The sequence below is a fragment of the Ischnura elegans genome, chromosome 13 (assembly GCF_921293095.1).
Source record: "Ischnura elegans chromosome 13, ioIscEleg1.1, whole genome shotgun sequence".
Lineage (NCBI taxonomy): Eukaryota > Metazoa > Arthropoda > Insecta > Odonata > Coenagrionidae > Ischnura > Ischnura elegans.
Genome location: NC_060258.1, coordinates 4728123 through 4872301, shown reverse-complemented (window position 1 = coordinate 4872301; position 144179 = coordinate 4728123). Strand labels below are relative to the sequence as shown.

General features: G+C 37.5%; 3 protein-coding genes and 3 long non-coding RNA genes across 7 annotated transcripts; 4 read left to right on the top strand and 2 right to left on the bottom strand.

The window, feature by feature from the left end:
• Positions 1 to 15749: 15749 nt before the first annotated feature.
• LOC124170307 lies at positions 15750 to 18551 on the top strand. Its single transcript, XR_006867424.1, has 4 exons — positions 15750 to 16718; positions 16835 to 16911; positions 16995 to 17205; positions 18286 to 18551. It is a non-coding gene; the product is annotated as an uncharacterized LOC124170307 (long non-coding RNA).
• A 2256-nt stretch (positions 18552 to 20807) lies between these two features.
• Positions 20808 to 23204, top strand: LOC124170397. Its single transcript, XM_046549118.1, has one exon. It carries the CDS (start codon positions 20808 to 20810, stop codon positions 23202 to 23204), a length of 2397 nt encoding a protein of 798 aa, XP_046405074.1.
• Positions 23205 to 34394: 11190 nt separating this feature from the next.
• LOC124170347 lies at positions 34395 to 47439 on the bottom strand. Its single transcript, XR_006867443.1, has 3 exons — positions 47319 to 47439; positions 44645 to 44775; positions 34395 to 34918 (listed from the first exon to the last, which is right to left on the bottom strand). It is a non-coding gene; the product is annotated as an uncharacterized LOC124170347 (long non-coding RNA).
• Positions 47440 to 57465: 10026 nt separating this feature from the next.
• On the top strand, positions 57466 to 90429 carry LOC124170296 (zinc finger and SCAN domain-containing protein 2-like). The gene is made up of 8 exons (XM_046549005.1): positions 57466 to 57502; positions 58511 to 58627; positions 62796 to 62930; positions 64429 to 64554; positions 67602 to 67769; positions 78303 to 78461; positions 86647 to 86719; positions 89148 to 90429. The coding sequence occupies exons 2-8, from the start codon at positions 58613 to 58615 to the stop codon at positions 90167 to 90169; spliced, it is 1698 nt and encodes a 565-aa protein (XP_046404961.1). The 5' UTR covers positions 57466 to 57502; positions 58511 to 58612; the 3' UTR covers positions 90170 to 90429.
• An 11625-nt stretch (positions 90430 to 102054) lies between these two features.
• LOC124170320 lies at positions 102055 to 110290 on the bottom strand. Of its 2 annotated transcripts, XM_046549029.1 has the most exons (3): positions 110214 to 110290; positions 104961 to 106420; positions 102055 to 104255 (listed from the first exon to the last, which is right to left on the bottom strand). In XM_046549029.1, exons 2-3 carry the CDS (start codon positions 105696 to 105698, stop codon positions 104250 to 104252), a joined length of 744 nt encoding a protein of 247 aa, XP_046404985.1. In that variant the 5' UTR covers positions 105699 to 106420; positions 110214 to 110290; the 3' UTR covers positions 102055 to 104249. The 2 variants fall into 2 exon arrangements, with proteins under 2 accessions (XP_046404985.1, XP_046404986.1); XM_046549030.1 differs by lacking the exon at positions 110214 to 110290 and having other exon boundaries at positions 104961 to 107309.
• A 13491-nt stretch (positions 110291 to 123781) lies between these two features.
• LOC124170321 lies at positions 123782 to 127238 on the top strand. The gene is made up of 2 exons (XR_006867433.1): positions 123782 to 123822; positions 127180 to 127238. It is a non-coding gene; the product is annotated as an uncharacterized LOC124170321 (long non-coding RNA).
• The last annotated feature ends 16941 nt before the right edge of the window (positions 127239 to 144179 follow it).

Genomic DNA, 144179 nt, shown 5'->3' with positions numbered 1-144179 from the left:
ACCAGGAGTGGACGCCTCGGGGGGACTCGGGTAACCCATGTGCGGCGAAGCCGCCCTCCCACGGTGAACGGCGAAGCCGTTCCGAGGAACAAGCGGGTCTCCGTCACAGGGCTACCTCGATATCTGGGCGGCGAAGCCGACCCCTGACGAGGAACGGCGAAGCCGTTCCGAGACGCCGCGGGTGGGACGGCGAAGCCGTCCGGTGGGGGCAGCCGGCGTAGCCGGATGCGGGGGGGTTTTAGGGGGCGTAGCCCCCTAACGAGCGCGCGCAGCGCGGCGAGTTTCCCTATTATATACAGCCGGATGTGTGCCTCACTCACTCATGGATAGAAACTCTAGACCACTTCTAGACATGTTGGAGAGCTGAAATTTGGCACGCGTGCGGGGAACCCGAAATGATTCGGAGGAAAAATCCGAAAACCGGAAGTTTCCGCCACGTGTCGTCGCTAGGTCAACAAAATGGCCGAAATCGCCCTTTTTCCGGGGACCGTCTTTCGGATTTTATTTTACTGCGCGAAAACCGTGCAAGCAACTCGGAATTTTGTTGTGCATTTAGAAAGCCAATAAATTGTGCCACGTACGTATGTATTGCTTTAATTAAATTGCTAATTTAAACATCGCCAAAATGGCGTCCAAAAAATGATTTTTCGGAAACATTTTCATTCTTTCCGCTGCCATCCACCTAATTTTTGGTGTTGCACAACGAAAATGATTATTATATATGCTTTTATGATTCTCCATTTAACCTAGGCAACAATTTGATTTGTCTTCATTGGTTGCCGAGAAAAAAATTACAATATGCCAAAAATCACTGAAAAGTACAATTTCCAAAAGATTAACACAAGACTTCGTCCAGTTTTCCGCGACCTATTTCGTTAACGCTTTGTATTTACATAAAACTATGCATTTGCTTTCAGAAAATTTAAATTTATTTACAATATTGCCTTCGATAAACCACCAAAAAATAAAAAATGGCGGGCAGTTCCCATATTTTCTCGAGAGTTCATTTACTCTTTATCGTTATACAGGCGATTTATTTCCGTCACACGGACCGTTGTTGTATATTATGAAAGCCAATAAATGTCGCCACGTACCTATGTAATTTTTTAAGTTAATTTCTAACTTAAACTCTTTCAAAATGGCGTCCAAAATCTATTTCTCGGAAAATATTTATTATTTTCCACTGCTTTCGGCCTAATTTTGTAAGTTGGACAACGAAAATGATTATTATGTATGTTCATAACATCGTCTGCGAAATTTAGGTAACAATTTTCTTTCGTCGTCCTTGGTTTCTCAGAAAAAAATTAAAATATTCCGAAAATCACCGAAAATTACGATTTCCAAAACGTTAACATAGGATTTTTTCAATTTAAACCTGACTCATTTCTTTCAAAATTTTTAGTTGCATACAACTATGCCTTAACTTTTAGAAAATATAAACATTTAATAAATGATTTAATGGATTTAACCGCGAAAAAATAAAAATGGCGGGCACTACTCACTTTTTTCGAGGACTGGTTTGCTTTTTATTGTATTACTCTCGAAATATGGATGTCATAGGGCACACTTCTGTTAGATATGATAGTAAAAGGATGTGACCATAGAACATCGTCATCTTTAAACCCCCTGAAACCCCCTAAAAATTAAAATCTGCATATGAGTAGCCTTTTTGGGTACTTTTCGTCACTATTCCTTCTTTTTCTCAAGCGTTACCACTCGTCGCTACGGAATTGATGCGGACGATTAATGATCCCTGGCAGTACAAACCTATAAACCCCCGGTCAACCCACATACATCCCCCAAAAAATAAAATTTTACATATAAGTCTACTTTTATGGTACTTTTCGTGACTATTCCACCGCCCCCAAACGACTCATCCCCACGGAATTTTTGTGAACGGCTGGTTACCGCAGGGAGTACACACGTATAAACCCCCGGTATCCCCCTGAAGTCCCCCCCCAAATGTAAAATGTACCAATAAGTCTTCTATTTGGGAACTTCTCGCAAACATTACGCCGCACTTACCGTCCCCTCTGAGCTCTAGATCCGGAATATTTGGTGAGGGCGAACCGCCGCAAACCATACGGGAAATAATACCAGAAAACCCCTGGAACCTCGACGAAAAAAAATTTTTAACATCGCCTTTCCGAATAGTTTTCGTCACACTTTAACCGGTGCCCCTACCACTCATTATTTAGGACTATGATTAATTAGGAGAAGAGCATTAATGAGGACTAGGTGGAATAGCCGCGGGAGGCTCTTCATCCCCAAGGCGGAGAAGACGTTCCGAGGAGTAACTGGCGTAGGCAAGGGGGAGCTTCAGTAACCCCCGGGGAGAGAAACACCGCGATGTTCAAGCGGCGCAGCAGCTGTGGGCTCCATCTACCCCTGGGCGGCGAAGCCGCCCCTTAAACGAATAACGCTGAAAAAGTTCCAAAAAGCCCTCGCCCTCTGGGTGGCTATGCCGACCCCAGACGAGGAACGGCGAAGCCGTTTCGAGTATTGTGCGAGGAAGCCCCTTAGGGCACACTCAACCCCTGGGCGGCGAAGCCGCCTCACAACGAGGAACGGCGAAGCCGTTCCGAGGAATGAATATGGCGCTTATCTACCCCCTAGCCGGCGAAGCCGGCCCCTAGCTGAGGTGAGATTATTCAAACTAAAATTCTTCCAAAGATCACGAGTATAGACGGCGAAGCCGGAACCGGGGTTTATAAGGGGCGGAGCCCCTTAACGAGCGCGCGCAGCGCAGCGAGTTGAAACGTATGCAACCCTACATGAGCAAGGGCAGAAATGTAACCACTGGAATTTGTTTCACATCACTTTTGCTAGCTCTACTCGAAACAAAAGGGTACTTTCCTTTCGGGAACCGTAAATAAGGGAAGAAAGGAAATACCTGGTGAAATAAAAGCTTCTCGGGAAGAGTTGTAATCAACTAATTTGAACAAAAATGGTGACGTAACACTTACTGTTCATCAGGGCAAACAGAAAAAAATGCGTTCTTGTTCTATGATCTCTTCGCCCTCATATTGACATTAGTAACAACTCTAACAAATCGCCCAAAACTGTAAGGTGTTGTAATGAGATAAACTTTGAAGTAGATATTATTGATCATATGGGGCGGAAATATTTGGTCAGAACTAGAACCAGGCGATTGCCTGTTTTTTCTTTCCAGAATATTTTTGACTTGGTCACTATGAATTCCTGGTAATATATATAAGGAAATAACTTCACAAAAGATGTCCCGAATTATTTTTACAAAATTTATCAGAATAGCTTGCTTTTCCTTACATTGCGTCAACGAATATCTGGCAATCAAATCCAGATCTGACTACGGATTGTCAAGTATAGATAAAATACAATGAAAACAGAGCTGTTTCTTTTTGTAAGCTAAGTGAAAAGTCAGTAAACCTACGGCCAAAACGGACCAAAAGTGCCAGAATGTAGAGAATCTACTATTTACATGAAGCTTTTTGTAAGTATTTATGAAAAAGTATTCGATTTCTTTTTGGGTTCAGACGAGTTTTTGTATTTTATTTTTTAAAATTTCGTAGTTTTGTGGCCGTAATGATTTTATTTTAATTTTCGTCTTTTGAAGCACACTTCTGCATTCTATGACGAAAAATTGATGAAAAAAGTTAACAATAATAATAAAAAGAAAAACAATTCTGTCATGTTCATTTTAATTGTTTTATGCGCATAAAATTTAACCAATTACAGTGAACGATAAATACTTCTAAAAAAGTATTCAATAATTATATATAGGTATTATTGCACTTTCATGCGTCCTCCGACGTTTCAGCGCAATCTTTTCGATGGATGCCGCATTCTAGGAGAGTAGTTTTTTGTAAAAAAATTTTTTACTTCGATGGTACTCTATTAAAATATTATGTTATTTTTAAATATTAGGGCACAAAATCAGTATCAAACAAAAGTTGACACTATCTACTCCGAAATAAAACTAATCTGCAACTTAACATGCAAATAAAAACGTGGGTGTCAAAATGACACCCTCCCGGCATTCTAGGGGATACAAATTTCCCGGCATTCTAGTGTTAAAAATGGCATTCCACATCCACAACTAAGGTGTTTGGCAAGCGGTGATCCATCACCAGCAGGGGGCAGCTAGGAATTAAGGCTGGGGGGTTTTAGGTGCAACTAACACCGGGGTGTGTGGGGGTATGGAATACCAACCAGGATAAGCGGTAAGTGCGAGATTAATGAATTTCGGAATTTTAAAGATAAACGGTTCAAAATAGTGAGTTTTACGTCTTTCTGAGGGATATTTTATTAATCCTTACACTATTATATTATTAATATTAATCCATTTAAGTAAAACGGATTAAACTTAAAAATTTCTCTGAGCTCTAGGGGGGGGGGGCGTTTTAACCCCCGAAACTCCCCTCGCTGCGCCACTGATCTCCAGCATGCAGCACACAAGAGCACCGCATGGTCGTAGAATCATTACGCATAACGCAAAATATACGTGCATATTCTTGCATAGACAAAACTTGCGAATGATCTGTAATTCTTATAGCAAATCTATTAAAGTTTAGAAAAAACACAGGCAATGAATTGTCCTCGCGAGTGACATGTCTGTTATCCTTAATAGCACTGGTGCATACATATGGGGGGCGTAGGGGGAGGCGCGCCCATCCGTGTGGGGCTTTGTAACAACAATTGTAACTTTTTTATGTCATAAGACAGCATTGTCTAGCAAATGCGTGAAATCAGTTTGAATAAAACTATCCAAAACTTTGCTACTAACTTCATTATTTTTCATTAAAATAAAATAGGGTAGTTTCCTTCATCAAAGAAAACAGAAGGCAATAATTGCGATTCGTTACCCACCATTAGTGTATTCATAATATACAAATTATTTCGTTTTAGAAATGCCGGTTTAGACGAATGGCAAGGGTCAATTTTTAACCTCGTTTGAAAAAGGCCAGATTGGTGCCCATGCGATGCCACTCCACGTGACGTCACAGGGACCTAGTTTCTATACGAGAAGATAGGAGTTATACATCGCTTGAGGTTACCAATACATGCATCAGGCGCAGAGCTCAGGGAAACATGTCTTAATAATCACTTATTAAAACTGGCTAAGGTCGGATAGTTTTCCTCGTTTGATAAGGTCTTAATAATCCATATTTAAGCCAAGCGCTACCAGCTAGCAGGGTATTCAGCTACCCGCTAGCAGCCTGCGACGTATCAGCGCTAAGTCTCGCCTCAAGGTCACTTCACAAGGCGGAAGGGGGAACCAGTAATACGACGCACGGAGAGATTTCCCGGCATTCATACTTACGCGTCGCGTTTTCGCGCGCTTGAAAATTTTCACTTTTCATTTAATCGCGAAAAATAGATATTGTCATTTAAAAATCTAAAAGCGTGAAATACGTACTCCAGGAGTAATAATCTTTCGATTTAGGCAATAAAAAAATAATAGGAAACCACCCTATTATAGGTAGGTCAAAATATCTTTTGCGCACCCCTCCCTTGAGTTTTTCTATATCCGGAACTGCTTGATAGTACGAGGAAATAATGATAATTTGTCCATTTTGCAGTTAATTAATTTTATTTTCTTCCCCTTGATCACGTCTTCCATAGTACGACTCTTTACGTAGGATATGGTTCACGTCGCCTGAGAGAGCCATTTGCGTGCCATTGGCGTAATATTACGACCTGCTAATCTTTGTGAGGATTTCCATGGACGTAATATTAGTCATCGTCTATCTATTTTATTGACTTTGTTTGCGTGAAGCCGTAATATTTCGCCCATGGTACTTTTCCAGTTTACTGCTCAGTGGTTCAGTTATATCAAAAAGCAACTGCTCGATGGAAAAAGAGTTCTTATAATGTTTTCTAAAGGACGAAAAGTCCTCTGTATCTACCGGCACCCTTATCTCAGCCTACGTTGTGTGAAAATTCTTTGGAGGCAAGAACTATTCGTTGAGGGTGCAGTGTTCTTTTTTTCATCCAGGATTTGGAATGATTTGGTTGGAACAATGCCTTTTTATGTTTTCCATACTTTAAATAGTTCGAATTGAGCGTAATAAAAATATTAAGCATTTTATGGTAGTACATAATGTGTTTGAACTTTTTTATTTTTCAAAAACAGTACATTTTCAAAATTAAATAATATATTTAAAAGTTCGCAATGAATGTTATTCAACTCATTCATGCAGAAGAGCAAAGTCCATTTTGATTGGGATACACACCGATTTAAATATATTCTAATGTCTTCAAAAAATTTGCAAATTTATTTAAAATGGCTTGATTTTTCAGTAGGGCTTAAACAGTAGCGGCCGGCACTCAAAGCTGCACTAATTTTCGCCAACAGCAAATAGCATTGTCCAGTGCATATCATGCCAGTGTCCTGAAGTGAATGTTTGAACGATGTAATTTGTGGTGTGGAATATAATGTTGATCACGAATTTTACAAGAGACATAGTTGGAGTTCCTTTTGCATGAAATGGCGTGAGATTCCAACTTCTTACTATTACCAATAATGTAACATTACTTTATTAATTTACAGTACTGTTTCCATGATATCACTTGCCATCGTCTTTTAGACCTTCAAATTCTTTTTCATGGGTCTTCAGTTCGTAGTCTAGTTGCCAAATTGCATAGCTTGCATCTCAGGCGAAATTTGCTTTAAAATCCCTTTCTTATTTCTGTGACAACTTCCTTGTCGATATAGTGCACTCAATGTGTAATTGCCGGGTTTTCCTCCACACTGCCTTCTCTTCTTCCCTCGCTCAAATGCAGCAGTGAAGAGCGGTAAATTTGAACCTCGACGCGAGAAGTTAATTAAAAACATATTTCTTCGGGGAATATTAATGATGCGTTCCATGTCATACAAGGGGTCAAATACTTATTTAAATTTCATCAATCCTCATTAACAGTGGTTTACATGGCCATTGTAAGTTGATGTACAAGTCGCAGCAAAAGCCGAATCAAAGCCAGTTAGTAAGGTCCCCGTAATGTTTTAGTATTATTTTGTATAAGAGCCGATAACATAAGTAATATGGTGCACCAATGTAAATTAGTGTATTATAGAGATTTAGATATTAGATTATGATAGATTATGATATTTGCTATTTAATATAGATCTCCATTCGTAAAATAATTAATTATTATCTGATAATAAATTATGCCAAATCACGGACGCGAGGACACCATGGGGTATCGGGAGGAACATCAGTTGAACTTATTTAAAACGACTGACGCCTCTAAACTAAATTGTAATCGCTTAATCATGCCTTATTTAAATCACTGGAATTAAATTTTGTTTGTGGATATCGTTTTACTCCCAATATTCCGCTTTGAATATGCGAAGTGATAACGGCAGACATCTTGAATTTTGCTCGCTCCACTTGAGTGGCCCCTCGTAGTGTCCAACGCAGGTCACTCGTTTCCGAGGGCAGTCCGAGTGACATCTTGGAATGCGGAAGTAGCGACCGAGAGTGCACTTGGAGTGACGAGTGGGGAGAAATCAACACTTAAGTGACGCTCTGGAATATGGCCCTTAACCTCTCCCTCGTCTTCTCCAAACATTAAAAGTCTCCACTGAGCAAAACGCTACCTTGCAATGGTGCACACCTTTTTTCACGAGATTCATTCTTTCATGAATGCCCCGTCGTTTTTTATCTCCTTCTCCATTATCTCTTATCTTTTTCATGTCTTCCTCCAGTACACCTCTTATATCCTTATCTTTCTCGGAAATTCGCCATCGCCTTCCCTAAATGGAACTCTGCTTACATGACCACCTACTCCAGTGTCCCACCACACGTGAAAAGAGATTAAATTTGGACCAAACAGATAACATTGATGGAAAATCGAATCTTCTGATTATAAATGCAAAATTTAGTGATTTTATGTATTTACCATCGTGTATTAAGTCACGTACACATTCATGAAATATCCAGTTTTGAATTATTGAGTAAAAGAATTTTTTTACTGATATAACAGCGGGACTTACCTTTAATTAATTTCAGCTATCACAGATTGCATGGAAAGATTATTTTTGGTTTAGTTTGGTATTTCTTAGACTTATCTGATTATTGAGTTACAAGTTAATTTTTTCCTGTAAGTGGCATGCCCAGTCAGAGAAGGAAATGGTATTGGAAGAAGATATATTCGTGTATATGCTTAAGTATATCTCAGTATAGACATAAAATATTATTTTTTACTGTAAATTTTTAGTCCCGCTACAGCCAACGCACAACATCGCAGACGTTTGAATGATCTGGTCATAACAGCTTAAACCGTGGTTTCATTTTCCTGCCTTGAATCATACACTCATCCACGAAATATCCTGTTTCTGCCGAAGTAGACTTTGCAGATATAAGAGAGGGTCTTACTTTTAATTAGAGCAACTACAGAAAATCCTAATCTTTCAAGTTTTAGATGAGTCCTAGCGTGGCAGAGTCATCGGAGGTACTTATTTGCTGCATGTAAATTAAGTGCTCAATTGATACCCAACTCAGATAATAATGTGTAATATTCGGTTAACTTAATTTTTTTGTTAATGCGGTGCATATTGTCGTAATTGCCTGTAGTAGCGGAGTTTCCATTATTAATTTAATTATTTTATATCTGTCGTTTCATTGTTAACCGACAGAATAAATGCGTGAATGCATTCGTTATAGGAGCTTCTTTATACCTCAGTGTTAGGCTGATTAACTGTAAAAACGGTATGAATTTCTATTTAATTTTTTATTATTTTTTGTTTCAATTTGTTGATTTTTCTTTTGAGGTTGCTGAATTTTTTACGTTGTTTTTTCCTTGGGTGTTAATGCCGCAAGGCAAGTAATAAAATGTTCTTAATTCATTTACTCTTATTTAACCAAATTCTATGAATATGTTGCGGGATAAATATATAAGTTTAAAGGTCCATGAAAACCAAAAAAATAAGAAACAGCAGTTGGTAACTACTAAGTCTCCCGTATAGAAATAAAATAAGATATAGATAAGATTGTCCTAGGTTTCTCCATATCCTTGAAAACCCGTTAATCATAAATTAAATTCACCATCAATAATAAATTCAAATCGAGGTCTTAATATATGCAACTGGTTTTTTTATGTATCCATGATACTTAAATGCAAAACTCGCGATTATATACATGAATATCAATACTCAGACAGGTTAAAATGAAAATAGGGTACTGAATGTATGCCAAATGAACTACTAAGATTGAAAGAAGTATGCACAATAAGTCATCCTGGAGAGTACCTTACAATATCACAATGTTCTCTCGTAGCTTTTCATGGCATTGTTGCACATGTGATCTCACAATTTTTCCGCATCTCGCCGCTTTGTTTGTCTTAGGATGACAACAGTCTTCATGTCAAAGTGCCGATATCGGTATTTTCGCCGCATTCGTGTAGCCCTCTTTAATTGCAGCTTTGCTGTGATTGGCCGTTTTCTGAAATACTCTTCTTCCAAGCAATGGAAATAAGAAAAATAAAAATAAAAAACTACTAACGTAGGGAGAAGTTTGCAGCTTAAGTCGTCTTCATGAGTACCATTTAATAAGACAGTTTATAAATTAGGCTTCATGGGATAAAAGCTTAGGTTATTTCACGTTAAGAAAACGTTAGTTCCAATTTGAATAATATAATTGAACGCGTTGACATGATTTAGAGACGATGTAGACCTCGATTGCATTAATCGCATGCGTCTAAAATAAGCGACATATTTTTCATGTGTCGTAAGAGTATATCATAGAATAAACTATTATTCTCAAATCTGTTATGATCTAACATTTCAAATCAAGATGATAAACTACCACTGCCATACACGCACGCATCTTCATTTAGAACTACTTACTCCCTCGCAAGCCACATTAAAAGGAGTGTGGCAGGTGGTGTTACGGTACCAGCCTGTAAGTATAATAAAGCAAATTCGCAAGCCAAAAATCACCATCAATATATATTGAAGTCATTAATGATTCCGGGGGAAAAATGAGTTCTCATATCTATCCGTTCGATCAAATATTTCTCTTAATTTATCTCTTTTGTCAGGCCTAGAAATATAGCGGGGCTCTGATATGATATTTTCTGTGTCGCTTTTAAAGATATATATTCATATTTGCTGAAGGAATCAAGGCATATTACGCAGCCTACGAGTTTCTAGCGGCTTCCATTCTTATTTATTCAACATCTGCGCAATGCTTTCTGTACGCCAGCAGCTGTTTTTAACGAATCGAAAAGCTTTCCCAAGTATTTTATTTAGTTCTTGTAGTTTCCGTAGGTGTTTTATTCAGTTCGCCGATTAAGTTTTTCTGCACCGGATTCCATATGCTATCGTTGCATATAAAAGGTGTGGTCGGACGAGTGCGAAACAACATCTACATTTTACTTTCTCATCCAAAAATCTTCCCACGATACGCTTGAAGAATCCTAATTACTTCAGGGCTCTGCCGCAAATATTCCTCTATTCGTTCCCCTCAATTATTTCGAAGCTAACAAGACTTCCAGGTACTTCACTTCGTCTGTTGCCTTCATGTTAATACCGCTCACAGCATACGCATGGCGATAGTTGGACAAACTCCGCCAGTGGCGTAGCCAGGGATTTTTAAATCTATTTCCCATATTGTCTAAAGGTGATCGCATATCTCCCAGTGCGTCAACTTGCGAAGGATATTTTTTTCCATCGTTTCTCTAAAGCGGCGTTTGCGATAGACAAATATTGGGAGTCCTTTCCTCCGAAGAGACAAATACAGGTGAAGGCAGAGTCAATGTGAGGCGGAGATAAGATATCGAAAATTGAGAGATTAGCGACCTCAATGCTTCTCCATTTATCTTTGGACGCTGAGTTTAGCCACGAGAGTTGAAATGCTTGCAGAGCGATGAGAATTTTGAAGATGGGCTAGAATATCATTTTCAATGACTTCTTACGGTCCAAAAACGTTATCGAAACTTTAAGTAATGTTTCCTGTTTGCTTCAGAGATACATCCCATTAGCGTCTCAAACATAATCAAGATTTGATAACAGATAAGTCTCTTTTATACTCTTTTCATTACGACTCAGAACAAGAATTCTTCCCTCAGTCACTGCTTGGAAACAAAATTGCGGATGAACGTCTAAAGAAGTATATAATTACTTTCCTTCGGGCTCAATATTTTTTCGGTGCATTTCTAACTCGGCAAACGCGTGCGGTAATTTTTCCGTTACTAAATAGCATGTTTCCTATGAATGTTGATGCATGGTTAATTCGCGTTAATCATTCATTAAGATTATTTACAAGGTTTCCTTTATGCCTGAACCTGAAGCTACCGCTATATTTTGAGACGCTTTGTATTGACCAATTTCTTAGAGCCACCCCACATTAGGATAGTGTAAAAAATCGTTTAATTCAAAGAACCAAATGAGTCTTAACGTTTTAAAAAGTATCCTTAGAAAGAAAAATACCGAAAAAATACATATTCAGACATGTGATTGCAAGTCATTTATAGCAAATATGTGCGTTTAGCTATTATCACTGTCAATGATAGCAATGAAATGGCATTTTTTCGGAGTAACGCGTAAAAAAATGGAACTTCCCTCGAATTTCCTCATAAAGAGTTATTTTTAACGTCACAACCGTGAGGCGGTCTTCAAATACGGTTATCAAGTAAACATTTAGTGCGATTAATTGAAGAGTTACACAAATATTATAATGAATTATTAAACGGAGAGTTACAAATACAATAATGATTGAGAGAGAAATATTGATGCATTTTGTCTTTTTGTATCCTTTGCTTTATTTAATTATTCATATCAAACTCCATGACATATTATTTTTACTCATACAATGGTCTCATTATTCTTGTCTTTTTCTCCAACCAGTTTCTGTTTTCAGTGTACGTTACTTCTGTATGAATATATTTTCCCAGAAACATCAGCCACAACCAATTCTGCGACAATTTGACCTACATTCAATCTTAATGTCAATGCAATTCAATGTCTACAGTCAATCGCATTTCAAAGTAAGGATTCAAATCCTTTTCAATGCAAATAATACGTACTGTAGATGAGCACTTCACTCCTATTTATATCGAAATTATGTCCTTCAACTCAGCTGTATGAGTTACTCATCCAATCTGAAAATTGGCTGTCTTTTTCTCACTGAATACAAATTTTTTGTATTGCGTAGGGTATTTTGAAAGCAATTCCGTTTACTGTTTTCATGCCGTGAAGAAATGTTAATAGGAACTCACGGAATGATTCCAACATGCATCGCCTTATATTGTTCACCATAGTTCACAAAAAAGTAACGGCCGTCATGATACCAGCTCGTGAGGGACACCAGTAAATCAGTCACTTATTCCGAAGGAGATAAAATGGAGATAGTTTGTCTTATTCAAATTTTTCCCGTCGAACAATGTTTAACGACAAATAGTTCTATAAATACATATTTCCCTTGAGCGATAGTGGCAGGACAAATTTCATTGGTAGCCTTCTTTCCCCATCGCACAACAATTAGTATTTTGAATACCTTTTTTATTTATTTTTTAAAAATAACGGCACAGTAGCCATCCCCGATAATAATGGAAAGAATTGAGTAATATCAAGGAAATTAATCTCAATTGAAAATGTACCTACTTCCAATTATTTTCTCTTCCGATATCATTTTTCTTAGTGCTACCACAAGCAAAGGATATTTTTCCATCACATTCATAAAGCGGCCTTTGCAGTTAATGCAGTGATGTAGCAAGGGATATGCTCAGGAGGGAATAGGAAGTGACCCCCCTAGGAAACAGGGAGTTCGGGATAATTTTAAATGCCAGGGAATATATTTCATACCATTTTGGCAATTGAAATTTAACTTTAATCAGACGTAGGCGTTGAGGATGTGCGAGGAGCACTCGTTAATCTCGGGTCGGGAATCGAGTGGGGCTGTGCGAGACTCTCGAGACCACCAAGACGAGTCTCGAGACGCGAATTTCATGTCTCGGCGTTGACGGGACGAGTCTCGTCAAGACTCTCGACTCCCAGGCGACACTTTCGCCGCGCCGAGGGAGTCTCGTCCCGACAATGCAGAGAAATTAAATTCTCGTCTCGACCGCCGAGACGAAACTCTCGCACATCACTAGTATCGAATCAAGTATAGTGCGGCAATTGTGAACTAGGCAACGAGAGAATGCATCCTCCAACATATTCTCATTTTTCGAATCCCCTTGTGAATATTCTACAGAGTCAGAATACGGTAGTTTCCTTCACCAAAGAAAACAAAACGCATTGATTGCGAATCCTTACCCACCACTAGTGTATCCATAATGTACAAATTATTTGATTTAGAATCCCAGTTTATACGAATGTTAATGGTCAATTTTTACTTCATTTGAAAAAAAGGTCAGTTTGGCGTACATGCTATTCAACTCCATGTGACTTGTCTCTGGGATCTACATTCTATACGAGTAAATAGGAATTTTAAATCGTCTCTACCAGTGTACGCTTGAGGCACAGAACTCAGGGAAACATCTCTTATAAATCACCTATTAAAATTGCCTAAGGCCGGAAAGTTTCCTTCGTTTGATAGGGTAATAATAATCCTTATTTAAGCCAAATGCGACGTGCTAGCAGGGTACTCTGCTACGTAGGTAGGTAGCCTGGGTATCTGCTAGCAGCATTCATCGCAGCAGCGCACATACCCTCGCCCTAAGGTCACCTAACACGGCGACAGCGGGAACCAGAATGACATCACACGGGGTTTTCCCTGCATTCATAATTAGCCGTCGCGTTTTCGCGCGCTTGAAAATTTAACATTTCCTTAAAAGCAAAAAATAAATATCGTGATCTAAATCTAAAAGCGTGAAAAGCGTACTCCAGGAGTAATAATCTTTCGGTTTAGACGATAAAAACATAAGAGGAAACGACCCTATTGTGAACTAGGCATTAAGACAATGCATTCTCCAATATATTCTCATTCTTCGAATCTCCTTCCGAATATTCAATACTCTGATTGCTTAATATGATATAACAAGGAAACACTAATGACGATGTTTGTTGGTAATAGTGTCAGAATAGGGTAGTTTCCTTCATCAAAGAAAACGAAAGGCATTGATTGCGATTCCTCAACCACAATTAGTGTATTCAAATTATTTGGTTTTAGAAATCCCAGTTTATACTAATGTTATTGGTCAATTTTAACTTCATTTGAAAAAAGGCCAGTTTGGCGTCCATGCGATGCCACTCCACGTGACGTCACAGGGATCTAGTTTCTACACGAGAGGATAGGAGTTTTACATCGTCTGAGGTTACCAATGCATGTATGAGGCACTGAGCTCAGGGAAACATGTCTTGATAATCACCTATCAACACAACCTATGTTCGGAAAGTTTCCTTCATTTGATAGGGTATTAATAATCCTAATAAAATAAGCCAAGCGCTACCTACAAGCTGCCTACTCTGCCACCTGCTAGCAGCCTTCATCGCAGCAGCGCACATACCCTCGCCCCAAGGTCATCTCACACGGCGACAGCGGGAACCAGAATGCGGTACATTGTCGACGCCGGGATTTCCTACGCACTGTCCTTTCATCTTTCACCCCCTATAAATGTCCATGACCATCCGACTACCGAGTCATATACGTTACCTTGGAAATGTGGGGTAGTCAGTAATTTCGTTCGGGGGCATCCAAAACCAGGAGGATTTTTTTTTAAACAGGGTACTAAACAGAATGTTATAAACTATTTTTAATATTTTTCATAATTGAAAAAACTTAATTTATTCAAAGAAATCTTTTTAAACTTATTGACTTTTCAATATTTTGTTTTCTTTCATGGAGGTGAGTAATTGTGTTCCCAAATTTGGGGGGGGGGTGTTTTCCGGACCCCCTCGGACCTCCCCTCTCTCCACGCCACTGCCTTGAAGACCCCCTTTCACAAGATTCAATCTTTCAGGAATGCGTAGCTGCTCTGCTTATCTCCATCGAGTTTATCTCCTATCTTATTTGTATTCTCCTGCTGTCCACCTCTTATCTCCCCCTCCAACAGCTTTCGATCTTTTTTGGAAATTCGCGATCGCCTTCTCTAGATGGAATTCTGCGTACATAACCACGTACTCTTGTCTCCCACCGAACGCGCAAATTGAAATTGTAATGGATCAGAAATAACAATTGAGTCATTTGGTGATAACGGAAAAAAACAAGATTTTAGTTCTTAACGATCGTGACTTCGTTCACGTACGCATTCGTGAAATATCTAGTTGTGAAATATTCAGATAAAGTAGTTTTTTTATAGGAACAAGAGTTTTTCTCCCTTTATTTTTTTTTCACCTATCACAGATTGCATGGCAATATTATTTTGGAATGAACTTTATCTACCAAATGAAGTCAATGAGGGCCAACCTTTTGAAGCAGCGGCAGTGCAAGTGCTCTTGTAGGCATGGGGAGACTGAGCAGCTGCCAAAGAGCACTTTGTCAACAATTTTGCCAATTAACGATGAAGAGGCAATGACTACATTGCGCTTAGAGTTAAGGAATGAATCCACTAGGGAGAATCTGCTAAGAGGAGCGAAATTTCCATTTATTGACAAATATTTCCTAAATTATTTTTTGGCTATTGATTGTTAACATTTTCCCAGGTGAATGAGTTATCATATGCGGCAGGCTCTACAGAAGCGCACACAGTGCGCAACATTATGAGGAAGTTATTCACTAATTGCGGTCACTTTACACGTGGCGCCAATTAGTACATTCCGTTGAATTTAAATACTCCTGAAGAATAGTATGCTTCATGGATAGGGATTGGGATTTCCTACCGACGCGCGATCACAGATATGTAAAATTTATATAAATGTGCGCGCGATCATGTCATTCTGCTATCGTTCTCACCGTTGGAAACTTTCCACGAGATGCCATGTGATGCATTACTTGTTAAGTGGTTCATTTCGTTATTGGTGATGCCTATTGCAGGTCGATATTAATTATTTCCCTTGAGTTTTTTGATATCGTATTTTCATTATTTCCGGTCGCTTTACAAGTGGCGCCAATTTGTACATTCCGTGGAATTTCAATATTCCTGATGTATAGAATGCCCGATGGAAAGGGATTGTGCTTTTTTTCCGTCGCGAAATCATGTAACTCTGCCACCATTCTCACTGTAGGAAACTTTCCACGAGACTATTTCCCTGCGTGTGCGTAAATACTGTGCAAGTCAGTGTCCCTCTTGAAAAGCCTTTAAAATATTTAAAGTGCCTTGATGGAGCTGTTTTTCATGTCTTTATTAGGTGATTGGTAGCGCTAGAAGGTCAAGGCCCCTCTGAAGTGCCTTTTCTATTTAGGCGAATGCTTATTAAGGTCCGCTTCTGAGGTCTTGATAAATGCTTTTATTTGTCTAATATGCAACATTACATTTTCATGTTGTAGGTAAGGACCAGGACATGAAAGAGGCGCAGGAGGAATTCGAGTATCTGATGGGGAAGGAAAATATGTCGCCATGCAAGGCCATCATGGTTTTGCATGGTGAGCGTCCTGCTCCAAGCAGGAGGAGGAGATGCCCAAAGATGGGCAGTAATGTTACCAATCTGGCTCCCATTCGTTTTGGGGAAGATTTCCCCCCTCTAGCCGATGCTATTGGGAATGCCCTACGGATTCAAGGGGACGTCGATTGGTTCAATTCAGAGGCTATTGGGCCAAGTGTGCCATAGCCTGTTTCGATACAGCGCAACATTAATAATAGTTTGGCCAACATTGAAGGTAGACCATCAATCGATGCACTGTTGGCTAATGCTGGTAAGTTCTTCATGATTTCATGTTATTTTTATTTAGAATAGTCATGGATAACTGATCACAATATAATATCGTGATTGTTTCCATTGGTTTTTAATAGATTCTTATTTCATTTTTAGCTGATGATTGTGAAAAAGGGCGCATTCTGCTGCAGCATGCACGGCATTTCTTGAAGAAAGGCCCTTCAGAGCTCACAGTAAGTCTTCTTGGTGTAGTACCTTTATATATATGTTCCAGTATCCTGTCACTGCATTCTATAAGCTAACATGTTATTTTCAGGCTTTATTGCATCCTTCATACAACATTTATATGCAGAAAGTAGACAATATATCTGCCATTACCATTGGGACGACACCTAAGAGACTGCAGGAGCAGCTATTGTTAAAATTGTTTGGGAGGGACTACATTGGAGGTCATTCGGCCAGCGGCCAAAGGAGAGGGAGAGGTGGGAACCCCGCTGCAGATGTGGAGACGATGGAGGCCGCCGATGGTAATTACTGATGTCGCATGGGAGGAATCAATATTCTAATTCTTCCCTTGGAATGATTGGGCATGTTAAATATCCATGGAATGTTGAGTAAAGGCGGTTTTACACGATGCACGGAATTGCGCTATCTGATGTACATGCGAAGGCAGTCAAAATTGCGTCGTGTATAGCGGTGAATTGCTAGAACACAGGCGTGGACGCTAGACTGCGAAATAGCCCATTTTCCAATTTCGTTCATGCATTCCCACAATGCCACGCCATTTTAGAAATTGATGCAGCTCTAACCTGCGCAATTCCGTGCACCATGTAAAACGGCCTTAAGACTTACAACAGTCCTTGAACTCTTGTGGAACCACAATAGTCAATATTATATGTACCCATTTTTGTGTCAAGTTTGATGATAATAATGTCTGTACTACGAAAGAGCTGTTCACTGTGAAAGAAACATTTAACAATACTGCTTGTTTTCCCAGCATCTAGTGTAGGCTTTTCTTTATTTTGATTATGGTATTTTCCGGCCTGGTAACCCTTGGATACCCGCACATTATTTGCCAGTTTCTTATACGTTGTTGAAAGCCGTGGAACCTCTTGGCCTTTAAACTTCATCTTGACATATGCTGAAATCAAAGAAATGATAATCTTAGAATATGTGTGCTAAATGAAGCCTGATTTTAGTTCTCTATGAGTAGTTACAGAGTAGGCTGACATATTGCTTTCTATGAAAAGAGATGAAAATGTTGTGATGAAACTAATTTGAAATGGATTTTTCTGAGAAATTGGGGATAGTTTATGTAACAAATTTATATTTCACATTCATAAAAATACTGCGCACAGTACTTTTCATTTTTTGGTAGCTGTAACCTGACATTTTCTTAACTTCTCAATGTATTGCTGTCCATTATTGACATTCTGTCATTTAAGAAATAAATGTACCTTAACTGATGGCTCCTGACTGCAATGCTCTAACCAGTATCGCTATAGGGTTTTAAGGCACACAGCACAGCTAATCCTTAAAAATTCCAGTTTTTCCTTTGAACTTTACATGTTCTAACAATATGATGTCTGCATTCTTTGTAGTTTCAGGAAGGCAGCCAAAGAGGCATGTGGAACATCATCATGAAGATTGAGTTGGAAGAGTAGAAGATTAGAGTCGGCCATTCTTATACCTTAATTAACTGTATAGTTATGGATAATTGGATCCTTTAGATTTGGAAAACTTAAAAAAAAACTCTTAAGATAGCAGTAGGATCAACTGACAAATGTCGCTACGCATTCTGCGTATGGGTACGCTTTTGGTGTTTGTGGCCAGTTTCAGGTCACGCACCAGTACGCTTGCGGATGCGAATGTGTTAAAGGATTGTATTTGTATTTAATAAATTTCTTTTGTATCCACATCTTACTGTAATTTATTTTGCTCCATAGTTAAAATTTAAGCTTCAGCAGCATGAAGTACGAACTGCTCCCTTCAATGAATTCTATTCTATAAGCAATCTCCCATTTGTGGGGAAATTCAACAAAAGCAATTTTGTAAATTTAGGTGCGTTTCAGGTAGTGTCTGTTGATGCACAGAAAAAGTTTTTCTCACAGTTATCAATCTTATGAGTACCAATTTTGTCTTAATAAGGAATACAGTTTACCTTTTCTTTGACTAGTCTAAATCTGGTCATTTCCGTCTGATATATCTTCATCTGTTCCTTTATCAACATGGATCAGTGAATCAGGATCTTTGCATATTTGCCTATCCAGATTTAATTGTTTTGTCTGCTTCGTTAAAATATATACCGGGAATTCAATAGCCTTTTCTAGGCTTTCAATTATTGTTTCAAGTAAAGAGTATTATAATGAATCGACTGGCTGCACTGAGACTGTTCTATGGAAACTGTTGTTCCGACTGTGGACGTTTGTGGCGCTGATGTAGCGCGAGATAGTGCTGGGAGGCAGTCACGCCTGAACGATGGCAGGGAGAGGTTGGGCAGATTCCATGCTCCCTCATTAGTGACTCAGTTTCAAATGTATTCTTTGTTCGTGGAATCCTGCGATGTGAATTGCAGCGAAGTAAAATTATAGTGATACAGTCCACTATCTTTCATCACCGCATCAAATATTTTTTGGTCCTTCGGGCCGGATTCTACAAACGAAGATTTACTCTAAGGGCGTGTTGCTACGAGCGAGCTAGGCCATTTCTACGCAGCTCCAACGGACCTTGGCGGACAACGCGCGTTCTCGGCAGCGCTAATCTCCACGCTATCTCCCAGTCGGCGCTATCTCTATCATTATCTCCTTGTCGGCGCCTCTACGCTCCATACTAGGAGGGCGAGCATCTGCTGTTGGAACTCATCGCGGTTCATCGGCTGTGGTGTATCAGCGGCGGGCGGCGATCGTGTAAGCTAAGTCATACGTTTAGTCTGGTTCTTTCCTTGTCCTTTTCCTTTTTTCTTTTCCTTTACTAGACAAACACCTTACTCCCTATTCTCTTAAATTTAAGGATGGATTCTAAAGGCAAACATATGCTAATAAAGACTCGAGGTTTGGTAAAGGCGAGTTTGACCCGAATGAAGAATTACGTAGATAAGTTTGACGAGGGGTCAGATATCGTCAACTTAAGGCTTCGTGTTGAGAGGATGCCTGATATCCTTCAAGAATACAACGAGGTTCAACGCCAATTGGAATTGGGTGACGATGATGACGATCATTTACAGGATAGAGAAACTTTTGAGGAAATGTACATGGAAGTACTCGCAAAAATGACCTCTATTTTGGAAGAAGAGCAAGCAGACTCAAATCGTTCAGTCCAATCTTCGGATCACGGTGGAGGTAGTTCACGTTCAAGACAACTGAAGCTACCAAACATTAAGTTGCCTAATTTTAACGGAAATGCAACAGAATTTCGGCATTTCCACGATATCTTCACCAGTTTAGTCTTACACAATGATGACTTGGATGATATTCAACGCTACTATTATTTACTGTCCTCTCTTAGTGGTGAGGTACATAAACTATTAGAGAACTTGCCCATCATTTCCGACAACTTCAAGGTAGCTTGGGATATCGTTTGTAAAAGGTACGATAATCCCAAACTTATCGCCACAGCGCATATCAAGCGTCTCTTTTCACTGACAGCAGTGAGTAAGGACTCAGTTGTTGACATGAGAGCATTGATCAATCAGTTGGTTAGTAATTACAATGCGTTGCAGGCGCTACAATTGGAAATTCCTCTGCATGAAATCCTTCTTTTACAACTTGTTCTTGAAAAACTCGACGAACCTACTCGAAAGGAATGGGAAATAAAAATGAATTCTCATCAATTCGCAAGCTTAAATGAATTGTTAGGATTTCTAGAAAATAAATGTCAGTCGTTGGAAGTGATTAAGGCCAATCAGAACGTGAAACATGCAGTAACAAGTTCCAAGCATCAGGAACACGATAAGCAATGCCGGACAAATGCAAGACAAACGTATTTAGCTGCCAATGATCAGTGTATATTCTGCAATCAATTGCATTCCCTTTATAAATGCACAGAATTTACCAAGCGAGGTGTTCAACAGCGAAATGAATTTGTGAAGCAACATTCGCTTTGTTATAATTGCCTCCAACCTGGACATAGAATGAATAAGTGCAAGTCAGGTAATTGTAGGTATTGCGGCGGAAGGCACCACACTCTTCTGCACGAGATAGAAGGCACCAAGGTCGTGTCAAGACAGAAACCTTTTTCCACCAATGGATCACCTCATCATTCACAAAATGATTTGAAAGAGGACGCCAATGGATTACAAACGAGCAATTCTTATTGTTCTTTGAAGAGAACGTCAGAAACTCAAGTACTTTTATCCACTGCTATGGTCAAGGTACGCGACAGCAACGGAAAATTCCACACCTGTAGAGCACTGCTAGATTCGTGCTCTCAGTCTCACTTTGTGACAGAATCACTGGTGCAGCGTTTAAATTTGAGGAAAACGAGAAAAAACACACCAATTGAAGGTATCAACACGCAAAAATCTCAAGTGAAACACTGTGTTACTCTACAGATCCAGTCTAGAATTAGTTCTTACAACATCACAGTTGAGTGTTTGGTTCTACCAAAAATATCAGGAGACATACCTTCAACGTACTTGAATACAGCAAATTGGAATCTTCCAAGGGAACTTCCTCTTTCAGACCCTGCGTTCAATGAACCGGGAAAAATAGATTTGATGATAGGAGCAGATATCTTCTTTCACATTCTCAAACCTGAGCGGCAGATAAGACCAGGACCTTATCCTGTCATGCAAAATACGGAGTTGGGATGGATTCTAGCTGGACGTTTTCATCCTCAGGAGGAGGCAGTGTCACCTTTTCTTCCTAAAAAGACATTCTTTCTTGCAAATGCGCTTAGTCTTGATGATCAGTTAAAACGATTGTGGGAGATGGACAACTTTACACAGCCTCCACGATCAAAGGAAGATGTAGAATGCGAGAAGCATTTTGTCAACAACACGACCAGAGATGACACTGGACGATATGTGGTTCGGCTACCCTTCAAGGAAAATCCTGAATGCTTGGGAGACTCACTGAAAATGGCGACAGTGAGACTTTATCATCTGGAAGGACGTATTGACAGAAATCCTAATCTACGTGCAGACTATGGAGGATTTTTAGCCGAATATGAATCACTTGGACACATGAAGGTCATTCAAGATGCGGATTGTGCTAAAACAATTTCTTGCTACCTGCCACATCATCCTCTTGTGAAGGCTTCTAGCACAACTACAAAGACAAGGGTAGTTTTCGACGCATCTGCTAAGACAACTACTGGAAAGTCTTTGAATGATATCCTAATGGTGGGTCCAACGGTTCAACAAGATCTGCAGTCGATAATACTTCGATTTCGGATTCACCAAATCGGGTTTACTGCAGACGTAGAGAAAATGTATCGACAGGTACGAGTAGATGAACAGGATTGCAGGTTTCAGATAATCTTATGGAGAAACTCTACGACAGAACCTATAACAACCTTTGAGTTACAGACAGTCACCTACGGCACATCGTCAGCACCATTCCTGGCAACTAGATGTCTGCAACAATTAGCCCAAGACGAAGAAGGCGATTATCCAAAGGGAGCAGAAATCCTTTCTCATGACTTCTACGTAGATGATTGCATATCCGGAGCATCGAATCTCAACGAAGCTCTTGAATGCCAAGACCAGCTCATTAAACTATTGAAAAGGGGTGGATTTAACTTACGCAAATGGTGTTCAAATCATCCAGCATTACTGGAATCTATTCCCTTAGAACTTAGAGAAGTGCACCTTCCACTTCGTCTGGACAGTCAAGACAAGGTGACAACTTTGGGTCTTCTTTGGCATGCAGCAGCTGACCAATTTCAGATCATCAACGGTCTTCACAAATATCAACAATCAAGATTTAGGAACCATACCACTAAGAGAACGGTGATAGGAGTCATTTCTTCCATTTTTGATCCCTTGGGTCTTATAAGCCCAATAGTGATAACTGGCAAGGTTCTCTTGCAGCAACTTTGGTTAAAGGGAATAGACTGGGACGAAGAACTACCGGACGAAATTCTACAGCAATGGCAACATTGGTTCACACAACTTCATAAAATTGATGAAATCTTTATTGATAGGCCAGCAGTTGTAAAGGGAAGCCTTAGGGATCTTCAAATTCACGGTTTTTCAGATGCTTCCGAGAAGGCATATGGTGCTTGCATCTATATTCGATCAACCAATGAAAGGGGCCAGACAAGAGTTAAACTACTTTGTGCTAAGTCAAGAGTGGCTCCAGTGAAACGGGTCTCGCTTCCACGGCTTGAATTGTGCGCAGCTTTAGTGTTAGCACGTCTATTCGAAAAGGTGACTACTGCAGTTAGCCACATTAAATTCAAGACATTTTTGTGGACTGATTCTACGGTGACATTAGCATGGATAGCAGCGTCACCAAGTAAATGGAAAACATTTGTAGCAAATAGAGAGGCAGAGATACAAGAAAAAACGTCAGACGCGCAATAATGTCACGTTTCATCAGAAGATAATCCTGCAGATTTGATTACCAGGGGATTAAATGCAGATAACCTTACCCATAATAGAACATGGTGGAACGGACCTTCCTGGATTCGCAGAATGCCATCTACATGGCCGAACTCAGGTAAACAAGTAATGACAGAAGAAATTCCAGAACAGAAAAAGGAAAGAAAAACCTTCGTAAGCTTGAAGGTTCAAACGTCTAGTATCATAGAAAGGTTTTTTAGTCTGAGGAAATTGCAACGAGTGATGGCGTATTGTCTACGCTTCAAAGAGAATTCCAGAACTACCCGTGTAAGAAGACAAATCGGTGAATTAACTCAGGAAGAAATAGAGAAATCACTTCAGCTTTTGATCAAGATGGCGCAGTACAGTGAATTCTGTCAGGAGATACACGACCTGAAAGTCAATGGGGCAGTTAGTTGTAAGAGCAATTTAAAATCCCTGAATCCAATCTGTTATGAGGATGGAATTCTACGGGTAGGAGGCCGATTGCAGCATTCCGACCTTCCTTTTCAACAGAAGCATCCTGCTATTTGACCACAACGACATCATTTGACCAAACTCATAATCCAAGAAGAACACAAGCGACTTCTTCATGCGAGAGGTCAATTTTTACTGAATTCACTGAGAGAGAGATTTTGGATTCCCAATGGAAGGAATCTGATTAGAATGATAGTCCATCGCTGTTTGCCTTGTAGCAAGTTAAGGGCTCAAGCAACGACACAGTTAATGGGACAGCTTCCGAGCTACCGAGTTAATCCCTCAACACCTTTTAGAAACACAGGGATTGACTATGCAGGACCTTTTTTCATAAAATCAGGTTCACCACGATCCAGAATAAGAGTTAAATGCTATACAGCAGTGTTCATATGTCTTGCCACGCGTGCTATACATTTGGAGGTATTTAGTGACATGACAGCTCAAGCATTTCTTGCAGCTTTTAAGAGATTCATTTCTCGTCGAGGGAGGTGCCAAAATATCTACAGCGACAATGGGACTACATTCGTGGGGGCCGACAAGGAGTTGCGAAGCTTACGTGAGACCGTCAGTACAGTTCAAAAACATGATTCTCTGACTGAGTTTTCAATAAGAGAAGGGATACGCTGGCACTTCATTCCACCCCGAGCTCCTCTCTTCGGCGGAATAAGGGAGGCTGGTGTTAAGTCCTTCAAGTATCATCTGAGAAGAGTCATGGGAATGGCGTGCTTGAGCTTTGAAGAATTCACCACTCTTGTTACCCAAATTGAAGGATGTCTCAATTCAAGGCCTTTAGTTGCTCTTTCCAACGACCCAAACGATCCCTCTGCATTAACTCCCGGCCATTTTCTCATTGGTCAACCCATTACTTCTATCCCAGAACCAGATCTAATTGACGTAAGAATTGGCTTGCTTTCTAGATGGCAGCAGATGCAGCGGCAGTTGCAGCAGTTCTGGAAGAAGTGGTCGAATGACTATTTGGCTACGCTGCAGCAAAGGAACAAGTGGTCCATAGTCATAAAAAACCTTAATCCGGGTGCATTAGTAGTTTTAAAGGAAGACAACACATCTCCTATGTCCTGGAACCTAGGTGTCATTGAACAGGTTCATCCTGATGTCGACGGACTTGTGCGTGTGGTAACAGTACGAACAAAACACGGAACATATAAGAGACCCATTAATAAGATTTGTGTTTTGCCTTTAAATGAAACTGATGTTTAATTCTAATTACATTGTATTTTGTGTTATTAAAAAATGGGCCCTATATCCATTTTTTGGCGGGCGGTATGTTCCGACTGTGGACGTTTGTGGCGCTGATGTAGCGCGAGATAGTGCTGGGAGGCAGTCACGCCTGAACGATGGCAGGGAGAGGTTGGGCAGATTCCATGCTCCCTCATTAGTGACTCAGTTCCAAATGTATTCTTTGTTCGTGGAATCCTGCGATGTGAATTGCAGCGAAGTAAAATTATAGTGATACAGTCCACTATCTTTCATTACCGCATCAAACAACTGTACAGTGGCAACTGCACTCTGACCGTGCTAGGGCAACTGCACTCTGACTGTGCAAGGGCAACTGCACTCTGACTGAGTTAGGGCAACTGTACTCTGACTGAGCTAGGGAAACTGCACTCTGACTGAGCTAGGGCAACTGCACTCTGACTGTGCTAGGGCAACTGCACTCTGACTATGCTAGGGCAACTGCACACTGACCGTGCTATAACTGTACTGTGATGTTTCAATTCAAGTGCAGTTTAAGTAGAGTTACAGTACATCCCTTTTAGCACAGTTACAGTGCAGATTTAGTGCAGTCACAGCACAGATTTTTTTGCCTGAGTATTCATCGGCTTCAGGGAGATGGGTGTTTCTTTGGATTGTTGTTACCAACACTATTTTCTACAAAAGGAAAGCTATAGGAGATGCAGCCAATGGTTTCAACTATTGTGCCCCACTAATTACAGGTCTGAATATGAGCTTGCAGAATACGTTCAAATCCTATTTCAGTCTTTCAGCGGAAGTCAATGATGCAATTTTGGCGTCTTGTACCCATCCCTTCTTCAGGGTGAGGTGGCTTCCAAACGACAGAGTGGAATTACGAGCGCATCTACAGCAAATGCTAATAAATGCAGCCAAAAAATTTAATCCTGATGTTCTCTGCTCCATAAATGATGGAAATTCTTCAGATGAGGACTTCTTTGCCTTTTCAGATGACCCGCGACATTCCTCATTCCATGTTATAATGGGAATGAAATTGAAGTATTACAATTTCTTGGTGACAAATCGAAATGTCTGTCAAAGTTAAATGCATATCCGGCTGTAAAAAAGTTGTTTGTGTTGGCAGTGCAATAAGACGCAGGATGCCATAGGACTGCTAGAGTTTATTGCACTCCCAAAAGGTCATGGGCCCAGCAAAATAACCAATTTAGGACTGTGAAATAAGTTTTCAATTCGAGTGCGTGCGTATGGCGTAAAGTGAATAATTACTAGCCGAGCACATGGCCGCGATAGCCGTTTAAATCTTTAATAATCCAGTGTTGTGTTTCCTCTGCATTCCAAAATGCAGAGTCAATCGACAGCTTCGTCGTTTCAAATTAAAAAGTTAACTGGTGCTGAAGATTATAAAACATGGTGCTTCGCTACTCGAATGTACTTAACACACGAGCGGTTATGGGACTACGTCATTATTGCCGTTGATGAAGAGGACTTTAGCCAGGAAAAGATTGAAATAGCTCTCTCGAAAATTCGCCTCCTAATTGATCCTTCTCTGTACGTGCATGTTTCGGAAGCGAAAAGTGCGAAAGAGGCTTGGGATAACCTCAAGGATCTCTTCGAGAGTAAGGGTTCTGTTGGACCATTGTGTCACCTAAACAAACTCTTAGAGATGAAACTGTCAAATTATAGTGGCATGTTAGAATATATTACTGACCTAGTGAGCACTTCCGAGAAGTTGAAGGACTTCGGTTTAGAATTACCGGATGAGTTGGTTGGTGCAATGATGCTGACGAAACTAACTCCGACGTATGAGCCTATGGTTATGGCGTTGGATCACTCCGGCAAAGATCTAAGCGTAGATTTTGTCAAGTCCAGACTTCTAGCGGAGGAGAGCAGACGTGCCATGCATACTCCCGGTGATGCAGCATTGGCGGTTCACAGAGGACCACGAGAGCCAGCATTCGCGAGACATCAGAAACCGTCGTACAAGTGCGGCTTTTGTCATAAAGTCGGACACAAAAAGGCGGACTGTTATGCTAAGAAGAGAGCGGATGAGAAGAACAAACATCAGCAAGATGGGGAATTCAAATTTACATCCCACGGTCACAAGAAAAAACTTGAAATCATCGGACTTTTTTTCTGCGGCACTTAGTGCTGGAATTCCGAACTCAGGTTGGATAATGGACTCTGGGTGTACTAACCACATGGCGAAGGATGGTAAGATGTTTGTTGATTACCATGAAAGTATTAATGAAATACCAGTGGCTGTCGCTAGCAACACTCTTTCTCATGCTTAAGGGTCAGGTTCTTGTAAGGTAATTGTTGCTGATGGTAAAAATTTTTTTAGTGATGTAATGCATATTCCTAGTTTAACTGCTAATTATATGTCCATTTCAAAATTATCTGAAAAAGGATTGATTTCTGTTTTTTCGTCAAAAGGTTGTGCAGTGTATCATAGGGATGATTTCAATGTTGAAGGAGAAGTAAGAATTTCAGGGTCATTAGTTAATGGATTGTATATCCTTGATGAAGTGCCTGCAAATGATAATATCACCTCTGTTATTCCTCATTTGTCTAATGTAGTGGTTAATGCATGCAGAGAACAAGTTCTTCAATCTGTGGTTCCTTCTAATTCTAATAAAGTTGAAACTAATGTTGCCCTGTACCAACCTGAGTTGGTGATTTCAGCGAACTCTCCCGAACTTTGGCACAAAAGACTCGGTCATATCGGCCAAAAAGGTCTCTCTGGTATCAAGGATATGGTGAAAGGTATTAATTTTGAAGGGGCTCTGAACCAAATTTGTGAGGTTTGCGTCAAAGGCAAACAGCACAGGCAGCCTAGTCGCAATCCTGGTAAGCGTGCAACAGAGGTCCTCAAGCTTGTACATTCAGACCTGTGTGGACCAATGGAGAATGTCTCCCTAAGTGGTTGTAAATACCTTTTGATTTTTGTTGATGATTTTTCAAGGAAGATTTTTACTTATTTTCTCCGAAGTAAATATGAAGTTACTAGCAAGTTCAAAGGGTTTGTGGCACTTGTGGAGAATCAGAGTGGGAAAACCATAAAAATTTTAAGATCTGATAATGGTGGTGAGTTTGTTAACGCTAGAATGTCCGAGTTCATGACTAGTCGTGGCATACAGCATCAAACTACCATTCCTAAAACTCCTGATCAAAATGGGGTAGCAAAACGAACTAATAGATCAGTAATTGAAAAGGCTAGATCTATGTTATTAGATGCCAACCTTCCTAAGAAATTTTGGGCTGAGGCATGTAACACAGCCGTGTATCTCAAAAACCGTTCCCCCCATGCCAGTGTCAAAAATGTAACACCAGAGGAAGCACGGTCAGGCCACAAACCTGATCTTAGTGATTTGCGTGTATTTGGTTGTAAAGCTCTAGTTCATGTTAAAGATAGTCTTAAAAGGAAAGTTGATTCCAAAAGTCAAGAACACGTAATGCTCGGATATTGTGAAAACTCAAAAGGTTACCGAGTCTATAATAACATTACTGGTAAAGTTGTCAAAGCTCGCGATGCTATTTTTCTTAAAAATTCACAAAACAGTTCAAGGAATTCATGTAGCAATATGGCTGATGATATGCTTGGTATAGATCACCCTCCTACTATTAGCTGTGACACTGGAGATATTGTAACAGTGGTCAGTGTACAGTCAGATAATGGAAGTAATGCCAATAATTGTGTTCCTAATGCTGAAGAAACCCCTAGTCAGAGCTTGAATTCTGATTTAGCTAATCTTGATGAAAATACAGTGCCTGAGCGGAGGTATCCTACACGGATTCGAAACCCCAAGGTCATGCATGATTTTCATATGTACCATACTGAATTATGTTAACTTGACATTCCTACTTCTGTTTCTGATGCACTTTCTCGGCCAGATGCTTGTAAGTGGAAGGAAGCAATGAATGATGAGTTGAAATCACTCCATGATAATGAAGCTTGGGTTCTGATTGATAAACCAACTAATGCATGTATTGTAAAATGTAAATGGGTTTTCAAAATTAAGAGTGGGTCTAATGGAAATCTGGTGAAATATAAAGCTAGGCTAGTAGCAAAAGGTTTTTCGCAGCAACCTAGTGTAGACTTTGAGGAAACGTATGCTCCAGTAGTGAGACGAGAAAACATAAGAATGCTCTTTTCCATGGCTGCACTAAATGACTGGGACATTTTGCACTTAGATGTGAAAACTGCCTTTTTGAATGAAAAGCTAGACGAAACCATTTACATGTGCCAACCAGATGGCTTCATTGAGAAAGGGAATGAAGGAAAGGTCTGCCTTCTTCAGAAGGCTATTTATGGCCTTCGCCAGGCACCTAGAGCCTGGAATAAGACCATTCATAACTCATTGATCAATCTTGGGTTGACTCAATGTAAAAGGGAACCGTGCATATATTTTAAGTTGAATGATAAATGTATCCTAATTGTAACATTGTATGTAGATGACATGCTAATAATTAGCAATAATCAAGGTGAAACTGTTCAAATCAAAGAATCTCTGATGTCTCAATATGAAATGCAAGATTTGGGTGAAGCTGAGTATTGTTTGGGTATGCGCATCAGGCGCGATAGACCAAAGGGTCTTTTGATGTTAGATCAGACAAAGTACATTGAAGATCTACTCATGAAGTACAAAATGAGTGAATCAAATCCCATTGGTACCCCAATTGAACCAAATAGTAAGTTGAAGCCATTATCTAAGGGGGAGTCATCTCCTGATGTTCCATATCAACAACTGATTGGTGCTCTTTTGTATTTGTCTCTTTCTACTCGCCCAGATATTGCTCATACTGTAAATAAGTTAAGTCAGTTCAATACATGTTTCTCTCTTGAGCACTGGAATGTGTTAAAGAAGTTGATCAGGTATCTGAAAGGAACAAAGGACTTGTGTCATGTGTATGGTAATGCTAAACAACCCCTGACTGGTTACGTTGATGCTGATTGGGGTGCGTGTGAAATGGACAAACATTCTTATACTGGTTATGTATTTACTCATGGAGGTACTGCTGTGTCATGGGCCAGTGTGAAACACAGAAGTGTTGCATTGTCAAGCACGGAGTCGGAATACATAGGGCTCACAGAAGCCTCTAAAGAAGCATTGTATTTAAATTCTGTTCTTTCTGAAATTTTTGACTGTCAAAACTGTCCTGTTCTCTTCAATGACAATCAAAGTGCTAAAAACTTAGCCATCCATGATGTTTATCACAGCAGAACTAAGCACATTGATATCAGATTTCATTTTATACGTGAAATGGTAAACAGTAAAAAGATTGACTTACAGTATGTCTGCACTGATGATATGATGGCTGATATACTAACTAAAGGTACACCAAAATCTAAGCATTTCAAATGTGTTAAATTACTGGGACTGTCTCATGTTTAAGGGGGAGTGTTGTGGAATTTAAATGTGTTGCTAAACATGTGACCTTCTTTTGTCCACTTCCCATTATCCCCTTCACTACTTGGTTTTTATGTGTTTTTTGTTTTTTCCACACTACTACTTCCGGTTACCATTTTTATATGTCTATGTAATTTGTCGTGCTGCAATAAACTCTAGCAGTCCTATGGCATCCTGCGTCTTATTGCACTCCCAAAAAGAGATTTTGCGAAGGAGTGGAGGGGTAAAAAGGGCGATGTTCAATCAGCTGCGAATCTGCACTCAAGGCGCCCCTGTTGACTGGCACCACTGCAAAACGTCCGTCATCCCAGCCGGGGAAGGAGGGGGGAACCGCGTACAGGCCGGAATTTTCCCCTCAATCTTCTGGGTTGGAGACATCACCAAGTCGGGTGATGGCTGATAGAGGCAATTCATTGGAATTTATGGAGGGGAGATGCATATTGGGGTGGGGTGTTGGGGGGGGGGGGGAGAGAGAATTGTGATAGGAAAATGGTAGTACTTCCCACTCCAAACTGCATACTTGTGCCTCAGCAGCCATTTCCCCTTGATTGCCAAGGAGTAAGTATTCCTCCGCCGTGCTACCTATATAAGTCTCTATCTCCAGGTATGGCTGCTTCGGTTGGCAGATTTTAGAGGGCAGAGTTTCGGAGACAAAAGTTCCGAGACTTTGAGTCGAAGGGCCTTTGCGCGAAAAACGTGAGGACCGCTAACGACTTTTTGCGCAAAGTTCTGCGGATAAGTTCGGAGGATATTCTGGGGGAGGGGTTCCAGAAATTTTGGGGGTACACTAACAAATGCCACACAGGTATGTTTTCAAAGACCTGGATGGGGAAAACCAACAAGTTTGGATTCGATTATGTAACCTCTAGGTTGGAAGGTGAAGATTTTACCCATTTCTGCTGTGGCTAGCAAATGGAGAAGCATTACACACCAAGGTGTGCCGAATAAACTGGTCGTGTCAGCCATTTTATAGTAGTTAGTCGCTAAAATCTTGTGCCAACATGCTTTTGGCTCTCACGTGTCCTGACCAAGGGGAAGAGGGGGCAGGGTGGTGGCCTCATCTGGACTAGGTAAAAGAAATAAATCAATTGTTAAAGAGGTAGTTATTTATATGCATTTGCACTATTATTATTATGTTTTGTTATTATTTGACCTTTTTTGATTGGCACTCAGCATAGCCTTCTTGTTTACTCTGAAAGAGGAGAATGAAGATAATTATCTGTGAAGGTAATTATCCTGTGCTCTACACGTCAGATCCAGCTGGAATAACAAATGATGCCTCAGACCCATTGGCTACTGATGACCTGGTGAGTGTAGGTTCCTCTTTTTTGTTTTGCGTAGTTTTGCTACCACACAAATTCAGTCCTCCGTGGATTATTCCAATATGGTTTAATCATGAATCACACGATGATTTTTCGTTAATTGTGAGTGATCACTTCAGCAATCACTCCGTGTATCAAATCAAGTGATGACTCTGTACATTCATTGCGGAGGCTGTATATAGGAACCAAATATTAAAGGATGCCTCAGAGAAAGACATCGAGCTGGCCATCTCTTTGCTGCACCGTTACCCTTTTAGTCGCCTCCTGCGACAAGCAGGGATACTGTTGGACTCTCTAGTCCCCCATTCCCAGGGACTGCTTTCCTAATGAAACGAACAAGGATTGGCAACAATCGGAACTAAGTCTATTGTGCTTTCATGTATGTATTGTGTATCATGCATGCTTATTCGCAATCCAATGTCAAAATTCTTTCACAAAGTGGCATACTGAATACCAAATTGTTTTTTCACAAGTTAGAGCAGTGTAAAACGCTGATGTTCCTATAGGAGGGTAGGAGAAGCCGAGTAAACCCAATAGCTATTTAATTAAAAATTCAACCATTACATGGTATATTCCATTGCTGTGCCACTAAGTTGTAATAGTAGTTCAACCAGTACTACAGCATCCACCACACAGCCTAGAAGACCCATCTTCAAAGCACTGGATCCAATCATTTAACTCATTTGTGTCACCCAATGCTACGTCTTAGTAATGCATATTCCCTCCACAAAGTTCAACCACCATCCGCACCCCACTTGAACCAAGAATACCTTCATCACTATAATATCTTACAACTGCCCACGATGAATTCTGAATCAGTGATGGCATTGATAAGGCTTAAAAAATGTTGCATTGCGAATGAACTGCACTGCAACAAAGACAGAGAGGTGTAGGACAAAGAAAATGATTTTTCTCAGATCTAGGCTAAAGCAACAAAAATTAAAAATAACTGTTATGGTATAGATGAATCGGTGATTTTTTGTTTTATTTCCTCAAGAGGGATGATATTTGACTTCATAATGTAAAAAATGCTATCACCTTGAGTTTTCCCATTTGATACCAAGATGTTCAGATTTTGCCCTTGCCCACACCATCATCTCATACATCACACCTAACTACTGCTTTCAGGCATCTAGAAGGTATGAAGAGCAATCTGTTTTCATTTAATTTGCCGAAGGACTTCCGTAATTGAAAAATAATGAATTGAAATTGCAAACAGGTCTGAACTTATGTGGTTGGATATCAGGATGGCAATATGGATGCATAAGGCAATAAATTCATGACAAAGGTATGCAGGAACACTCAACATTAGAAAATAATTTTGACTAATAGATTATACATTCATGTCATCACAAAGTAACGCAACATTAAGAGGTAAAAATTTAGTTTTTGTTTTCATTATTTACTTCCTCATGAGCCTGTACAGAAAATGTGGGTTGCTTGAGATACACGAGGGCCCGGCTTACTTAAGTATATACTATCTCTACATATTGTAATTCAGTTCCACACTGCATGTTAGCAGTGAGTTATATAGTTAACTCTTTTCTTGCATTTCCTGTTTCCATGACTATGATCCATTTCAATTTTTTTTACTTTAAAAATTCAAAAGAAGATAGTAAGATCTATGCAGTATGATAAGTTCAGGAGCCATGGCCGCCCTCTTTTTAAAAAGTTAAGAATTGTTCATTGTACCATGTATTCATATTTTATGTGCATGGGTTTTTACAAGGGAAAATTCATCTTTGTTTCTGAAAAACATGTGCTACCAAGAACTTGACAGGTAACTAATCCATATCTTCAACAAAATTGTGAAGTCTCTTCTAGGAGGGATCCAGAGTAGTGTATTAAATTGCGCAATGCCCTTCCAGTGCATCTAAAAACACTCCAACAATGTCTGTATTTGAATGCCAGCTATTGTCATTCCTAAAGTCGAAGTATTTTTACAGTGTGGAGGAGAACTTCTTGTACTTTTAATCTGTTAATAATTACTTCTTATGTACCAACTTCATCTTAAATTTTGACCAGTCAATTATATTCTTGTAACGTCACCAGCATGGAATAAATTATTATTATTTCCAATTTTCATTACTGAGGAACCATAACTTTCATAGTTATTGTGATTCCAACCCTTTTAGTCGCCTCTTACGACAAGCAGGGATACTGCGGGGGTATTCTCGAATCCCGTCTCCGCAGGGAATGCTTTCCTAAACAGCTACTATTAAATACTTGTTACACTGAAGAGTACTTCTCATGTTTTTTTTTAAATAATGATGTGTAAACAGCCTAGGTCTTTGATTGTGAAACTTGGAAAAAAAATAATATGAAGTTGCTAATTCACAATCAACATTTTTATTACAACTGAAAGTAACGTTGCACATGAATTGCATATATTCTCTTCCAGAGTTAGGAGAAGTGTGACTGCAACTTAGAGGTAAATTTACTGTATTCCAGTACATGCAGATTGTACAAAAATTAACGATTTAAGGAAACTCACTTGATGGCTCACTGTGGTGCAAGTACAGAGAATATACACTTTCACAATCAAAGACCATGACATGATCACATCAACAACCTAATTTAAATGACATTCTACAAAATAATAAAATTCTTAACTGTATACCTTGAAATTTCTGGGGTAATACTTACTGAAAGTTACTTTGGTAAAAGTCATCAAGTAAAATCAAATAGTTGATATACATGTAAATATTACAACACAGTTACAAGCAATATAAGGTTAATAAAATTCTTTTGCATGAGCAGAAACAAAGGAGAGATTAATATTTATTTACCATAATCAATCGAAATTTTGTCAACAACATTTACCAATGGTTGTTTCACATTTTTTAGTGATTCGGGTAAAGCAGTTCAAATTCAGGCCACTTTATTTCTTTCAACAGCTATTTCATTCGTTGCTTTCCTATTCCCGAGGTGAGATTTGATAGGTAAGATACTTTAACAGTGAAATGCACAGGTGGACACCATGGGTTTCACCTCTTGATGCTTAGTTGTGTGCAGGGCAGATCCGGACTGCTTTCTTGCCATTAAAACCAGTCTCTTCTGTGCCTGGATTAAGATGAATGTCTCATACTTAAGTACTTCTAGGTTAACATCCATACATCACTTCAGCATCATCACAGCCTTGAGGTGAGCCTCTGGGACTCTTGAGGCATGGCTCTCTTCAGAGTATCCAAATGTTATTTGGATTGACAGAGGGAAGAGATTTCCTGTTGTCCTAGTTCGCCTCTGCTCTGCCCTTTATATATCTTAAGAAATCCATCTGGAACAGTCAAGTAAAGAATACCTACATGAGAATAATTGGAAAAAAAACTGGATAAACTTAAAAAATGCTGCATAAAATTATATGTATTGGAAATGAAGATTAAGATAATAATACCAATTAAGCATATTAGGAAATTTAATATTTTTAAATTGCGGGTATACCACAGTTTTAAGAAGCTAAGACCCTAGAGGCAATTCCACAGCTGGCACTGATGAGACTACATAACCACTAACCACTTCTAGCCATTGCCTAGAGATGTTACAGTATTTTGCAGCCTCTTATTAATGGGAGCCTAATGCATGTAATAAAAAAATTAAAAATCATAACAGCGACAAATATATTTATTTTTTATTTTAGCATAGCAAATGTATCATTACATGACATACTGCCAGTGAGTGCTGTAGTGAAAAGCATATGGCATCATGTATCAAAGCATGGGCTTTCGAAGGAGGATTGTTGGAGTACACTAGTATAGCCTATCTACCTAGCCTATCATTTCAGAAATTTTTAACACAGGATTGTGGGGCTCTGTTGTCACATGGATGGGTGGAAGATTCTTCTTCAATCTTTGATTTCCGGTTTCTGTGTTATGGTGATTCTTAACAAGAAAAGTATTTTTTAGGGGAATGGAGCCTTTTTAGGAGGGGTCTTGAGCTATGGTGACATTAGGGCATCCATGGTTGGGGTACCTGCCAGTTGGTGAAACTGAAGGGATCTGCAGGCATGTACCCAGTTCAATTGAATTTTTAGATATAATGCACTCATGTTCAAAAGCCTCAAGTGGTAAATTCATCTCCTTATTTTCAACTCTAATATGTTTACCTGTTGTATGTGTCACCCACCAAAATGTTTTACCAAATGAATTAAATTTTTGTTGAATTTTATGCATTTGTTTGTTCATGACTGGTTGATAATTCATAGTATTGTCTCTCACTTACGTGGGGATAGTCTCTTTTAATATTTCTCTGTTTTAATTCATCAATAATGTATGCATGGTACTAAGGTACTATGTACAGTCGGATACAAAAGTATTGCACAAATGGAGCGGCGCCACTTTCGCCGCAGTTTGGAAATCGAGTTTCGGCATTTTCTATTACATCAGTGGGAGGAAAATTTGAACAACTTTACCACCTCCCGTACTATTTTTATAACAACATCGTTAAAGGGAAATGTATGCCGGATATGTGCAATGTTTAAGACCAAATAATTTATGCAGCTTCTGATAGATAATACATCTACGTCCAGAACGTCAATTTACCTTCTCTCGTAAGTTGGCCGATCCGTCGAAGTATATTGTCTTACATTTAACGCTGAAGCTTTTCGATCAGCGATAGCGAACATAACATACATATAAAATATCCGCCGCAATATCACAGTAAATAATGCCAGTGAGTGTTTAAAATCAGCTTGGTTTAGTGACACTAGAAGACTGGTTCATTCCTTCTCTGACAAAGCTCGTAATAAATTTGCTTCGCAGTCAACGAGTGGGATGGACTAGTGGCTAAGGAGAAGACTTACCACGGCAGCAATCCCAAGTCATCAGTTCGAATCTCTACGGTTCAATTTTTTTTCAGTGGCATAGTATAGTAGTAACATTTTTTTCCACTCTAACTCATATTAACTTAATTAAACACTGCTGTCGTTTTAAAATTTTGAATAGAGAAAATTCTCTTTTTGCTTTCCGCGGATATCATTATACGTTTTTACCGAAATATCAGTGCACCAATAATATGGAAAATATTTCAGTCAGGTAAACCGCTCCATCAAGTCCTTTTTCGTATCACCCGAATATTTTATCGTTTTCAATAATATGTAGATACTCACGAGACCCGCTTAATTGATGGGGCCGGGTCGGAGTAAACTTGGAAGGTTGGCACATGAACCAACCTGCATCCGTTACCTTCGCGGCGAGCCGACGAGGACGGACACGGACGCGACTGAGCAACTGAACCTGGAGTCAAACTCCAGGAGCAAGTGCCCAATCAAAATTAAGATTAGCGGATGGAATGTATTGAGGCCCCACAGACGTTGGGCTGTCTGTGTGTTTTCTTTCGGACTCCGTGGCGAGGTTTTTCCTATGATTGGATTCATATTTGGACTCACCATTTACCTCTCATCACTACGTGGTTCCCTGGCCGAGTGGGTCTATACTGTGCGCTGTAATTTCGAGAGAATCCTTCGAAGGATCGAGTCCGACGAAATCAAACTTTTTTCATTTTTTAAAAGATGTATTCTTAATATGAACATGATCTATGCAGGTGACTCAAGAAAAATTGTGCAGTGAATTTTTAAGTAAAGTAATCTAACTGAATGTTGTCTCCTAAGTAGTTCACATTGCGAAATCCATGAAGTAAATTTACGAGAAGTAATTCCCGGTAAATAACGATAATTCCAAAGCGCCTACTCCACAAAAAGCGATTTTATCTAAATAAATTAGCCCATTTTAGAGTTATACACTCATTTATACACATTAGAGAACAAAAGAACCAACCGAAAGGCAAAAAAAAGTGACATTAATTTTGCCGCAATTTATTGTCATAGCGTTATAAATAAGAGTGCTAAAATGGAGTAAATATTTCAGGACGCAGACATAGTCATAGGAACAGAGAGTTAACTTACGAAGGATATAAGCGACAGCAAAGTTTTCCCTCCAGTATATAAGATCAACAATTGCGATCGACGCGATGGGATAGGTGGCGGAGTTTTCCATCAGTTAAAATACACAGCGCCTTAACTTGTATTGAAATAGATAGTTTTTGGTGCACAATTAATCAACGAAATAATATTATTTTCCAAGTAGGAAATCAAGTATCTGCATTTAGTTTTTCAATGCCACGTCTATATTTTGGATTCTTACACTCTAAACCCTAAATCAAGGAATATATAAATCTCCGAAATCTTAGTAAAAGCACTAATAAATTACTTACTTGCACAAGTAGTTGACAAGCTCACTAGAGGAAATAAAAATTAGATCATTAATCAGCGAGTCATCCTAAGTTGATGAAAAAAAATCGATTTCATAGACGGTATACGTGATCACATAGTAAATGATTTAGCCTGAAAAATTGGAATAGATTCATCTGTAAAACCAAAACGGAATATTTAATTTCGGGCATTTTTTGGGGTAGAAGTAAAGGCTACAAGTGTAGTGAAGTATCTAGGAGTTACGATGTATTCGAACCTATTGCTGGGAACACACAAAAAAATATTTTTTAAGAGCCCTGAAGAAGGTAGCAGTCGTCAAGCGTATTGAGAGAAGATTTTCGGACGATAAATTAAAAGACAGGTTCTCTAACGCAATCGTCTGACCATATCTTAAATATGCAACGAGGATATGGGATGTGGTGCAGAAAGACTTAATTGTTTAACTTAATAAAACACAAAGGAAAGCTGTGAGATTAGTCAAAAACTACCACGGGTGATCAGAAAGCCTTACATATATTGTGATGGTACACTCCCGGTTGCCGTGCACCGTCGAACTGGGATCACGATCCGAGTTCTTAATTTTTCGTAGGTTCTGGGGCTCGCGGTCAAGATGGAAACTCATGGCATTGAATGCAATGGGACAGCAAGAGGATGAATGACCTCGTACACAGTGAATGACTGTCATACAAAAATTTATTCAGAGAAAATAAAACGAACACTTTTGTCCTTAAACACTAATGAGGGATGAAAGGTGATGCTGACTTGGGTGAGACATCAATGATACACTTGCAAAAAAGAAAAACGAAGCAAATATACCAGACACAAAAAGAAAGAAATCTTAAATCTAATAAATGAGGGATGAGATGACTATTGTGGTAAATGAACAAAAATGGACAAAAATAACACTGAATATCTCAATGATTGCTATGACACGGGCACTCGTTATCTTGCTCGAGTTGCGACAAAAACCACTACACTTCAAAGGCAATTATGGGTAATGTTCGTTGTTCTACTTTCAAATGTTACACGCTCCACGTTCCGTTCAATCAAAAATGAGTCTGACGTCAACCAGATGGGATGACGTGAACGGGAGAATAGTGATACAATTTAAAATGATCTTTAGACCGAGAAAGAGCGACGTGAGTTTATGTCAGAAACCACATGGTTATTAGGATGACACACGTGCACACTGGGGACTTTCTTCGTTATTAGGGCGCGTGGGCTGGCTGGAGCGGGGGGAGGATCGGGATTATTTCCCCGTCCCGGGAGAGGGTTTAGAGTACTTAAGTGTCAAAGACGGCGATTCCGAATCCTGGTCGTCGGGTCACGATGCGTCGATCGCGGGGAACCACGTCCCGCGAATCCTTGGACGATGTCGTGATGTCCTGACAAAAAAACGAGGACACTTTTCTTGTGCCTCGCTGTACTCCACGCTCTCCTCTCCGGCACGCCTTTCCCCTGGTCGCATTGTCCGACCTCCAGAATGCCGTGGCCCTCGACTGCCGCGGCCCCGTCTTATTGCCCCACCTCGGCACTGTCACAGCTGACCTCCGTCCTCTCTAGCGGATCAACCACCGCTTTCTCAGGAATCGACCACCGCTCTCACCGGAATCGACCCGAGTTCCCACAATACTGGGCCTTATATACCCATTACACAACAAAAGACATGCTAAATGCTAGCAGACGACAGTATATAAAAAAAGAAGGTCGCTCATCACTTGCTGTTGCCGCGCGCCAACATGAATCGGGAAAAAAGACGCGGACGCAGAACGCGCCGTGACGAGGCTTTTCGTCACAATATGTTTAGAGCATTAGGTTAGGAGCCGCTAGAGACCCGGAGACTAAGAGCGAAGCTTATATTGCTTGAGCAAATGAGAATGAATATCTTTAACAGTGACACGGAGAACATGATATTAGAACGCCACTACATTTCCGCGCCCGACAGAAAAAACAAATTCAGAGAGGTATTTTGCCGAACAGATAGGTGTGGGAATTCGTTTTTCATCTGAGCGGGAAAGGCATTTTTATATGAAAGCGGCTGGTGTTCTAATACTTCCCGCCGTTCGCCTATTAAGGCGGCTTAATGGGTATTAATAGCAATATTAGAAGGTGTATTAAAAGATGAAGATATACTGTTAATATAATAAGCTAATAGCTAAAATTGATACATCCATATCTTCAAATTAATTAATAATGCTCACCAGTGATTAGATGTGATGCATTTAGGTGGGATAAATTTGCCAGCCGTGGTGTTTCTCTCAAGTTGCCATGAATGAAATCCGAAGACAAGGGCAATAGATTTCCCAATAGATATCTATATTTTCGTATGATTACTTAAAAGTTATTTTAAAGTTGGAAAAATGGATTATATTCATTCGGTATTATATGAAAAGTACTTATAGTGGTCGTTTAAGTAAAAGAGTTAAAATAAAAATTTTTTTTTATACCTGTCACTATAATCAAATTAGAGTCATTAATTGAATACCTTTCTTCGTCTAAAAATTCACTGCACAATTTTTCTTGAGTCACGAGTCGATTATTTTTTCATCAACTTAGGATGACTCGCTGATTAATGATCTAATTTTTATTTCCTCTAGTGAGCTTGTCAACTACTTGTGCAAGTAAGTAATTTATTAGTGCTTTTACTAAGATTTCGGAGATTTATATATTCCTTGATTTAGGGTTTAGAGTGTAAGAATCCAAAATATAGACGTGGCATTGAAAAACTAAATGCAGATACTTGATTTCCTACTTGGAAAATAATATTATTTCGTTGATTAATTGTGCACCAAATACTATCTATTTCAATACAAGTTAAGGCGCTGTGTATTTTAACTGATGGAAAACTCCGCCACCTATCCCATCGCGTCGATCGCAATTGTTGATCTTATATACTGGAGGGAAAACTTTGCTGTCGCTTATATCCTTCGTAAGTTAACTCTCTGTTCCTATGACTATGTCTGCGTCCTGAAATATTTACTCCATTTTAGCACTCTTATTTATAACGCTATGACAATAAATTGCGACAAAATTAATGTCACTTTTTTTTGCCTTTCGGTTGGTTCTTTTGTTCTCTAATGTGTATAAATGAGTGTATAACTCTAAAATGGGCTAATTTATTTAGATAAAATCGCTTTTTGTGGAGTAGGCGCTTTGGAATTATCGTTATTTACCGGGAATTACTTCTCGTAAATTTACTTCATGGATTTCGCAATGTGAACTACTTAGGAGACAACATTCAGTTAGATTACTTTACTTAAAAATTCACTGCACAATTTTTCTTGAGTCACCTGCATAGATCATGTTCATATTAAGAATACATCTTTTAAAAAATGAAAAAAGTTTGATTTCGTCGGACTCGATCCTTCGAAGGATTCTCTCGAAATTACAGCGCACAGTATAGACCCACTCGGCCAGGGAACCACGTAGTGATGAGAGGTAAATGGTGAGTCCAAATATGAATCCAATCATAGGAAAAACCTCGCCACGGAGTCCGAAAGAAAACACACAGACAGCCCAACGTCTGTGGGGCCTCAATACATTCCATCCGCTAATCTTAATTTTGATTGGGCACTTGCTCCTGGAGTTTGACTCCAGGTTCAGTTGCTCAGTCGCGTCCGTGTCCGTCCTCGTCGGCTCGCCGCGAAGGTAACGGATGCAGGTTGGTTCATGTGCCAACCTTCCAAGTTTACTCCGACCCGGCCCCATCAATTAAGCGGGTCTCGTGAGTATCTACATATTATTGAAAACGATAAAATATTCGGGTGATACGAAAAAGGACTTGATGGAGCGGTTTACCTGACTGAAATATTTTCCATATTATTGGTGCACTGATATTTCGGTAAAAACGTATAATGATATCCGCGGAAAGCAAAAAGAGAATTTTCTCTATTCAAAATTTTAAAACGACAGCAGTGTTTAATTAAGTTAATATGAGTTAGAGTGGAAAAAAATGTTACTACTATACTATGCCACTGAAAAAAAATTGAACCGTAGAGATTCGAACTGATGACTTGGGATTGCTGCCGTGGTAAGTCTTCTCCTTAGCCACTAGTCCATCCCACTCGTTGACTGCGAAGCAAATTTATTACGAGCTTTGTCAGAGAAGGAATGAACCAGTCTTCTAGTGTCACTAAACCAAGCTGATTTTAAACACTCACTGGCATTATTTACTGTGATATTGCGGCGGATATTTTATATGTATGTTATGTTCGCTATCGCTGATCGAAAAGCTTCAGCGTTAAATGTAAGACAATATACTTCGACGGATCGGCCAACTTACGAGAGAAGGTAAATTGACGTTCTGGACGTAGATGTATTATCTATCAGAAGCTGCATAAATTATTTGGTCTTAAACATTGCACATATCCGGCATACATTTCCCTTTAACGATGTTGTTATAAAAATAGTACGGGAGGTGGTAAAGTTGTTCAAATTTTCCTCCCACTGATGTAATAGAAAATGCCGAAACTCGATTTCCAAACTGCGGCGAAAGTGGCGCCGCTCCATTTGTGCAATACTTTTGTATCCGACTGTACATAGTACCTTAGTACCATGCATACATTATTGATGAATTAAAACAGAGAAATATTAAAAGAGACTATCCCCACGTAAGTGAGAGACAATACTATGAATTATCAACCAGTCATGAACAAACAAATGCATAAAATTCAACAAAAATTTAATTCATTTGGTAAAACATTTTGGTGGGTCACACATACAACAGGTAAACATATTAGAGTTGAAAATAAGGAGATGAATTTACCACTTGAGGCTTTTGAACATGAGTGCATTATATCTAAAAATTCAATTGAACTGGGTACATGCCTGCAGATCCCTTCAGTTTCACCAACTGGCAGGTACCCCAACCATGGATGCCCTAATGTCACCATAGCTCAAGACCCCTCCTAAAAAGGCTCCATTCCCCTAAAAAATACTTTTCTTGTTAAGAATCACCATAACACAGAAACCGGAAATCAAAGATTGAAGAAGAATCTTCCACCCATCCATGTGACAACAGAGCCCCACAATCCTGTGTTAAAAATTTCTTAAATGATAGGCTAGGTAGATAGGCTATACTAGTGTACTCCAACAATCCTCCTTCGAAAGCCCATGCATTGATACATGATGCCATATGCTTTTCACTACAGCACTCACTGGCAGTATGTCATGTAATGATACATTTGCTATGCTAAAATAAAAAATAAATATATTTGTCGCTGTTATGATTTTTAATTTTTTTTATTACATGCATTAGGCTCCCATTAATAAGAGGCTGCAAAATACTGTAACATCTCTAGGCAATGGCTAGAAGTGGTGGAACAGTATTACAATGCATTTATTCAAGAATTAAAAACTTCTTTCTCTCATACACCAGCTATTGAAATTGAGAGCGGCTTCATATGATACAATGGGTTTAATTGAACTGCTGCTGCATGCAAATTAAATTATAATTTAGAGACTTCTACAATGCTTTCAATGCCATTTACTCATTAAATCCCATATGTTTTCACTGTCTTTGATAAAGAAACAGCTATGGTGACATTGACCAAAAACGAAACACCGTGGAGATGGAAAATGTTTTTAAGAATCATAATGTACAGTAATTTCCATCACATCCTTAGTTAAAATAACAACATAATGAAATGCAAATGCTTAATTGGTATAACGATGAGTTATGGAAGGAAAATAAAATCATTTTAATGTAAGCTTTTAAAAATTGGTATGAAAATAATGGTATGGGGTACAGGTCGCTTAGTGACCTAATTTTTTGAAGCACACTTTCATTGCTTAATAAACGAATATATTTTATTCCTGAATCAATGTATTAAAATGAAGTAATTCTAAATGTTTATGATTCCAAATACAATGAACACAATGAAGCCAAAATATTTCCTCTAGCTTCGAAGTAAATCAGCAGTTATTCAATGGTTAATAAGTTTCGAAAATATTGTGAGCACTGCCATTGCATGTGTTTATGGTACTTCATGTTGCAAAACCCTATGTAATAAACATATATAGTTTAAAAAAATGTTGTTTCACTTCCCTCAACTACCAACAACACATGTTACCACCTATTCCCTGGTTATTCCACATTACCTATCGAGGTTACCAGGCAAATGTTTCTTGATCTTATCCAGGGAAATACCGCAACGGAAAAGAAACCCCCTTTTACAGGCTTATTATGAAACTGTTAAAAACAATGTGTTTTTACTCCTCCGTAAAATATTTATGAGAAAGCTCATGCCTTCCTGGTTAAGGTGGATAATGTCCGGCCCCCTGCAGTCTCTGCATCCCATCCAGCTATAAATTACGGAGGTTATGTATGTAAGAACATATGCCCAATAGGTGAAGATATAGCATATATATAAATATATTAGTACGACATTTGTGAGCTTAAAATTCAAAATACCCCTCCCTCACCCTACAATCCCAAAGAAAAGGTGTGATGACGTCAATCACCTGAAATCCACAAAAGAGATTTGAAATCGCAAGAATGGGAAATCAGCAGAAAGGGAAATTAAATCACCAGAATGAATATCATGTTAATGCATGAACGCAATGGCAACTGTAAGAAGAATGAGTTATTGACATAATATGAATAAAGTGAGTGAAAACATTGTCTTACTCTCCCTTTTTAGTGTCCATCAGTTGATGGCTACTAAATGATGCTGATGAATAATGTTTCCCCATTGAGCTGGAGTCAGTGATCGTGCTTAACAGAACCACCCTCAATGTCAAGCAATGAATCCTGAGAAGTATCCGATGGATATTACTCATCAGCTGTTGAAATCTTACCTCCCTCCTCAAGTCATTGGATCCTATTGATAATATCATTGGAGAATAAAAGCATCCAACATCCAGCAAAACTCTCCGCAATTCCGTCATTCTCTGGCCCGATACGCAAAGTCCAACGGCAGCAGGACAACCTATGAGCAAATGAAGCATTTAGTAAAGAAAACAAGTTGCATTAAGGATTCATTACAAAGAGAAAAAATTCTCCTGCCTCTCTCAAGGCGGTTCCCCAGAAGAGACACCAACCACACAAAATGGCTGTCTCCCACCATTATGTGCCCATATATCTCGGGTCTATCCATGGAGAATCCAAATCACTCACACGTGGAACACTAGCGAACGACTATGAAAAGGCAAGTGTGGCCACGATAGGCAGGGTGAAGGTCAGCCAAACAACTCCCCCTTCCATGCCTCATAAAAACACACCAACAATGTACTCGGTTGAAAATCAGGACAACCTCTGTCTCTCATCTCCCGATTGGCATAACTAGCTACTCTTAAGTTGAAACAGGCAACCGGAGAGAAATAAAAATGTTAGCAACCTCTGCATTATTTCCAATGTCACAAGCACATCGGTGGCAAAATGCTAAATGTGAAAACACGTATGGTGACGCTGAATGTAAAATGAACACTGTGAATGTGCGTAAAATGTTTTTAAAAATCAAGGAATCCAATTATATGCCCATACTTCATATTGAGTGACAAATTGAGGAAATATTTAAATCACAGGAAGGAAACATGGAATAGCAAAATGGCAATTCATGGAACACATTGCTAATTTGTAAAATAACAATAAAATCCATGCAAAACAACTTTTATAGTAAGTATATAAACTAGGTTAAGTAACATTGCTTGCCGCAAAGCACCTTTACATAGTTGATAGTAAAGATATCGTGTGACTAATTCAATATAATAAAAAGATATCGCTTTCAGTGCATTTAACCTTTTCTCAACTAAAGACGACAATATATGTGTGAACATTTCTTGACCCAGGAGACGAAAGCCGAATATTTTCTTTGGAGGATTTCTTATGCAAATAAATGAACGCCAAACAATTACGTTTCCTAGCTCACCCCCTTTTACATAGGGGTTCCTGGAGAGGGCATAAGCCCTCAGATGTGAAGCCATGCCTCACGGTACTCTTTGAGCATTTAGCCATCATGTCCTGCCCAGCTTCGTCAATTTGCCATAAGGCTGCATGTTAAGAAAATATTGAGTTTTTCTGAAACCAGTGGCTTCACCTTGCATTCTTTAGACAAATGCATCCTTTAGACAAATTAAATGCAAAAACAATGACTTTCTACCTGTGATTTAAAGGAGATTTTAGGGTTGCAACTCTGCCTACATACTGAAATTCAGTTTTTTCCAGGTTTTCATGGTTTTTGCAGGTTTTCACAGTCTCATTGTCATCAAATTCAGTCTGTTAATAAGCCAACAATAAAACAATCACCAGCCGTATATCAACTAAAAATTAACATGCGCGACAGATGCCATGAATGTAAACGCAGCAATGAAAAGTGATATCTGTTATGACATCACCTATTGTTTGTAAAATTCAGGAAGGCCCAACCCAACTGCGGTCTTGCCCAGACACTGAATACCATAGCCTCTTCTAACCCTTAAGCAGTGACGTGCAATTCTTGTTACACTACCAGTGACGTGTGGAGACCGCAATGAATCAAAAGTACATAAAATATTGCTATGCCATTTTTATTGTTTTGTTTAATTTTTCTTTGAATGCTTAACTATTTTAAAAATTATATTAAAATTCTTTCACTCCCAATACGAACCAATTTGTCATAAAAATTGTGATTTGAAGCAGGATCAAAAAACTGAAACCAAAAACACTTGAGTAATAATTATTATATTTTTGTATCAATATTTTGCCAGATTCAAAAAAGGCCTCAAATGCTCAAGTTGGAAGGCTAAGTAGCAAGTAGTCATGAAATTTATCCGGCGTATTCCTTTTTGTTGCATTCTTAGAAGTGATTCTCACAGACTGCTAATCGAGTTGAATTGCAAATTTACAGAAATTAATAAAAGGAACGTTAAATTTTAAGAGTGGGATGTCCTTGTTTTGCAAAAATATGAAGATAACGAGAATTATAGATACATATTTTGAAATCTTAATTTTGAAAATATTCATAATTTTAGAAATGCAGCAGTCTCTCAGACCGCACGTCACCGGTTAAGGGTTAATATGCTTATGCCCTTAGGACCTTCTTCCATCTGGACACTGGAAGTCCTTTTTTAATTCCTTGCCAAGAGATTGTTTTTTGCGCACATTGTTATCACCACACAGTAACCAAATTTCCCTTAACCATTTCAAATTCAATAGGGAATTGAACATGTAACTTATTTTAACATAAGTATAAATTATTGTGAATCGTACATAATATTTCTATTTAAAACAGTGCAATAATTTGATGGTGGACTCATGGGCTAGAGGGTCTAGTACAGTGCCTGGGGTAATAGCCCGGCACCCCATTGAGTTGAGTCCCAAATCAGAGGGAAGCAAACACAAGAGAAGTGTACTCCTCTCAAAATTACACCTCAATAGAGAGAGATTAAAAATATTCTAATGCTATGTGTAGAATGGAAAACATTTTTCTTTGGCAGAAAGAGTTAAGTATGCCACCTTCACCTTGGAGTTTGCCTTAATCAATAACTCACTGACCAGAGGATCTTGCTCAACTCCAGCATCAAGCAGCTGTTTTTCTGTGACCTTTACCCTCCAATCATAACTATAGCTGGAAGGTGGAGCGTTACTCGAGACAATCGGGATTCTGAAAACACAGTAGTCCTCATAGATCATAGATACTGTTTTACCTCAGCTTGTCCAGAGAGACAGAACAGACGCATCTCGGGAAGCCATCTGACTGCACAACCTACAAATCAAGAGGAGGGAAATCTTTCATACTAATAATAGGTCCAATGAAATCATTTCTTCAAATTCTCTTCAGTCGGAATTTCGATCATTGAAAAACGATGCCGATTCATGAAAGTCAATCGATAGTCAAAGTATGGCTTGATTAGGGCTGAAGTACGTGAAAAAATTCCTTTCAGTTTAGGGCCCCACAGCGACAATATCTCTAGTTTTGTCTAACAATTACACCTCGACAATTACCATATTTCTAAATGCATTATAGAAATAAACAAGAAAACAACTTACTTCAATTTGAAATAAGTCACATATCACTCAAGAAGTTTTTCAAGGATGGCCAAGACAGTGGAGCAATAAACATATCCCTCTTGTTAGTTTTTCACCTCCATTGAATACGTAGGGGTCAAATGTCACAGAATCTTTCACGGAAATATCATGACAATTACAATGATAGACAAAAGGCTTTAAAAGTTGTTCTAAGGTACAGCGCTGTCCACATATCATTACCCTACATAAACTAACAAAGTTACACATTGACCTTATTGGGTGTCTCAAAAGCTGTTTGATGTATTTTTCAAGTATTTTCATGAAGGCACCCTTACCTCAGCAACAATGTAACCCATTTGGGAAACTTCAGCTGCATGTCTCACCACCTCGATTGGTCACCTTGGTCACCTCGATTCAGAATCTCGCGCAAGTAACGCGGGGTTGGCTGAGCGTGACATCAGAGGCCAGTAAACAATAGGTTTATGTGGTGCCAGTAGACTATTTGTCTCAGTTTTATTAAAACATATGCATCTCTTAATACAATTTATTTTTTACTATCTTAATTCCAACATCAGTATTGTGAAATATTTATCCTGAATAATTGACTGATTTAAAGAATGTATGCAAACTGGAAGATGCAGCACCATCTTGACAAATAGCACTTATTACTTTATCATCCTCCTCATCCATGGCGATTTACACAGTATAAGCTTATTGTTCTCACTTAATTTTCTGGTGACCTTAGCCTCAAAAGTGCAAACGTTCAAATTTAATAACACTTGAACCTAACAAACGGTTGAAACATGGTATGTCTCTCTTTCAGACCTTAGGATTGCTAAGTAAATCAGCGTAAAATATGATCCGTTGTATTGATTTCTCCTAAACGTTAACATCACATATTCCAATATTGCACCATTAAAAGTAATGTACCATCAAACATCATCAACAAGTACTGTCACCATTAAAGTACACATTAAAAGCAATGAGTAAATGACAGTAGTTAAATGAGACACAAACAAAGCTTTAGATTACTAGCGAATGAGATTATTGATTTAATTTATGTTACATTTCAATTTCGTGGCTTCTCAACTCATAGAAATCTTCATTACTGGAGAAGAAATAAGTGGCCATGAATTAATCTACCATCAGAATGTTCCCAGGATGCGTCTTCACAAAGACAGAGTCAATGATTGCGCAATACAAGCACCATAAAAACTTTGAAACTATTAACAACTGTTTTTGACACACCCTTTAAGTTGTGAATCAGTATCATTGTAGATGTTCGTTATCGTCGTTACTGTTTTGTTATTGTAATGGAGTGAGTCTGCTCACTCGCTGATGTCACAGGGCATTTTTGTAGCATGAAAGAATTTGGTAATTTTTGGGAATTTAGAAGCTCTTTAGCAACAGGAATATTAAGAATCATGAATTATTTATATCACATATACGTTTTATATGCAAAAAAATGATTTTGCATACGCTAATATCTTAAACTTCATTATCTAAACTTGAAATAAAATTAGCTTTTTAATTTTAGGAGAGCACATGATTTCTTTGTAAAGACCAGGAGAAATTCCCAATGGTAATACTTGTGTTTTTAACTGCAATAACTCATTCAACCTATAAACCAGTTCACTCTAGTAACAAATTTCAAAGCACTCAGCGATTAACAAATTTCTAATACATTACGTTCATTTCTATGACGTACGCCAATGCAAAAACTTGAGAATAATTAAGGAAACCTACATATAAAGTTCACATTAACATATGACCTCAAAAATAAAACTAATTTCAACAGAAAAGACAGAAAATTATTTACACGAACTCCGTGCTTATTGACGCCCTAGCTCATAACTCACCAGGCTAGCAAAGTTTAGTTTAGATACCAGACTTCATTGGCATATTGCACCACTAGAAGTTTACGTACACAACAGAATTATCATTGAAAAATGAGGTATTTCCAACGATGAGTGATATTCTATGGAGGTGCATTGCATTATGTTAAACAAGGATATTTAACATGAACTTAAGTCATTCCACATTAATGAAATTTTTTACTCCTTTTCATATTTAAAGACCATAGATGAAATGTGACCAAGTGGAAGCCATGAAGTATCTCTTGGACTCACTGATTGCTACATGAACTATAACTAATTGTTCCTTCAACGAAGTCATTCTCCACTAATACTTAGAACAGCCCACGAACATGGTCATTAAAATAAAATTGCTAAATACCGCAAAATATCCTTGAAAAAAGACTTTCCCGTTCAAGTAGTTCATTGCAATCTGTACGACAATTATTTTTTCATGTACTCCAAATAAAATAAACAAAACTGATCTATAAAAAAACCACATTTCATCAGTAAATAAACCTCAAAAAATGGGCGCAAATATGATTCTGGAAATAACCTAAGCTTTGAGTGTAACACATTTAAAAACAAACAATTTTCCATGTACTCAAAATTAATTAAACAAAATGGATCAATAAAATAAAACACATCCCATTCTCTAATCCATGAGTCCAATTCCAAAAAAAAACTTATGTGTACAAATAATAATCGTTTCCATAAAAGAAGACAAAAAAATATATCACGAGAATCAAATTCATCACCTCATATTTTTAACACCTGTTTAAACCACACATAAACATATACAAGTTATTGAGTGAATGTATGAACGACTTTAGCAGACCAGAATGGAATGTGTACATATGCGTTGACCATATCAGAACAGGATCTATTTTCTATTCATGCATCCACACAAGTTGTGTCGTTACACAGCGCATTTTTGTTTACATTCATGGGTATATATATTTAGATAATAACTAGTACAGGTAAATGCATGGAGTAAACAGACCTTTAAGCAAGAACGGTAAAGCAACGACATATACTGATTTTAAAAGCACTACAGAATTTAATATGCCCTGCGAGAATTATGAGGACTCTTGCATAGGAAAAACATCTAAATACATAAAAAATAGTATTTCACAGCAAAAATATCTCTTAGAAATAACATACCTATAGGAATGAGCCCATTTTCCCCCAGTAATAAATGTAAACCACACTTTCATTTTTGACAGCACCAATATTATGTACATAAAACGTTATTAAACAAAAAATTATTTGAATAAACATTTTTATACGCGAGCACATAATTTTTTTGGTAACCATCTGACATATATAATGTTAGAAAATAAAAGAGTTATCAAATCAAACGAAAAAGGTTACAAAGCAAATATAAAAAATGCATTCGTATATAAAATTGTAACATAGGAACAAACAGGTGCAGTAAATAGCCAGGTGTGTCAAATTACTTTTCTCAACTTGTTTTAAATATTTAAATCGATATGTTGAAATGCCTAATGTGATATTTTTTGTAGCTGAATTATTCTGTTGTAAAAGCAAAGAGGAGGTAAGAAGCAAAGGAAATACATTTAAGAACATGTTCATCAAAATTCTTCACGTTCATTGATATGTGTTATGAGTTGGTCATTGGTAAATTCAAATTACTCACTTTCATGACTGATTGAATTGTAAACACTTGGTTCTACCAAAATAGCGACTTCGGTCGTCGCCATTGAGGCACCAACTGCGAGTTAATTGATGCCTCGTCAGGATTCGGAAACACTATGCGGGAAATTGGACTTTTTTCACTGCTCCGTCGATCATTGGCGAGGTCCTTTCATAACATTCAATATTGTTAACTAACAAATTTAGTGCTACATTAAGTTTTGGTCTCTAATAAGAAGTGCTTTTCAGTTAATTTTTCATGTAATACATTGATGCAGACACTAAGCATTAAGGCCTGTTTACACGATGCATTAACAGGTATGAGATAATGTACGTTTTCGTGAATAATTTTTGTGAACCAGAATGGTACATGCACGAATGGATAAACCAAATAAGAACAAGTTCTATTTTCTGTGCATGCATTCGCACAAGTTGTGTGGTTACACGGTGTATTTTGGCGTTCATTCTCGCGTTCATACTTTTAGACATTAACGCGTACGTGTTGAAGTACCGTGCAAACAAATACATTGCCCGTCGTATACTTCGTAATCGTTTACACAATTAATTACATTTTCAAGTTATTACTATAATCTGTTGAAACCACAAGTACAAACATTTATCAGAAATTTCATTCCAGTCTATATGAACTTTAAACGATTAAGTCCGGGCTACACGGTAAGTTAACACGAACAAGTTAATATCTGGTTACGTAAATGATTTCACATTATTTGAAAGTTACACGAGGCTTCCAATGAAATTAAATAAGATGCACTCACCCTGAGGTTATTTCTACACGAAAATTTGGTCAGTTCTGCGTCCGATTCATGACAAATATTTCTGAAATCATTGACTTCGATGAGCTTTTTCAAGCACAGTGGGCATATAGTGGCAGGCAGGCCATCTCCAACAGCAACCTACGAAAGGAATGAAAACATGTGCGCAAGAGATTTCAGACTTGCTATGGAAACATGCCCATACCACGGAATGAAACAATAACTAAGGACATCAATAAAACCCTCACTTACTTGTAAGTCAACAAAATCGCCTAAGGCATCCTTTCCAGTTATATGGCTTCCATCAATTGAAAAGAATATGTTGTAACAATAATCATTTTTCTTCATGCAACGTCTGCACGGAGTACCCTCAGAATTCCTTTCTGAAGACTCAGATAAATTCCCAGTGGTAATACACATATTTTCAACGCAATAACTCATTCTATCTGTAAAACCAGTTCACTCCCCAAACAAACCATCCACACAGCACTCAGTTATTTACAAATTTCTAATACATTACGTTCATTTCTATGACTTATGCCAACGCAAAAACTTGATAATAATAAAGGAAAAGTGCATGAAAAACTCACATTTACATAGGACGTCAAAAATAAATCGCATTTCAACAGATAGACAGCAAATACCACACACGAACTTCATGCTCATTGACGCCCTAAAACTTAACTGACCAGGTAAGCAACGATTACCTTACAAACCTGGACTTCGTTTGCGTATTGCACCGCTAGAGGATTACGTATACAAAAGGCCAAAAATCGAAAAATGAAATATTTCCAACAGTTAGTGATATATTGTGCTTGTTTATTGCATCATTTAAAAAAAAATATTTTTTATTTTTTTAAGTTCTACATTAAAGAATTTTGAACTCTTTCTCATATTTAAAGACTGGAGATTTAATCTGACCTTGTGGACGCCGAAGTTGGGCTTTAATTTCGTTTTCGGCCAGTTGAGTGAATAACTTTTAACCAAACATTTTTACACTACAATTTATCGAAAATTTGATGAATTTTAAATGAAATGGTCCTTTATTTTTTGAAATGGAAAGAAAATACTCTTCAAACACGGGTGTTTGGCCTGCACTATAGCTGTGCTATTGGCGGATAAAATAGTAACTAGAAATCATCGGTTCTATACTGAGGTTGAATACATGTGACAAGTGAACGTTGTGGCGTTGTGGATTAATTTTGTCGTGAATGCCTGTCCAAAGACTACATAACATGTGTCATAAATTGTTGAAAATTTTCTCGATCCATACTATTGAGTCGTGATATATCTTTCCGTCGATTCATCATTTGTTGGATTCTGTGTTCCTTTCGTTGAGCATTCTTAAGTATTTTATTTTCACTCAGCATCTTAGTCAATGTAGTTTCCTTGTTGGAATTTGTGATCTTTGTCAATACTGAGTAGATGATTTCTTTGACGATAAACCTGATTTAAAAAGTGAATAAGAGTTTGAATCGAAAACATGAGTCGTACCATCGGGATTTTCACGGAATCTTCAGATAGGAATCCAGAAATAGACCTTTGCAGACTTTGTAGGAAAAATCATGATTGTTATTACAGCATATTCACTTCGAATGTAGCATGCAAAATAACTGTAAAGGATGCCCTATATGATTTAGTTGGTTTACAAGTAAGTAGCACATCAAATTCACTTCAAATGTAACAAAATAACTGTGAATAATGCCTTACATGATTTTGTCGGTTTACGTGTAAGTGTGTTCGATTTTATGACAATGGTGCTTACTTCATTTTATGATTTAATTCCAAACTGTTGATGTTCAAGTTGTTTATTAATACCTCAGATTGCTGTGGGAGATGGCCTGCCCACTACCATGTGTCCACCGTGTTTGAAGAAACTTACGGAATTCAGTGTTTTCAAGAAGATTTGTTTCAAATCAGACGCAGTTCTTAGAAAAAGTTGCATCAGGGTGAGTACTTATCGGAATTTCTTATTTGAAGACTGGTGTAGTACAAGTATTGCAGAGTGAAAGGTGAAACTCTTTGGTTTATGTCGACAACAGTAGGAATCAAGAAAGATACATTTTGCGAATCGGTTTACGGTAAAGTGTAACAAGTCCAACTTCCCGTTAATGGTTTTTCCCTATCCGTCAATCGTTGGCAAGGTCCTATTAATGTTGCTGTTGGTGTTACAATGGCGACGATTGAAGACATTTTGTCTTCTAGTGAAATTAAGTGTGTGCTAAACTACGATATCCAGGAAAGAATGGCATTCAAACTCACTATTTATCAACTCAAAAAGGCAATCTACCCACTGCGCTATACCACGCTACATTTTTAAGTATTTGATTAGGTAATCGGAGCATGTTAAAGTGAACAAATAAAATCCCTGACGATTTGCTGCTAAAGATTGAAGTGTCAGAGAACCAGAAATTATGATAATAAAATAAAATAATTAAACCTGTGAATTACCCAGAAAATAGTTTGTCAATGCGTTGTCATATAAAGTCACATGTACACGTAAACATAATATCTTTCTTTTGGTCGGAGCATCTTCCTCACCTTTAACTACGATCTCATGAGGCTATGGTTATGTATAATTTAAAATAGTGAAAGTCCGGAAAAATTAACACAGAAAACATTTTCATCAAAAATGTAAAATTTGAAATAAAATTAGGAAATTTGATGTGGTATATCTTTTCTGTATTTGTTAAGTTAGTTTTTATGAACTATTTTCCAATATTGGAATATAATTTTCATATTTGCATCAACTTTGATTTTTTTAATCACAGCATATTTGGCTAAAACCATTTCTGTTAGTGGCTTTGTTAAAATTATTCGCATTTGTGCCTCTAAAAACCGTTTTTTTACACAATCTTTTGGATAAACTATTTTGTTTCTAAAAAATACATTATAAAACTTGTAAGTTTTCTACAAATTTTATGGTTAGCAAGTTTAAATATGACCTTAGCATAAATATGTTCATAGGTTTCCTGTGTTAGGAAATACATTTTGAGGTACTCAGATGCTTATCCTTCATAACAGTCTTCGAAATCTTTGCAAAGAATATGGCATGCTCAAGAATTCTCAGATTCTCCTACTCCATCATGGCCGACATTTCTATTTTGACGAATTGTCCAGGTGCCCTGATGAAGATGGACAACTTGTACATCAAAACTTTGGCTGGTTGTAAGATAGAGTTGGAGAACCTGACCCAGTGGAATTCCCATGTAACCTTTAATGAATCTATACCCAGGGAAAACCTGTGATAATTCTTTTTATGATATGCATGCCGGGGAAGGTTATTGCATTCTTAATTTTTTTGGGGCTATCGACATAAAGAAGGGTTATGAATTCATGCTCAGAGTAGCTTCATTCTTACAATCTATTTTGATGTCAATTCTCTTGAAACCTCTTTTTATTTGTTTTGATAACATTTTTTTGCACTAATTGCGTGATATTTGGAATGGGTTGCTGTTTTAATCTGTGGATCAACTATGTGCAATAAGTTTGGAGTGTGTTGACAGAGATATTTTCTTAGTGCATAAGAAATAATTAATGTTTTTTGCTGATCTTTTTGGAATACATTTGAGCTTACGCAAGTAACTGTGGTGATAAACTGTTTCACGTAACTGTAGAGTTAAAGATTTAGTTCATGATGTGTATTTATTTTGTATTTTAATGGTTGATGTGATCAATAACTTATAATTGTGGTTTATTAGTAAGGATCTGCCCACCCTATGATAGAAATGTAGCTATTAGAATATCTTATGGGTGTGGTGTAAAAGGAAGGATGTTGTCCATTGCTAGCTGCAGTTTTTCCCCATCATTGTGGCAGAGATTGAATACTGGAATAGTTTAAGTGTTCATCTTTTGAGGTTAGGCATGAATGAAGCCATTTTTCAATGTATTCATTTGAGTGCAACTGCTGATCTGCCAGACCATGTAATATTGAATGCAACAAATAATAATCAGATGATTCAATGTCTGGGGAATTTGGTCTGTGCGTTTGGCACATTCATTTGAGTGTTTCCAGTGAGGTATTAATGTTTAAATTTCTTGGCTTTGTAATGTGAGGTTCAGCATTTCATGCTGTAGAATTACTGTTGAATCATTGGGAACACAACTTCCTTGCTTGACACTAAATTCCCAATGCATGCAATCCCTTGGAAATGGCTTGGTGGGCAACTCCAAACACAAAGCAGTCTCTTCTTGAGTATGGCATTGATCATTGAGCAATGTCTCCAATTGATTTTATCTGAGGTTTTGGCCTTTCTACGCCTAGACAGTTGTCATCATTGAAATGATTGTCTTTGAAGAAATGATACCAATTTTGTAACATTGTTTCTCTTTTAGCATATCTTGGTTAACTATATGGTGCTCTTCTCTCAACACTACGTATCTAATGCCGTGACATATTCATCATGGTTCTTGAGCAGTTTGTTTACCTAATGTCGAAGCTTGAGATATGATTATTCTGGTGGTTCAAAAGTGACCAGCAATCAGTGCTTTAGCCATCTATTGACAGGCAGTTGGAACTTTGTTTCAAGCGTAATACATAATTGCTGTGTAATTGGTTTTGCATGTTTTAAGGATAATAATAACAGGGTAATAAAAAAAAATGTTTCATGAAATAGTTTTGGAAGAAAAGATTATATTGAGGCCTGTTTTCTTTCTGCATAAATATTACACCCTGTATTCTCTTCCAGAATTTATATTTGAATATTAACAAGAGGTAAGAGAACATAACAAATACATTGAAAACATACTCCACATGTTTTTTCCCATGATTCTACTGTCGAGAAAAGGAAAAATAGTGATTTTGGCCTTTTAACAGCTACTACTACGAAAGTGATAAATGCAGAAGCAAATTGAGTGCAAGAATAAGAAACTTGATGAATTAATTTTCTTAACTGCAAAAAATTGAATCTTTAGTCCCTCTTTTGATTTCTCATGATTTGAAAAAAAAAAACAGAAAAATGATGCATCTAAATAATCTCCATTCTCTGTCGTGTATTATGCTGTGAAGGGGCAGCTTCCATGGCCCCTAAGATAATTAGAAAAGACCCTGAGTTAACTTGGAATATCAAAATGTTCCTGTCATTTTTTTTCAGTTTGCGCTGTAGCTTTTCAGTATTTGATTAACAGGCATGCAGAGACCAGACTATTTTGATATGATAACAGAGGCAATATGTTTAACATTGTTCTTCTAAATGATTTGAGTATCCCATGTATGTGTTTTTAAAGAGATAAAGGTTTATCCATGTTACTTTTTCTGCAGAGTTTTGAAGGAGGAGGGGCAGATGATGAGGAGTCGGAGCCTTGTGTGGAGACTAAGGACTTCATTCAAGATGTCATTGAAAACACTTCAGAGTTCGCATGCTCAGACAAAATGACTGAAGTATACTTTCCTGTGCCAGACTGCTTATTGCCCAGGGACGATAATTTGGTAAGTTATATTCTCATTCACTGTGAAAACTGAGTCTAATCACCTCCAGTTTTACAAATTTCTCGGTTGTATGAGGAATAGGGGTGTGTCTGTTATAAATTTAAGTGTTTTTGTGGGAAGTCACTGGCATAATGCAACCTTCAGATGCTGTTCTTTATAGTAGTGACACATGAGGCAGGAAGTGGAACCACACAAATATTTTCATGCCAGTCAATAGCAGTTGTACAGCATTGATAATCTGTTGACAGAAATGTCTCTTATCCCGTGGAGTATAATTTTGGATACACTTGTCGAATCTCTGTTCAAGCCATTAGTGGTGGCTATAACAAGGCTGTGTCTCATGATTGCCCTCTATTTGTTCAAGCCATCATCCTCCATTATTTCAACTGAGGAACCAGCATTAACTATTGTGAATCCTTTTTATAAGCCTAGGTGAAGAAAGGATGAAGGCAATTCAATGTACAGTGGAACCTCCATGTATCGTCCCCACTGTTGTGCCCTTACTGTAAGTGGCCAATACTCTCATTCTAACTATGTGATGTTGGTGGCGTAGCTCTCCCCTCCCTAGTTGAGCATTTATATGCTGAAGTTTGATCTGTGAGTAGCAAGAATTTATGAGTATTTTGCACTGCCAAAAAATATCAATTGTTGTTGATGTGAACTGTTCCTGATTATTTTTTACTCAATTTTCTGCTGCTGTTATGTAGGTACTCAAAGTTTTGAAACATTTTCCACAATTTTTTATTTTAAGTTAATATTATTGTTAGATTTATAAGGAATTTTTTCTAGAAGATTTCAAGTTTTTTTTTAAATCAGTGCTCTTATAGAGTTAAATGTCAAATCATTCTGAAAATAATTATAATGATTTTGGCCAGATTGGGTGGCTGCAAGTGTGCAAGTGAAAGAGAAGATTTTATTATCAAATGATCTTATTTTGTTTAGCTTTTTTGTGTGGAAATGAGGTTTTTATTGTTTTGCCTTCGAGTGACACCCATTTTTCTCTTCTAGTGTCATGTGAAAGAGGAGAACCAAGATCACCTCAGTGAGGAGAATAATCCTGTGCTCTACACAGATTCAGCTGGAATTTCAAATTACGACTCGGACCCATTGATGACTGATGAATTGGTGAGTTAACTCTTGCCTTGTATAGTTCCTTTTTTCTAGGGCACAATGTCTTTCTGTTGTGGAATATTGGCAACACCTCTGAGTAGAAACCTACAGCATTTTCCATCACCTGATCAGTCATTTAGAAATACAAAAGAGCCTTCATGAATAAGTTGTTAAAAATGAATGATTAAATTCTACGGACACATTTGGTGTATTTTGCCAAACTGACATTCCAACTTCACTCACTGAGCAATTGAGCTCGCCGTCATCACCGCACTGAGCAGTTTTATTTTTTGTGATCATACAAACACGGTTTTCACTTCCGTTTGCCACCAAACAGAAGGGGATAAAGAATTGAGAGTATTACTGAGTTTTCTTTAATTTGGTACTCTGACAGAATGACCATGACATCATGATGCAGCTGCTAGCCAGATTCTACTACATAAATCTCATTCCTTATGAGAGATTGATGTTCATAGGAATCATATTGTTGGGACATTCCATGAAAATAGGTAACTTTTGGAAATAAAAATATTTTTTTATATTTAACTTATTGTGTCATGATTGTCTTCTCATAAGGTTATATTATGAGTATTTACTAGGAATTTTAGTCAAATATGTTTAAATATGTAGGTAACCTAGGTTCAAAGTCGTCTCTTCATCAGCTGTTCAAAAATTGCCATTTTCATAGGTTGTGTTGCCATATCAATGCTTGACTAAATGCTATTTTTATGTGTCTTGGTAATTATAATATCAAAATATAGTACAGTATAAGAGTTTCTATCACAAAATTATATTAATTTTGCGATAGTATAATGGTAAAATACAGTGTTTAAAAGTAGATTGTTTCTTTGTCCCGTACGTAACATAAAATATATAAATTTATTTTTTCACAAAGTTTCTTGACAAACAGCTACTCAAAATACAATTTTCTAAACTGGTTTTGTGTCAAACTAAATAATTATGATGTTGTGAAAAAATAATAAAATTTAAACATACCCTAATGTTCAATTTCTTTCTGTCCCGTACGTAACGTTACGTACGGGACACTTCACAACATAATATGCAATATACATAAAAATGAATTCACTATGTCATATCATTACTGAATTTTGATAATATTTAATTCTAAAACATAAAATGAAGCGTTATTTACATTTAGTACAGAAAAGTCTAGACCTACAGTAATTTAAATTTAAAATTGTGCTCTGGGCATTCAGGGTTGGGGAGTTTGGCATCGGTTAATAGAAGGGCCAGGTATTAAGTTTATGTCATGAAATGACAAAGTGGCAGAGGAGTAGGTGCTGTGGTTGAAAGTATGCATTGTAGTAAACAGAAGAACAAGTAAAATTTTAGGTGCATAGAGGGCGGGTAGAAAAGGTTAGAAAAAGTAAGGTGAATGAAATGGTAAATCATGACTGTTTAATTCCTGCGTTTCATTTGATTTTGTCACCTCAATAATCTCCAGTTCTTCATGACAAAAAGTGGGGACTTAATTTCTTTTGTCTCAGTGTGTGGTAGATCTCAGATGTGAAATCACTGGGATAGTTGTTCTCGATTAGATGTTTGGTGATACTAGAATTTACAGTCGCCTTTAGCCAACACGTAATACATGTTTCAGTGCGTGAGTGATTATAGCATATGTTATTTTTGTGACTGATTACTAGGAGGGAATCAAGGTCAGAAAATAAACAATGTGGACTACATGAAGTATTTTTATTTAAGTAAGTTTACATAAGCACCACTGAGTAATGCCTGAAACTTTGAAGATAAGAAATTTAATGCTTTTTCAGAATTTAAATGGTGGTGGAAAAACCTTAGGCAACTGCTGTTGCTAGAGTAAAGAAAATGCGAAGTAAACTAAATGCAAGTGATCATGATGGGTTCTTAAAAAGAAGTAAGAGGATAAATTAATTAAGAAAAAAGCGGAGAGAAAATATTACCGACAAAGAAAAAGTATGAAAGGGAAAAAATGACAGTGAATAGCAGGCAAACTTAAGCTAAAAAATCAAGCTCACATCAGTTCTCCTGAATGCAATTTTAGAGAACTGACTGAATGTTAAGAGTAGTGAGGATGAAAATGATGCTCTATTCAATCTGCCAAGGATTTTGCATCAGAATCTTCAGTAGTTTGTTCAAAGGCAAGTTTTATTGTATTGTTGTTCAAGGCATATTATGCTGGAGAAGATTATATAAATGATACCATCATCAAAGTAAAGCATTGAGACAATGTTCAAGCAGCACCAGATATCCTTAGCTTTCACGTGATATGCAATACAAATGAAAGTTTTTCAGGAGAGAAACATTTTAAAGATATCAACTTGAATTTAGACCTGTTTGTTGAAGTGAAGACAGAATTCAGAGGTCAGTGGGTTCTAGTGCAATATAATGGCAATTTATTTTGAGGCAAAATCACAGAAATTGTCTCACAGAAGCAACTGTAAGTTACAGTCATGGTACCTAATGGTGCAGCGAGGGGGGGGGGGGGGAGGTTTTTGGGGCATAATCACCCCCCAAATCTAAATTAGTTAATTGGATTAATATTACTTATAGAAAAGTGTAAGGATTAATAAAATATCCCTCAGAAAGCTGTAAAACTCCCCATTTTGAACCATTTATCTTAAAAAATTTCTGGGGGAGGGTCCCCGTACCTCCTGCTTGCCCTGGCAGGTATTCCATACCCCCCAGATCCCCACTATTAGTCGCCCCTAAAACCTCCTCTAGCCTTAATTCCTAGCTGTACCCCTGATGGTACCCACCAGTCCCCAGAACATTATAAATGGCCAACGCTGCCCGATTGTATTGTATACAATAGAGAGACAGAGGTGATTAAAGCTAATTCTCCTCCTACAGTGTTGAACAAAAAAAGACGATGGAAAATTTAACCGTAAAGATCTTAAATTATGAACTCTGGTATCTTTCTCCTTGTTTTTTTTTAATAATACCATGGTAACAAGATTAAAGTAGCTGTATAATTTTTTTATACCTTAATTGTATTATAATTAAGCTAAGCAAATACAAGTTAATTGATCAAGAAAATAATGCTTATAAACATATGATCTTCTTATATTGTAATTGGCTTAACAACCTTTTCTGATAAATGTGTTTTTGACCATGTTAACTCTGCCTGCTTTCAATAACTTTTAGCCTGAAGTGTACAATGTCCCGTACGTAACACCCTTGTCCCGTACGTAACAAAAGGTGAAAAAATTGTAACTTAGTTGAAAAAAATTTGTTAATAATGTTAAGTATATGTACTTGAAGCATACTTTTTAAGCTATATGAAAAAAAATACCACAGCATTATGAAAATTCTAATTGAGCTGAAATATCATTTTTCATAACATGAGCCAAACAAGTGGTTGACTCAGCTTGTCCCGTACGTAACAGGCACTTATTTTTTCTTGCAACAGTTACAACAAAGCGCTAAAGCCAAAACTGTAGCTTGAAAAATAGCTTAGGTCTACACCTAATAATTTATAGCTGTTTCAATGAAACACAAAAAATATTAGGAGCAGAAATAATATTTTAAAGCTGTAAAAATTAGTACAAATGTCCCGTACGTAACGGTGGAATGGCCCTGTTGCGGATTTGGATTTTGTGATGAAATCGAACAGGAATTTATAGTGTAGGCTAGGGATTCAACCTTCTGTGCCATTTTTGAATGGGGTGTTTGACGTTTGCAATGCAAGTTGATTGCCAAAAGATATCAATTTTTAGTGACTTGAATTGATTTTTCTTTTCTCTGACTGAATTTTCTGCTACTGTTGTTCTAGTCTTGAAATCCTTCCACTATTAATGAAATATTAAGATTTTGCTTATTCTTAAATTTTTATCTATTTTTTAGAAGTCAGTGCTCATGGCCTTGTACCCCTTTCGAAATTAATTTTAATGATCGGGGAAGTTCACAACTTAAAAAGTTCTTTATTCCCAAGATTTTCCCAATAAAGTTGTTTCTTATCAAACTATGGCTATTATTAGGTTATTTGAGAATAATAAGGATTTTACTGGCTGAATCATTTTGGTTTATCAAGTTAATCTATTTTCTACAAAGAAACCAGAATCGTTCATCAGGAATAATTTATTTTCTACGTACACTTTGTAATTCAAGCTTTGTTCATGAAAACTATTTCTTCTTGTACCAATTGATTAAAATGGATATCCATCGTTGTCCCTCTTTCCAATAGAGTGATCGGGTAACGTACAAGTGCACTTCTGTTAAAGAAGAACAGATTAGCGATGATGAAGAAGGACTTCATGTACTCAATGATTGCTCTGATGGTGTCTCAAATAAACTGATGCATCAAGACTCTTCTGATCAGGTAATACTATTAATGAACTTTATTTTGTACTGTATCACCATCATAATTTAACAGAACTAAAATTGGTTTCATGCAACCCCCAATTAATATCTAACGTCTGCTTATCTTTTCATGTATATGGCCTTTTTTATATCCTTAATAACCTGGCCAAGGAGAAACATACGGAGCTATTCTTTTCCCTACTCTCTGTCCACCTCTCCTTTTTGTCCGACTATTGTATTTATAAGGCCATCACATCTAATGAGGTGGCCAATTAAGATAAGGGTTTTAGAAGACTTCCCTTTCCTCCCACTCTTCTTTTTACTTCCTTCTTTTGTTTTCATTTTTTTATCTTTGGTAATCTTCTGGAGCGACACATTTTGAAAGCTTCCAATCTTGACTTTTCTGCAGCTGTCCATTTTGAAACATGGCTACCATTTTTTACTATGCTCGAAATGTAGTATCAGATATACTGTTACCCTATTTTGGTGTTAATACTCTCAATTGTAGGAGAGTCTTCTTTTTTCTAGTGTTCTCTGTGCCTGTGCTATTACACTGACTATTTATTTCTTGCTTCATCATCACTGGTAACTAAGCTTCCTAAAGCATAATATATCTGTCTGTTTGTAAGAATACAGATGTCCTTAAAAATGACAAAGGGTATTGTAACCTTCATCAGTGGTGGAGTTTTATGTTAAATTGTAGAAATTATCATTTGTAGTCTATAATTTTTCATTAATTAAGTGCATTTACTCCTGAAACAATTTTATATGCTTGAAATCGCAGTCTAAATGTTTTGTGCGAATAAGTTGTGAAGGATTCAGTGTTTTCCGGGAAAACTAATGTTTTTGTGTGGAAATATACATCATAAAAACTTAATTAAGTCACTGGATGTAAAAATACCTCAAGAAAACGCCAATTATCAATTTTACATGTAAAGAAAAAATCTTCATATTTACCCATTGAAGTTACGCAACTTTTTTCCTATTAGAAATTAATCTAAAGATTTCTCTTTTTCGTTAACTGAAAATGGGCGTCAGTTGTATCTCATCTGAGTAAGTGTTTTTTGTCAAAATCCTTGATGTCTCTAAACCAAATTATAAACCAAAATAAACTGAAATTATTTTCTGTTTTTGCCCCTTTTTATTTTCCGTGAATGAATGCTATTACCTATGGCCTCTGGATTCTCATTCAAAGTGTGCCCGTAATATAAGTTTCTGTTAGAATATAAGATGATATCCGGAGAATTACACCTCCAAGAACTGTTGCCCAGAGGATAATGACGTGGATTTTTCAGGAATTTTGCAATGAAAATAAGAAGCATTAGGAGTATAGTTAAGTGGTAAATTTAATAACAACTATAAACATAATCAATTCCTGACATTAATTACCTTGCCGGATAGTATGAAGATATCCATTTGAAACTAACTTTTATTTTATTCGTGTGAATAATTCTAAAAGCACATCTATGTTTCTGTACCTCGTTTGCTAATGATGATGATTGGGGATTTTGTTGCAGCCCAATACCTTAACTGCTTCCCAAGGTGAAAAGGTGGAAGCTCAGAGTAGGGGAAATATTGTGGCAGACCTGGACTTGACGCTGATTGGGGCAAAGAAGGAAGTATCTCCGGAGGAGAATGCCCAGGTATGTACAGAATCCTTGTAATGGAATGTAATTATTTGTTGAAGGACGTAAAAATCTAAACGTTTGTCATTGTAAATCATAGGAAATTCTGCTTTTTACATAGATTCAAGGTAACCCATTCGATTCAAAGTAATTAATAATTCAAACAAGTTATCTTATCTTAATGTAAGCAGTTGTTTTCCTTCTATCCTGGGATCGATAAACTTGACCTTATTAGCCCTCCAGTGGGGAAGTGGTGCACCTTGGTGGTCCAAAGTATTTCATGCGTGTGCTGTTATTCATGTGATGGCACATTGTGCCTGTGATTTTCAGAAGCTACCCATGATTTAGGTGTCAAAAGTCTCACATAGTTGCTTGTTAGTTACTGGCTCATGCTTAGCGTTAAAGCTCTAGCTTTACAAGTGACCAACCTTAACTTTTTTCCTCCGGTGAATAAGAAAGAGCTGTATTCCTGCAATGTAGGAATGTGGACTCCCAGTGGTGCAGTTTATTGAAGGCATACTAACCCTTCTCCAGTATTCCTGTTCTCTTTGCTACTCTGATGCACGAGTATTTACAGGCAGTGTAACCCATTCAATTGAAAGTTACAAAGAACTGAAACAAGTATTCTTATCTCAAAAGCAGCTGTTTATTCCTTTTTATGTTGTACGTAAGTGTTGTAGTTTACTTGCCTTATATGTTAGTATGTTAAATCCTGGTATCATATCTCATTAGGATGTTTATTTACAATATGACATCCTAGTACTGATAAATGATAGCTCATTAAGAAAACCACATCTCAGATTTCAATCAAACTCTTTAGTGCTATAGTCCATCTGGAGCTGTCCACAAATCACCCCCATACGGAATTACATAACCAATGGTTTTAAAAAGAAATGCAGTTAAACATTCACAGGTCTATTTTATTCCCATAGAGGTAGGAGCGGTATCCGAGTGTTAATGGTGTTTGGCTACAATGTGGAGGTCCTAGGTTTGACATTCGCATGTAGTTTTTTCTACTTATCATTGTGCAAAATTTTACAAATCTGCTGTTCATCTTTGTCTCCATTAATTTCGCTGAAAAAAATTAGTTTCAAGTGTGGAAATATATATCTGAAATGCATCAGCATCAGATTTTATCCCATTTTTTCACATGGATGCCTAGTTTCAATTACATTACTTTTTTTTCCTCACCAAAGAAACCTTAATTTGTTTATAGTATCGCTTGAATAAAATGACATTAATTGCATAGTTAACAAATGAAGATAATATTACAAGGAAGGAATAACACGTATCAAAGACGGCTCCCATGGTAAAAGAAGTAGGAAAACATTTATTTTTTAACCCTTAAGCAGTGACGTGCAATTCTTGTTACACTACCAGTGACGTACAGTCTGGGAGACCGCAATACATCAAAAATTCATTAAATGCTGCAAAGCCATTTTTATTGTTTTGCTTGATTTTTCTTTAAATGCTTAACTATTGTATCACTTACATTAAAATTTTTACATTCCCAATACAAACCAAAGTAAAAATTGTTATTTGAAACAGGATCAGAAAACTGATGCCAAAAACACTTGAGTTATAAGTACTATTATTTTGTGTCAATATTTCACCAGATCTAAAAATAAGGCCTTTAATGTTAAAGTTGGAAGGCTAAGTAGTAAGTAGCCATGAAGTTTATCCTGCTTACTCCTTTTCTCAATGCATTCTGCAGGCGATCAAAATTACAATTTTTCACAAAAGCACACAGGCTTTTTTCATTGGAAAAATAAGATAGTTTTCTGTGTTTTTGTATGGCGGAAAAAGTCTACATATTGTCCGCTACTCTAACCTTTCAACTTCTTCTTATGGTAGATGGAGAATTTGCTCAATAATTTATCCTACCTGTCACGGGAGTCTTACATTAAACATTCTCCTTCCCATATGGAGTCTAATGTAGCTCCACCATTCATTTAATACATTTAAATTGTTTAATATCTCTCTTATTTTTCTCAGACTGCTGAAGCACAAGAGAGTTGACAAAGGAAATATTTAATATTCTGAAAAATCCTGCCATTGACAACCTCCCAGTTGTATATCTACAGTACATTTTGTCTAAAGTATCTGCACCACCTTTAGTTGCGTTGTAAAATGCAATTTCCACTGGTCTCCCAGACTCTATATCATCACTCACCCTGCAGTGCACAAATGAAACTAAGCAAACAGCCTTGTATATTTTGGGGACATTGGATATTACAGTCTTGCTCAATGAGAATCTGCAAAATGAAGAGCCCATTGTGAGTCCTTTGGATGATGCAAAATCATTAGGTCTTTTTATTTTTTTGATCATACCAACGTATTTAATTGTAGAATTTGCTCTTCAAAATCTGAGACTAATAATAAAGAGGCTCAATATCCCTGCCTAGTTATGTAATGTAATCCTTCAAACCAGGTTTCAGAGTAACGGTGTTATGGAAGGGTATACGGGTTTTGGCTCATTTGATGACCACATATAGTGATTTCTCCTGTAAAAATTGTTCCAGCCTGTGGAGATCTTTTCTACATCACTTCTGTCATCGTCTGTGCTCCCTCATTTTCTATCAGTTGTATTTGTTGGCATTTGTCTACAGGTTTTCTCACTACTTCAGGACCTATGTACTTAAGGGTTTTCTGATTGCTTGATTTTAGTTTTTTTTCTTCAATGAGGAGTGAAAATTGTTACACTAAGTCTCAGTTTAAGTACAAGCTTGTAAGCTGAAAAGAAGGGAGTTGAGATACTTCACATGACCTTGATATTTCCAGGGTTATATGAATTTACTGTGAATGGCATGATTTGAAGGCATTCTCATGGCCCCAATGATGCTGTAATAAAGGCATAATAGCCTGAACTGAGTTTCACCAAGAATCCTCTTGCCCAATTTTGTTTCTAGCGGCAATTTAGTTTTTTTAGTGTTTGATATACAGCACTTTTTATTTAATGACATGGATAATATTTCTAAAATCCTGTTTCATAAATATTAGCAGCATTCTTTAGTTGTTGATTTTGAAGTAGTTGAGTTGCTATATCAGTGTTACTCTCTTTGCAGAGAGTTGAAGGAGAGGGGGCAGTTAATGAGAATTTGAGGTCTTCTCCTGAAACAAAGGACTGCATTCGAGATGCGGTTGTAGGCACTGCACAGGTAGCATGCTCAGTCCAGCCAGCTGAAATATTCATTCCTGTGCCAGACATCCAACTGCCCACAGCCAATATGTTGGTAAGTTTTATTCTCATCTACGGTAAAACCTGTGTTGGAAGATTCATTATATTTTCTTTTGTTACTTTAATGTATCATTTGTGTGAAGAAAATAGGTTGTCTCGCATAAGTATATGCATTTTTATGGGGAGGCTTCTTTAACATTCCGGCCACAAGTTGTATGATAGAAGGTAAAATGCTTATCCATTTTGTCATAATTCAATCTTAGTTGTGCAACATGGCCAATGGGATGAATTAAATGTTGCACATCCCATGTTGTAAGTCTATAGTGAATTCTCTCAATTCAACTTATAAGCCAGTAGTCTTAGCTGTAGCACGCCTTGGTCTAAAGATTGTTTTCTATTTGTTTAAGCAATATCCCTTCATAACGTCAGTAAGGGAACTTGCCTAATTGTAAGCATGGAAGAGCAAAGAAGAATACAGTTACCGATACATACAAATATATACATATATATACATACATCTCATGCAAGTAATTATCTCCAAGTTTATTACAGCTAGGATTTTCAACCACTTTGCAATATCAGCTTAACCTTTAAGGGACAGCTTTAAATCCCAGATGTATCACAGCATGGCAGGGCATTTTAATGGCCTTGCTTTAACATATAAGCAGCTCTCCAGTTAACCCTTGAGTGACAAAACTCATTATAAGCCGACTTTAAATGTAGTGTGTCTCATTGGTCCTGAAAGGGACCGGAGGGTCATAAACGAAAACATTAGGTGGCCCTCTTTAGGACTGCAAGGATGGTAAAGGTTAATTTATGTGCATGGCTGTGAAATAGCCCCAGTAAAGCCATCCTATGGTGCACAGAATTTAAATTATACTGCCTGAAAAACATCCCTCACTTACCATGGCACTTTTTAGGACAATATCTACCCCCCCAAAGGTGTCTGCCAACATACCATTTAGGTCGCCATGGACAGAATTTGGAAAACCCTTTTTTTAAACGTGGGAATTAAAATTTAAAAGCTGCACACAGGCCACTTAGGTTACTTAGTGGTAACCTCTTTTCTTGTGGACATTTTTGGACACACTCACCTTATCTTTCATTCCTGGCATAAGGTAGGAATACTCATCATTTCGGTAAAATGACTGAACTGAGTCCACAATAGTTCTATTTTTTGCCCCTCCTTGGATCTGGTTTAGCATTGCATATTCGCTAACATTAAATTCGGTGGCTACTTTTTTCCTGCGCCACAATGTTGGAGATAGAGTTAGTATCTGAATTATCTCTCGCTGACTGCCTGCTGTCGCCAGATTTTCCAGAACTTATGCTGCTCCTAAGTTCAATCATTTGCTTTCCAATGCACTTAATTCTTCAAATTTTAGGAGTAGTTTAGTAGTTTGTAGGAGGAGGTTTAGTGTAGCTAGTTTATGGCACTCTGTACCACTAACTGTAAGTCCTTCTCGATTACAGTTTCCAAGCTCTTGATACTGGGCCATTAAAAAGTGATCAACCTGAATGATAAATCAAAATATGAGAGTGAGAAATGATTGTTACCTGAGATAGAAATAACAAATTTAGTCAAAATATTGTCCTTAAGGCTTACATACCTGGTTTCTTGAAATGGACACAAATATTAACTACAGAACGTATTGGAAAAGAACTTGATGTACAACTGCCAATGTTGGAGGGCAACTATGGAAAACAAAGGGCAAACAATAGCTACCTCCTGAGAGAAAAAGTACTATGTACTATCATTTGCAAAAGTCTTGCAACAAATCGAGTGGCGCCACTTTCGCTCCATTGTTGATTTCTGGCCACCATTAAATTTGAATGATCACTATCTGGGGATTAATCTTCATGGTAGCTTGGGAACGACTCACGAACGGGTCATCGTGACACGGGAGTGAGACGTAGGAAATCATTACGATGTTCAGTTGAGTAAACGAGCGTAGATATTGTTGCGTCGTCGCTGCGTTTGAGATTATTTTTACACTCGTAGTTAACTGGAGTAGATAATTAAAAATGTTTACACGTTGAAAGAGTGAGTACCCAGTGGGTGTCATCTAAGAGTGGGTAATAATGATGAGCAGTTACGGACCTGTAAAGGAAACTTTATAGCACCGGGAATCACATTCACCCGTGATTCTGATTGAGTTCCTTCAAGGGAAACGCAATGATTCGTCCTATCGCGCTAACAATGCAGGATTCCCGTCGCACGATCATTTAAATTAGAAATTGTTGTAAATAATGCTAAAATTCAACATTTGGTACCCTCTTAACATACATTAAAAAATAAAAAAAACTTAAAATAAAATACAGCTGTGAGGAGGATAAAAAATTTTGGACATGAAAGAGACTTGATCGCGGGACCTTCCTATCGCCTGTCCAGTATTGATCCACTGAGCTACTCCTATTTAGTTGGACTGGAGTGAAAATGATAAGTATTTGTTGTCATTGTAACACTAAGCTGCTTTCATGTGCTTCTCAATTGACCGAATTTTGATCAAAATAATCATTTTCTTGGTATCTTAGTATTTTATTTGTTTTAAATATTATAACTTGAGCACGGAGGCTTTTGCATACTTTATGTTTCGGCTGGTTAGTGTTTACAATAGGAATATTATGATGTTGTCGCCTGCGACTTCGGTATGGTATCATTATAAGTTATCATTATTTGTTATTACGTTTCTAACTTGGTATTTGTATTTGTAATGAAGCAAGCGTATACATTCATTTCAAGCAGAAATTCTGTAAGAATTTGCTTACGTCCTTCTTACTCGACTTGAATGGTTTTATGAAATGAGCTGCAGTTCCACTGATTTCAATCTGACCTTAAACATAAAACGTATTGCCAACAAACACAATTCCTAATACCATGTAACCTACTTGATGTAAGTAGAGAAGTTAATTAATGATGCTAAGTAAGTATCCTACATTATCCCGAATTGATCAGAGTATATGTGAACGATTGCATCTAAATAAGATAATCATCAATGACATAGCAGCTTAGAGTTATAATTCGCATTCACACTAATTCAGCAGTAGAACATATTATCAAACAATACCTGTTGAAGTCCGAAAATCATTAAAAATGGGACTTTTACCTGGAATTAAGTTTTCCTGGTCATACTTTGAATACGTGGAAAGGACTACATCTTTACCAATTGACGGACGTCAGACAACACTTTTGTTACTTATGCAACGATTAATGCCGATCAGCTTAACTAATTTCATATTTTAGGTGTTTGCTCAGATATTTATATGATGAAACACATGGAATATGAAAGCTTCCTCGTATCTTATGTCGTAAATATTGTACTAAAAACACCAACCCGAGTCGATAGATGTAAACAAAAACTGTCATGTTGACAGTGAACGACTCGTGATTTCCTGCTGTCTGAAAAGAGCTAAGATCACTGAAAAAGAGCCAAGCTACAAACGTTTTAAAATCTCTCCAAGGAATTACCCTCGATCTTTACTCCTGCTTTAAGTGCTACAATGTGTTTGGGGGAACATAATGAACATTAATTTCACTTAAATGGAAACGATCAAATCCCGAAAATTAAAAGGATGAAAATATATCTCACCCACCTAATGACCCGTTTTCCATACATTGAACCATGAAGACTAGTGTTGGTTTGCTGAAAATACCCGAAAACCGTGCAGTTTCCGAGAAAAATCTTTGTGGAGCAACTTTTGCAAATGATAGTACAAGTTGTTGTGAAAGTGGCAGGGCTTACTCAGCTCATTTTCACTTTCTGTTCAATGACCCCTGTTCAGGTCTAAAATATATGCTTACATTGTTGCCATATTCCAATGTAATCTGATCTTTTTCTCCGCTCCACTATGAAGTTTAAGAGTATCATTTCTTCAAAGAAGATACAGCAACAAATGAATGTCTAATCCTCATTAGAGTAAAGGCTTGTCAAGGTTAGACAATGTACCTTCTCACATTATTTTTATAAGTTGCACAACATTAATTAAGTAAAATGCATTCATGAAATTTTTTTCAACAAAAAATCGAGAAAGTTAAGTTGTATCGACATGTATCCAGTACTTTTATGTGTTCTATAAAGCAATGATCAAGTTATCCCCAGCAAGGATGGGTAAGTTCTGTGAATTCCTTAAAATATTCTATTTCAAAAGTACATTTTTCTTATTGGGAAAAAGACAACCTGCACATAAATTTTTTTTTAATTTTGGGACTTATTATGTACGAGTTTCATGTCATAAATATATACTGAGATAAAGAAAACAGTTAACACAAGCATTTCATCACACTTGAAGGAGGACCAACAGTGACCGCCAGAGTTGTGAAAATGGATGTACTAAAAAAAATTTTTTTTAACAACAAAGCAAAGAAATAGCCATGAATTTTATTTTTATAGGTGGTGCTCATACCTTAAGAAATATTAGAAAAAATAGTATAGCTTTATTCGATTATTCTCTCAGGTCAAAATTTGATGTATTATAGAACCATACTTTTGAGACAAAATTTTCTAAAATCTTATGAAACATGAGTTTAGAGATTTCCTTTATCCCTTGGTATATTTTCAATTACTTTTTGGAATCCTCATGACTTCTGTTGTAAACCTGTAAATTTTCACAGTGCATCAGATGAAAAATATAGCCGAGACATATTATTTCCCTCTGGGGGTACTATCATTTGCAAAAGTCATGTAACAAATGGAGCTTATTAAAAAGTAGAATTTTATTCACATTAGCTTCCTTAGTGTAGACAAGCAAACATTTTCACACTTTGGCAGAACAAAACTATGGCTTTGGACTTCCTTAATGTTGAAATTATTGACGTCTAGATAGTGGTAACGTTATTTTAATATCAAACACAAATACAATGAGAACTTCTTCTTCACACGAAACAGAATTGACTTCAACTGAGCACATGGTGTGAATCGCACAGCATGCTACAACCAACCATCGATATATCGATAGTGTCTAAGCAGACTATCGAATGTAGTTAATTTGCTTTTCAATACTTCCTCTCAAACTAACTACACACAAGTTAAATTTATTGCATCAACTAGACCCAGCATTTCACACAAAGTCTTAAATCGTGGCCCTGCCAATGGCTTAGTGAGAATGTCAGCCACTTGTTTCAAACCCTCGACATGTCCAATGTTCAATGTTCCATCACTGCACTTTTCCCGTACAAAATGGTATTTAACATCTATATGTTTCGATCTCTTATGAAACTCTGGGTTATTTGCAAGTTTTACAGCGCTCATATTATCAACTAGTAACTTTGGTGAGTCTTTTAAACATGTCACTTCAGAAAATAATCTTTTCAACCATACCAGTTCTTTAGCTGCTTCACTTGCTGCCACATACTCAGCCTCAGTGGTGGATAATACAACACTTCTTTGCTTTTGACTAAACCAAGAAATGGCACCCCCTGAGTACATACAAACCACCCCAGTCCGTGAATGTCTAGTTTTTATATCACCAGCATAGTCTGCATCACTGAATCCATGCAACACTTGCTCTGGGGAATCAACTTTATACAACAATCCATAGTCAGCTGTGCCACGTAAATACCTGAATAATCTTTTCACATTTTTCCAGTCTTTGTTTGAGGGGCTCTCAAGGGATTGGGAGACAATACTCACGGCATAGGCTATATCAGGGCGTGTAGCCACCATTAGGAACATAAGGCTCCCTACAGCCTCACGATACGGTATACTGGCATCCAAGGGTTGATCCTCAGTGCCATCGTCACCACCAGAGGCACCAGGTTCGGCGGGTGTCGAGACAGCATTTGCATCAGCAAACTGGAACCGCTCCAGAACCTTCTTCGTGTATGAACCTTGGCTCACAAAAATTGAACCATTGCTTAGCTGCTGAATTCCCATCCCAAGGAAAGAACTAAGAGGGCCCATAGTGATTTTAAACTCCATCTTTAGATGCTCTAAAAACTCACTCATTTCCCCTTCATCTGTTCCAGCAATCAGCCCATCATCCACATAGATTACAATTAACAGTTTTTTGTCCATCCTATTCCTCACAAATAGGCAATGGTCAGCAGAGCTCCTCTTCATCCCCTGTTTTGCTAAAAATGCAACCAGTCTGTTATTCCAGCAGCGAGGCGCCTGTTTCAGTCCATATATGCTTCGATTTAAGCGACAAACTCGGTTTGTACCATCCTCATACCCCTGAGGTTGCTGCATGTACACTTCTTCTTTAAGTTTTCCATAAAGAAAAGCTGTTTTCACATCAAATTGTTGAAGCTTCAATCTTTCCTCAGCAGCCACACTAAGAACCGATCGTACAGTCTCGAATCTTGCCACTGGACTAAAAGTTTCTTCGTAGTCAATACCTAGGCGTTGAGTACAACCTTTCGCTACCAAACGTGCTTTGTAGCACTGGACTGCCCCATTGGCTGAATGTGTTTTCACACGAAAAACCCACCGATTATTTATGACCTTTTTTCCATTTGGTAAATCAACTAGAGTCCACACTTCATTCTCTTTCAAGGAGTTCATCTCATCTTCCATGGCACTCTTCCACAAGTCTCCATCTTCTGAATTTATCGCTTCACTAAAAGATGATGGAGATGTTGACTCTGCTGCCATGACATAGTCCTTCAGATATGCAGGCTGCTTTACTTGCCTTTTGGGACGCAGCTGGGGCATCTCTTCATCTTCAGATGGTTCTTCCTCTACTTCTGAGTCGTCCACGGATTCAAGATCTCCTACCTCCTGATTATTGTGTGGTTCAGTATTATTCTCATCCACATTTCTCTTCTCAGGATGATTACTGATTCTAAACTCTGACTTATTGGGCAAAACTTCTATTGGTTTAAACAAAACATCTCGGCTCATTATTACTCTTTTTGAGTTTGGCAGCCAGCACCTATATCCATCCCTTTCATCGCAGTATCCTACAAATCTGGCATATGTTGATTTCTTGTCCCACTTCCTCCGGCGTTGCTTAGGAACATGTACATAGCATTCTGCACCAAACACTTTCAAGTGCTCTACATTAACAGGACCTTTTTTCAGCCATACTTCCAGAGGGGATTTTCCATATACCTTTGACGGACCTGTACGATTCAAGACAAAGCATGCTGTATTCACAGCTTCCGCCCATAGTCCTTTAGGAAGATTTTGTGCATGCAACATAGATCTTGCACTCTCCACTAAAGTTCTATTTTCACGTTCTGCCACTCCATTCTGTTCTGGAGTGTAGGGCATGGACATCCGTATCTTAATACCTTTCTTTTGAAGGATTCTTCTAACACGTGCATTGTTAAATTCAAGTCCACCATCACTCATAAAAGTTTTTATCTTGTTACCTTCATTGTCTGCCTCATTCAAAAATATTTCAAGGTAATGAGGAACCATATCTTTTGTCTTCAAAAAGAATACTCGGCGGTAACTGGAAAAATCATCCTTTAGCAGTAAGAAGTACCTACTTCCTCCAAACGATGAGGTCTCCATCGGCCCACAGAGATCAGCGTGGATGATCTCACCAACGGTATCAGGTCTGCAGTCTCGAGTTTTGTAACTATCACGGTGCTGCTTTCCCATCACACATCCAACGCAGAATTCTTCTTTTGCTTGAACTTCAATACCCCTTTTTTTCAGTACCTTCTTCACGTGCTGTTTACTTTGATGACAGAGCCTTTCATGCCATAATTGAAGACTAGCATCGACTGCTGTAACGTTGACTTCATTAGAGTCCTTTGGACGTTGGACAGTCATTTTTAATTCGTACAACCCAGTCTCCGTCTTCACTCCCACAAGTTTCACTAGCCCATTTCTTTTGAAGATGCACTTTCTCGCATCCGCACTAAATTTAAATCCCTTTTCTACAGTCCTTCCTACAGAGAGTAAATTCCTTCCCAATTCTGGAACATACCAAACATCTCTAATATCACATGAAACAAGGTTTTTGTCTATTGACGCCTTCACACTCACAGTCCCACAGCCATGCGCCTTAATTACTTCACCATTTCCTACAGTGATATTCACAGGCTTAGTAAAAGGAGTGTAGTCCATGAAGTAACTCTTATTATTAGACATATGCTGAGAGGCACCAGTGTCTGCAAGCCATGCTTCTCTAGGCACATTATTACCCTCAACTAAGAAAGATAAAAAACTTGCACCCTTGCCTGAAAAATGTTTGTTCCTCTTTTTACCTTGTTCAGGGCACTTGTTCGCTAGATGACCACGCTGATGGCATTTAAAACATTTTCTAGTCTCTTCTTTACCTTTCTTCGATTCGGCTTTCACAGCAAAAGCAGATGAGTCTATTTCCTTTTCCGGAAGCCTCATCTCAATTAATCGAAGTCTCTCAATCAGAAGATTGATAGAACGATCAGGAATGGGTATACTCTCCCACACACTTTTGAATTCAAAGTATTCCCTGGGTAAAGTCGACATAATTCTGCTCATCAAGAGCAATTCAGGGAGCACAGCATCGGTCAATCGCTTCAGCTCGTCATTTAGGTCCGTGAAGTCCTTCTGGAGACGAGCAACGTACGCTGCGATGTCTTCGGATTCCTTTTTCTCCGACGAGAAAAATTTCTCTATCAACCGATCCACTCTTTGGCCCGAACTTTGCTCATATACTGACAGCAGCTTCTTCCAAATTTCTTCAGCAGTGGCACATGTCGCAGTCAATTCAACATCAGCATCACCCATGCTACTCACGAGTATAATTTGTGCCAGAGAGTCGGCTTTTTCATACTCTCGCACAGCAAGTCTATGCGCAGTAATTTCACCTTCAGAAGCAGCCGTGGCAAGCATACCGGGATGTCTTCCTCCGTGAACTACATCGGCCACTTCGTGATGCTTCAAGAATAATTCTATTTGCCGTTTCCATCTACTCCAACTTTCCGCACCCTTCAGTTTTTCAATATTGGCTCGGAAATCCATTTTATAGTCCGTTTGGAACATAGAACCGAAGAACAAAGTTGCGATTGGAGTTCACAAAAAATAACGTTCTCACTAAAACTGACCGCACATTTCCGGTGATTAAGCAGTCTGGGTCCATAACCTGTTGAAATTATTGACGTCTAGATAGTGGTAACGTTATTTTAATATCAAACACAAATACAATGAGAACTTCTTCTTCACACGAAACAGAATTGACTTCAACTGAGCACATGGTGTGAATCGCACAGCATGCTACAACCAACCATCGATATATCGATAGTGTCTAAGCAGACTATCGAATGTAGTTAATTTGCTTTTCAATACTTAACAATGGTACTATTAGTCTACAGTTGTTAGGGCATATGCTTTGAGGTCATCATTGTCTATATCTTCTACTTAATCATCCAGACATCATTGTGTTGACTTTTTCTTCAACCAAGTTCTCTTGTGCCTTTGTTATGACTGCGTGGTTGATTCATTGGCTCTAGAGTATACTTTGTCACTCACAGTATGCAGTTCTTATCCTATTCCATGCAGAATCTCACTTTACATGTAGGTATCTTCATTCTTCATTCACCCAAACTTCAAATAGTTGCAAAAAAATTATAACAGATAGCCAAGAGATATTTTACAGTTTTATTCCTACATGGAAGGATGAAAATTGCCAAGTTTCATCAAAATCAGAGTTCGTGGCTGTCATGCCTCGATGAACTGACATGGAATGACCCAATAATGATTTAAGTTCCACTAATCCAGTTTCACTGCTCCGTGACTCCACTCAAATGACCCATCTTAGCGAATGTTCTGCAAAAAAGCTCTGTACGAGGGAGACTGAAGAGCCTCTTTGGGCTCAGTGTAGCTGTAATACTAATACTAACTCCACCATCTGGAAAGAGTTGAAGGTTGAATGTATATTTATTTTCCAAATAAATCTTTTGTACTGATATGGCAGGTTAGCAGAAGAGTGTATTTTTAATGTGAGGCAGGTGAGATGATAATTTGAAATGTTGCAGATGGATTTGAGATTGAAATTATTTCCCTCCAGCTTTATTTCTATAGCTTCTTCTGTGAGGCGTGCATAACTTAAGTTGGACCTCAAGGTCGGTGCACTATAAACTTTTTGAAAAATATGTAAAATTACTGCAAAAAAAAATTAGATACATAATTTTTTTGTACTTCCACCAAAAAGAAGTAATTAATAAGAAATTCGCGATTTTAGAGAAAAAAAAAACAGAAATTTTGACTTCAATATAGGACGATGTAATCTTCTTTCCCTCTTTCTTACATTAATCTAACACATACTTTTGACCGTATACAGGCAACGAAGCAAAATATCCGCTAGAAAACTTCACCTCTCTCAAAAAACATTCATCCAAATTCTACTTATAATCCACAGATTCTTTCGAAATCATGCTCAAACGTTTTATAAATGGGTAACTTCGATAATGACTCCGGGATTTATTTAAAAAAAGTGGTAATCATAACACGCAGGATATGAAGCTTATAATTAGCCAATCACAGAGAAGTATCATATCCAGAAAATGGTTCTTGAAACCGCCGCCAATCCGCCAATGGGCGAATAAAGGGTTCCAACTCTGGTTCACCCGTGAGGCGATCCCAAAAACATTTGGTGTGGTTTTTGAACTCGTTGAACTTAAATAAATACTGAATACCTTGTGCATTGACAGGCCCCCGAAGGTGGTGCGGAGGCGGATGTATCCGAAGGCGATCTTCCCGAGGATCAGCAGTCTGAGGAATACGATGAGGAGGAAAGCTTCTGTCTGAGGCTGGAGAGCGATTCGGATGAAGGGGATGATTGCAGAAACAGTGATGCCGGAACCAAGGTGGTGAGTTTGGGATACTCGCTGATCGACACATTTTTATAGCAGACCAAGTACAGCAGTCTCACTATTATCCGGTTGTGGATTATCCGTGCATGATTTTCACTCTCGCTCAATATTTAATGAAATAAAATGCATTTGGATCCAAAAATATCCGGTCCAAAAGATCCATCTCCGAAAATCAAGGATCCGATCCGAATTCGGGTCCAAAAAAATGCTGGATCCGTCCAACCCTAATGAAAAGCATCCCTAATCAGGGTTCCCACTCAACTGTGAAAACCTTAAAACTGTGAGTAAGCTGTGAATTTAGTCTACCATGAAAAAAACTGGAAGTAGCCTTGAAGATCATCATAAAACGTTAAAAAAATCTCCAAATTTGTGGTATAACTACGATTGACAGGTGAAAAGAAAAATCGATATTTCGATCATGTTTCAAGGGCGAGTCATGTGCAGACACTGTCCATCCATTCATCTACACAGGTGTATTTGCAGGGCAGTTATTGGTCCGTGTGCCATGACTACACATTAACCTGTGATTGGAAGAACTGGTAAAGTGATCATTAACCCTGGCGAAAAATCAGACACATCTTTACTTCCCGCCACCCTACTACTTCCATTTTTCCGCTCACAACCAGGCCATGCACTTTACTAATGATAGGTTACATAAGGAGAGATAGCATATTTATTGCTGCGTTAGAACTTATGGCGTCTGTTGCGTTTATTAAATTTGTAGTCAATGTGCGGCCGATGATTGTTACGTGAGCAATATTTACACCCAGAATGGTGTATCAATAGGCCGTGAATTTGACGAAATTCAGACCATGAAAACTGGAAAAAACAGTGAATTTTAATATTTAGTTAAAGTGGGAACCCTGCTAATTAAAAGCATGGCGCTACAATTGCTATTAGCGTCCATACTTTTTTTGGCAGAGAGACAATACCGTAGATGATTACAGCAACTGAAAAGCCGAGTGACAGAAAAAGGAATGCATAAAAGGAGGTTGTAAATACAGCAGACTCCCGATTATCCGGCTGCGGTTAATCCATGTTGTGCATTATCCATGCGTGATTTTCACTCTCCCTTAATATTTTCGGCAACCTTTAAAAAAAATTGAGTGCAAAATCATCACAATAACTTCATTAATGATGGAATACACCAAGCTTATTATTTCTGTTCGAAACACCCTGGAAATTGAAGCAATGGCTAGCTGGCTGCATTCACGTGAGTACCGTGTTCCAGTTTTTGTAGCCTCGTAGCATGAAACCGCGCTCCGTGATCACAGATACGAATGAACCAGCAATTGCAAGCCGGAAAACTAGTGGGATAGGCGACTACGTTGTGTTGTACCTGAGTTGAATAATTTCCAAAATCCCATAGTTTTCAATTAGTTTTTGGAATATGGAAAAGAAAACGGTAGATTTCCGGCGCCAAGAGGAATAATGTCTACCCACGATGCCAATAATTAAATATTCTCTCTGCCCATGCTGAATTAAGATGCAGTGACCCTGACAGGAGCCATGCAAGAAGGTCATACCCATCCATGAGATAGAGGCGATAAGTATAACTGTTATCCCATATCACGCCCCCCGCCCCCCAAGTTATGAAGATTTACGAAGAATTCCTGTATATTCCCAAATCAAGAATAGAAGAACTAATTTTGAAGAAGTCTGGTTGCCCAGCAATGCCCTTACTTTTTTTTATTCTTTTGGCCCTTGCATTTTCCACTTAAATTTAGTTATAATTTAGTATTTAGGACAGAGTGTATTATTGGATAGTGTTTAGAATTAATTTTGGTGTTGTCATTTCATTTGTTTTTTTTCATTCACACCAGAGATGCAGTAGAAGTGAAGATTGATGTTTCATTTGTTTATAAATGTCATTTGTTTTGGGAAAAATTTGATTGATTTTGGGAGTGCCCTCCAACTCGCAGCTGTAAGTTGGCTCTTAAGCTTCCGTGCGGTGAAAAGGTGGAGAGATGGTGCTAGTGAGGGTCTGCGCGTCCAGCATTGTTAAATTAAATTGAAGCAAGTACAATTCTTGATCGCTGGAACAACGAATTAAAAGGCATGTAAACTAAATTGAGCACTAAAAAGCGAATTTATTGCCTTCAAATTTTATTGACAGCCAGTTAGCAATCCCATGTACACAAAACTTTGCCATTAGAAGGAATAGAAAATGCGTTGCTATCGTCTGCAAGTGGTCGTATTTTATTTGCTCTAATACATTAAAAAGAAGTGACTTGCATCCTGATCGTCATAAATTTATGGCTAAACCGCATACTGCCTGACATATTATTATCAAGGTGCCGGTCCCAAAAAAATTGGTGATAGAGACAATCGAGTCGGTGTTTCCTCCTCCTATAGAAACTCCAGCACAATTATTCTAAATGGGGGAATAAGTTTTAGCTGCAGAAATCTCCTTTAAACTCTCATTAGGCCAGGTAAAACAGACAATCCTTAACAGGTAGCTACGGGGATACGGTAATCTCCGATTCAGAAATTACTAGATCCACAATGAAAAACACTGGCCCAAAATAATTACTGAAAGCTTCACATAATGACACATATTAGGATTATATTAAAACTTAATGGTTATTCTGAAATGGATAATGTACGTTAGGGGACCCTAATTAAGACTTTGGGAACAACAAAACAACTAGCTAATTTCTTAACCCAAGAAAGTCACAGAAATACACATCACATCATCAACCGAAACAGCAACCAATGTAAAGGAAAAGGCGACGGCTAGGAACGGTAGTTGATATAAGTGATTGTTGTTAAATTTTAAAAGCATTATTCATGAAAGCACAAGCACTATCATTAACACTGTACAGACGACCTGAAAGGATAAGGACATAGGTTGGAAGTGTGAAAAATGTAAACAAATGTCAAAGTTCAGGAAGAGTTGAGGATTTTCCATGGTTGTGGCAGTATCACTTCCACCAAAGGATCTGGAGATGAATGACCGCCTAGAAACATAAATTTTTAAAAATTAGTCAAAGTTAAAAAATGACATAAAAAAAGCAGTTGCAATCCCAGGTCGTATCAGTTATAAATATGGAATGACAGTACTTCTACCATGAAAGATCCCCACAGTTTGCTAATAATGGCTTTACATGAGGTTATGTCACACCAAAAATGTGAGGCTTTCATGCGCAAGAAAATTATCATCATGAGAGGGTGGGGCCAAATTTTCAATCACAAATATCAAGAGCTCAATTCATCCTTTCAATTTTCAATATTATCACCATTTACTCTATTCTCATGACTTCCTTTTTGATTGCAAGTAATAACCCCTGCCCCCTTTCAGCCAAAAGTATCCTGACCACATTACTGTTGTTACACTTTGGTTACAACTAAAACAATTCCTAAACTGCAGTGGCAGCAAATCCACAAAAGTAAAAAAGAATATGGAATAATGCCATGTCCCCTGTAAAAATGTCGATATTAGCATAGGCGGATCACCGTTAGTCCACGTAGATTATTGTATGCTACACAACGTCAATTCTTGCATAAAATGAGCATGGATGCAAGCATAACTAACGCCAGGGTGCCATAAACCTTATCCCACCAGATAACAGAAGCTACCATTATAATTTCACTGTCAAGTCCTAAAACTAGAGTAGGATACACATTAACACTTTCACCATGATCATAAAAACACTAATTCACTGCAAAACTGTATGTAATAGAAATGAAATAATACAAGTTCCCTATCATTATAAGTAACTATTTGTGGTGGTGTGATATATTTCCTCCACTTTTCTGTACTAAAAAAAATTCTTCACTAAATATCTGAAGCCATCCATTAATTGGAAAGCAAGCTATGAAATCACTGCGGTTATAAAATAGTAATTAAGTACAATAGCACAATTAGTAAAAACTGATGGAGACATGCCTCCACAGCAATGTGGCTTGATATTATTTCGGTTTAATGTGAAAAACATGAAGCATTGAATTCCCACGAAGATAACATTTAAAAGTTCTCTAAATAACTGAGGAAGGCTAATGTACGGTGGCTAAAATTCACACCAGCCAGTGAAACAACCATAATCATTAAAAACACCACGTGGGAGAGCGTGAGATGGAATATAAGTTATTCAAATGCATGAAGCATAGGGAACGTAATTAAGCTTGAGCTTGAAAAAATAACCACCAGAAATTAAGTGAATAAATATCGCATGCTTTGACCCTTCCCCCCTTTCTTCCCCTCCCCCTTACCCCAACCGACGGTACCCATGACCACGTCCCTCCAAAGGAATCCTCCCACTCCCCCTTCTTCCCACCACATCAGGTCCTCATGTGATTCATGGTGTTACGGTATTGCTGTTTTTGAAATACTAATTTTATATATTTAAATTATGGTTCAAAATTAATCTATACTTAAACATATAAATTTTTTTGCAGAGTAAATACTTAAAAGTTTTATTTTATTTGGGCTTGAGTTAACTTTAACATTGGATTACTCGACCCCAAACTGTACTACCCATAATAACTACCATTTGAGCGCAGTTTGGGTTCAAGTAGGGCGACAGTTATTGCAGTGAATAATTTCCGATCATCCTGCAGGCTTCAAAACAAATTTCACCCATAAATTATTATAAAAAACGTAATTTTAAAAATTTCTATTTCGAAGAAGCACTTGAAACATTATTTCCAGCAACACTGTAAAGATATTGTACAAACAAAAGTAGATTTGTATATGGCAATGTTTAGAGTCCAGCAAAAGAAAATATACACTTTATTGGTTCTGGGGCTCTATTAATATTTCCTCAAAGGGTCTAGCCAATTAAGATGATGAAAAGTGCCCCCTGATGTTTTGAAAAATAAAAAAATATACACTTACAGTGCATCCAAAATTATTTGTTTCCCTAAGGTCTCAGGCCTTTACTTTGGATAATAACCCCCAAATAATTAAAACACTATTTTTAATTTCTTAACCATATCTCCAGTTTTAATTTTTGTGAAATCATTTCCTTGATTTTAAAATGTAAATACAATTGCATTCTACCATCCTGTTTTTTCATAAGTTTTTGGCTAAAAACTAAACTTTTGTATAAGTTCGATATTTTCAAAATTAAATTAAATATTTTAGGAAACAATAGACATGCCGAAAAAATGTAGGCTGTTACCCCAACTGTAAAATATATTCCAAATTTTTTTTAGGTATTAAAATTGGTGCAACATGGTCAAAAACACAATTAACTGCTTTGCACCATTTGTATCTATGTAATCCAGGATGATATTTGATTTGATTGTTGAGAGCAACTATTGTTGATCAGTTTCTTATATTATTTATGAAGAATAAAAATTAACATAAACAATGCCTATCACGTTTAGATTAATCTTAATTATTGTAAATAACCATACTGTTAAGCTTTAATTTCCTAAGTAATGCGTGAATATGACAGAAGCGGTGATAATTGGTATATTATCATTTCGAATATGTATAAGGGAAAATCATTGAGCTGGTTAGTATTAAAAACATTTGTTGAAAGTGCGAGAATCTGAACCTGCAATTTTTCAAAATATCTGGGGGCACTTTTCACTATCCTAACCTGCTGGACCCTTTGTATGGCAAGATAACATTGATTTTGGTCCACCTGCAAACATAGATCATGGGCTCCATACAGTTAACCTTATCCCTTATACTCTATCTAAGTGACATATGAGTATTTCTTCCACGTGGTAGGTTGTGTCACAAATATTTTTCTTATCTTGCAGTCCTTGAAGAAATGCCTTCATAATCATAGAAAAGTCTGCATTGGCTTTGGATTTTTCTTGATTTGGCAAATGGCTTGTAATCTGATTGTCTTCTATAAAAACTATTCCAACTTTATTTCAGCCTGCCTCTAGGTTGGTTTCCAATTCCTTCTAAAACAGCTCGTAACAGTATTGAGGACTGATTATATGGAAGAACCGATCATTTTACCAGAATTAAATATCTCCAACTATGAGTAATGCCCTTCCGCTTCAATTGAGTGCCAAAGTACACCACATCCAGTGGTTGAGTGAGGTTGGATGAATTTGGGGAAAGAAAAACGAAGTGTACATAATAGAATTGAATTACATTGATTATGAGGTGTGATGTAAGATTGCCTACAAACACCACCTTTTTCCCATCTTGTTGCTTATGAATTATAAGTGAGTAATTTTGACTCAGTCCTTATAAATTTTAAATAAAAAAAATTCTGTGGAGAACTTAAGTGCAAACTCGTCATGCTCTGAAGAATAATAAAAGAGGTAGTAAATTACTTGAGCCCACGGCACAGAGAAGATATATCCCTACTCTGTGTCCAATGGGCTCAAGTCACCTAACTTTTTCGATAATGTGTACAAGTTGTACTTAACATCATACTGTACAGTTGATGAGTTAGTAGAGCACAAAAATGCCTCCATTTCCTTCGATAACAGACGTCGTATGATATATATGCAATCATATCCAGTTTTAGGCTATTCCTAATGTCTTTACAGATTAAAGTTTGCTGAGTGATATAAAAATCAAACTTATGTGTGAGTTAATTAACCAGAACTTCTGTCGATGGTGACTTTCCAAACCTCCTAGACTTGATCTGTTGTCAACCTACTGCCTATACCTACCAGCAAAGCACTGAACTACATCGCTTTGCTGAAGTTGAGAGCTCGCAGAAAACCAAACATCATTTTTCAGTTTTTGGGGTCAAGTTAGCCAACAGGGCTTAAGTAGCCCATGTGTAAATGACTGAACCTGTTATATACTTTCAACACAGGTTTCTAAGTAGCCCAATCGATTCAAACTTGCCAACTTTGTCCCATACCTTCTACTGAAGTTCTTATGCTTTGTATCTATTTTCATAAATCTTCTTATTCTGCCTATACTCAAAGAATACCTCTTGTAACAGCTCATTACCATTGCCCAAGTGCATGGGCAACTAACTCAACATGGTGAGGATGTACTTATGTGATCTAATTACACAGCAGTGTACCACAAGAGACCCTTTCATATGGCCACAAAAGTAAAGAACCTTTTGCCCCTGAGCTTCATGTATACTCCTCCGAGACATGAGTTCAAGTATAAAATGAAACTTCTTTATGTGGTTTAAGTTACTTCAGTCTAAATGAGTTTTTCAAGGTGCGTTCCTATCACAAGACAAGTTGATAGTTTCTTTTTATTGTTGTATACATGCATTGTATTTGGCTAATGTTTTACTAAGTAAAATAGTGGGACCTATAAATGATATCTGAGAATGGAATTGAATTAAATAAAGTGTAATATTAATATAATTGATAATAGCGCTGAAACTTGGTGGAAATCCTTTATTGTCGGAGTTGAAGAAATAAAAACTTGGCTATTTCTTTATAGTGATTTATTGTGATGAAACATGGTTTCATTACAGAGGAACATCATCAAGGTGAGGAGTAAACCTAAATATGATGTGAAAAATTCACATTAACTTGCAAACCTGCTCTTACATTAAGTGTTACAACATAGTTGTGTATTAGTTTCATTAGATGTAGCGAATCTACAGAGTATCCCAAGAAAAGAAGTAGCGCATTTAGTGGAAATCACCCTCACCTAGCCAGATACACTATATCCAGTGATAAGTGTACTTTGTGAACTCCTGAAAGGGTGCAGAAATCATAAGTTTTTTCTTCATGGGCAAGCCTTGCAAAAAAATAGATTAGCTATGGGGTCACCTTTGTCCCCCATTCTAGCCGAAATTTATATTGATAATTTTGAAAAACTTCAGTTCTCTATTATACGTCATTACTAAGAAAAGCATAAAATGGTATCGATATGTAGACAGTGTTTTGTGAGTGATAAGGAATGCCATGACAGCTAATGCCATTTCTGAGAGTGCTCAATTCACAGGATAAACACATTCAATCTAGTATGGAGGTTGAGAAAAAAAGCATGCTAGGGAATGTTATGGGTGTAGACAACAGACTCAATTGGATAACGTTTCTGCTGCTGGATATGATTTTTATCGTTTTTAAGGATGGCAAATCTTATATTACCTTACATTTGCTGTCCTTATCTGATGATCATTGAGAATACATTTTTCATCACAATAATTACCAATTTACTTCTTGTTCACTTGGAAAATATAAGAATATCTGAGTTTATATGGTTTAAGAATTAGTTATATTTAATCACCTGCAAAGATAGTTCCAATTCCCTGTCCATTAATATTTTGGTGATTACTTTCAGCCTACTTCTACGGAGAATGGAGAGCTCATTCAGAATCAGGCAATGGACATGGAGTCTATGTTGGAGACACGGGGTAAGTGCTCTAAAGTGCGTGAAAATGACTCTTCACAGAAAAGACTTGTAACTAATTCTGACTAGGCAAATGTCCCAAAACTGGATCTCTGAATTCAATCAAATTTTGGTATCCTCGCATGAAACTTTTTTCATTCTTTCATTCTAATTTCTATTTAACAGAAGCCTGTTATTCGTCAATATTTCTATAAATTTCACTGAAATTTTTATTTTTATATTTAGCTTGATCCCCTGTCCTCGAGGTGATGACTGGGCATCTTAACCGCTTGACTAACGCTCACCCTTTGCAGGGTGGCTCTTATACATTATTACATTTGGCCTGTAAATGTTTAACTGGATTTGTAGTTTAAAATATTGGTTATACATGTAACCCTTTATGGGGGGTGATTAGAGGACTACTCGCAATGGACTACAGGTATCCAGAAGTAGTAGGACTGATTTTTTTATAATTAATTTATTTAAAATTTTGATATACCGACTCAACACTCTTCAAAACCGGCCCTTTGGGCATCCACACACTTCTGGTAGCGAGTCTTTCACGTCGTGGAGGCCTTCTGGAAGTCGTCCTCCGGAATGCTGTTCAGCGCCCTCGTCGTCGCCGCTTGGACCGCTTCCACCGAGTCGAAACGATACCCCCTGAGCTGCCTCTTGATCCTGGGGTACAGGAAGAAGTTCGGTGGTGCCACATCAGGGCTGTAAAGGGGGGTGAGGCAACGTGGAAACGCCGAATTTGGCCAGGATATCCCTCACAATCCACGCGTCGTGGCACGGTGCATTGTCGTGGTGGAGCTTCCAATGCCCCACAGGTCTGGTCGCACGCGTGTGATCCGATTTCGCAGCACTTCCGCATAAAATCTTGCGTTAACAGAATTTCCAGGAGGTAGAAACTCCTTATGGACAATTCCATGACGGTCGAAAAATGCAATTAACATCGATTTCACTTTCGATTTCGAGGTTGACGGACGCCCGGCGCGTTGGTCGTCCTCGACGAGCTCCCTGCCATCCCGAAACAACTTGTGCCACTCAAATATCGAGGAATGGCTCATGGTATCATCCTTGTAGGCCTGCGTAAGCATTTTCTTGGTTTCGGTTGCGGATTTTCGAATTTTGCAGCAAAACTTGATGGCGTACCGCTGCTCTAAATTTTTATCCATCGCAACTAACGACGACGCGTCTAAACAGTAGGTCACTAAAACAGTTGTCCACTCTCAACTAATGCACGGAGGCGACTGCCGCATGTCTAAAATTGTTCCCAAGACTCCCCACCACAATATCCAATCTTGCAGACCCCCTCAATCTTTCTGCCCGCGCGGAAAAAAATCAGTCCTGCTACTTCTGGATACCACCCTGTATAACAACATAATTTAATTGAATTCTTAGTCCAGGTTTTTGGACACTCCACTTGTGAAGGATGTAGAATCTGAATTTGTCATCCTTCTATACTGTCTTTGGTTTATTTTAAAAGTTTTGCTGGTTAATTTAATCAGTTTGGCTAATTGCTAGTAAAATTTTCTTCATGTTTCAGTGAAATAAAGCAATATTTGAAGTCATGAGCATTCATAGGGAAACTCCCCTGTACTTTACAAAACAATTTTGCCTTTAAGATTGGCTAATAGATAATAATTACCAAAAATCACTTGTGAAGAATGCAAAGCATGAGATTACAACTCCCACGTCATCTGTGGCATCAATAGACAAAGTTAACATGGAGCTTGTTGCAATGAGGACAAAAGGTTTGGTTCAATTTCGAAATAATGGGAAAATTTTGCTTTGATACATACCCCATCCAATTCACTTTGTTGCGCTCATGGAAACTGTGCTTTACTAGGTCAAACACATTCATGGAGGAAGTGAAGTATGGAGAAAAAAATAATTTGGCTAAAAATAGGCAAAACTCAATTTCAATTCCTTGTGTGCAGAAGTTTTGGTTCTGAAGAGACAGTAAGCGACCAGGCCATGCTTACTTATTCTTGTTAGCTTAGATTTCAAGGATATTGTTTCATCCAAATTTTTAATTGTGGTACAATGAAGTACAGGGCATCACCCTCATTGATGGTGGATATGAGAAGTTGAATAATTTGTATGTAATTTTACATTTAACTATTAGGTAAATTTTTGCATTAGGATGCTCCAGTACCATTTTGCTTGGAATTGTGCACTGGCTTGTTTTCTAGAGTAGATATTTTGAGGTTAGTGCGTAATACCTAACTGAATTTCTTTGAGCAGCAGGGCCGCTCAATTTGTGAAGAAATGTATGAAAACTACCATAAAAAATTAATTGCCACACTTGTTATGTGTATGGCAATTAACCAAAAGATTGGTTGAAGTTGCAACTTTCATATCTGTGTAATGAGTATTATAAATTAGGTCAACGAATCATAGATTACATTTCTGACTTTACTTATTTTAAAAGTGAAATTCTTTTCTAGATCTCCCAGCTCATGGAAGAGCCTCAGCTTTGCATGTTCTCCATGAGCCAAAAATTAGAGCATCAAATTCAAGGAAAGTGATGGATAAAGACATTGTAAAATGTGGTACCCCGCTTGCTGATAAAACAACTTCGTGCTCAATTCCTGGTGATGGAAAGTTTCATTCAAAATTCAGGGTTGTGTCTAAAATCGGAGTAGATAGAGCAAAAATGACTGTTGCTGAGGAAACAAGTGATAGTGATAATCCAGACACCAAAAAGGTCAAAAAGGTTTTCAAGGTCGCTGACAGTAGAAAGAGTGGCCCCGAGGCAGTCATGGTAGAAAAGAAAGAGATAAGTGCTAGCATGATTAAAAATCCTGGGAAGCGTGCCAGATCAAAGGACAATTCTTATCATTGCTTCAACTGTGGGGATGCATTCAGTGCCAAACATGATCTCATCGAGCACCTCAAGATTTATTTTGGTTCTGGCAATTTGGGTATTGATGCTTCTTTAACAATCGGAAAAGATATCTCAAGACAAGGGGTGAGACAAAAAGGAAATAGGCTTCTTAAGGCAAACTTTGGAGTAACAAAGAAGAAGAAAAATGTGAGGGACGTTAGGAAAAGCTTCATTGTAGATGGGAAATCATTGAGAGATAGTCCACACACAGCAAGGAGACCGTACTCCTGCAATGAATGTGGAAAGTCTTTCTCTTTAAGGAGCAACCTCGTCTGTCACATGAGGATTCACACAAAGGAGAAACCTTATTCCTGCGGTGAATGTAGAAAGTCTTTTTCTCAAAAGAGTAACCTTGTCCGTCACGTTCGGATTCATACGAAGGAGAAACCTTTTTCATGTAACGAATGTGAACAGTCTTTCTCTGATAGGAGCAACCTTCTCCGTCACATGTGGATTCATACAAAGGAGAAACCTTATTCCTGCGGTGAATGTGAAAAGTCATTCTGTCAAAAGAGTAGCCTTGTCTATCACATTAGGACTCATACGAAGGAGAAACCTTTTTCATGTAACGAATGTGAATAATCTTTCTCTGTCTGGAGCAACCTTCTCCGTCACATGAGGATTCATACAAAGGAGAAACCTTATTCCTGCGGTGAATGTGAAAAGTCTTTTTCTGTAAGGAGTCAGCTTGTCTATCACATTCGGACTCATACGAAGGAGAAACCTTATTCCTGCGGTGAATGTGAAAAGTCTTATACTACCAAACGAAACCTTGTCTTACACATGCGTGTACATAGGAAAGAAGCCTTATTCTTGCATTGATTGTGAAAACACTTTCTCTCCGTAGATTCACGTTTTCTGTCATTTAAAAACATAGTCTTAGGATTCTAATTAATTAGTGTTCATTAGGTATCACTACGATTACCTCATGTTTGAAATGAAAGAGTTGCCTCATTATGTTAAAATAATACAATAATATTCATTTATTTCTGTGACCTAATTTCTCAATGTTCTAGTAACTTGACTCTACTTTATCCTCAAGGATCGAATAAATCATTCTTATGTCTTTAACTGCTATTTTTACTGGTAGATGGAGTGAATAGTAGGAAAGTGTTCGTATTTAAATGGAAACCATGCTTCTCAACACTTTTGATAACAGTTTAAGGCATTTAGTCTCAAGAAAAATTTTCTATGTGCTATCAATTCTAATTGTATGGTTATTAATGTTGGTTTTTCTGATCGATGTTAGTTCATGTAGTGCTTCTATGTAATATTTATGAAAATATCAAGTTGATGATAATGTACGATTGATTGAGAGAGTTGTAAACTAAAGAGTAAGTATATTCTAGAGGGCTTACGACATATGAGGGAATCCTATTGACTGTTTTAATTTTCAAGAAGCCGACGGACGGCCCCGGAGTTGCGAGCAAGAGGCGAGAGTTCCATCGTTCAAGATCGTTCTAGTTCTTTCTCTTCTTTCCCTTCCTTCACTCCCTTCCCATTTCCAAACTCTCCGTCCGTCTTCATCGCCTCCGGCTGAGGGAAGACGATCTTCGCCTCGGACCGAGAGAATAGTCTAATTGTCTCTCTTATACAAGCATGCGGAATCGGGATCTTGCGGCAGGGTCCTATAAGAGGGGTTCTTTCACCGTAGGCGAGCTGCGTCCTCCACGAATCCTTCGATCTTCATATCTGCTTGGCTTTCATCATTACCACTAATACTGTTTTACAACATGAAGCTGTGAACAAGTGTTGAAACGGTCTAATGTACTTCAAAGATTGAAGTCTAAAAGCCAGGCGGAGGAGGGAAGGAATTTTCACGGGGCCTTGGGCGCTATAAATTTATATTCATAAACTAAACGAATAGGCTATCAAGTTAATAGCGTCACGAAAGTATTTACTTGACCACCACGGATTATGACGAAATTGTGATAGGAGATATGCTCGCATATCAAACGGAGGTTGGAGTGGTTTTTATATTCAGCATGGTAATAATATGCGAGACAGAATGATTCCTATGACGAAGAATTGCAGGCTTTCGCAGAGCGGTACTGGAACATAGGCAAACTTGAGATTTAATATCGCCAATGGTATTTCGCCAGAAGACTTGAGACTAGGCTACATTGTGAAACTTAATGGGCGCCATTAAGTAAGGCAATGAAATAATATCCATATACAGTAGGGCGGATCGCAAAAATCGATTTTATTTCAAATCCATCTGGCCCAATGAAAAAAAGTTGTGGGACCGATCGAAAATAAGACCTGAAAATTTTGAGATCTCTACGTGAACCCCTGACCCTCGCTCAAATGCAATTTAAAAGGGAGGGTCAAAATTCGAAAAATATAATACTTAATGGTCATTCCATATAGATTTTGTCGAGTTACTCGCGAACTAGCTCGCCATCTTCTCTTGTCGGAATAAAAAAATTTCATGTTCAAAAAATTAATAAGCTGAAGGTTTGCATCCTCATCCCCGTGTAATCTGAAACAGCCCTCTAGATATGCATTCAAATTCCTTTTTCGAGCAACTATGGTTTTCTCTTTTTTCTCCAGCATTTTTCCGTGCAGTTCTTGCCGCGCAAATGTCCATGACATTTTTGACAGTCAATAATAAAAACAGAGATTTGTAAAAATCTACACAACAGTCTTCTTTCTACAAAGTGTAAACATCAAATAGAAGGGAAAATATGAAAAATTAGTGTGGTGCCTCGTCTCCGACCAATTTAAAAAAACGGAAATTAGAAACGGTAATAAATGAAACAGTATACCTGCTCATTAATCCTTATTTCTGTGGTTGTCAGGAACTAATAAGTCGCAATTTCTTAGTTATCACTAACATCTTTGGGAGATCACTGTAAATCACTAAAACTGTAGCCAAAATAGGACTTCTCAATTAGTGATGGGTATGTGCTCACATCGACAGAAAAGGAGAAACTGAAGGTTACGAAAATGTTTCGACCGATATTTGGACGGGGTTAAAAAGAGGAGAAATCTTTAGCCAGGGTATTCCCCTGGATAACTTGTAGGGGTAAGGTTAGACCCCGTAAAGAGAAATGTGAAATGTTTAGATTTTGTGCGAAAAAGCATACTAGCGGCGGACCTGCAATACAACCCGTCCAAAAGGAGGCGGGTGGAGGATAAAGACCTCATCTGTTAACGTGCAGCTTCACTTGCGGGTGAGACCGTCCCTAGGAAGGCAATAAACTCAAGTTGGGTGGTGCGCCAAGTTATAAGATAGTAGAATGTCCCGACTAAGGACCCCTTCCCACGTACCTAAGGTCCGGCGCGTGTTCGGGTAACGGGTCTCTTGCCACTTCGGATGGAAAGAAAGGGAAGCCGGTTGTAGGTTTCCCTAGTAGCAGCGCATGTAGCCTGTCGTATTTACTTCAATAGATTACCAAAACGCGATTGAAGTCGTTCAGAGAAGCGATCGAAGAAAATATTTTTTCTCCTCTCCCAGCGTCACAACTGCGCTTAACCTCGAAGACCGAAATTCTTTTCTTGGTCCACACACAGGTAAAGTTTGGATGATAGCAAACTATTAAAAAGTATTTAAAATGCTAAACTTCTTATTTTCGTGATTCTGGCCCATGAAACATTGGGAGACACAATATACCATGTGCCTACACTGCGCTGATACTAGCGTGTCGATGCTCACGTCTACCACGGCTAGGAACATAAATCGCTTTTATTCGCTTACTTGCAAACATTTGCAGCTGATTTCTTCACGAATATCTTTATAATACTTTAATTTATTGTCACAAATAGCCAAATTTGCGCAAATCGGCGTCACTTTTTTTGTAACTCAACATTTATGCGAATTTTTTCGAAAAACATTACTCCTATTCAAATAATTTTGTTATCGGGTTCATATATAATACAGCAAAACGTAAATAAAAATAAAAAGCAAAATATACACGTACTTCCCTAGCGCTGTAAGTAAAAGTAACATGTCTTTTACCGGAGCGGGAACGATATTCACAACAGAATTCAAACGCCGCCATTAATTTTACCCGAACCACGTGACTCCGAGAGCGAAAGGGGGGCGGTATGTTGGCTACGCGCTCCGGCCGTAAGGGGCTAGGGGAAAGCGCCATCTACTGTATAAAAGATCTATGATAATACCCATCCTATCCCTGACTCATCCAGTTAGTACTGTCCTAAGTTGTGCTGTATTCCATGATGTGGTTATTGAGCGTTCTATTTCGTTAGTTTACTTCTAGTGTTGGGGTTATTAAATAGACGAATTTATTTTACGGAATTTGTCATCTTATTGTTGGCTTTATTTCCGTGAAAACTACTTATGCTATGCCTGTTTCCCGCTGTGAAACTAGTTTTTATAAAACTTAGAAACGCTTTAAGGAATTTTAAGACTGAGACGACGGCAGAGGATCCGGTGAAACAGGTAAGTTTCCATGATTCCATAATCGAAAATAACGTAAACTAATGCACTTAGTAAAATCCCACACACTTCTATTGCAACCATTGCATAGGGCTTCAATTTTAGTCCTGGGGATACCGAGGGGGATAAGATATGGCCATTTAACACCCAATGTTGCTTCTAAGCAACATCAAAATTATACACATTTTCAGCTCTATTAAGGAAATATCTAAACTACGAATTATTTTGTGGTGTAAATTTTAATTACGAAATGTTTAGCTGCCAAGATAATTATGATTGAGTGCAAAAGCTTCAAGTTTTCAAAATGAAAAATCGTGAAATTTGATTTCATCCAGAAGTAGCTCTGGGTTAAAAAGGGTTAACTGGACGTGGTAGAAGTTCATTGGCGCCGACTCCATGGGGCCTGAGGGGGCACGAGCCCCCTCAAAAATTAGTTCTGGGTGTGAGGAAAAAATGTGTCAGGCTTCTCGGTTTTCCCCCGAGTGTCCAGATATCGAAATTCGAGTTATCAGGGTTCTAAAATGTTGATCAAATGACTTCTAAAATGCTTTAAAAACTTTAAACTTCGATGCTTTGAAAACTTATAAAATTTTCCTGGGACAAATTCCCGATTTGGGCCCCCCAAATATTTTTTCTAAGTCGGCATCCCTGGAGAAATTAAAGGTTAGATTTAACATCAATGGTTTTAATAAATGAGTGGAATTTGACGAAGTGTTTTCGTTTACGTTATGCAAATGTCATTCCAAGAAGTCAAGCTTCGCAATTCTAAATTCCTCTGGCTCCATCACCTCTCGCCAAAAAGCGTTTGCTCAGGGACTGAAATTGGTCTTTCCTTTTGCCCATCTGAATCCAAAATGGTTAATTCACGGGGTTTGGAAGTTTATCTCAGATATCCGTGGTTTAGGATCACAGAAGCACTTATTGATCTCCTACATCTTCATCTGTGAACATAATTGTTTCCCGATATAGATCACGGCACTGAAGTTGACTTAAAGCTGAAGTGTAGCTACTGCACCTGACTTAAGATTAGACTTAAGTGAAGACACTTAAGGTAAGTATGTAGCGTAGAAAAGGCATCAGATTTGAGACCCAGCTCAACCATGAACTCCTAGATACTCAGGCTCAACGGGGCACCCGTCCCTTTCCCAGCCACTGGTCAAGACCCTCCTACCCTACCATAGCACGAATCCACGGTCAAATTATTTCCTTACCGTTGTTTTTTTCAACCAAATATTGACAGCAACCAATATATACGCTGCACAGTGGGCTAGAATCGAAAAAAGCTGGCCAAAACCTCAAAATCGATTTTTTTGAGCTAGGAAGTAGAAACTTCGCATAAGTATTCTCGAATAAATTGTGCATACCTTTCCAGACTATTTATTCCGTGTTCTCGCGTTAACAATATATGTTAGGTCAAATTTGAGCAAATTTAGCGAAAAACGACGACCCTCGATTTTTTCTGAAAAATGCCGATTTTATCCTCGTGCGGTGGTTTCATGAATAGTTTTATCGACAAAACTGTTATATCATATTAATTGGCACTTCTTTTGCTTTCATTGGAAGGGTTTTTAAAGATTTTGTTTCATAACCATAGATATATAACAAAATGGCGGAGCCTGTTTTCAGCCCTTTTTTTACATAAACGTAGGAAAAAAGTAGACATTATCATCGACTTTCACTAAGTAACTTATATCATGCCGTTCTATCAAGCTTCTACATTGTGGATCCATAGTGAAGCCTTGCACCAACTTGCAACCCCGAATTTAAAATCGTTTTTTCGAGCGTGCGGTCGACTCCGGTTCTGGCCCGCGGCGGCGTAGAGTACGGCGACGCGGCAAGCGCGTGGATCCGATATGGTCTCATTCAATTTTATATGTGGATATCAGATATAATAGTGATACAAAAGAATCACCAGAAAGAAAAATTAATTAATATTAATACGAATGACTCTTATTATGCAATCGCTGGGCACTGCAAGAGGTTCACTGCAAGGTTTCTTTTTTAGTGCATTCCATGTACTACTACGGAGAATGGACTTAAATCGTGTGCTTTAAGTAGGGAAACGGACTCTCTTATTAAAAACAAACTCTATTTCGAGGCAAGAGCCCTCGATGATCAATGGTCTCCACTTCTTAACCGCACATACATATTTAAAGGCCTCTTGACAACGGTCGTTTTATAGTATTGTTGTAGTGCGGAGACCATCGACCTTGTTTTTGGTACGGACTGCAGCTAGCTGTAAACGTTTCGAAAGGCATATTACTCACATCGGATAATGTATGCTTTCAAAGAAATACCGTTAATTTTAACTTTTGCCTTATGCTCCATTTAAAGTATGGATTTAAATCTCTCACGTATATATCAACGTCTTTATTCTTAATAAACTGCGCTGTTGACAAAAATCGTTTTTTCTTAGAAATAATTTGCAAACAATACATAAAAAACACAACTCACACTTTTCCCAACTAACATATTGCAATTAGCACTTTCAGCAATAAAAAAGTTACGGTTTTTCATTCACTATCGGACGAGTCCTCATCACTTTCACTATCTGAGCTCAAATATTGTTTTCCTTTTTCGAAAACAGATCCATTATATTTTTCGGCAAGCTGTACGTTTCCTCCGGTTTAATTGGTGTAATATTTGTTATTAGTCATGACATTAGGAGTTGTCTATGGAATAAATCCTGATTTGTGGCCACTCCTGCTATTTTTCTAGCCAACCGTTCACGGATCTTTCTCACGTCCTTATTGCGCGCCTCTAATGCTTCCCCTGACAGTTGTCACAATTAAGAATGGACTCTTTTGCAAAGTAACCTCCGTGAATGAAGACCTTATGTACGGTCGGTGGCATATAATAATTGGATTTAAAGCGTCAGTGATGGCTATTTAGAGAGGAAATCTAGAATAATTGTGATGACTTTTGAATACTCGTACCTTTTTCATGCTATACCGAACGAAGAGCATCTTTAGCCAAAACAAGCAGGCACAAGGGTGCTCACGAGAATGTATTCATGAGACACAGGCTCTCGTTCCAACATGTGATTACCATGAGTTATCCTCTCGTTCCACATATTGAGCATATCCTGACTGCTTTCAAAGCCGTTTTTGCAAATTAAAGTGCACTTTATATGCGACGCGAGACTTGAATCTGTTGAAATGCACGTTGTGATTAGAGACGCGGTATGGTCGAAAACCATTTTTGGAAACTTCACATACAGCCTCTACTACAATAATTTCACTCGCGTAAATGGAATCGTATGCTCACTTCACTCTCTCATAATTGGTGTTAAGATTATATCCAGGGAATTTTAGGTTTTCGAAGACCCTTGTACTGAAATTTAGTGAACTGCGTGGACACAATTACTTAGTGAGAGGACCTCTTAATCTGACATCACATAATACTCGGGGTTGCATTTTATCCACTTGGCAAGGGTCCTTGCCTCCGAGGATGGTCACTATATCTTAATTTTGCAATCGTTTCCCCCTTTTCCTTCTGTTGCTACAACCCTGAAAACATACGACTTAACATCCACCTGCAGTGGCTAAACTAAAGCAACTTGTACATTATGCTGCATAAGGAATAGTTATTAATTGCTTTAAATCAAAGATATAAACTAAATAAACTTACTGGATAAGAATAATGTACTATTCAAGCACCAAGACAGTACTTGATATTTCGGTAAAAGCAAGTACTGTCTTGAGTCATTTTCCATCACGTTAAAGGAATATATTATTTTTTATTGTTATACAGTTTGTTAATAAAGAGTCTGTTTCCCTACTTAAAGCACCCGATTTAAGCCCATTCTCCGTAGTATTATATGGAATGCACTGAAAAAACGAAACCTTGCAATTCACCTCTTGCATTGCCCAGCGATTACATAATAAGAGTCATTCGTATTAATATTAATTAATTTTTCTTTCTGGTGATTCTTTTGTATCACTATTATATCTGTTATCCACATATAAAAGTAAATGAGACCATATTGGATCCACGCGCTTGCCGCGTCGCTGTACTCTACGCCGCCGCGGGCCAGAACCGGAGTCGACCGCACGCTCGAAAAAACGATTTCAAATTCGGGGTTGCAAGTTGGTGCAAGGTTTCACTATAGATCCACAATGTAGAAGCTTGATAAAACGACATGATATAAGTTACTTAGTGAAATTCGATGATAATGTCTACTTTTTTCCTACGTTTATATAAAAAAAGGGCTGAAAACAGGCTCCGCCATTTTGTAATATATCTATGGTTATTGATGAAAAAAAATCTTAAAAAACCCTTCAAATCAAAGCAAAAGAAGTGCCAATTAATATGATATAACAGTTTTGTCGATAAAACTATTCATGAAACCACCGCACGAGGATAAAATCAGCAATTTTCAGAAAAAATCGAGTGGTCGTCGTTTTTCGCTAAATTTGCTCAAATTTGACCTAATATATATTGTTAACGCGAGAACACAGGGAATAAATAATCTGGAAACGTATGCAAAATTTATTCGAAAATACGTATGCGAAGTTTCAACTTCCTAGCTCAAAAAAATCGATTTTGAGGTTTTGGCCAGCTTTTTTCGATTCTAGCCCACTGTGCGCTGTTCTGCAAATCATCAGGCCTCTTCCATTTGTTTAACAAGCTTTTCTAGCATCTGCCTTCCAACTTTTATTTACAGAGAAAGTGTATTTAATTCCAAATAAAGATATTATTTATATACGAGAAGTAGTGATGCAACCTCTGAATCTCGAGTACACATGAGATGACAGTTTTCCTTCAATGTAAAAGTTGGTATTCTCGATATTTTTTTATATCACGTTCAGTAAAGTTTTCGGCAACAATTCGAGTTCGGTTGCGGCATTCTTAGGAAATGATGCTGGCCCTGGTGAAACACGAGCAATAATGTATTTAGCTTTTGTTTGGGTGTTTGCAAATTGTATCTAAGAGTTCAGCCAAAACGTTTCACCGTTTTCCGTTGATCTAGACAAACGTTGAAATTATGTGGGCGGCTAACAATATTATTATCATCAGACTGCTTACTCTAGCTGGAATGTAATGCGTCTTAAAATACATTCTTCCTCTTCTTCTTTTTCATGTGAGAAATCAAAAGAATATTCTCCATATCGTTTGGCCTGCCCTTCCCTCTCATCTTCATTATCAAGCTCTTGAAGCACTCGTTAGAACTCATCAGGGTGATAAATACGTTCTGTCCTTGGAATATCATATACTCTACATTAGTCACCACCGGCTCAATTTGTTCACAATTCGATAAAAATCATAGTACAATTTACGTCCATAAGGAGGTTACGATTCCTAAATCTTGTTATAATGCCTTTCGAGCATTATGTTCTTCTCTCGCAGGTAGGTATGCCAAGTGCCGACTCTTCGCCTTTAAACTCCAATGCATAATGCATTATGAAGAACGTGCATAACTTATTTTCTCGGTCACTAGTAAAGTGTAAATAACGCATTTTTACACCAATGTTATTCATATTTGAGTATGAAGAAGAAATTTTTAAATTATGACTTGTGGTTTGAGGTTGAGATAAATTTTACAAATAATAATAGGGAAGAAATTATAATGCAAATGCTTACAAAAAATATAAAAAACGAGACAACATATTAACATAGTGTTGCAAAAAGGATTATGCTTCCGAGTTTCCACGGTAACGACAGATTATCAGAAGTATCTTAGTATCGTGTGAAAGCCATCTAGCGGCAATTCACCCGAAGTTACGTCGTTCTCACTTTGTAAGATTCTAACGCAATAGTTGGCCGTCACATTGACGCAAACATATGTTCTTGGTGGAGGGAAAATTACAGTTATAGAATATCAAAGTGTGCCACATGTGATCCATGCACAGTAAACTCGCTATTTCGAATTATTTAAAAATGCGGCAAAATCCCCGCTTAGCGTGCACCTAAGGGTTAACATTGTTTATAAAACATTTGGGAGGGTAGTTGAAAATTTAATTTGACGAAAAATATTTAAATTTTGGTTGTTCAACAATCTCTATGGTGCAATGGAAACTAGCTTCCACAAATTTGTGAATACCTATTACTTTTCCTCTGATGTGTTTGGGAGGTACCTACAAAGAATTTCAATGGAAACAGGTTAAAGAAAAATACAGTAAAATTTTGACAAAAAATCAGTATAAAACACACTTTTACATTGAATACAATGGAAAATTAGAAAAGCTTCAAATGGATTTGATAGTCTGGGTGAATACGAGACATCCGGGCATGGCAGTTATAAGTGATGACAAAAAATAGAAAAAAATTATAACATCAGGCCTAACTTTTGCACAGTGGTAATACAAACTAAATAATTAAAAGTCATGAAATATGGGTCTAAAATTTTTCTTCCTCCAAAATAATCAACATTAATATTCTCTTTTGGCTCAAATACACCCAGACTAGTGTTCAGGCACCACTTGGTGAGGGCGAAAGATCCGATCAGCCTGAAGACACCAGGGGTTTATGGAATTCCTCGTGAATGTGGTAAAATATATGAGGGTGAGAAAGGCTGAACGATTGAGACGAGGCTTAAAGAAAACCAAAGATTTTTCAGATTAGCGCAACCAGAAAAGTCGGCCGTAGCGGAGCACAGCATTAATGAAGACCATGCCATTAGATGGAGAGATACAAAAACCCTTTGCCACGCACAACGTTACTGGGGCCACACAATCAAGGAAGCAATAGAGATCCGCCTCAATCCAATAAAATTTCAATCGGGACACCGGCTTTCATCTTAGCAATATATGAAGGCCTGTAATCAACAGCATAAAAAGCATAAAGGGAGAACGTGACGAATTCCAAATAATCTTCTCATTACAATAATCATATGTTATGCTCGATAGTTTTGATTTTTACTCTGAAAATGGATTTAAATCTTATACATACAGAATTGATAAAAATTTGATTACTAGCATTAGTTTTGATTAGTGATTAGATAACAAATGTTAAGGATGGAATGGGCTATGAAGCACAACACTAAAAAGCATTACGACAAATAGCAAGGGAACATCAGGAAGTCCCCCTGCACTTCGAGAGTGAAAATTATCATAATTGAATCTGATTTTCCATATGGTATATGTACTGATTTCAAACCAAAAGAAATAACTGAAACTTTAAGCCAGACTGATTCTATTTTATCTGAATGAAGCATGATATGCAATATTGAACAAAGCTTCACAATATTTTGATGCACAGATAAAAAAATTCCGTTTTATCATATCACATTCAATGAAATGCTATTTCACCAAATGTGCCTTGAATAGGTTAGTTTCATTCCTCAAAGAAAACGAAATGCATTGATTGCGATTCCTTGCCCACCATCAGTGTATCCATAATATACAAATTACTTGGTTTTAGAAATCCCAGTTTAGACGAATGGCCATGGTCATTTTAAACTTCATTAGAAAAAGGCCAGATTGGCACCCATGCGATTCTACTCCATGTGACGTCACAGGGACATAGTTTATACACGAGAAGACAGAGGTTTTTTATCTTCTGAGATTACCAATGCATACATGAGTCACAGAGCTCAGGGAAACATCTCAGAAAATTCATTTATACAAACTATCGAAGGTTGGAAAGTTTCCTTCGTTTGATAAGGTAGTAATAATCCTTATTTAAGCCAAGCGCTACCAGCTAGCAGGGTACTCACTACCTACTAGCAGCCTGCATCGTATCAGCACTCGAGCCTCGCCCCAAGGTCACCTCACACACCGACAGCTGGAACCAGAAATGTGCCACACAGACTTTTCCCATCATTCCTACTTAGCCGTCGCGTTTTCGCGCGCCTGAAATTTTTCACTTTTCATTTAATCGCAAAAAATAGATAACGTCACTCGAAAATCTAAGAGCGTGAATTGCGCACTCTAGAAGTAATAATCTTTCGATTAGGCAATAAAAAATAAAAGGAAACCACCCTATTGCTTTGCAACAGAATAAATTATGAACCACTCAGTATGAGTATATGAACCACTCAATAAAACTAGCCAATTGTACAAAAACAGGTATTCATCTACAACTGCATGATTATTGAAAAAATAAATATATTGGTTATTTATTGTATCATATTAAAAAAATACATATGGGCATGTTAAAAAAATACAAATAATTGCAAAGACAATTTAACGCTAAAGATATGAAAACAGGAAATACCACAAGTGAGGCTATATGTATTGCCATTCAACTACAGAGATAAACCAACAGACAAGAACGGGAATAAGTCAGAGATTTATTCAGAGAATTATTATATTTAATTCAGAGAGTTTTTCTCATAAATATGAGTTCATTATCCTACATTGAAATTTACATGTAATAATCAGTAAGCAATTAACATGTTATATTTGTACCTCCAGACATGATCATAAAATCTTTTTTAAATCCATAAATAATAAGACTATTTCAGATGAGATAATGAAATAATTATATTCTATTCACACGTAATGGAACAAGTTACAAAATCTGGATGGCTAATCTGGCTGTACCAACTGACATATTGTAGCAAAGGCATAATTATTATCCCTCAGGAAATATGCTAAAAAATAAATTCCTGAGAGCACCAAGTAAATATTTCTTAGTATGATATTACCGACACATATTCTTTTAGAAAAAAAAACTATACATTATTAAAACCAAATTTCTGTTCCCCCCAGGTAGCAAAGAGACAACAGATATTGCTAATCAAACAATAAAATTATGGAAATGAATAAGTGACTATCAATAATGCCAAAAATAGAAAATGCTGTAAAATGGTGAAACAATAAATAATACAGAAATCCCAAATCCTCCTTGGATTAGGGTTCAGTCCAATGAAAGACTTGATGAATAAACAGCCATCAAAAACAATAGGCCCTGCAATTACAAGGAATCCCAAAGGATAATGGCATCACAAAGGCATGAAACAAAAATAGCTACATTTCATAAGAAGTGAAGAAGTAAAATGTTTTACCATTATATTTGCTTTACTCCTTGAAAACCAATTCTGCAATCGTGAGAGTTAGAAGACATTTGGTGTTGCTAAGAAATAAGGAAATGCATACTATTTCGAGTCAACAGAATATTATACAAGGAATATGTGAATGTTGAAAAAGTATGCGCGCATGAATGAATAAAGGCAAGGATCGTCTCTAACACCATTGAAAATTTGAGAACGACCAAATCGCATGAAAATGGAATAAGGTCACAAACATAAGAGAATGAATTTAAGAACTTTTTTAAATTACACAAGTACGACATTTCTCAAATGTCTTCAAATACGTAAAAAATTGAAACAAAAGAAATCTCATCTAAACCTTTCTTAAAGTATGACTGAAAAATGCTAAATTAAATTTTACATCACATTTAAATTATCCACCATATCATTGAAATAAATAATCTTTGACGGATAAGGTGCAGTACACAATATTACGCCCACATCAATATAGTTGCAAACTACAGGGAAATGCCTCTTAAGTGCATGGGTCAAACAAGGTAAGAGAAATGAACCAAAACAAACAAACCTTCACCCAAGGGCTAAACAAACAAGAGTATATACAGAAAAATATTATTGTAACAAATAGGGAAGAGCAGCATAAATTGCAAATAGATCTATGTGCACGACGGATTTTAGACAAATAAATAATCTTTGACGAATATAGTGCACTACACAATATTATGCCCACATCATTATAGTTGCAAAATACATGAAAATATCTCTCAAGTGCATGGGTCAAACAAGGCCAAAGCAATGAACCAAAACAAAACAGTGTTCACTATTGGGATACACAAACATGAGCACATCCGGCAAAATATAATTCTAATAATAAGAAAAGAGCAGCATGTACACGTGTTACAAATATATTTCTGGGCACAGTGGCTTTCAGCTAAATAAAATGTGGTATTACATTGCAGAGCCAAAATGGTACGTTCCGTCCATATACGTATAGCATACATGAGATGTAAATAAATTTTTTATCAAAAATACAAACGTCTCCACAGCATAACTAATAAAAGACTGATTAAATTATTTGTCCACAAAATTATAACAATATGCATCTAAAAATGTGATCACCAATCTAATGAAAAAGTGCCATGTAAAAAACATGAAATAAATAAATTGACTGAGTACAATCATAAGATATGCAAAATGATGGCACAAAATACAAGAGTGATTAAGTTAGCCCAACAAAAACAGAGGCTATATAAAATATAAGAATTTAAACAGAATGTTCCTCTTCAGGTCTGGCTCCATCGCAATCTCCAAAGTTTACCAGGCCAAATTCATCTCTGAAACGAAAAATATAAATTAATAGAATGAAAAATAATGCGATCACAAACAAAATATGATGTCAATATTAGGTAAATATTCACATTGAGATAAAATGTTACCTCCACTTACAAAAATGCAATGGCAGTAATTATAAGCAATAATTATTAAATATCTTCGAACAAACATATGTTCCAGAAGAATTATTTATGAGTGAAAAATGTTGCAAGACTTGCACTGTTGTTTGGAATTCACATATGAACCACTGAATTGATATATATCGATTTGAATATAGGCACTCTTCAATTTCCTTTCATTTTACTTCTTTAACTTCCATATTTATCCAGAGTATGATAGTTTTGAATAGTCACCTTCAAGTTATGACACATAAGAATATATCAGAGCTATAACACACGTTATCTTTTGAAAAGAAATCTACGTCTCAGAATAGAATGTTTGACTTCCAATGAATGATTGAGGATCCAATGTACAAGAAGCTTAATTTTACCTCTACATGCAAAACTTATCTCCAATGTGTAGCCCACTTTTGGGAAACTTTGGAAAATTAAATTACCAACAAATCTTTTATTATTCAAAACTGTTTTGATATTTAAATTTATGAATTAACGATTTATTTGCTAATAAAGCTTCGAATAATGATTTGAATGCTTTAATTAAGACCATAATGAAATGATAAATGCATGAGAAATAGGTATAAGACCCACCTTTGCCTTGGCTAGCAGTGTTCCCATCACATTGTTAGAATAGAGAGAGGAGCGGAGAGGTGCTTGCCACTGCAAAATAGCTCCTCCTCTTGTGGATCCATCATAAGTGATGATACCAGGGACAGCTGCAGCAAGCCAACATACCTTTGCCTTCAGTGTCTTCCCATTTAATGCATATTTGATACACCCATCTAATCCCTCTCCCCTCTTCCTCCTCTCCTCCACCTCCTCTATAGCCCTCATCCACTCACGCTCTTGTTCAACATCTCCCTTGCTATATGGCTTCCCCTCATTATCAAAAACTAATTTCAGAGATAATTGTGATAAGGCCCAAGCTAACCTAGCACATACGTCTTTCTCCCTATTACCAGAACAATACTTTGCACCCAAATATACAGTCCCACTCTCAAAATCACAAATTGTATAAATTTTACTCCCATTCCCCTGTGTCCCATCCAATCGCACAACCTTCTCCTTCATCCTTCCAATGTTCCTAGATTCAAAGTCCACAATCACCTTCACCTGATCATCCCCACTCAAATATTTAATTATGCAAGCAGTGTATTCATCTTCATCATACAGTCTCTCAAACAATCTACGCATTCCATCAACTCCACTTCCATACACTATCAATGTCTTTCGCATCATGGCGTCCACACACTCCTGCCTAGCTACGGCCGGATCGGATGTAGGTTGACTTAAAGATGCCTCCCCACTAAATCCAAACTTGACTGACATCACATCCGCTGCTGTTGACGTCACGGCCTCTTCCAGGCAACGCAACAGTGTGTCACGGCCACACACCTGTGCCTTGAGTTCTTCCAAAGATGAGCTCAGCTGTCGCACAAGAGATCGCCTCTCGCCTCAATGAGTTCACAGAGGACTTGAGAGACGCAATATCACATTCTGGGCTCGCCACGGGTGTCGCATGATCAGTGCTCCTACTCAAAGATGCCTCCAGACGACGCAAAATAACTTGGTCTCTCCTGTGAACCAACGTCACCAAATCCAGAACTTTTGAACGTTCTACATCATCAGGGAACTGCCGCACCATCTCCTCAGCCGAAGACAAAGCATTCTGTTGACTGTCATCCGTAATGTCTATGTCAGCCCCTCTTGCCAACAACTCCTGCACCCAATCAGCCTTACCAATTCCCACCCCAACGTGCAAGAGTGTTCTTTGCCGTGGATAACGAACATCTACATCTTCCAACATGTTCAGCAAGTCTTTATGCTGAAGCAATGAGCCAGTCATCAATCCAGCAATGAGACTCTCCTCAACAAATTGCTCAGCATTGCTGGTAGGAATGTTGCTCGACATGATTGGGGAAAAAAGAAATAATTTATTTGAGCGGGTGTTGGATTCAGCAGCCAACTTCTGTATGAAGCAGACGTGGTGACAATGGTCACGAAGGAGCAACACACGATCTCAGCATTGGTTTGAAAAGATTAAATATTGGCTGCAACATAAAAGAAGAAACATCAAATTATCATCTTAAAATTTGTCTATAGTAGTGTGGGAACATAACAACAAGATTAAGCGCGACTCAAGAAAACATATCTCGGTTACTATGCAATGCAAATTGAAAAGGAAAATGATCTGGAATGGCATTTTTGAAATTCAATCACTCACAACCATCATTTTTATGAGAATATAACTATTCCGCTGGAGACCAAAATAGATATATCTATGCTAAAAATGTTGGGACAGTTTTCTACCAAGCAGGAGTACGATCATTTATTACGGAATCTGTAATAATGAGGGAAGTGAGGTTAGAATGAAATTAGAGATGATATGCACGAAAATCTAAGATGTGACATGATAAGATGGGAAAATAGGCAGCTGAAAAAAGAGGAAAACAGAAAGAAAGGAATTAGAACAATAGAAGAAATTTAATAGATGCAGGTGCTACATGGTAGAAGATTGAAATATTTAATTGATGACGGTAACACTTTTCCTCAATATTTAATGTACAATTCTTGTACCAGATGATGACACTGTGAGCCAAAACGCATCATACACAGTGAAATGTTGTGGAAAAGTGTATTCCTTCCTAAAGTAAGATCGTAAGTAATCGTAAGTGTGCCTTTCCTCTTGTATTAAAATTGAAAAAAGTGTTCCTGATTAACTTCTTAATGGCGAATGCCAGCATAGGTGGAAATACATCATAAAATTATCAATAATTGCTTGGTTACTTTCTGGACGGCAATTCAAGTATAATATTACTTTTGTCAAATGAAACGCAGTCTTATTCCCCATGGTGCCATTCATTGAAAGCATGCTTGCACCAGGTTTTCCTCCTCATCACCTTATCTCCTATAAGAAATGCAAATTATCTTAGATCTCAACTGTCTTCCCCGTATACACCATCACTTATATTATGTTACTTTACTTAACCATGGGACTACCGAATCGACTGCATATCCTTTAAATATGTTGTAAAATGGACAATAGTTCCTTTTGAAAGATTCCATTTGACATATAGAATTGCGTGGCTAGGACGGTAGTGTTTTAAAACGGGCAATGAGCTTCGGGACGAAGGTAAAATTCGTTGGGAATCATTGGTGGCAACATCCTATGAAGAAGGTATGGTACATCGTGTCTAGAGGCACGACCAATTACTCAATCACGGAGCCGATTACGTCGAAAGGACACCACATGTGTGCTCAATGTTTGGCAATGGAATTATTTTTATTCAATCACTTCGTCTTTTGATCATGACGCATCGGAGGTTGAGAAAAACCGCCCATGTACATAATGGAATTTTACAAGCTGTGCAATTCTCACTGTTTACAGTACTTTTGTTACAAGATTTTATTTTAACCTAGATTTTTAAAGGCAGAATGGCTTCAAAATCCATTTCTGTGCATATTTGGGATTTTGAAAATATTAGAAGGCAGGCCCCCCGGCTAAAAAGATAAGAGGTAAGATCTTGAGCCCCAGCCGAGGGCCCCAATCACCCCACACCACCCCTGCTTATCTTCCTTACATACTCCTCCCATCCACTTCTTATCTCCCTCTGATATCCTATTAATCTGATATGGAAATTTCTCATTGCCAGTGCCTTGGTGTACATGAATTAAAACAAAAATGGATCATACCACTAACATCGTTGGAAATTTCAGTTACCTGGTTATCATGGCATAAATTATAATTCAAATTGTTCACGCTCGTGGCCCTGCTAACATACATGATTTCGTCCAGTTCCTTCAGTAAAAAGGAAGTCTATACAGATGTTAGAGGTGACTTCATACTGTATATATTATATTGGAGCAAAACTTTACCATCTTTCACTCATTACACGTTGAATATTTTTACTAGAAAATTAGATAGAAAAGAACAATTCTGTCTCCAGTTAAAGAGTAAAATTTCTTTAGTTTCATAATGCTCAGACAACGTGAGTAAAGTCCAGATTTTGGGGAGGGGTACAGGTGCACGTTCTCACCAGATTCTTTAAAAATAGACAAGAATTATAATATGGTTATCATTGCGTTTGTTTTGGTTTGATTATGAATCATAAAATATCATATTTAAAACATTCCTATTGAAATAAAGAGAATATTTTGTACTTTAATTCTGTTTGTTGCTCATAATCCCAAATACGAGAAGACACTGGCGTTCACAGGTAGGATATTAATTTAACTATGAATTTAATGAATACATAGCAAGCACTATCTCCCCATAGACATTCTCCTATCTCCTACAAATTAAACTCAAATGTCTGTGGAAGCATCCTTTATGCACAAAAGGCCACAAAAAATTATTAAAAAGGACATGTACTATAAGGAAAAATTTAAAGTGCTTATTACAACCATCAAATCATGCCAAAAATTATAATCTGAAGAAGAGAAGGATATAAAAAAAACATTGGAATGGATGAATGTTTTATAACAGTCGTTAGCCATAATTAGTAAATATATTACAAGTACGTAGAGTACCCACTTTTTACTTTACTAAGATATTGAGTTTATTTAAGAAGAGGCATGCAGGAGTAGGTGTGAGAAATGTAGTCCCAAGTTTCTTGTTTTACTTTGTGGAACCACGACATTCGAAATGAAGTTTATTCAAATTATATTCGACCAAAACCATTAATATTCAACGCACCATCTCCTCAATCTCATCATACAGCTATCCCGCCCTTGTCCATTCCACCATTTTGACTTCGCTCTTGACCGCTCCAAAAAGAAATTCTAGTAACGAAAGTATCATATGTGGACAAGTGCTCTGGAGTACTCCCGTTGAGAGCCCAGTGTAGCATTCATTGAACCACTCCCAATGGTAATGGAGATGTATAAATAGTCTTATCCCCTTTCAGAATTATACTCCTATCACCTCACCATGAAGAGTAGCTCACTGAAGATCCTATCTTTAACTTTCAAACTGAGCATAATTTTCTCAGGGTATTTAGGATTATGATAACTGCATACAATGAAATAAGCCTTCAGATGTCATGCTTGCAAGACTTTTCCATGTTCAGCCACACTTTGAAATTGATGCTAATCCATTTTTCAGATTTAATTATTTCAGTTGGTACTGTTTCGTTTTGGTTGATGGGAAAATTTTGTTTTTCTGCTTCTCTGAAGAAATGAAACAGTAAAATTGGGAATTATGCCTTTTCAGGACGTACTTTATCTTTATTTTATTTTTCAAACTTACTTTCTCTGGCAATATTTGCAGAATAATTAAATACATTTTATGCACAAATTATCAGTGAGACAGCATCTTCAACATTTTCTCCATCTTTACGGTAACATATGGCCTTAATAAAACATTTAAAGTAACACCCACTGTTTTAAAAATGATATGCTAGATATTCTCGATAGTAAGATGAGAGTATATTATAGATTTTAACAGCATACCATACAAAAGCCAAAAATAATCAGATCATAAGAACTGACTAATGCTAACCTCTGATTGAGGCCGTTAAAAAGTTATTTTGTTCATATCATTTTGCGATAGCACTACGACTCGTGGAATAGAAATTGATGGATTACATTTGAAATAAATTCTGGAACAATGTTCTGCAACTGCGGAGTAAGTGAGGCACACTGTGGTGAAAAACTTTTTTTATGGATACGACAAAAGAAATACTTGCTCTCCATTCTTAACGTACATGACGTTTAAACTCTGTTGGCCGATTGTATAAGACGAAATGTTTCACTTGAAAGGCATGCTCATTTAAAGTAAGGCAATCATGCAGTAATGGATAATTCAAAGAAAAGCATGGAATAAATGTATTCGAAACTACTTACCCAATAGATTAGGCAATCTGATTGGAATCAGTATTCGCTCCTTGGCTATCCTATTCTCAACACAGAGAAGACAATCCTGAAATGTAAAATAAATTAAGTTTGTTACTGACATGGGAAAATTTTTATACACCCATGAAGCAAACCTTTCTCTAATGCCTTTTTTAACTCACAGAAATCTCAATCCAAGATGAAGCAATAACACTTCTCAAATAGCAGGAGTTTAAGAAAATAATGGTGGATCAATTCATCAGATGCAATTCGCACGATAATGGCTCGTCCTGTGGCTTAAAAAGAGGGCTTTACACGCATAGAGAACGGGCTTATCTAATCATTAGGGCCTTATAAAAAATGGAAGTATAGGGATTGCCAATTTACGATAATTCCAGTCATCGCTCTGGCAAAAATAATTGTGATACTCTCAATTGCACATAATGGATAAGGACAGATATAACATTTTACTATTTTTCTTCGGATTGGTTGTGATTTTTGGTGTGATTATGGAGACATGGGATAACCAAATGAAGATGAAGGCAATGGATTCCAAGCTGAACACACTGACTTGCCTGTACCCCCACGGGCAATCCAAAATCTTGAAATAAGAATACGAAAGCTTGTAATTTGATAACGAGGTGAAGGTAATGGATTCTAAACTGAACACACTGGCTAGCCTCTACCCCCACGGGCAATCCAGATACGAAAGCTTGTAGGCATTGTGCACACAAGCCAACAGTTAACCAAACTACTGTTCAAGAACTGCAAATGCTTCTTCATCAGAACAATTTTAAATCCAAACGTAAGCAAATAATATTAAATAATCACATTCAACAGAGATAACCCATAAACAGCACTAACCAAAAAAATTAAAGGTAAGTACATATTTGTTGATATAATTATTTATAATATCATGATTATATAATCCATACCACGGTTGGGAGAAGAATGTCACTTTAGCCGGCAGATTTTTGCAAGACAAACGAAGAATAGATTTTTCAATACACAGCTTGATAAATGAAGGTGATGTGAGGTTTACCAGGTCCTCTAGTTAATATGTAATAAAAAAAGTTAATTTTTAAGACTTTTATGTCCTTATTACTCCAAAATAGGAAGAAAGCGATAATTATTTACATTTTTTACGAGTATTCACAATTAAAAAAATGCAGCAGTCCCTTAGACCGCATGCCAAAATTGCGAACGCCTGTATAAATCAAAACATCCTCTGAAATAAAAGTAAAAAATGATCAGCAGGGCTATTCAGTAACTGTTTATGCAGTTGCGAAGACAAAAGATTCCGTGACGGGATCGCAAAAATCACATTGTTGCTGTTCACAAAGCCATTTTGAACATTTCGCTGCGTAAGTTTCGTGCTTCAGTTTACGCGACAAGAGTTGTCACCGAAAACACCTTCTGGTTAGTGGGTTAATTTCCTGAATATTTTTGTGCAAACCTCTGTGAATGTTGACCACCTTATGGCCTCAGGAGGTTAACGACTTAACAAATTGGGTACTAAGTGTACCACGCAACTCACTTGGTCACCCTTTGGTTGGCGACATTAGTTTCCTTGATATATCAAATCATGCCTTTATGACCTTTGACTCCTAATATGACCTACGGAGGTCAAAAAATCAACAATACTGATAAATGAACTGCAAAACTGTTGTAAGAACCCTTAAAAACCCATGGTTCGACGCGCTGGTTGTCTCGATGGCTCGACGGTTACCTCGAAGACCCTTGACCCCCACTGTGACCTCCTAAGGTCAAAAAATCAACAATACTGATAAATGAACTGCAAAAATGACTTAAGCACCTTTTAAAACCTGTGGTTTGTCAGGTTGGTTGTCACGATGGCCTGACACTTACCTCTATGACCTTTGACCTCAGTATTAGCCTTGGAGGTCAAATACTGGATAAGACAAGCATTTGGACAATATGAATGACATAGGAACCCTTTAAAACTCATGGATCGACACCTTTGATGGTATGCTATTTTCACCCTTATGTCCTTGACTGAGACCTTACTGGGTCAACAGTTGAATTTTCATGAACAAAAGTGTTATTTTCGGTTTCCTCATGTCCGAAAACCTAAGAATTAACATCCTGATCAATGAAATTCAGACTTTTTTCTATCTAGATTTTTTTAACATTGAAAATTTTGGTTTGGGCCCACATTGTGAGGTCAAAGATCAAAATTCTAAAATTTTGATTGCATTCAACAAAACTTAGGACCTTTCCCCATGAGTAAGCCAATTTTCACGAATATTACTGCAGTGGAAGTTACTAAAAAATGGAAGGAGGTAAAAAATGACACACGATCATTGGGACAGTCCGTACAATAACATAAATCTTGGAAGCAAGATGTATACATCAAAATTCCTGCGAAAAATTTTGAGGTCGTTGGAAGCCATTTATAAGGAGAAGATCAGAAATAAAATGATCTCAAATGAGCAGAAAAGAAAGACAGCTTATTTCACTGATTTATGAACATGTGAAAGTGGTATGAAGCAAAGAAAAGAAAGAAGCAGTAGATGCATCGTATGTCCGCCAAATAAAGACATTAAAATAAGAATAAAGACATTGCCAGCCTCGGTGCCGGCGGGATAAAGTCCTCGCCTGCCAAACCGAAGGTCTCGGGCACCATACAGAACATGGATGTTTGTGATTGTTAAATGTTATCAACCCTGATGTAAAGGCCGACAGAGCTGTTTTTGGTGGTGTGTAAAATAAATAAATAAATAAGTAAAACAAAATTGTTTTGTTGCTCGTGCAATAATTGGATGTGCATGAGCAATATGATTTGTATTTCCAAGGACTGTAAGAAAAATTCTAAGGATCCGTGACGAGGAAAATAAAGTGTAAAAATATCAATATGTGTTTATCTTCATTTGGAACCTAGACTACAAAACTTTGATAAGTTACGGAAATATGAGTCAGCATGCAGTAGAAAAGGACTACCGTGCTAATGCCACGATAACATTATTCACAGTGCATATTGAAGATTCTGAGGATGTAATTTTTGTAGGAGACGGATGAGGATTATGCTATAAATTTTTGGGGGACCACCACCCCCAAGTATAGTCTCAGGATAATCCAAGTATTATCAGGTACGCATTAGAAGTGTGAACAAAAATTTCTCAGATGGAACACCGAGTCACAATGGTCATTGTTTCAGACATGTCAACACTATAATCGAGCATCATTTTTCTGGGCAACTGTGAGTCACCTCTGCCGTGAGGATGACACTCTCCCTTCACATTAAAACAGCAAGTAAAAATTGATTTAAATCATAATATTTACTTTCAGATGATTAAATGATAAACTAAAAGTTAAATTTTTCCCTTCCATCACATTCCTTCAATATAAAATCTAATTCCATTTGTACATCTTTATTGCATTGCATTTGGGCACTGCTAATAACCATAATTAAATTGTTTACTCTTTTTTGCCATGACTTATTGTAGATTCAATGATGCTATACTTAAAAATACATACATACAATCTTAGCAATTTTTTCAAATAAAATGCTGTCTAACACATTTTTTTAAATGTTCTATGTGGTGTCAGGAGCACCCCACTTGAGTAATCTCGATCGGGAATCTCGCGTGAGTAACGCCAGGTTATTAACGTTATAATGAGCTAAAACTAAAACCAGACGGAACTGCCTGTGATAACTCAAAGAATATAGAATTCAAGATAATTGTTTCATTCAATTCAAACATCAAATTTGCGGGTTATATTTGCAAATATTAATCAATTCATGTATTTTGTTGAATGCTGAACATTTTTCACTGCTCTATCGAGAATTGTAAAGGTTCCTTCATGACATTTAATATTATTCATTAAGAACTTTAATGTTCCATGAAGTTTTGATCTCTAATTGAATTGCTTTTTCGTAAATTTTGCACGTAATACTTTGATACTGTCACTAAGCATTATACTTTGCCCTTCGTGGCAAGTGATTCATCAAATACAAGATTTAGTTACTTTTTCTAATGCTATAATCTGTTGAGCCCACAAATACAAACATTTTTCTAAATTTTTCATTCTCGATGATATGAACTTGAAACTATTAAGGCCGGGCTACATGGTACATTGACATGAACAAGTTAATATCTGCTTGCCTGAATGATTTCACAGGGCTTACCATGAAAAAAGAATCAATCACACTGAAGAAATTTCCACACAAAATTTTGCAAAATTTTTTAGGCAACATTCTGTGTCCAAAATATGACAAATATATCTGAAATCATTGAATTTGATGAGCTTTTTCAAGCACAGTGGGCATATATTGGCAGGTTGGCCACTTCCAAAGGCAACCTACGAAAGGAATTAAAACATATGCATGAGATTTCAGACTTGTCGTGGAAAGCATGCCCATAGAATGGAATAAAACAATATCTAAGGAAATCAATAAAATGTTACCCCACACTTGCTTTTAAGTTGACAAAATCTTATAAGTCATCCTCTACAGTTACCTGGCTTGCTGCAATTGAAAAGAAAATGTTGTAACAATAATCATTTTTCTTCACACAAAGTCGGCACAGGGGTACCCTTGGAATGGGGAATTCTACTGAAACTGAATGATTATGCGATAAAAAAATATTCTTCGTGCAGCAAATTAAAGTTAAAGCAGTTCTTCTCTAAGTTGAATATTATTCGTAAAATTTCACTTTGAAAATTTTACATTAATCTTGCCCTCAAAATGACCCAGTGCCATGTTGGCTGAGCGTGACATCTGAGGCCAGTAAACAATAGGTTTACGTGGTGCCAGTAGACTATTTGTCCCAGTTTTAGTAAAACCTATGCATCTATCTACGTAGTTAATTTTTTTATATCTTAATTCCATCATCAGTCATGTGAAATATTTATCCTGAATAATTGACAAGTTTAAAGAGTGTATGCAAACCGGAAGATGCAGCACCATCTTAACAAATAGCACTTATTACTTTCTCATCCTCCCCATCCATGCGATTTCCATAGTATAAGCTTATTGTTGTCACTTAATGTTCTAGTGTCACCTTACCCTCTGTTGTATCCAGGGTGGTAGCCCTGTCCCAAGGATAAGACATGTGAGGACGGGGCACGCCCGGCAGTTGTTGGCGGGACTACGCCATGCGTTGTATCGTGCATAGCCCAGAATTAAAAGTTTATTTCCTAATGGACTCTTGTGTTTTCCTGCAATAGAACAATTTGGCGACGAGGACGGGATATTTGGAGTCCGATACTGTCGTGGGTTATGTGTCGTGTGGTTGAGGCTTTACGTGAGTTTCGGGGAAAAAAAAACTGATCGGTCGACCGCGCCTGTGGTACGTGCCATTCTGTATCTTCACGGACCTATTGCCTAAATATGAGTATAGGAGTTTTTGATCAAAGTGTCGAGAGCATCTCGACCTACCTTCTGCGCCTAAACAGCTATATGAGGACATTACGTCCTCCTGTTGAGGATCTCGGCAAGAAGGATTTCTTAATTGGTCACATAGGAGGGGCAGCATTGGAGAAGCTAGCTGTGTATCTTCACCCTCTCACATCGGACCAGCTGACTTACGAACAATTAGTGGAGGAGCTTAAGACCATATTTACACCGGTGCGCTTCTTTCGTGCTGAGAGGCTGATCTTTCAACGTCGTGTTCGAGAACCCAATGAAAGTTTTTCGGAGTATGCCCTGGCGTTAAAGAAGTTGGCTGCCACCTGTGATTTTGGGAACAGTATGGAAGATAGATTAATTGACCAATTTCTGTATGGTCTTAATAGTGAAGAAATAACCACTAAATTGGCTGGCGAAAATGTTCCTTTTAAGAGATTCGTGGCCAAAGCGTGCTATATGGAAGGATCTGCGGAATACGCCAAAAGCACTGGGGATAGTCCTGCCTCAGTTTCGGTAATTAATAAGAGATCTCAACCTCACTGTAAGCCATTATCACCAAAGAACATTGTGAAATGTTTTAATTGTGGAGGGCCTCACTATGCTAACTCATGTGACAAGCCTTTGAAGTGTACCCATTGTGGCAAGGACGGGCATTCAGTGAAATTCTGCCGTCAAAAGAGTAAAGATAAGTTCAAAATGAAAAAGATGGTAAAATCCGTGCTAGAACAGACACCAGAGGAATCTAGTGACGAAGACTGCCACAGGTATGTGGGGTTGTTGCAGTTGCATCAAGTGCAGGGAACCCAACGAAATCGGCGCACGTTGACTGTTCAGATTAATGGTGCACCTGTAACTATGCAAATAGATTCGGCCGCAGATGCATCCTGTGTAGGAGAAGATATTTATAAGAAACATTTAAGCCACTTGAAGTTGACGCCCACCTCTAGGTTATACAATTGTTCCAGTGCCCCCTTATCATTACTCGGCGAATGTCAGGTTAATGTTATGTTTGAAGGAATTGAATATGTGTTACCTCTGGTTGTGCACAAAGGGAAGTTTCATTGCTTGATGGGTCTTCCGTGGCTAGAAGTGCTTCCTATAAATTGGTACAGTCTTTTTCCAAAGAAAGCTGTAAATGTGGTTGCCAATGGTAAAACTGTGTTAGAGGATCTTAAGAAAGAGTTCCCTTCTGTATTCTCTGGAAAGCCTGGGCTAATCAAGGGTTATGTCGCCCAGATTGTATTGAAACCAGATTCTGTACCAGTTTTTGTATCTCATAGACAAGTGCCTATTCCATTGCGAGACAAGGTAAGAAAAGAGTTGGAAAAAATGGTTGAACAAGGGATTTTGGAGCCCACGACCAACACACAGTGGGGTACTCCAATTGTAGTGGTCCCGAAATCCAATGGCGAGGTGAGAATCTGTGGGGATTACAGTTGTTCAGTAAACCGTTGTCTGAGTATGGATCATTACCCACTACCACTGATAGACGATTTGTCTTTACTAAAAGGTGAGTGTTTCTGTAAAATTGATCTTTCTCAGGCATATCTACAGTTAGCCGTTGGTAAAGAATCACAATCTATATTAACTTTGAGCACCCATGTAGGTTGTTTTAAAGTAAAGAGAATGCTGTATGGGATAGCTTCTGCGCCCGCTATTTTCCAGCAAACCGTTGAAAAAATCTTACAGGGTATTCCTAACTTATTTGTGTATCTTGATGATATTCTTATTTATGCTGAAAATTGGTGTGACTGTTCCTCTGTTTTAAAACAGGTATTAGGGCGATTGGCCCAACATAACATTGTCATTAACGTACCTAAGTGTGAATTTTTTGTTAACAGAGTCATATTTTTAGGTCATGTGCTAGATTCTCATGGGTTACATGTTGAAGAATCTAAGGTTAAGGCTATTGTGAATATGGGTGCGCCTTCAAATGTGTCTGAGTTGAGTAGTTTCCTAGGAGCTGTCAAATTCTATTATAAATTCCTCCCAGATGCATCTACTTTTATGGAACCCTTAAATAAACTATTGAAGAAAGATTTCCCTTGGTCTTGGGGTAAAGAACAAAAGGAAGCCTTTGCAAAATGTAAGACAGCCCTTAGTAGTAGCCAGGTACTTATTCCTTATTCCCTTAAGTTACCTATTAGACTAACTTGTGATGCCTCTCAAGTTGGGGCTGGGGCAGTTCTATCTCACATTCTCCCTTCAGGGGAAGAGCGCCCAGTGGGCTTTGCCTCAAAAACTTTTACCTCCACCGAACGCAATTATGCTCAAGTGGAGAGAGAGGCTGCAGCAGTAATTTTTGGTGTCACCCATTTTAACAAATTTCTTTGGGGGAGAGAATTTGAACTGGTTACTGACCACAGTTCTCTCACAATAATTTTTGGGTCAAAGACTGGTGTCAAGCCCCTCGCTGCTGCACGTCTTCAGCGTTGGGCAGTATTACTGCATGGCTACAGATTTAAGATTGTGTATAAAAAAGGGATAAATATCCCTCATGCTGATGTTTTAAGCAGACTTCCATTGGCAGATGATACACCAGTGGAGTCTCCTGAAAATGTAATATGTTTAGTTAAGACATTAGGTGTACCTTTGAATGCCCAGTTGATTGTGCTAGCCACAGAAAAAGATCCTGATTTATTAAAAGTACGGATGTACATCCAGCATGGCTGGCCCTCTAAATGTGATGATCTGCGGTTACAACCTTACTTTAAGAGACAGTTAGAACTCTCTATTAATAACCAGTGTGTCACCTATGGTTCGAAAGTTTGTATCCCAAAAGCTCTACAACGTGATGTCTTAAATTTGTTGCATGATCAACACCCAGGAATGAGTAAAATGAAAGCACTTGCTCGTGGTTATGTCTATTGGCCCACTCTTGACCAGGACATTGAAATTATGGTAGCTTCTTGTGAGCCATGTCAACAGGTCCAAAACTCACTTCCTCAAATACCATTTTCTCCTTGGGCATGGCCAAAATCTAAGTGGGAGAGAGTTCATGCCGACTTTTGTTATGTAGAAAATAAGACATTGCTTATTGTGGTAGATGCTTATTCTAAGTGGCCGATTGTTGCAATTATGAAGGAAACAAGTTCTTCTGCAGTAATTGAAAAACTTGAGTCCATGACAGCTGCATATGGGTTGTTTAAAGTGTTTGTCTCCGATAATGGCCCACCTTTTCAGTCCCAAGAAATTAGTGAGTTTCTTACTAGTATGGGTGCCAAACATCTGTTTTCTCCCCCATACTTACCAAGAGCAAATGGTCAGGCAGAGAAAACTGTGCAGCATGTAAAACAGGCTCTAAAGAAATCGGTGCTTGATAAATCATGTGAAGTATTGTCCTTGCAGCGTAGGATTAACAAATTCCTAATGGCTTATCGTACGACGCCACACACTGTAACTAAGATAGAACCTGCAGAGTTATTCCTGGGGAGGAAGCTTAGAACAAAGTTGTCCCTATTAAATCCAATGAGCATTGTGGAAGACCGGGTGACTTCCTGTAATGAGAAGGTGGCCTCCAAACATAACACTAAATTACCGGAATTGAAAGAGGGTGATACGGTGTGGACACAGGGTGTTAAACACAATGTAAAACAATGGAAACCTGCGACAATAGTAAAGCAAGTGAGTGCCAAGTCCTTTGATGTCTTGTGTGATGGGAAACTAAAAAAAAATGTCTCCCTTCAATTCCTTCGTCCAAGAATTGTGTCCTGTGAAGATAAGAGAAATGAGTTTACCCCACCTGCTAATGTCAATACCGAGGAGGTTGCTAAAATCCCACTTCCCCAAAATGATATTTCCGAGTCAGACAGTCCAGGATCTGCTACCCATGAGAATACTCATGAACCCTTGCCTAGAAGCCCTGTATTGGCTAAGCCTTGTTCTACTCCCTTGAGTCGCCCATCACGAAAAAGGCAGCCACCAAAATATTTGAATGATTTTCTTATGTAATGTATCTTATGTTTTCATGTATTTAATTTTCATGTTTGTAAAGGGTTATTTTAGTGGAGGGGAGTTGTTGTATCCAGGGTGGTAGCCCTGTCCCAAGGATAAGACATGTGAGGACGGGGCACGCCCGGCAGTTGTTGGCGGGACTACGCCATGCGTTGTATCGTGCATAGCCCAGAATTAAAAGTTTATTTCCTAATGGACTCTTGTGTTTTCCTGCAATAGAACACCCTCAACAGTGCAAACGTTCAAATTTATTAACACTTGAACCTAACAACCTGCTGAAACACAGTATGTCTCTCTTCCAGACCTTAGGGATGCTAAGTAAATCAAAGTAAAATATGATCCGTTGTATTTCTCCAAAACGTTAACATCACATATTCCAATATTGCACCAAGTACACATTAAACAATGAGTAAATAACAGTAGTTAAATGAGACACAAGCAAAGCTTTAGATTACTAGCAAATGAGATTATTGATTTAATTTATGTTACATTTCAATTTTGCGGCTTCTCAACTCATAGAAATCTTCATTACTGGAGAAGAAATAAGTGGCCATGAATTAATCTACCTTCAGAATGTTCCCAGGATGCGTCTTAATGAAGTCGGAGTCAAACATTGTGCAATACAAGCACCGTAAAAACTTTTGAACAATTCACATATGTTTTCACACACCCTTCACATTATGAATCAGTATTGTTGTAGATGTTTGTTATCGTCGCTACTGTTTTGTTACTGCCATGGAGCGAGTCTACTTACTCGCTGATGTCACAGGGCATTTTTGTAGCATGAAAGAATTTGGTAATTGTTGGGAACTTAGAAGCTCTCTAGCAACAAGAATAATGAGAATCATGAATTATTTATCTTTCATATACATTTAATATGCAAAAATATTATTTTGCACACGTTAATAACTTTAACTTACTCATCTAAACTTGAAAAAAAAATTAGCTTTTAATTTTAGGAGAGCACCCCATTCCTTTGTAAAGACTAGGAGAAATTCCCAATGGTAATACTTATGTTTTTCACTGCAATAACTCATTAAACCTGTAAACCAGTTCACTCCACAAACAAATCTCAAAGCAGTCAGTGATTTACAAATTTCTAAAACATTACATTCACTTCTATGACGTACACCAATGCGAAAAACTTGAGAATAATTAAGAAAACAGACATAAAAAGTTCACATTAACATATCACCTCAAAAATAAATCGAATTTCAACACAAAAGACAGGAAATATTTTGCACGAACTCCATGCTCATTGACGCCCTAGCTTATAACTGACCAGGCTAGCAAGAATTAGTTTAGATACCAGACTTCATTTGCGTATTGCACCACTAGAGGTTTACGTATGCAACAGGCTTACAATCGTAAAATGAGGTATATCTAACGATGAGTGAAATATTATTGAGGTGCATTGCATTATTTTAAACATGGATATTTTAAAACTTTTTTCATTCGACATTAATGAGATTTTTTACTGTTTTTCATACTAAAAGACCATATATGAAATGTGGCCAAGTGCAAGCCATGTAGTACCTCTTGGACTTAGTGATTGCTACATAAACTATCACAAATTGTTCCTTCAGCAAAATCGTTCACCACTTATACTAAAAACTGCACACTCAGACAGCCATTAAAATAAAATTGCAAAATATACTAGAAAAGAAGACTTTCCCGTTCAAGTAGTGCATTGCAATCTGTACACCAACAATTATTTTTTTCATGTATTCCAAATTAAATGAACAAAATTGATATGTAAAAAAAAACACATCTCATAAGTAAATAAACTTCAAAAATGGGCGCAAATATGATTCTAGAAATAACCTAAACTTTGAGTGTAACCCATTTAAAAACAAACAATTTTCCATGTTCTCAAAATTAATTAAACAAAATTGATCAATAAAATAAAACACATCCCATTCTCTAATCCATGAGTCTGATTACAAAAAACTTGCACTCACATACACAAGTTATTTAGTGAATGCATGAACGACTTTAGCGGACGAAAATGGAATGTGTACATATGCGTTGACATATATCAGAACAGGTTATATTTTTTATTCATGCATTCACACAAGTTGTGTGGTTACACGGTGTATTTTGGCGTTCATACATTTAGACATTAACCCGTACGTGTTAATGTACCGTATAAACAAATACTATGCCCGCCATGGCAAGTGAGTCATCGAATACACGATTAATTACATTTTCAAGTTATTGCTATAATCTGATGAAACCACAAATACAAACATTTGGCAAAACTTTTATTCTATCCCACATGAACTTTGAACTATTAAGGCCGGGCTACACGGTAAGGTAACACGAACAAGTTAATATCTGGTTACGTGAATGATTTCACATTATTTAAAAAGTTACACGAGGCTTCCAATGAAATAAAATAAGATGCACTCACCCTGAGGTAATTTCTACACGAAAATTTTCTCAGTTCTCCGTCCGATTTATGACAAATATTTATGAAATCATTGAATTCGATGAGCTTTTTCAAGCACAGTGGGCTGGCAGGCAGGTCATCTCCAACAGCAACCTACGAAATGAATGAAAACATATGCGCAAGAGATTTCAGACTTGCTGTGGAAAACATGCTCATACAACGGAATAAAACAACGACTAAGGAAATCAATAAAATGTAAACCCTCACTTACTTGTAAGTCAACAAAATCGCCAAAGGCATCCTTTCCAGTTTCCTCGCTTCCTGCAATTGAAAAGAATATTTTGCAACAATAATAATTTTTCTTCATGCAAAGTCTGCACGGAGATCCCTCAGAATTCCTTTCTGAAGACTCAGATAAATTCCCAGCGGTAATACTTATATTTTTACAGCAATAACTCAATCTATCTGTAAAACCAGTTCACTCCTCAAAAATCATCCACAAAGCACTCAGTGATTTACAAATTTCTAATACATTACGTTCATTTCCATGACTTACGATAACGCAAAAAACTTGAGAATAATCCAGGAGAATGGCTTATAAAGCTCACATTGACAAGGACCTCAAAAATATATCGCATTTCAACAGAAAAACATCAAATATTTTCCACGAACTCCATGCTCATTGACGCCTTTCTATTAACTGACCATGATAGCAAGGATTAGCTTACATACCGGATTTCATTTGCGTATTGCACCGCTAGAGAATTGCGTATACAGCAGGCCTAAAATCGAAAAATGAAATATTTCCAACAATAAGTGATATATTATGCTAGTTTATTACATTATTTGAATTAAAAAAAATATTTTAAAACTTTTTTAACTCTACATTTAAGAATATTGAACTCTTTCTCATATTTAAGGACTGTAGATGTAATCTGACCTGGCGGACGCCGAGGTTGGGCTTAAATTTTATTTCCGGCCAGGTGATTGAATAACCTTTAAACAAACATTTTAACACTACAATTAATCGAAAATTTGACGAATTTTAAATGAAATGGTCCTTTATTTTTTTAAATGGAAAGAAAATACCCTTCAAACACGGATGTTTGGCCTACTCTATAGGTGTGCTACTGGCGGATAAAATGGCAACTAGAAAACATCGGTTCTATACAGAGGTTGATTGTATAGTCACTTAATAACAAGTGATCGTTGTGGATTAAACTTGTCGTGGATGCTTGTCCAAAGAATTTACAATTGTGTCATAAATTGTTGAAAAATTTCTCAATCCAAGCTATTGAGTCGTGATATATCTTTCCGTCGATTCATCAATTGTTGGATTTCGTGTTGCTTTCGTTTAGCATTCTAAAGTATTATATTTTCACTCATCATCTTAGTCAATGTAGTTTCCTTGTTGGAATTTGTGATCTTTGTCAATGCTGAGTAGATGATTTCTTTGACGATAAACCTGATTTAAAAAGTGAATAAGATTTTGAATCGAAAACATGAGTCGTACCATCGGGACTTTCACGGAATCTTCAGATAGGAATCCAGAAATAGACCTTTGCAGACTTTGTAGGGAGAAGCATGATTGTTTTTACAGCATATTCACTTCGAATGTAGCGTACAATATAACTGTGAAGGATGCCCTACATGATGTAGTTGGCTTACAAGTAAGTGGCACATTAAATTTTATCGATTTTATTTAAAATGGTGCTTACTTCATTTCATGTTTTCATTCCAAACTCTATTGATGTGCAACTTGTTTATTAAATTCTCAGATTACTGTGGGAGATGGCCTGCCCACTACCATGTGTCCACTGTGTTTGAAGAAACTTAGGGAATTCAGTGTTTTCAAAAAGATTTGTTTAGAATCAGACGCAGTTCTTAGAAAAAGTTGCTTCAGGGTGAGTACTTATCGTAATTTCTTATTTGAAGACTGGTGTAGTATAAGTATTGCAGAGTTAAAGGTGAAACTCTTTGGTTTATGTAGACAAAAGTAGGAATCAAGAATGATATATTTTGCGAAACGTTTTACGGAAAAGTGTAACAAGTCCAATTTCCCGTAAATTTGGTTTTTCCCTATCCGTCAATCGTTGGCAAGGTCCTATTAATGTTGCTGTTTGTGTTACAATGGCGACGATTGAAGACATTTTGTCATCTAGTGAAATTAAGTGTGTGCTAAACTACGAATTCCAGGAGAGAATGGCATTCAAACTCACTATTTATCAACTCAAAAAGGCAATCTACCCACTGCGTTATACCACGCTACCTTTTTAAGTATTTGATTAGGTAATCGGAGCATGTTAAAGAGAACAAAAAAATCCCTGACGATTTGCTGCTAAAGATTGAAGTGTCAGAGACCCAGAAATTGGTTTGTCTATGCGTTGTCAAATAAAGTCACAGTTGCACGTAAATATATTACCTTTCTTTAGCTCGGGGCCCATTTCTTACCTTTAACTATGATCTCATGAGGCTATGGTTATGTATAACTAAAAATATCTTTGCGAAGTTTTGGAAATTGATTGTTTATTTTCAAGTCATCTTGTATGAATAGATGGTGGTTACAATGAAGGCAAGATTGGCAAAGTATTAGAAATTAATTTAAGTGCGGAAAAATTAACCCAGAAAACATTTTCATCAAAAATGTAAAATTAGAAAGAAAATTAGGAATTTTGATTTGGTATATCTTTTCTGTATTTGTTAAGTTTATTTTTATTTAGTTTACTATTTTCCAATATTGGAATACAATTTTTATATTTGCATCGACTTTGATTCTTTCAATCACAGCATATTTGTCTAGAACCATTTCTGTTAGTGCCCTTTTTAAAATTATTTGCGTTTTACTTATAAAATCAGTTTTTTACAAAATCTTTTAAATTAACTCTATTTTGTTTCTTAAAGTACATTATAAAATTTGAAAGTTTTCTATAAATTCTGTGGTTAGCAAGTTTAAATATGACCTTAGCATAAATAATTTCAAAGGTTACCTGTGTTAGGATATATATTTTTTAGGTACTGAGATGTTTATCCTTCATAACAGTCTTCATAATCTTTGCAAAGGATATGGCATGCAGAAGCTTAGTCAGGTGTTACGCCAGGCCAGATTCTCCTACTCCATCATGGCCGGCGTTTCTATTTCAATGAGTTGTCCTGGTGCACTCATGACGATGGACAGCTCGTACATCGGACCCAGTGGAATTCCCATGTTAACTTTAACGATTTTATATATGTACAGGGAAAACCTGTGATAATTCTTTTTATGATATTCATACCTGGCAATGTTTTTGCATTCTTAATTTTTTTGGGGGCTATCGGTGTAAATAAGGGCTATAAATTCATACTCTGAGTAGCTTAATTCTTACAATATATTTTGAGGTCTATTCTCTTGAAGCCTTTTTTTTTATTTGTTTTGATAATGTTTTGTGTACTGATTGCATGATATTTGGAATGGGATGCTGTTTTAGTTTGTGGATCAATTTTGCTCAATGAGTTTGGAGTGTGTTGACAGAAATATTTTCTTTGTGCATAAGGTATAATTAATGCTTTTTGCTGATGTTTTTAATACCTTTGTATTTATGCAGATTACTGTGGTGAGAAACGTTTTCACCTAACTGTAGAGTTAAGGATTTAGTTCGTGATGTGTATTTATTTTGTACTTTAATGGTTGATGTGATTAATAATTTATAATTGTGGTTGATTAATGAGGCTCTGTCCACCACATGATAGAAATGTAGGTATTAGAATATCTTGTGGGTGAGGTGTAAAAGGAAGGATGTTGTCCATTTCTAGCTGCAGTTTTTTCCCATCATTGTGGCAAAGCTTGAATACTGGAATGGTTTAAGTGTTCATCTTTTGAGGTTATGCATGAATGAAGCCATTTTTCAATGTATTCACATGAGTGCAACTGCTGATCGGCCAGACCATGTAATATTGAATTCAACAAATAATAATAAGATTGTTCAATGTCTGGGAAATTTGGTGAGTGCATTCAGCCTTTGCATTTGAGTGTTTCCAGTTAGGTTTTAATATTTAATGTTCTAGGCATTGTGATGTGAGGTTTCGTGCTGTGGAATTACTGTTGAATAATTGAAAACACAATTTCCTCGCTTGACACTAAATTCCTAATGCATGCAATCCCTTGGAAATGGCTTAGTGGGCAACTACAAATACAAAGCAGTCTCTTCTTGAGTAAGTATGGCATTGATCATCTTTGAGCAATGCCTCCAATTGATTTTCTCTGGAGGTTTTTGGCCCTTCTTTACATAGACAGTTGTCATCATTGAAATGATTGTCCTTGAAGCAATGATACCAATCGTGTAACAGTGTTTCTGTTATAGCAGCATCTCGGTTAACTTTATGGTGCTCTTCTCTCAACACTAAGGATCTAATGCTGTGACATATTCATCATGGTTGTTGAGCAGTTTGTTTGCCTAATGTCTAAGCTTGAGTCATGATTATTCTGGTAGTTCAAAATTGACCAACAATCAGTGCTATAGCCATCTATTGACAGGCAGTAGGAACTTTGTTTCGAGAATAATACATAATTGCGCTGTGATTGGTTTCGCATGTTTAAAGGATAATAATAACAGGGTAATTTAAAAATCCATTTCATGAAATAGTTATGGAAGAGAAGATGATTTTGAGGTCTGTTTTCTTTCTGCATAAATATTACACCCTGTATTCTCTTCTAGAGTTTATATTTGAGTATTAACAGGAGGTATAAGAGCATAATAGGAACATTGAAAACAATCTCCACTTGTTTTTTTTCTATGGCTCTACTGTTAAGAAAAGAATAAATAGTGATATTGGCCAGGTAACAGCTACTACTACAAAAATGATAATTGCAGAAGCAAATTGATTGCAAGAATAAGAAACTTGATCAATTCATTTTCTTAACTGCAAAAAATTGAATCTTCAGTCTCTCTTTTGATTTCTCATGATTTGAAAAAAAATGGAAAAATGATACATCTGAATAATCTCCATTCTCTGTCGTGTATTATGCTGTGAAGGGGCAGCTTCCATGGTCCCTAAGATATTTAGAAAAGACACTGTGTGAACCTGGAATATCAGCGATCTTCCTGTTAATTTTTTTTAGTTTGTTCTGTAGCTTTTCAGTATTTGATTAACAGGCATGCAGAGACCAAGCTATTTTTATATGATAGCAGAGGCAATACGTGTAACATTTTTCTCCGTGATGCTTTGAGTACCCCATGTATGTGTTTTAAAGAGATAAAGGTTTATCCCTGTTACTTTTTCTGCAGAGTTTTGAAGGAGGAGGGACAGAAGATGAGGAGTCGGAGCCTTTTGTGGAGACTAAGGACTGCATTCAAGATGTCATTGAAAACACTTCAGAGTTCGCATGCTCAGCCCAAATGACTGAAGTGTACATTCCTGTGCCAGACTGCTTATTGCCCAGGGAGGATAAGTTGGTAAGTTATAATCTCATTTACAGTGAACACTGAGTCTAATCACCTTCAGTTATACAAATTTCTCGGTTGTATGAGGAATGGGGGTGTGTCTGTTATAAATTTAAGAATTTTGGTGGGAAGTCACTGGCATAATGCAACCTTCAGATGTTGTTCTTTCTAGTAGTGACACATGAGGCAGGAAGTGGAAACACACAATTTTTTTTCGTGCAAGTCAACAGCAGTGGTACAGCATTGATAATCTGTTGACAGAAATGTCTCTTATCCCATGGAGTATAATTTCGGAATCCCTTGTCAAATCTCTGTTCAAGCCATTAGTGGTGGCTATTGCAAGGCTGTCTCTCATGATTGCCCTCTATTTGTTCAAGCCATCATCCTCCATTGTTTCAACTGAGGAACCAGCATAAACTATTGTGGATCCTTTTTATAAGCCTAGGTGAAGAAATGATGAAGACAAATCAATTTTCAGTGGAACCTCGATGTATCGTTCCCACTGTGGTGCCCTTAATGTAAGTGGCCAATACTCTCATTAAAATCATGTGCTCTTGGCAGCGTAGCTCCCTGCTCCCTAGTTGAGCATTAATATTCTTGAGTTTGATCTGTGAGTTGCAAGATTCTCATGAGTATTTTGGCCAGCTGGAGTGGTCTCAATTAAAAGAGGAGTTTTCATTATCGAGTGAGGGAATTATTGTTTTGCTTTTATTGAGTGACGCCCATTGTTCTCTCCTAGTTTCACGTGAAGGACGAGAAAGAAGACCCTCTGAGTGAAGGGAACTCTCCTGTTCTCGACACGTCACATCCAGCTGGAATTTTAAGTGATGCCTTTGACCCATTGGCCACTGATGACCTGGTGAGTGTACTTTTGCCAAGTGTAATTTAATTTTTCTCTGGCACAATGTCATTCTATTTTGCATTATTCCTAAGACCTTTCTGCAGAAACATACTGCATTTTGCCTTGCCTGTTCAATCATGAACAACTACAGAAGAGCTTTCATGTTTGAATCGTTTAAATTAAATGTAATGACCAGATTTGGTGTATTTTGCCAAACTGGCTGCTCAACTTTGCTCGCTGAGCAAGTAAGCTTTCTATCATCTCAGCACTGAGCAGTCATTTGTTATGTGATCGCACAAACAGTTTCATTTCCGTTTGCCATGGAGTGGAAGGGGGGATGTTAGGAATCGAGAGTTAAACTGAATACTATTGACTTACATTCAGTGAAACAGATTGACCATGACATCATAATGTAGCTGCTAGCTAGATTCAACTACATAACTCGTATTCCTTATGAGAGATTGATGTTCATAGGAATCAAAATGTTGCAGAATTGGATTTTGTGATGAAAGTGAAGAGGAATTTATTGTGGGGATGATGGATATTTTAGACCTTGTTTACCATATTTGAATTGAGTGTTGGGCATCGGCAATGCTAGTCGATTGCCAAAAGGTATCAATTGTTAGTGATGTTAACTCTTTCAAAGCTGACCATGTAAAACTCAAAATCAACCCCCTGTGCGGCTTCCGTTTTTCCCTCTCCTGTCGACTGCACAGCGGGATAGAAATGTGATGCTGGTTGCATAATGTCGGCTTCTTCCCCGCGCCACTGTTTTCTTTCATATTTTTCTGCACGTTGTGTCCAAAAAATACAAGGAAAATGAATTGGTAATGTTCTAATGGTATTGCCAGTGGTATGTTGCCACTGCCATGGATAATTTGTGGCTCAGATGGATGTACACCCATGCCTCGTATAGCGCAATTTCGATGTAGCGCAAATACATTCCATGGGGAAACATCGTAATCCAGTATAGCCTAATCAAAAAACTTTATCGCTCTCATGATAACACGTGAACTTGCGCTCAGTGCTCATGAAAGTGATATCATTTTATGCATTTTACTAATATTGCTTGCGTCAAATCTTCTTTGTCCCTATATTAATCGAAATCCATTGCTGTGCAATGGACAAAAGCATTACTCATCATTGGATTTAGATAGTTGGCCTACCAAAGTAATTTATCTCCACTCTTTAACAGAATAACAATAGTTAATTTAGATCATTAATTATGCGTGGAGCTAGTGGAAATGAGTTTCTTTAAGCAATACGGTATGAGATGTAATTTTTGCCATCATAGGTTATCGGGCGATTGACTTCCAGGGAGAGGATCTATGCTAAAGACTTCGAGGTCATTGGTATTTACGCAGGAGAAATGGAGTGGTGGCCGAGTTGTGTATGAATAGTATCAACACATAAAGGGTCTGCATTAGTTTCAAACACAATCGCATCATTCCCTCCCAGCAGTCGTAGGACCTTTGTGACACAGGAATACTGTGCTGCAGTAGGTGATTTTGATAGAGCCATACAGAGGGAAAACCAAGAGAACAATGGCCAAATATAGGAATGCGGGTAGAAAAATCAAGAAGTTATCATGAAAAACCATTTACCTAGAATAGAAATTGAAAGAGGTGAATTGCTTTGAAAATAGAGATCATCGAAGGAATATTGCATGGAAGTTTAAACTCACAATTATCTCTTAACTGTTCTGCAGCTGTAAATTTTGAAGCCACCAATTATAAGTATGTTCCATACTTAGAATCTGATGCATTGTTTCCTTACCTCTGTATTTGTATTCTCAGTTGTGAGTAGAACATTCTTTTTTGGAGAATGCTCCTTGTGCCTTTACTATTCCATTGTCTATTTCTTTCATGCTTCTTCCATCAATGGTAGCTAGACTTTCTGTGGCTTATAAATGAACTGGTTACTCTGCTTTGTGTAGCTTAGCATATAAGTCTGTTTGTAAGGTTATGAAACATGAAAATCGCATATTATTGAAGCCATGGTAAGTAGTGTATTTATACTTAAAAGTGGTGATGTTATCATTTGTTTTTTATATTTTATCACGAAAACACCACTTATGATTAGGGATGTGAATTTTTTGATGGTTTGAGAGGGAGAAAAGCAGTACTTTGAAATTGGAAATTCGGTTCTTTCAAATAGACATTTCGGTGTTTTCTCAAAAGCTGCAAGTTTGAATATATACTTACATTAGTTTTTATTTCAAAACCTAGAAAAGGGACAGTACCATTGTTTAACTGAATATATCTTGGTTAAGTGACACTTCCCTTGTGGCTGTGTTATGATTGCAGACAATCACCTCAGTGGTGGAACCGGGAAAATCGATTTAAGTCAAAAATTAAGCTATAATACCTGTCGGTAGTGAAATGGGGAATGTGATATGTATAAAAATTGCATGCTGTTTAGTGTGGCTAGTAGGCTTTAATTCTTTCTAATAAGTAAATTTCAATCTAAGTTACTTCTTTTACAAATCCCACGGGATCGAGAATAACATAGGTAATGCTGTAGAGTCAAATAAAGCCCGGAACTCCAGTAGCTTGGTTACAGCATGGGAAGCTGCACTGGACAGAACTGCACTCATTTAGCCCCTACCGACTCCCCTTCCACAATCCTCTAGTAGTTTAATAATATTGCTCCCGTAACTCCCTCATACAATGAGTTCAAGTGCTTGCTGAATTTCCCTTAGCTGCCCATCTAGAATAGGTACAGCTGGCTGTGAGTGTCCCTCCAGAAATATGATCATTTCAACAATGTGTTTGCCATGTTCTGTGATGAACATAGCCTGTATTTGGATTGATTCCTAGTCTTCTTCTGAAATACTATTAGAAAAATCAACCGTCACGTGTCATGTTCCCACTGTGCATAAACCCTACAATGACCTTTTGCATGTGTTGCAAGATATGCCACAGATTCACACCAGGAGCTCCACCTGGTTAAAAATGGCTGAGGAAATAGTGGCACTTGCTGATTCGGGGTAGGCTGTATTCAGATATGTTTTCTATAAAGGTGCTTCCTTTTTCATGTGTTAAGGAATGGCATCCTCACTTTGGATACTGCTTGATGCAAAATATGCAGATCTTTTACAAGAGTATACAGTACTAAATTAAGTTGATGGCCCCAGCACTGAATAATCAGAACAATGTCTAACAACAAATCCTCCATTGCATGAAAACATTTTGTCATTTAGCGAGCAGAGTCTGACACTAATGCTGTTACATTATCGAGTGGTATTTCATATTTCTTCAGTGTGTCTAAAATTGCTCTTGAACATGTTTTTGAATTATCTGTTTCCAAAGTACACACGTCACCAACTACAATGTCCAAGGCACTATCAAGAAGTTCAACAATTTTTAGGTGGATCACAAAAACATTTTCTTCTCTCTTTTCCATTGTTTTATCACAAAAAACTATAACCTACTTGTCCTTCAGTTGAGTCTTCGTGTTGTATTTTAGATCAGGAATATATATTTGTTCCTTAGTTGGCAAATGCAGGGAATTTCTCCAGCACCAGTGGCGAGGTAAAATTATTCACAGCGGTAAATAAAGTGTTAGTTTTCCTATGACTAGGATTTAGGATTAGAATGCTTTGACTTGATTTACAAGAAGCTGCTGTACTCGTATACTTGCACTCTACGAATTCATTCAAAAATAATTAACAGCAGCGGGTGTAACTTTGTGGAAATCCATAATCGCAGGAATATAAGGATCAACAATTTTGCTATTTCCACATGGTAATTCTTTGAGACCAACCATGGTTTCGTTACAGCAACCTTGATAATTTTACGCTGCAACGAAACCATGGTCGGTCTCAATAAATCACCATGTGGAAATAGGAAAGTTGTTGATCCTTCTATTTCTGTCGTTCAAAAATGACTTCATGTGCTCATTTTCCAATTTGTAGAGAAGAATGTCAGCTTTGAGAAAGTTTCATACTACCCACTTTCCAAAATGATGATCAGTTTGGTTTTTTTCATGGCAGCAGTTGATGCAGATAGAGATTGATGTTTTTAGCTTCAAAGAATTTCCATACTTACCAAATGTTGCAGCAGTTAGATGCTTCCAAGATTTCCAATGTTTTTCAATCGAGTCTTTCCTTTCCCAAGCTACCTGACAATTGCAGAATTTGAACATTACCATACTTTTATCGATACAATATAATCCATCCTTTTGATACTGAAAAGCCCTGTCCCTTTTCTTAATTTTTCATTTTGCATTACAATAACTCGTCAAAATAACTAGAATGTCTGAGACACCAGCAGCAATACTTAACAATGGACACTGGAAAAACAGTTATTTGACAGATATAGCTAAAAGTTAGAGATCCAAACAGCAGGTATTCAGGCACGTGCAGTCCATTGGTGCATTCATCAAGCTAGGTGCCGGGCTAGTGGACAGTTCTACTTTGGATTTACTACTGAAATCTGATTTTAATGCTCACGGAGTGACAACAGTTCTAGGGGCATTCTTCAGATTCCTCTGCTAATGTAATATTCCATTCGTGATGTTGATAAGAATAAATTGCATAAATTGCTCTTCTATTTTTCAACTCAGAGAGCAAATATACGGTTATTCCCTCAGAGTAAGGATGGGAGATTGCCATATATTTTGCAATTGCCTCTTATTGCAGAAAATCGAAAACACGCGATGCCATCCTCCCGGGATTGTATCGTAACATTAGTGATGCTCTTAGGAACTGCACTCGTCCAGATACCTAAGGAATACTCGCACTTGTGTTAATTTTAATCGAATTGAAATAATTCTGTGTAATGTAATGCTTTTTCCTGTGTTTGAAATTATAGTTCCAAAATTTTTCCCAAAAAAATAAAAATTCATATTTTGGGACACAATTTGCGACATTTCGTGAGTTCATAAGTCATTTTCCCAGTCACTTTGGGGTATTTTGTAACGTCTTACCTCTACCAGAACACTTTGTGTCTAAATCCGCAAAATTCTAGACAGCAAAATTTTCCCATCCCTACTTATCAGTTGTCCATGCAGAGTAAATGAACCTTCATATTTTCCCATTGAAGCTATGCAAGCTTTGTCCTATAAGGAGTTTATCTACAGATTTCTCTTTTTTGTTAAGTCAGAATGGCCTCCTTCTATATCTTGTCTGAGTAAGTTTAATTTATTAGTGAAAATGTTTGATGTGTCTAAACTGCATTACAAACCAGAATATACACTAAATTTATCCTCCATTATAGACCCTTTTTATTTTCCATGAATGTATGTTATTACCTATGAGCTCTAGATTCTCATGCAAAGTTCTTTCGTAAAATAAGAAACTGTTACGAATAAGACTTTATCTGGAGTTCTGCATCTCCAGAAATGATTGCCATGAGGATCATCAGGTGGCTTTTACAGGGATTTTGTGATGAAAATAAGAAGTACTAGGAATATAGTAATGTGGGAATTTTAACAAAATAATTATAAATGTTATAAAGTCCTAACATTAAGTACCGTGAGGCAGCTTGCAGGGTAGTATGAAGAATATATCCATTTGAAACTAACTTTAATTTTATTCGTATGAGGAATTCTCAAACGTTTTTTTATCTTCCTGTATCTCAATCTTTAATGACGATGATTGGGGATTATGTTGCAGCCCAATGCCTTAAATGCTTCCCAAGGCGAAAAGGTGGAAGCTCAGGGCACAGGAGCCATGGGGGCAGACCTGGACTGGACGCTGGTGGGGGCAAAGGAGGAACCATCTCCCGAGGAGAATGCCCAGGTATGTATGGAATTATTGTTATGGAATTTAATTAATTGTTGAAGGAGATAGTGGGTGAAAATGTTAATCATGGAAAATGCTAGGACATATTGATTTTTACACAGCTGTAAAGGTTACCCATTTGATTCAAAGTTACTAATTGCTCGAATAAGTTTTCTTATCATAAAAACTGTTTTTTCCTTTTTAAGTTGTTCATTTGTGTAGTAGTTTTCTTGCCTCATACATAACTATATTAAATCCTGGGACCGATAAACACTATTAGCCCTCCAGTGGGGAAGTGTGGCACCTCGGTGGTCCAAAGTGTTTCATACGTGTGCTGTTATTCTTGTGATGACGAAAAATACCTGTGTTTTCAGAAGCTACCCATTATTTTGGTGTGAAATGCCTTTCATGGATACTTGTTAGTAACTGGTTGGCATTCAATAGCTAAAGAAAGTGGGAAAGTGGGCCACAAGTTAGAAGTGTTTGGCACGTATATGCTACTTTTATTGGTACCTCAGCAAGTGGCCTACTTGTTTGCCTTCATCACAAGGGAGGGGGGTGAGATGCAAATGACCTAATGCTGTAGCTTTACAAGTGACCAAGCTCCACTTTTTTCCCTGTGGTGAATAACAGAGAGCCATATTCCTGCAATGCCTGGGCACCAAGAGCCTGGATTCGCAGTGGTACTGTTTATTGGAAGTATAGTGACCCTTCTTCAAATTCCATTCATCTTACAAGGGGAGATAATGAAACTTGCTCTGCCTTTTCAATGCCGTATTTTTTATGGCCTGTGGAATGGTGAACACATCCCTGAACTAGTAGTGGTTCTTTTGAATGGGCGTTTGATTGGCTGTACTTAATTAATTTTCAAGGAGTACTTTTCACAAGCCACGTATAGTTCCATAATATCCCACTGCTCAGCATACGGGTCAGGTGGGGTAGTGGTAGCGATAATGGCTACCTGCCAGGGGACCAGGGTTTGGGGCTTTGTCATGGCTATATATTTTGTTGTCTTCATTGTTCTCATACAGCTTCAACTTTTTCATTAATTACAAATTGCGACGAACACAGACATGAGACTTTTTTATCATTCATAAAGGCATTTAGGTATTTAAGCAGTGTCATTTTCAATGTGGAGAAGTGAAGGTTCCACTTGTTACTCTCCTCAAAAACATGCCGAAAGATTAATAGGGACCTGTAACAGTGGCTTTTTTTTTGAAGAAATGACATTTGTTGGTGTGCCTCTTGTTATTATAATGGAAGGGCTACGGAAAATTTTGGGAAGCGGCGAGCACAAGACACATTTGGTGTAATTGTTGCTTTTAACCCTCTAGCGGGCGCGACTGTTATTTCTACTCAACCGGGCAAATGGCGTACTTTGCCTATGTTATGTGCATATATGATAACACTCAATTTTTGTTTAAATTAATCTTTATATCTATGAAGTAGTTAAATCTTGTACATTTATAGGTGACACAGATATAAAGGTACACAGGTGGTACACGGCTGGTCGGGCGGCGTAATTTATACGCCATGTGTGATGGGTTCCTCTTCCTGATCTTAAAAAATTAGCTTCTATACCTCAAACTTTGAAAACTCACAATATAGACAGTCAAAGTATATTGTAGGAATAGGCGAGACCATTCTAGCCCAGAATATACGTACAATGTTGAAATCCTTGGTTTTCGAGGATCCTTGGTATTTGAGAAATATGGCATTTTATAATCCTTTTGTGTTCTTATTAATTATGTCCGTACGCAAGTTGTTGATCGCCGGGAGCCTTGAATGGCATGTGCTCTCGCAAGAGTGGTTTTAATTTTTAATGTGGAAATTGATCAGTATAAGCAATGAAAAAAATTAAAATTTTTGCACGCACCAACCCTTGCTAGTGTCCTCCTTGCATCTCCTTGTTTAAAATGAAACTGCTTGAATACCTGAACGTCATTATGATGATAAAAAATAGTATCATGTCTATGCTTGTTGCAATAGGGTTGTTCCCCAATTTTTTTTACGGTCTTAAGTAAAAGTACACATGGAGGGGATACTGGCGGCAGTTTCAGCGCTTTTCTATTAAAAATTTAATCCTTAAAAGTTAAGCGAAAAGTGTGGAATACGAGGGTCGGCTTAAACGCTCCGAAAGCATACGATGGTTGCCGAAGGCATAGTGACAGCTGGTATATTACTGGCTATCCAAAATCGGTGCATGGCCAAGAGGCCTTTCAGTAATCTTCACAAGAATAAATATTGACAACAACACGCAACTCTATGATGCAGACGAATCTGAGAGAAACATAATTGATTATTTTACGATATTAGTTTCCTTTAGTCACCATAGTTTTTATAGGCGAGAAATTATCAAAAGCCTTTCAAACTTAAAAAACGAGCATTGTGTGACAGGGATTGTTAATATATATAATATGAAATGCATCCCTCGAGAACCATTTCAGCATTTACTAGAGTATAATTAAAATAAAAATGGAAGCCAGCAAAGGCCAAGTAAATGGTAACAAAATTAAGTATTTGATACAAAATATACTCATAAGTAAAATTAACATATTTTATAGTGTTATCATAGTAAATATGTATTAACTCTTACCTTGCACGCTTGACTCTTTGAATTTCCAGAGAGCTAAAAATGTCATTATTAGATTTATTTTCTGTGTATTTAGATTTTTTCTTGCCTTGACCACTATTTATTGAAAAAAAATTGAAAATGAAAAATGAGCATTAGACACTTAGCTCATATTAGGCACAGTATTAGAATTAGCCCTCACAAAACCACAATCCGAAGGCACTTCTCACTACGGCATCCACAAATTCAAGCACGGCTTGGATAATGGGGTTCACTGAAAGTGTGCAGTCAGAAAAGTAGCTGTACACAATAGAAAATGTAATGCACCTATTGCAGAAATTTTTTCACCAATATCAAATATTAGCCAAAACTCACCGTTAGCATCTACTTGAATGGGTAATTTCGTTTGAGGTTAACACCCCTATTAAAATTGAAAAAGTTGGTGCCGTATGATCACGATGAAGACAAAAAAATATATAGCCATGATGAAGCCCTGGTCCCTTGTGTGGTAGCCTGAAATGGTACCACTAACCCACCTGACCCGTCTGCTAAAAGGTGAGATATTATGGATCTATAGGTGGCTTGTGAAAAGTACCGCATGAAAATTAATTAATTGCAGCCAAACTATGGCCCATACAACAGAACCACTACTAGGTCCGAGATGTGTTTACCATTCCGAAGGCCATAAAAAATACGGCATTGAAAAAGGCAGAGCAAGGTTCGTGGTCTCCCCTTGTTAGTTAGGCTGACACACGAGTATTTACAGGCAGTCTTACCTATTCCATTTAAAGTTACTTGTAACTGAAACAAGTACATATTCGTATCTCAAAATAAGTCATTTTTTCCTCTTTATTTTTAATTTAATTGTTGTAGTTTTCTTGCCTTAGATTTTTCTATGTTAAATCTTGGTACCAATAAATAAAATATCAATATGATATTTATTTTACTATAAAATATCCTGCGACCAATAAATCATGCCTCATGAAGACGTTTATTTTACAATATGAAATCCCAGGACTGATAATTCATAGCTCATTAAGAAAATCAGGTCTCACATTTCAATCAAACTCTGTAGTGTTGTAGTTAATAGGGACCTGTCCGCAAATCTCCTCCCATATTGGGTTATATAACCAATGGTTTTAAAAGTGGAATGCAGTTCAACATTTATATGCCTAATATATTCCCCTAGAAATGGTCTCCTTTCAAATAGCAGTGGTAGTGTGGTGGTTATGGTGTTTGGCTACTATCTGGAGGTCCTAGGTTCCACATTAGCATGCAGCACTTTTTTAATAATTTGTTTCTACTTTTCACTTTACAAAGTTGTACAAAAGCCTGCTGTTCATCATTAGTTCCATGATTTTCACTGAAAAATTAAGTTTTCTGTGTGGAAATCTTTTTCTGCAATATAGCAGCGTCAGATTGTATCCCATTTTTCACACAGATGCCTAGTTTCCATTGCATTATTTTGGTTCCTTCATTGCGAAAGAAACCTTAATTATTATATGGTATCACATGGACTAAATTACATCCATTGCAGAGTTATCTAATGAGGATAATATTACAATGCAGGCAGAACATAAATCAAAAACCGTTTACATGTTTAAAAAAAATGTAATATTTTATTCCCTGAAGTGTCGAAAATATTTTTACTTTGTAAGGAAAAAATTTCTGTGGAATTCCAAATTTTGATTTAATGTGGTGTATAACAAAGTTTAAATCAATCCTTTCAAAAAAAAGTCCTGAATCTCTTTTCGTGCATGATTAATATCTTGATGATTACTTCCAGCCTACTTTAAATGAGGATGGGGACCCATTTGAGAGTTCAGCTATTGCCCATGAGTCTGCATTTGGTGAGTACTCTTACGGGTTGCAAATAACTCTATACTTCGAGGGATTGATGTTAATGTGGAGGATATACAAGTAAATGCTTTTATTTAGCCAACTTTTACTGTGACTAGAGCAATTATTGAAAATTTGACAGTGTCCCATAAGTCTGCAATGGAAGCCATGGATGAGTGCTTTTAAGGGCCTCAAATAGTTGCATACAAGTAAGGCTTAGGTCACTTTCAGATGGCACGGTGCTGTGCTTTAATATAATCTAATGTCCCTACCGATGCCTTCATACCAGTCAAATCATGCGGTGTTCTCCACTGCGCCCATTTCTAACCGGCCAGGCACTGCAGCATCAACAGCATCAACTGGTCGTGAAACTCAGACCGCTTTCAGATGAGAAAACTCTGGATTTCCTTGTGCCATGCGGAGAATGTAGGAATGTGGAAAGTGGTCTCTTCTGAAATCGGCCTTATTGTGACTGATTCTGAAGGATGAAGAACCTGAATTAGTCATCCATCCATATTTCCTGTTGTCTTTATTTTAAGTGGTAATTGTATAGGGGGGAGTGTTATATTTTCTTACTTTTTTGTAGTCGTCTGTATCGTTTTTAATGGTCTTCCCTAACAAAATATTTTTGTTTCACTGAAATTGTTGGGTATGTAACTGACCAATGGCTAAGAATTTTTTCTTCATTTTCTCTATTCGGCATTTTTGACAGTTAAAGAGTCATATCAAATGAATAAAAAGAATTCTGCCTTGCTTAAACCAAGCTTGGAGACTAGTTTTTTGAAAGAAAAAAATTTACTCGTTGTAGCCACGCACCTTTTTTTCGAGAAATGCCGGTGAAAAAGGGGGATGTGCAAATCCTCAAAATTATACACCCAAAAAGCCAGAATGGAGCATTTTGTTTGAGAATTGAGTATGAAAAGTAAATTTCAGGGTTGATTGTAAATGTTAACATGGAATTTGGTCAAATGAAGGCAAAAATTAGCTTTGCATTTGGACCATTTTAAATTCGTGGGAAAATTAGCGAAAATCTTTTAACACTAGGAATACCGGACTTGACACCCCTCCTAGAACTACCAAATGGAGTCATTTTGACTCCTACCTTATAATTGTTTATTTATCGAGTGTATCTCTGTTTTTATTCATACATTGCTTTAGTTTATCGTTTTTGTTTATTATTGCAATATTTCAGACGTGGTTTTAACAAAAAATTATATTTTTTTTAAATTCGAGATTCAGCAGTATTGCTTTGAAATTCTTTTTTCCTACATGCTATGTTGTTTTAATAGGATTTTCACTGAGGAATTGGATTAAACAGCAAACATAGACATTTCAACACATTATAATCATGTTTGAATGATTAAAAATATTACCTAGGCTACATGTAAGTTGGGAAGATAATTAAATACAGCAAAAATTGCATTTGATAAGCCACGCATTTGGCTAAGATGCTTTACAGTTCAAGAATTGTCGTTCATTTTAATTGCTCACACAAAGATGTTTGACAGGTCATACAATTCCCATCAGATCGATTCTTTTTGTTCCTTGGTTTTGCCTGGAAATATTTTTTTTTGCAGAGTCCCGTCAGAAGAATATGCAGCATTGGACACGCCATGCTTTTGTCGAGATCTAATATGAGTATCAACTCTGTATCGAGCTTTTTCAAAAGCGTCTTGCGCGAAATGTTTTTGGTACCTAGTCTCCTTGTACACTATCCATGAATACCTACTAAGTCGGAAGTATTTTCCAACAAGTGGATAGGCCATCGCTGAGTATATGCCCTTGTGGTATATTTGTGATTTCATTTCTTTTGGTACTTCTCTTCTATTTATTCACCTTTCCCACAATACTAGTACCCTAGCTTTTTTGCTGTTCAGCGAGTTTGACTAAGGTAATGTAATAATATACAGTAATATTTCGCCCTTTTTCAGAAACGGTTGCATTATTTTCAGTATTACTAAACGACAATCTGCATGAAGTGAATTATCTTTTCCATAATAAGGGAAGGCATTTCCAAGAAATTTGCTATCCTTGTCAACAGCTAGCCAATATTCATGGCCGTATTTGTCCGGCTTAGAAGGAATGTACTGAGTGAAATACACCTGATTTTACTGGGGAAAATTTGTTCAACAACCGTGATGTACGGATCAGGTTTGTAACAATCAATGTAATTATCTGTGAATCTATCCTACACTATTGAAAAGACGGCAAACTTGACAGCAATGAGCTGCTGGAATCGATTTGATTTCTCATCAAATCTTAGATAGTGCAAAATTTTTACAAACCGGTTCCCAGTCTTTCGTTTTAGAAAATGGTATTCCCCAGTCATTTGACCAAATACTTGCAAAAGAGAGATCATTTGTACCTGATATTCCGCGGGCATAAAATATGGCTATACATACATCTAGCTCCCCATCGGAAAGAGTAAAATCTTCATAATTTTGCCTGCGTGCTTCCACAATTTTACATCGCTTTATGTGAGTCAGTATAAACGAATCAATAAATAATCGTAGATAATATCTTTGTTTTGTAACTCCTTTTGAAACGGAAAGTAAATGTAAACTACTGCATATCCTTCGCACGTGTTTTGTCTGAATCTTCAGACTAGCTAGAAACGTTCTGAGGGATAAAATCTTCGACTTCGTCAGAGACGAAATGATCTTCCTTTTCGCATTCCGATTCACCTTCCAGTATATAATGCAACATAGAAAGGACTTCTTCACGCTTTAGCCTACTTCTTCTGGTCATACTGCCAGTCAGAAAAATGGAAGCCTTACTTCACAAGAGTTATGCAGTCCACTCGAGAGTTCACTGGATTCACTAATGAAAGAACAGCGCACGGTTTTCCTGTACGACGCGCGACAGCCAGCGCTGTCAGAGCCGACAGTAACTTTGTTTCATTCTACTGATTTATTTTCCTGGTTCATCATTATATCAATGGAAGGATACAAAGGTACTTCTTCAGTTTGAAAATCAACTTCCACGTAGTCAAGGCTGAAATAAAAGCACTGCAGCGCAATACGGTGCATACAGTATTGTGCTGTGCGAGTCTTACAGGTGGGGAGAAGGGAGAGGTAAGGGAGGATGGGCAGACACGACGGCTTCTAAACCCATGAATTTGAAAATACTCAATATGAATGGCATATTCACCACTTTATCGCAAGATAAAATGATATGAGGACATTCATATGGTTTGTAGTTCCAAAGACGGACCTGTAAAATTAGAAATGCCTTCAAAGTCTCGCAAATATTGGCCTAAAAGCGAAATAATTATATATTTAAGCCATCGATAGATTTGAATTAATTATTTACATAAGAAGAAATAAACTCTTGAACAAATATTACTATTTGGCGAAAAGACAAGCAAAATACATTAGGGAGTCAAAATGACTCCCTTTGGTAGTCAAAGGTAAATTTTGAAAAATGTGTACTATTTTACTTTCTAGAACTATTTTGATCGCAAAGCCTTATTTTGTGTCAAAAATGAATAAAAGTCACGGAATTGCAGGCCAGAATTCGGAAAATTATAGTCAGGGGAGAGAAATAAAATTCGCGAGGAGTCAAAATGACTCCATCGGTAGTTCTAGTGTTAAAGAGTGCATTCCTATTCACCCTTTTGTCCTTGGGATTAGCAATAGTGCTTTGTTAGGTTTTACTAATAATTAAGCCTAAAGATTCTTGGAGGAGAAAATATGGTTGACATAATAGTAAATTGAGAGGTTTGCTCCAGAAATGAAATCAGTATGGCTAAGAAACAGCCGAATTCTTGATATCAATCAAATAATTCTGCATTCAATCTGCATAATACTCTGCAAGGCGTGTAGTAGGGGGTGTTAGGACTTCCGCTGTTCTTACATAAAAAGGATATGTGCTTTGGGAATTAGGACTAGCATTTATTAAAATCCTTAACGGGTCGGGGGAAAAAAGAATTCCCGTATCTACCCGTTCTGCAAAACAACTCTTTTAGTTTATCGCTTCTATCGGACCTGGAAATATAGTGGGGCTCTAGTATTTTGTCATCCATGTCACTTTTAAAGAAATCCATTCTCAACTTTTCAAGAAATCTAAGCCTAGCGTGTGGCCTTCGAGTCTCCAGTGGCTGCCAGTCCAATTCACATAACATCTGGGTAATGCTTTCTGTACAAAGGTAGCAGTTTTGACGAACCACACAGCCTTCCTTGGATTTTTTTTCAGTTCGCTGATAAGGTATTTCTTTGCTGAATCCCATACGCTCGTTGCATTATCGAGGTGCGGTCGGACGAGTGCAAAATAGCACCTATATTTTACTTTCTCATCTGAAAATCTTCCCACAATACGCTTGACTAATCCTAATTCCTTCAGGGCTATGCCACAAATATTTCTTATGTGTGTTCCCCACAATAGGTTCAAAGTTATCGTAACTCCCAGGTAGGGCACTTCGTATGTTGCCACTATGTTAACACCATCCACTGCATAAACATGGTTATAGTTGTACGAATTATGCAAGAAATGTACCGTTATGCATTTGCTCAGATTAAGTTCAAGTCCCCTCTCTTGGCTCCAGAAATGAACGTTGTTTCAGTCCAATGATAGAATTTCGTGGAGTGATCACTAATTTTGCGATAGATGACAGGGTCTCCAGCAAATAAACGTATTTTACTGCTAATACTGGAGCAGAGCTCATCAATGTATATAATGAGCAACAGGGAAGAAAAATCTATTGTTCCCTTAGCCAAAATAATTGCTGAAAGAGAAAGGTCTTTATACGCTGGTGCAAAAAAAAAAAGAAATAAGAGGTGAATTCGGAGAGAAATTTTCCCTTGCAAAAGCAAAGCAGGGAATTGATCTCTCTTAAGTTCCCAGAAGAATTGACGGTAATGTCATACTGACCCAAACTAATAAATTAGTCCTTATTCTATCTAAAATACTTAATGATTCTGCCATTGATGCTGAAAGGGATAGCCAAATAAATCTGATATGCTTACATCCTACAACAACTAAAATTGACGTTGATCTAGTGGATGTCCAATTCTGTGCAAAAACTACACTGCAGGACGTAATACAAGATGGCAGCCTTAGGTCATTTTTTTATTAATTATTGAAAATTTCTGCTTTCATTGCATTTGGGAATTTAAAGTTCATTAAATATCTTCTCAAGATATTAGGAGTGGTTTTCTGCAGAAGAAAGCTTGGGAAACGATTAAACTGCATATACTGAAAAAGAGTGGAAATGCTACTATCCCAACGCAAATAAGAGCTCAGGCGTGCGTGCAATACTTGGAATATCTGCCCCTGGTGCCGCTCCAAACCATTGCTTATCTGATGACAGTTGGGTATATTTCACTCAAGGGAGTTTCTTTTGGCTGTTTGTCCATTGCATTTATCTTTGAATTTTAAACTACCTCTATAAAAACTAATCCAGGAAAAATTCAAAATAGTTTTTCTATATACTCATCTGTAGTTCCACAAAATTTATTGTGAATGTCATTGTTAGGAACCTTTTTAATTTAGAAAACATTCACCAATCATTAAATATTCGATTTGAAAGAAAAATATTTTTTCCTTCTTAAAGGACCAATTCTGAAAGGGGTCTAATTTAATTATTTTTCTGCAATTTGAAGTTCTATTTGTGATGCGTATGTGAGTGCTTGATTATTTGTAAACGCATCATTTTAACCCATGTTTTCGTCTTTTTCGTTCTTCTACACCCTTTTTGTCCTCGTCATTTTTATGCGATATGTTCTTTTCCCCTCCATTCATTTATATCCAGTCTCTAGGTTCAAGTCCAAGCTGGACAGCAATTGTACCACCTGACTTGTGCATTTTTCCATCCATTCAATGGATTTTAAATAGATGTTGTAGTCTTAAATTTCATGGCTGACTGTGTT

Bases quoted from the DNA above. Each gene is read 5' to 3' on its own strand.
- LOC124170397 (XM_046549118.1), top strand. From the start codon at position 20,808: ATGAATAAGTGCAAGTCAGGTAATTGTAGGTATTGCGGCGGAAGGCAC.
- LOC124170296 (XM_046549005.1), top strand. The intron at 64,555-67,601 runs GTATGTACAGAA...CTCTCTTTGCAG, and splicing joins CTCCGGAGGAGAATGCCCAG to AGAGTTGAAGGAGAGGGGGC. The intron at 67,770-78,302 runs GTAAGTTTTATT...GTGCATTGACAG, and splicing joins TGCCCACAGCCAATATGTTG to GCCCCCGAAGGTGGTGCGGA.
- LOC124170320 (XM_046549029.1), bottom strand. From the start codon at position 105,698: ATGTCAGTCAAGTTTGGATTTAGTGGGGAGGCATCTTTAAGTCAACCT.